Source organism: Xenopus laevis, chromosome 3S (genome assembly GCF_017654675.1).
Source record: "Xenopus laevis strain J_2021 chromosome 3S, Xenopus_laevis_v10.1, whole genome shotgun sequence".
NCBI classification, from domain to species: domain Eukaryota; kingdom Metazoa; phylum Chordata; class Amphibia; order Anura; family Pipidae; genus Xenopus; species Xenopus laevis.
Genome location: NC_054376.1, coordinates 127,264,000 through 127,385,895, shown reverse-complemented (window position 1 = coordinate 127,385,895; position 121,896 = coordinate 127,264,000). Strand labels below are relative to the sequence as shown.

Below are 121,896 nucleotides of genomic sequence, written 5' to 3'. Positions count from 1 at the left end.
GGGTTAATTCAGCATTGCACTATCCTGGCAGAAAGGTTTAATTTAGTTTTGCCCTAGTCTGGCAGAAAGGGTTAATTTAGGTTTGCCCTAGACTGGCATAAAGGGTTAATTAAATTTTACCCTAGCCTGAGTGGAAGGGTTAATTCAGCATTGCACTATCCTGGCAGAAAGGGTTAATCCAGTTTTGTCCTAGCTTGACAAGAAGGGCTAATTCAGTTTTGCCTTAGCCTGGCAGGAAGGGTTAATTCAGTTTTGCCCTAGTCTGGCAGAAAGGGTTAATTCAGTTATACCTTAGTCTGTCGGAAAGGGTTAATTCAGTTTTGCCCTAGCTTGGAATGAAAAGTCCATTGAGTGTTGTCCTAGGCAGGGGTTAAGAAAGTGTGGCTGCCCCATTTCTCTGTCTCCCCTGTGACCCCCTGGTTGTGTATTGCTCTCTACTGCCAGTCCCTAAGTGTCAGCTGTGCCTCAGGTTACATTAGGAAGTTTCCTATAAGTGTAGGGATGAGCCCCCTCCATAGCCAGGAGCTCTCCTCCCCCGCCCTCTCCCCTGCTGAAAAGAGCAGGATCACTAAATAGCACTTTTGTTAGGAAAGAATTCTGAGGACAGATGGGGAAGTAAGAAGAGAGGAGAAAGGGAGAGAACAGGAGGGAGGCACCAAATGTGCGGGGGGGGGGGGGGGGAGACAGACAGGGGGACGTTACTCACAAAGGTGTAGGGGGGAGGCAAGGAGAGAGGCAAGGAAAGGCAAGGAGCGCAATGAGACAGTGAGAGATGCACTGAAGGATGCCACACTGATGTACAGAGGTAAGGACAGAGACAGACACACAGCAAACAGAAAGGAGAGAATGTGAGAGAGGAGGGATAGAAGAAGAGGAGGAGAGAGGGATGAGGCGGAGGGAAGAGGGTCACACAGGGAGGGTGCCGGAGAAATCAGGTTTGGAGAGCCGTGTAATAGAAAGTTCTGCTGCTGAGAGAGGGAAGACTTGGACTTTATACACAACATCAGCAGGAGGAAAACTCAATGGAAGAGTCAAAAAAGGAACAGTGTTTGTGGCACCAGATCAGTAGGGGGTAAGGGGGGCAAGAGACAAAATAACAGGGACAGACAGGCCGACAGAGACATACAAAGTAGTGGACAGAGACCAGCCACAGTCGCTGAGCAGCAGAGATAGGACCAGAATACACTTTCTCAATAACTTCTGACAAACTTTTCAGAACTGTTTTCCCTCACTAAGATGAACTGGCGCTGCCGGCAGGTAAATAGTCAGTTATTTGGTGCCATCGAGTTTATTTGGCCAGACAGGGAGGGTCACAGACAGGGTAACGATGTTACAGGCAAACAAAATGATACAGTTGGACAGACGGCATGACATTGTTGGACTGACAAACAGACAAAGCGATAGAGTTGGACCGACAAGGTGTTAGAGTTGCTAGTGACAACAGGTAATAGAGCTGGACAGAGCGAGTTACAGCGTGACAGTCAGTCAAGGTGGCAGTTGGATAGACAGTTTGGTTGAGAGACACTTGATTGGATAGACAGAGTGACTTTCTGACTGACAAGGGGCTTCACTGGTTACTTGGGAGCTCAAACTTTGATTCTTGCTTATGATTCCTCAGACAAGTCACATATACCCCCCTGACTTAGATAGTAAGCTCTATGGGACAGGGACTGATTCTGCCTAAACAACTGTGTGATGTAAGAAAAACTTGGACAATACAGATTGCAAGGGAATTAGGGGTGCCAGCAGTGGGGCCCACGGATTAGACACACAAGAGATTAGGATTGGAGGACATGGACTGACATGACAGTGCCAGACAGACAGCAGACACTAAGAGAGGGACAGATTAAGGCTTCTTAAGAGAGGATGGTGGAGAGCAGTGTCAGCAGGAGGAGTAGGAGGAGGTGAGGAGTCAGGAGAACAAGCGGCACATAACATCCAGGGCTGCACATCGACACAGGTGAGTGAGCAACATGCGTGTACTTGTGTGTGTCTGTATAGAAGCATTGCACACACACACACACACACACACACACACACACACACACACACACACACACACATACACACACATACACACACACACACACATACATACACATACATACACACACATACATACACATACATACACACACATACACATACATATACATACATACATACACATACACACACATACATACACATACATACACACACATACATACACATACATACACATACATACACCCAGGACCGCCATCAGAAATCGCAGGGCCCCATACGACAAAATTTCTTGGGCCCCCTGGGCTGCACCCATCGCAAGCCCCACCTACAGGTCCGCCCTCCCCACCCCACAGTAAAAAAAAACAAAAAAAAATTGGTGGGTAGGGTTCCCACATGTTAATAAAAATAAAAAGATATTGGTGGTCAGGGCCCCCCATAAAAAAACATTTGTGGCCAGAGCCTCCCCATTAAAAAATATTGGTGGCTAGGACCCCACATGAGAAAAAAAATTGGTGGCCAGCCCCCCCCCCCACATTATGATAAAAGTGGTAGCCAGGACCCCTTAAACATCCATGCCTTCCCGAAGTCAGCAGCTCTCAGAAAGATGGGGGGCCCGGCTAATCAAGTAAGTGTGGCGTGGTAGGGCCCCCCTTACCCTCGGGGCCCCCTACAACTCTCCCCCCTGTCCCCCCCTGATGGCTGCCCTGCATACACATACATACATACACATACATACACATACATACACATACATACACATACATACACATACACACACATACACACACATACATACACATACATATATACATACACACAACCAACACCCCCCCCCCCCCATTAGGGAGAGACCAAGAGTTCCCAAGAGTTAACAATGCAACATACAATGAGGGGGAATCATATACTGAATGCACTACAGCTTGTCCAACCCAGGCCCAATGTTAAAGGGGAAGTTCACCTTCAAGTAAACTTTTAGAATGTTATCAAATGGCCAATTCTAAGCAACTTTTCACTTGGTCTTCATTATTTCTTTTTTTTTTTTTTTTATAGTTTATTTGCCTTCTTCTACCGACTTTTTCCACCTTTCAAAAGGGGGTTACTGACCCCATCTAAAAAAAACAACAAATGCTCTGTAAGGCTACAAATGTATTGTTATTGCTACTTTGTATTCCTCATCTTTCTATTCCGGCCTCTTCCATTCATATTCCAATCACTTATTTAAATCAGTGCATGGTTTCTAGGATAATGTTTTAACATAAAAACCAATGACAAATTGTCTCCGAATATCACTCTCTACATCATACTAAAAGTTAACTCAAAGATGAACAACCCCCTTTAATGTAGTTCCAAGCTCACTGCAATACCACAGATCACCTGTTCCTTCCTATAGACTCCAATAGAACAGCGCCTCCCTGAAATGGCAGCACTCCTTTTGAAATTGTAACTGATTGTTTACTTGGTTAATGGTCCTGGTCAACAACTTTCCCTACTGTTACCATTCTGATCCTCTGCCAGTATCTAGCCCTACTATCACCATCTTGTTCTACTGCCAACACTTTGACCTACTGCTGCCATCTTCATCTACTTCCAACTTGATCTTGATGTACTGTGACTATGTTCATCCTGATCTATTGGCAATATCTTGCTCTACTGTTTCCATCTTATCCTACTGCCAACATCTTTCTTAACTGCCACTATCTTATTTTACCACCACCTTCTTTGCCTCTGTCAATATCTTGTTCTACTGCCAACACTTTGACCTACTGCTGCCATCTTCATCTACTTCCAACATCTGCTTATATGTAGACTTTAGCTCCCCTATAAAAGAGGGGAGCTAAAGAATTCAGTAGATCATATGCCTCCTCAATCAGTCCTCTCTCATCTCTCTGGATACCCTGAAAGAATAGAGTCACAAGGTTTAGAGTATGTAGGGCTTTAAAGGGGTACAACACTGCTCTGACTTTTCTGCTGATGAGATTCCCACGATGTTCTAGGAGCAGAAAATGCTCTATTTTTGGGTCCACGGACTTCTAAGGTTCTAATTCAGGTTTCTGTCTACTTTTCATTGTGGGAGTAGCCAGCAGCTCTTTATAAGTCTACCAGTAGCTTGTGCTGATGTGGCACAAAATAGGATCATCTGGGGAAAACAAGGTGCCTTTATACCTTTAAATTCACAGGGCAGTAACGAGTGCCTCTGTCCGTCTGTGAAACAATAATAAGATCACATATTCGGGGACACTGTGTAAGTACAGTAAGTGGCGCTTGTTATACTATAATGTATCTGTTTTGTTTGTACTTTACTTCCAATATCACAGCCATTGGGTAGGGTGAAAAGCAACACATCATTATTTCATGATAGTGTATCCCATTAATCCTTAAAAATCTTCACCAGTGGTGGAACATGGTGGTTGAACTGCAATGGTGGGACCTGTTAAGGTAGAAGCTTACTGGAGTTACACTGCACCGGGGCAATAAGTTTAGTATGGGCCCATAGTTACACCACAAGCTCTTTTTTTCTCTCTCTATATTTCTCTCTATCCCTTTCAGTGTATTTGTGGCCCCTCCCTGCCTATGTCAGGTTCCAAGCTCCCCAGGGGCCGTGTCTGACCTGGGTCAGTCAACACAGTGGGAGCAGATGTAGAACATCTGGAAATGATCTAAGTGCTGGTTTGTAGTAGGAAACAAAAGAGATGGGGAGAGGAGGGGGGTACAGGGAGAGATATTTGGAGGGAACTTGGCTGAACAGGCAGTACCACAGGAATGCTGCAGGCTGCAGGAAACATCATCATTTATTTTAGAAGGTACTGAATCATCCGCTATAACAGGGTTGTATTTACTATGTAGGCACCTGAGGGCCCATGCCTAGGGCTGTAGCCTTTGGACTGTAGGCCCATGGCTGGACACCTTTAGTGTTACGTCAAGACAGTGAAAACACTGATGGAGTCAGTAGGGCAATATGACAAAAGAAAGAAATAATTGAGACTGTAGGGCAAGATGCCTAGTGTAGGCGAAAAATGGTGACAGTGGGGCAAGATGGCAATTTTCAGGGGAAAAGTAGCAGGACAGTAGCACAAGATGGTTACTGAAGGAATTATGGTGACAGTAAGGACAGATGGAAAATGTTTGTGAAAATGGAAACAGGAGAACAAGAATAGGGTGAGATGGACAAGATGGAGACAGTAGGGTAAGATGGAGACAGTAGGGTGAATGGAGATAGTTGGACAAGCTGGAGACAGTAGGACAAGGTGGAGACAGTAGGGCAAGATAGAGACAGTAGGACAAGATGGAGACTGTAGGACAAGATGGAGACAGTAGTGTGAATTGAGATAGTAGGACAAGATGGAGACAGTAGGGGAAATGGAGACGGTAGGGCAAGATGGAGACGGTATGGTGAATGGAGACAGAAGAACAAGATGGAGATACTGGGCATAAGGGATACAGTAGAGCAACATGTAGACAGTAGGGCAAATGGAGAAAGTATGGCAAGATGGGTACAGTACGATAAATGGAGATAGTAAGACAAAATAGAAACCTTGAAGATGTTCAGTACAGTAGGACAAGATGCATACAGTAGGGTAAAAGGAGACAGTAAGGCAAGATGGAAACACTGTAATTAATGTATACAGCAGGGCAAGATAGATGCAGTAGAGCAGGGCTGTCATCAGGGGAGTACAGGGGTACTGAAGTCCAGGGCTTTATGACAGAGAAGGACCCCAAAATAGAAAAGTGTGATTTGTGGGTTGTTCCAAGAACAGAACTTTTGGAGGAGTTGGCAGGGTTTGGGTAAATAATGAATGGAGTTTGCCATAACTGAGGAGTGGCTGGGGTTGAGGGGCATGGCCATGCATGCAAGAGGATTTTTTTTCATCAGCCCCTGATTTTACTTTGGCAGAGCCCAGAAGACCAGTTGGCTAATTATTAGAGCCCCCTTGGGGAAGGACCCTGCTAATTTAGTAGTATAGGGCCCATGATTACTGATGATGGCCCTGGGTAAGATGGTAACAGTATAGCAAGTGACAGTTGGAATAGTTGTATGAAAGAATTCTGAATGTATGAATTTAAGCAGTAGATTTGCATCATGTTTATATATTATTTATGTTGTGCTGCTTCTATACACTGTGCAGTACATTCTGCTGTAGATTTGGTGCAGCATGGTCAGACATAGGAAGTCCCTGGCCTGTAGAACTCACACTCAAACTGATATTGGACTAACTTCTCAAGTCATTGGCAGTTCCAGCTTATTCCAAACAGATGGAGGGAGAAAAAGCATAAAGGGGGACTTTGTAAATAACAATGAATGATGAACTGGGCAGAAATGAGACATTTCTCTTTGTCGATTCTCCTAACAGAAGAGTTTTTGTTGTTTATACTGATTTCATAGTACAACCCATTTAATAAGACACGAGGGGCCTGTGCATTGCAGTGAGTCAGAAAGTCAGTGAGGCAATGGAAGATCTAGTGGAGCCTGTCTAAGTAATAACTTATAAATACATTCCTTAGTACCTAGTATTATCCGTTACATACGTAGGCTTTCCATGGGGCTGCTGCCAGTTTTATTTCAGTAACTTCTTCAGCTTCTGATTTGCCCAACTGTTCAATAGAAATGCCACTGATCTGCATTTAAAACTTTCCTTTAAAATGCATTTATGTGTTTATTCGTGTCAGTGGGGGCAGCCATTATTGTTCTGATGATGTCATCATCTTACCCATAGACACCAATGAATTCCTGCTGCGTTACAGAAAGAAATAACTTTTATTTTGTTGGCCGAAATATGGGAATATCACTGTTTTACTCAATTAAGCATATATTGTTTTCTAAACCCAACAATATTCAGTATAACTGTAAACCAGCTTTTATTTGCCTTGTATGTTTCCCATGAGCCTCAGACACATTCCATTCCAGAGCAGCACAAGGTGGGTTTTTGTGACTGGGGTTTAAGAGTCGGCGGAAGAGGAACAGCAGAAAGACATAGCAAGGAGTAGAGGTGAGAGGGCAGACAAGATATGGAAGGAAAGATGAGAGGTGCCGAGAGGGACGAGAGATTTAGGAAAGCAGGAAAAGTACAGAGGCAGAGCAGAGGGAATGTAGGATCTAAACTGAGGAGAAAAGGCCCCAGGTGACGTCTATTAAACCCCTGTGAGGCTTGTCCCAGCAGATCCCCATCTGAATTATTTCATTTATTCTACACATTCTCCCTGAGGCCATTTGTAGCCTGAGAATAGAGCAGGACAGGGGTCGCCCATACTCTGGGCAGTTACTGATTAACTCGGCCAAACACCGATATAACTAGGGTTGCCATCTGGCCGGTATTTTACTGGCCTGGCCGGTATAAATGATGGTTGATCCCAATGTTATTAATAGGGAACAAATATAAATATATAGGCCAGTATTTTTTTCTAGAAAACGTGGCAACCCTAGATATAACCCACCACCTACACATGGGAAACAGGTGGGTTTCCTTGACCCGCACCCGACCCTAACCCGCCCTGCTACAACCCACGCCCGCCCGCACCCGCTTCCGGGGGTCCTTTTATAGACCCACGCTGACCTGCCCTGCCGATAACGTAACGAAAGGGGCGGGGCGAGCAGACGCGAGACTATAAAACCGGAATCCGGAAGTCGGATGCCGGCATTTGAAGGTGGTGGGCAGGGAGAGCAGGAGAAGAGCTCATCCCGCACCCGCCCGCCACCTGCGAGGAGCACCGTGGGTATCGGGTCGGCCCACACATCACTAATGGGAAACACCTTATATAAACTACTCCCATTTACCCTCCCACTTACCCATCATTCTGTGTGTGTGTCACTGTAAGGAAATCTTACCTGGCGTCCCAAGATGGAGTGTCCCAAGATGGCGGCGTCCTTCATGTGGTTCCTCCTGGTCGCAGCTCAGTGACATCACGCCGGCGTCAAACGAGGCACCGGCGTCGGATTGGTTGCCAGAGCCGAAGCATCAGAATGGACGCCAGCATCGAAAACCCATGCGTGAGGACGCCAGCGTCATGACGTCACTGCGTCTAATTTTGGCGCCAAAGGAGGCCTATAAAAGACGCTGAGACACTGCTCACCTTGCCCTACAATAGGTTCTTCCTTGTGAGTTCCTGGGTGCACTTCTAGTGTTATTATCTTGAACTTGTGTATTGATACTTGCCTGTTCCTGTTTACTGATCCCTTGCTGCCTGAACCGACCATATTGCCTGAACTTGACCACTCTCTTTCTAAATCCTTGCCTGTACCTCGATCTGTTGGACTGGTGCTTCCTCCTAGGTCCACTACTCCTGTCTGAGCCTTCGGGCCCCTTACAGTCACATGGTATAAGTGTATCTGTGAGGTGAAACCCACCTAGATATGAGGAACGTCTCATATAAACTACTTGTTACAGGCCCCTCCCACTTACCCATCATTCTGTGTGTGTGTGTCACATGGTATAAGTGTATCTGTGAGGTGAAACCCACCTAGATATGAGGAACGTCTCATATAAACTACTTGTTACAGGCCCCTCCCACTTACCCATCATTCTGTGTGTGTGTCACATGGTATAAGTGTATCTGTGAGGTGAGACCCACCTAGATATGAGGAACATCTCATATAAACTGCTTGTTACAGGCCCCTCCCACTTACCATCATTCTGTGGTGTGTGTGTCACATGGTATAAGTGTATCTGTGAGGTGAGACCCACCTAGATATGAGGAACATCTCATATAAACTACTTGTTACAGGTCCCTCCCACTTACCCATCATTCTGTGTGTGTGTCACATGGTATAAGAGTAACTGTGAGGTGAGACCCACCTAGATATGAGGAACATCTCATATAAACTACTTGTTACAGACCCCACCCACTTACCCATCATTCTGTGTGTGTGTCACATGGTATAAGTGTATCTGTGAGGTGAGACCCACCTAGATATGAGGAACATCTCATATAAACTACTTGTTACAGGCCCCTCCCACTTACCCATCATTCTGTGTGTGTGTCACATAGTATAAGTGTATCTGTGAGGTGAGACCCACCTAGATATGAGGAACATCTCATATAAACTACTTGTTACAGGCCCCACCCACTTACCCATCATTCTGTGTGTGTGTGTCACATGGTATAAGTGTATCTGTGAGGTGAGACCCACCTAGATATGAGGAACATCTCATATAAACTACTTGTTACAGGCCCCTCCCACTTACCCATCATTCTGTGTGTGTGTCACATGGTATAAGTGTATCTGTGAGGTGAGACCCACCTAGATATGAGGAACGTCTCATATAAACTACTTGTTACAGGCCCCTCCCACTTACCCATCATTCTGTGTGTGTGTCACATGGTATAAGTGTATCTGTGAGGTGAGACCCACCTAGATATGAGGAACATCTCATATAAACTGCTTGTTACAGGCCCCTCCCACTTACCCATCATTCTGTGTGTGTGTGTCACATGGTATAAGTGTATCTGTGAGGTGAGACCCACCTAGATATGAGGAACATCTCATATAAACTACTTGTTACAGGTCCCTCCCACTTACCCATCATTCTGTGTGTGTGTCACATGGTATAAGAGTAACTGTGAGGTGAGACCCACCTAGATATGAGGAACATCTCATATAAACTACTTGTTACAGACCCCACCCACTTACCCATCATTCTGTGTGTGTGTCACATGGTATAAGTGTATCTGTGAGGTGAGACCCACCTAGATATGAGGAACATCTCATATAAACTACTTGTTACAGGCCCCTCCCACTTACCCATCATTCTGTGTGTGTGTCACATAGTATAAGTGTATCTGTGAGGTGAGACCCACCTAGATATGAGGAACATCTCATATAAACTACTTGTTACAGGCCCCACCCACTTACCCATCATTCTGTGTGTGTGTGTCACATGGTATAAGTGTATCTGTGAGGTGAGACCCACCTAGATATGAGGAACATCTCATATAAACTACTTGTTACAGGCCCCTCCCACTTACCATCATTCTGTGTGTGTGTGTCACATGGTATAAGTGTATCTGTGAGGTGAGACCCACCTAGATATGAGGAACATCTCATATAAACTACTTGTTACAGGCCCCTCCCACTTACCCATCATTCTGTGTGTGTGTCACATGGTATAAGTGTTTCTGTGAGGTGAGACCCACCTAGATATGAGGAACATCTCATATAAACTACTTGTTACAGGCCCCTCCCACTTACCCATCATTCTGTGTGTGTGTCACATGGTATAAGTGTATCTGTGAGGTGAGACCCACCTAGATATGAGGAACGTCTCATATAAACTACTTGTTACAGGCCCCACCCACTTACCCATCATTCTGTGTGTGTGTCACATGGTATAAGTGTATCTGTGAGGTGAGACCCACCTAGATATGAGGAACATCTCATATAAACTACTTGTTACAGGCCCCTCCCACTTACCCATCATTCTGTGTGTGTTTGTCACATGGTATAAGTGTATCTGTGAGGTGAGACCCACCTAGATATGAGGAACATCTCATATAAACGACTTGTTACAGGCCCCTCCCACTTACCCATCATTCTGTGTGTGTGTCACATGGTATAAGTGTATCTGTGAGGTGAGACCCACCTAGATATGAGGAACATCTCATATAAACTACTTGTTACAGGCCCCTCCCACTTACCCATCATTCTGTGTGTGTGTGTCACATGGTATAAGTGTATCTGTGAGGTGAGACCCACCTACTGTAGATATGAAGAGCATCTTATATAAACTACTTGTTACAGGCCCCTCCCATTGACCCATGATTTTATGTGCATGTCACATGGAATAACAAAATAAGTGAAGGCAAAGTGTGTTTCTAGTGACAGATAATCTTAGTAACAAGAAGGCAACTCTACTAACAGGCTGTACTGGCAAGAGATGTTCTCTGTGGGAAGCCGCCTAATTTCCCTGGGCACATGCCAGACCAGTGTTTACAGTAGGCAGATGAATAGCAAATACTTCTAAATAAAGATTCTGCCAAATACCACAGCAAATAGCGGAATCTGGAGAGGTTGCGACTTGTGGGAGCCAGAGGCACGGAGTCTCAAGGCCTCAAACCCTGTGCTGCTATGTCATGTGATTGCTCCTGCTCAGGGGTATTAACATAAGGCAGGGGAATGTGTACTTCTAATCTGACTGACACCTTCTATCAGGCCCTCCCTGATCATTTTTACAGTTAGAGTTGTAGTATTTCTGGTCATGTGATCTCTTCCTGTTACAGTTAGAGCTGCAGTATTTCTGGTCAGGTGATCTCTTCCTGTTACAGTTAGAGCTGCAGTATTTCTGGTCAGGTGATCTCTTCCTGTTACAGTTAGAGCTGCAGTATTTCTGGTCAGGTGATCTCTTCCTGTTAAAGTTATTGCTGCAGTATTTCTGGTCAGGTGATCTCTTCCGTTACAGTTAGAGTTGCAGTATTTCTGGTCAGGTGATTTCTTCCTGTTAAAAAAAATATACTCCAGTTTGATATAAACTATTTGTTGTTCAAGTATTCATTTTGGGGGTATAGTTTTCCTTTGAGATAAAACTCAGTTTGTTCTAATTAAAAGATCTTAGTCAATAAGGATACAGAGAGCTTTTTGTATGGCCTCATGACCAGGAACACTAAATTGGCTCTGGCCCTATCAGAACTGGGATGTTTTCTTTGAAGCTCTTTATAAATAGGGCAAAAATGATTTAGTGCCAAAACCGCAGAGTTTGCAGCTCATGCAATGGAGAGTCAAAATTGTCTTGTTCTTTTTCGCTCCGATTCTGGAGGATTCCAGGGAATCAGACGTTCTTCAGCATGTACAGACAAGTCCCTCAGGTAAAGCCTTAATAACAACGACAGTTGCTATCGGAAGGAATGACATTTGCTTTTGAATAAAAGGATGGACATGGGCGATCGTACCTTTACCAGTAACACTACCTTGTTCAATAGTTACCGCACTATAATGCCAATGCCATGGAAATATACCTCTCCATGCAGGTTAATGAAGATGCTATGCTTAGCAGAAAATCTATATTCATTTCAAAATGATGTCATGATTCTCAACAACAACAGGGTCACTGTATTTGAGATGTATCTGCCGGCATTGAATTCCAGAAACCAGCTATGCTTCCATTATAGCATCTACTGACATTCCTGACCCTCCAAGATGAGGCCCTTAAGGCTCTGCATTTTTTCTTTAAAATTTGGAATGTTTATTGATTTTAATGTTTTATATCACAAAAGCAGGAGTGCAGTGTCCCAGCATACTGTCATGAATGAGCATTCTCATTTTACAACCCTGTTTAATGGGCAATCATATGACTTTTACGAACATTATTGTAGATCGAGAGCATAAAGAAAAATAAGGAAAAGGGAAAGACTAAGGCGAGTGGGGAAAGGTTTTGGCATTGACTAGCACCTCCAAAGGAGAATGAGGATTGGATATTTGGCATGTAGATCACTGGGTTGGGTTTACCTGTCCCCCTGTTGAGTTTTTCATCGAATGGGCCCAAGGGAACCATTCCAGCATCTCTTCATAGCTTCCCTCTAGGAGGCCGTCTCTGATGCCATTGCTGCAGTTGACTTTCATTATTAATGCCCGTAATCCCGCAAAGTCATTTTCTTTAAGAGTGACCTGGCAGCAGTGGGAATGTGAGTGGCTATTTTTTGTGTGTGATTGTTTCTACTTTAGGGCCCACATTTCATGCCAAGCAGTAACGTGTGAGGGTCATTTGAACTATGCAGTAAAGTACTAGTGAAATTAGGTCTGTTACCACCTTTCAGAACTTCTCAACACCTCTGCAGAACCACCACATGTTCATAAGTGTGTCTCATTCTCAGCATCTTCTGAAACAGGCTGCCATATTTGGTTTTACGCCGAGTTTACTTAAATTGCACGTGTACACGTGTGCTCTCTTGGTAGAAACTGCTAATATGGACGTCCTGACATCTTGTTCTCTTTCCCTCCTTCAGTCTCCTCTGTTGTCATGCCTCCAAGCTACTATATTAGCGTTCGTTGGTTCCACCTTGAGAACTTATAGACACATTTGTTATTTAAACATTTGATTTGAAGATCCAAGATTCTTGGAGGTAGGGATGTACCACGGACAACCGAGAAAAATTACACCTCCCCCACACCGACAAGACTTAACCTGCATTTGGGATTTCTAAAGGATCATTTAGTGAGACTAAAGAGCAAGTGGTGCAAGTCACAATACCAGTCAGCAGCAGGAAAGTTGCTGTCCTGCAATAGAAATGATATAGATTCATGGGAGGAGGGAGCACTTTATCCCCTTTATTAAAGGAGAAGGAAAGCTATTGGAGCAGTTTATTGCCAGTAGATTAGCCACAATAGTGCAAGCTATAACACTATATTTTTTCTGCAGAATGCTTTACCATACCTGAGTAAACAGCTCTTGAAGTGTTCTGTGTTTGTTTAGGATAGCAGCTGCCATATTGGCTTGTGGAACATCACTTCCTGTCTGAGTCTCTCCCTGGTCGCTCATAGCTCTGGGCTCAGATTACAGCAGGGAAGGGAGGGAAGAGGAGCAAACTGAGCATGCTCAAGCCCTAGCCCTGGAGGTTTAAGCTGAAAACAGGAAGTCTGATACAGAAGCCCATGAGTACACAATAGAAGGAAAGAAATGTGCTGTTTCTTTTGACAGAGGACTCAGAGCAGCATTACTTTTAGGGTTTACTGGTGTATTTATATAGACCTTTCTGATAAAACTTACTTAGTTTTATAGTGCATAATATGGAAGAAGAGGAACTAAAGACTATGGATGTCTAGATAACCTGAGCCTTAAGGTGGCCATAGACGCACAGATAATATTGTACGAAACGAATTTTCGTACGATATTCTGTGCGTGTATGGTGGGAAAAGAGCCGATCAAAATCGGCAGAAGACTTACGGTAGATATTGGTCGGCTCGTCGATCAGGCTGGACGGAAAATTTTGATCGGGTGCCTTTGAAGGGATCCAAACATCGCCCATTGTTAGTGCTGAATCGTCAGATACAGGTAGAATTCTATTGTTTCTATCTGTAAATCTGATGATTCAGCTCTATACGTTTGAATTGAAACAAATGATCTTTCTTGGAAAGATCTTTTCCAAGAAAGATTCTAATTGTTACGTCTATGGCCACCTTTAGTGCTGCAGGAACTGTACAAACACTACAGCATTGTACTCTACCTACAAATCCAACCAAAACTGTCAGGTTTGCCATGAGGCTAATAACCTTGAACACCTCCAATAGCTGAATAACCCCTAGAAATGAGTTGCACTAATCCTTCTGTGTTGGAATGTCCCTAAATGACAGGATAGATAAGGAACAAACAGAAGAAGTCAAACACAGTTTCATACAACAGGGAGCATAATGGATATGGTACTGAGGAGTGGTTGAGGAGACCGGGAATCAGCAACAACCTCATAAACGCTGAGGGTAAAACAAAGCAAGAGGGAAGTTATAATAGATTCCCTGCCTTGTGTATAAATCTAGATGCCATCTAGAAAATCCAGGCAAGTTGAAAGCTCTGCAAATATGTACAAATCTTCTCCCAAGTGGCTTTTAGATTTGCCATTGCTTTATAAGTGCCCTAGTGCAGGCCATGGGTTTGGTAGAATGCCAATGTATATGTGGAACATTTTGTTTATGGTGCTTTACAACCTAACATTGGTGCACTCTCTTCTCCGTTCCAGAACCATGAGGTTACTTCAGCTCTGCCGACTACCGATCCTTGGGATAGGACTTTTAATCCTTATGGCTATTGGTTTTACCATTCAGCTTCTGGGAACCCACTTCCAGAAACGGTGAGTGATCTGTAATAAATGAATGTATAAAATAATAGATTCTGACATCCATTTATGCCCTTGGGACGCACCAACAGCACATTGGCACCAACTGAGCCAACCTCTTCTTCTTATTAATGTCTGGAATATTAGAGAAGCGTGTGACCATCCAAGGCTTTTTAATGACCTTGTCCTCCTCAAGATGTCAATAAACCTTTAAGCAGGTCATCATTACTCTATAAATCTAAACAGGTTTCTAAATCAACAGCAGTCTCTATAACAGATATTTAAACATTTATTTAAATATTTAAAGTGGTTAAATCCCCAATTTTTGCATAGGGAGTTTTCTAAGCACCATAGGACTACTGGCCTTAGATAATGTGTCTTATAATCAAAAGACCCATGCTTATGTTGTTAAATATTTTCATATATCCAGTTGTTTTCTTGCTTGTTATAAGTTCTATATTTATCTATCCAGTGGATGGTACATAACATTTCTTTCTTTGCTTAGGCCCCCTCAGACCTTCACGGTACTGCACCCGCTCTCCTCTCTCTCAACACGAACCTGTCAGCCAAAATCTCACATAGTGTTCCTGAAGACCCACAAGACTGCCGGAAGCACCATACTGAATATGCTACATCGCTATGGGGACAGGAACTCACTAACGTTTGCTCTACCACAAAAGTATCAGTTCAACTACCCCAACCTGTTCCATGTTCGGAGGGTGAAAGGATATAATGAAGTTAACAAATCAACGTATGATATCCTGTGCCACCACATGCGCTTCAATCTCCCAGAGGTAAGAAAACACATATGTACTTGACCAAGTTTCCTAAGGTTGAAGCTCTGTGGGAATAGTTTCTATAGTCAATGTGTATATATAGCTGGTTGTGAGGTTCCATTACTCTTAAGATGTAGAATATCTACTTAAAATGTATTTTTCTCTCCAGGTCAGGAAGCTCATGCCTACAGACTCCTTCTACTTCACAATTCTACGTGATCCAGCCACCTTGGCAGAGTCTTCTTTCTCTTATTACCGCTTGGTTTCATCTGCCTTTAAGAAATCCCCCAACTTTAAAGCATTTATAGTTCACCCTTCTCACTACTACAAACCAGGAGAGAGATCAAACCACTATGCACACAACCTTCTGTGGTTCGACTTGGGATTTAACCCTGACACTCCATTTAAAGAATCTTTGGCCAAGGCAGGAGCCAGGGCAGTAGAGGGAGCTTTTCACCTGGTCCTACTCTCAGAGTACTTTGATGAATCAATGGTCCTTCTGAAGGAAGAACTGTGCTGGGATCTTGATGATGTGGTGACCTTTAAACTTAACACTCGTGAGGCTTCCACACCACTGGAAAAAAGAGAGATAGACAGATTACGGGCCTGGAATGCCCTAGACTGGTATCTTTATGTCTACTTCAACCATACCTTCTGGGAGAAAGTAGAGAGATTTGGGAGAGAGAGAATGGACACTGAAGTTAGGAGGTTGAGAGAAAGAAGACACCAGCTAGCTGAGATTTGTCTGGAAGGGTTGAATCCTGTAAGAGCAGATCAAATCAAAGAAGAGGGCATCAAACCATTTCAGTTTGGGCAGGACAAAATTTTGGGGTGGGCAGTAAAAAAAGATCTCGAGCCCAAAACCCGGGCACGGTGTGTCCAAATGGTAACTCCTGAGCTGCAATACAAGGACATTTTGGATTTAAGGCAGTTTCCACAAGGTGTACGTGGGTCTGAGCCGGGCCCAGCAGAGACATCAGGAAAGCTTCTAAAGTCTTAGAAGATTCCTAAATTAAAAATGAAATTGCAATGGCGGTGGGTTTTAGACCCATCAGACTAATACAAGGATGCTATCATTCCAGACTACTTTCCTTCAAGCTGCATTCCTTCCACATGAATGTGATCAATCTTTAGTAAAGTGGGGACTGTGGGCAAGAAAGGCTTGATCACCTTACCCAAAGGAATGGAACTGTCCTCAGATGAGATTATCAATTACCTGTGGAACATACCAGTGCTGGTTTGAGGGGGGAATCAGCCATTACCCTAACAAGCTTACAACCATCATAGGGTATTTAGTTAGAGCCAGCTCTTAGAGACCGAGGCTTTCCTGAATGGCTTATTTCAAAGATTACTTTTTTTTCTATTTTTAGGAAATGTATTTTGTAATGAACTTGTATATTTATAGAGATTTGTTTTATACTAGTGTGAAGTAAACCACACTCCTTTCAATTACCTCCATCTCCTCTTTCAAGTCCATATTTCATGTTGCCCGGTAGGAGTTTTTCTCTCATTCGTTTTTCAAGAATGGAGAAAATAATGGGTTGGATATTGTCCATTTTTCTTTGCTTATTTCAATAACGCAGATACTGGTCCCTCAGCAGCCCTAACTGTATCATATCCACACTGACTTGTGTATTGTGTGCAACAATAGGTCCCAGGACGCTGTAACGTGATCTCCCTTGGAAATGGGTGTAGTTACTGATTCTGTGCAGCCTTATAATTATGGTTTTCATTTCAGCCTCTGCTTGTGGTTACGAGGGAAATGGGAATGCGCTACGTCAGCATAAAATCACACGTGGCAGCATTTTGTCTCTGTGGCTTCAGTTTATGGTTAATGAGAAAAAGCCGCATGTGCACAATTGTGCCTCCAAATTGCCTCTCATATGGATTCCAACTGCACACAGGCTGAGCTCAGTGAATTTGTTCATTTTCTAGGGGAAAAGATATAAAGTATCATTTACGGCGACATTAAGGAGGAGGGACACCTTAGTGTCTCCATCAGACTGACCCTCATGAATACATGCGCTGCTATATGTAGGCAGTACTGTATTCATGATGGTAGTGAAGATCTTTGTGCTCCATTTTGGACTCCATTCTGGAGAAAAACAGGATACAAACATGAAAAATACATGGCAGTTTGTACCCTTTGTTTTGCACTATGTACCCTTCCCTGCACGAGGCCCATGGTGTTTTGCACCTGCAATAAATAAGACTCACCATCAGGCAGTGAAATACACCAGCAGTAATGGCCCTTGTAAGGGTGCACTTTGGGTGTGGATCTATAAAATATTTAAAAAGTCTGAGCCATGTTGGGAGGGGAAGGGTTATGGCCAATAAAAAGACAGTTGAGGGTTAGGAAAGTTTGGACCCATATATCACTAATGGAGATCTTAATGGAGTGAGATTTGGGAAGGCAGCAGAAGGTTACACAGAGGTTACACAGATTGGAAAAGGAGCCAGTAGATGGAGTATGGACATCTGGACAGAAGAGACAGGCCAAGGAGTGTGCCATGGAGTTTTGGGAAGAACTAGGAAGGGGCAAAATGACAAGGAGAATGTGAAAAGAAAGGTAAGTCCATGGAGAGTACATGGAGTTTTGGGAAGGGCTGGCAAAGGGTGGAATGCACATTTGGGAAGGACTGTGGAGTAGATGAAAAGGATGCAGATACTGGGAAAGTAGTGGGGAGATGGTGCAGACCAGTTCTGGACTGAAAATCAAAATAGACCCTGGCATTTCAGGTACAAAGAGGCCCAATCAGCCCACACAGAGGCCCAAACAGCCCCACCAGCCCACTAAATAGTGACTTTCTATGGGACCTTATAGCAGCCCCTCTGGCATTTGCCAGAACCCACAGATTGCCAGTCCTGGTGCAGAATACAGATGTGGTACAGAGAGAGCAGGAAGCTATTTGCTCTGGCCAGACACCAACAGAATTGTATTCTGATTTTAATAAAATCAACAAAACAGAGACATTACACTACACAAAATAGAGAGATGTTTTTTTTTACAGTGCCCGTAACGTGTTACTCAGACCCTTTCTTATAACACCAAGTTACAATTTCCCACACGGATGCAGTTTGTCTCATGCACCAGCAGGGGGCAGAGTCACCATGTAGTTCTGGGAAAAATAAAAGAATCTTCTTTCATAAATTCCTCTTCTTTGCTGGCCATGAAATCCAGCCAATCTGCAGGGACATGTAATGAAATACACAGCTCCATTAGGATCATGCATGTATATTCCTTTAAACATACGCTTGCCTGGTGTTGCCACTTCTGGTGAGAACTTGTTTGCTGATATTCCTGCAATGACGGTAGTGGAACTGACACCTCCGTGGTCTCCTATAGCCGTAACCTTAAAGGATAAGTAAACCTTTAAAATAAGTGAATATAAAATTGATGATTGTGCTATTCTAAGCACTTTTGTAATTTACATTCATTATTTATTTTGTTTATATTCCAAGATATTAAGGGATTTGTGTACTGTTAATATGAATGAATATTGTTACAACAGCGCCACCTGCTGGTCAGTTTCCCACCAGTCTGACCAGCAAGTAGTCAAGGAAGTTGTCAGGAGAAAGAAAGAGGCTGCTCTGATGTTCTTCTGCTTAGGAAAGATGTGAGAAAGGTTTCTAAATCATTTCCTCAACGCACAATGTATGAATACATATATTCTGGAAATGTATTAGGTTTAAGATGATGGACATGATGTATTTCAGTGCTGCCCCCTAACGGAGTACAGGTGTACAACAGCACATAATCCCAATAAAAATGAACTAAAAACCGCCAGTAAAGGGTACACAAATACACTTGGGGCATTAGCTCTCTAACAGAGGTTCTGCAGTGCTTAAAGGGATCCTGTCATCGGAAAACACATCAGTTAATAGTGCTACTCCAGCAGAATTCTGCCCTGAAATCCATTTCTCAAGAGAGCAAACAGATTTTTTTATATTCAATTTTGAAATCTGACATGGGGCTAGACATTTTGTCAATTTCCCAGCTGCCCCTAGTCATGTGACTTGTTCCTGCACTTTAGGAGAGAAATGCTTTCTGGCAGGCTGCTGTTTTTCCTTCTCAATGTAACTGAATGTGTCTCAGTGGGACCTGGATTTTACTATTGAGTGTTGTTCTTAGATCTACCAGGCAGCTGTTATCTTGTGTTAGGGAGCTGTTATCTGGTTACCTTCCCATTGTTCTTTTGTTTGGCTGCTGGGGGGGAAAGGGAGGGGGTGATATCACTCCAACTTGCAGTACAGAAGTAAAGCGTGATTGAAGTTTATCAGAGCACAAGTCACATGACCAGGGGCAGCTGGGAAATTGACAATATATCTAGCCCCATGTCAGATTTCAAAATTGAATATAACAAAATCTGTTTGCTCTTTTGAGAAATGGATTATTTTTTTTTCCCATGACAGTATCCCTTTAAGATATCGGCTCAGTGTTAGCAAAGAGCCACATTGCACAAAGTATATGCAGAGCACTGGGTTTCATTTCTAGGCGCCACTATTTCCCAGCATTGTACCAGGGCAGCAGGAGCAAACTCAACCATTCTCTAAACTATTTGTTATTTTTTAGTCTGAGATTTCTGCTTTCATATAAATGAGCTAAACCCCTGCTGGATTTATTCGTTAAAGGGAAAATCTCCAGGTATATTTCTCTTGATAGGCCGAAGCCGCCATTCACTAAAATATCCAGGAGTTTAGTGAGGTTGCCCAGTGTGCCCATTTGTGTCCAGATATAAGAAATATATATATAAAATATGCAAATATAAACAAATACAAACCAACATTACCATAAAACCTGTCTTCCATAAACAAATCTCCCACTTGGATCATCAATCTTTTTTATCATTGCAGTGTTGCCTTCAAAAATCTTCAGATACTGGGCATGGATGCCATCACTTTGGCCTGGCACAAGGGCCACTGACTTGGTTGCCTCATGGCAGCAGTGTCCCTCACATAGGAGCACATCTCAACCTCATAGAAGATTCCGATTGGGTCTGAGACACTACAACAATATCCCCAGAACATAGAGCAGAATAAATACAGTGCCAATTGCATATAATAAAAATCACAAAAGAGTAATGCACACTCAAGTGAAGAAAAAAATGTATTATACAAAAAAAAAACCATAGTACAAAAAAGTCCCTATAAATGTTTTGACCACTAAATGGTCTTCATCAGGTTAAAAACAATAATCAAAAAAAGGCTGCCTTTTTCAAATTTGTTTTTCAAATTTTTGTTATTACTTTTATTGTTTTTTTCCCCTGATGAAGGGAATTTTTTGTACTGTTTTCTTTCTTATATAATAAACTTTTTTCTTCATTTAAATGTGCAATCCTATTTTGTGATTTTGTGATTTTTTGGCAGACTTATTGGGTGGTCTTTGCTGGATTTGCACCTCATGATTATATGAATTATATTGGTGTGCTCTTTAACCAATGCTTACCAATTGCATTTATTGTCCAGTATAAAAACAGTGGTCATTTATTATTGAATGTCCTCAGAACACAAAGCGGTATAAAGGCGTTGGCAATTTTATTTAATGTCCCAGAACACAGGGTAGGATAAATGAAGTACCAGTTTTACGTAAAGCCCCAAGAACAGAGAGCAGTATAAATGCAGTGCCAATTTATTAATTAATATCCCCAGAAAACAGAGTAGCATAAATGCAATGCCAATTTTATTATTTAATGATAAGAGGCTGCTGATGTTCTTCTACTTAGGAAAAGAATTAGAAACCTTTCTCACATCTTTCCTAAGCAGAAGAACATCAGAGCCGCCTCTTTCTTTCTCCTGACAACTTCCTTGACTACTTGGTGGTCAGACTGGTGGGAAACTGACCAGCAGGTGGCGCTGTTGCAACAAAATTCATTCATATTAACAGCACATGTATCCCTTAATATCTTGGAATCAAAAGAAAATACATAATCAATGACAAAAGTGCTTAGATTTTACATTCACTTATTTTAAAGGTTTACTTATCCTTTAATGCAGACCAAGTGGTGGGAGGGGGTGAAGGAGGGGTGAAGAAGCAGGAGGGCGGGGAATTCCTTTTTTTTCTCTAGTTATGAAACTGAATCCTCAATGGTTCGCTATAGCTTTGACCTTGTAGTGAGCCAACAGGACCCAGATGAATATTGCACTGCAAATATATATGGCAGCTCCTACGTAAGGAAAGTCTGAGAACCCTGGGGGAGCAGTATGGCAGTCCAGCAGTCAGTGCCGACCTGAGGTGCCCTAGCCGATGATAAGTTCTACCCAAAGCCAGAAAATAGTTTAGTAAGGTTGTACAATGTGTGGAATTGTGTCCAGTTTAACCACTGAAAATCGTACGATCGGCAATACACGCAGAGATATTATCGACAGAAATCTTTTAACCTGTCCGATCGACCACACGACCGATCTCCGATGGACGAAAAATGTCGTTACTCTCCACACACGGTGCGAAAATCATACGAATCCTCGATCTTTGTGTCTATGGCCAGCTTTACTGTCCCATGTAACTTGGACTATTGACCTACACTCTCCATTCAACTCCATTAGAACTGCAAAGCAAGATGGCAGCACCTCCCCTGGTCCCACTATACCTCATGTAGGAGTCAGATTTTGTAATGTAATTACTGTATGTTTTCTATTGTACAGAATAGGTTTTTATAAATAATAATAATTACACTGCCATCTAGTGACTGCAAACGTAAATTACAATTTTACATTTAATGGGCTAAAATAATTGTAACCATAATGAATCTTATCTCATAGTCTCAGGGATGCTTTCAAAAATGGTCAGATATTGGGTATGGAAACCTTCACTGCAGCCCCAAACAAGGGCCAGTAAACTGACAGGAAGCAGCTCCCCAGTCCATTGACTAAAATTCTCGTTTTAGATTGTAAGCTCCAATGAACAGGACTCTCTATACCTCATGTATCAGTAAATTTTGTTTAATGTGCTGCTGCTGTACAGAATATGTTGGTGTCCATGCTTATCACACATAACACAGTAGGCTGCCATAGTAATAATAATCATAATAACAATAATAATAACAATAATAATAACAATAATAATAACAATAATCAGAGTAATAAAACAAGGAGACAACACTGCCATCTAGGGATTTTAAATATAAATTACAATTCAGTTAATTTAACCATAAAAGATGTAACATAAACCCATACCTCCCAAATGTCCCGTTTTTCGCAGGACAGTCCCGATTATGACAGCTGAGCCCGCAGTCCCGGATTTTAACTGAAATGTCCCACTGCTCCTGCACTGAACAGCTAGAAACAGATACAACGTTTCTAAAACTTAATTGGCTTTTGGCAGAGAGCCCAGAATATTTGGCATCTGCATTTAGATACATTTGTAACAGTTTAAGATAAGCAAATAAATAATTGTAACAATTTAAGATCAGCAAATAAATAATTGTAACAGTTTAAGATAAGCAAATAAATAATTGTATCAGTTTAAGATAAGCAAATAAATAATTGTAACAGTTTAAGATCAGCAAATAAATAATTGTAACAGTTTAAGATAAGCAAATAAATAATTGTAACAGTTTAAGATAAGCAAATAATTAATTGTAACAATTAAAGATAGGCAAAGAAACAATTGTAACAATTTAAGATAAGCATGTCCAAAATCCGGCCCACGGGCCAATTGTGCCCCGTTTTAAAGTTTACACTGGCCGCAGCCTCCATCATGAAATTAATAATAATAATACGGCCCGCCAGCACAGTGCGATCAGCCATATATTTGGGCACATTAGTGAAATGAGCTGCCGTTTGGTCTATACTGCTGCCTGTGTGCTGAAGGTGTTAGTAATAGACACGTACTGGCAAAAAATATTTTGGAAGATGGTCTCTTACCAGGGGAACCCCCAGTCCAAAGGTTTTCCAAATTTTTGGGAAAATACAAAACATTCAGATGTGGTTAGAGGTCATCTAGCAGTAAAGCAGTAGCCAAGGTATTTTTATAAAAGTAAAAAAATCTTTATTGGACATATGTAAGCCTGACGCATTTCGTGCCTGAGGTGGGCACTTACTCATAGGCTAGTGATCTCCCCTGTTTGTAACATCCTTATAAAGTGGTATTGACCAAATAAAATGCATTATATCATACTGGTCCCAAGCCAATCGAGAGAGGCATCGTTACAAAGGGCCAATAGAAGTATAAAGCCGATGCTGAGCCTTATACAATAGGGACAAACATCTTATTACATGGTATCCAATGAGGATCTACATTCAATTAAACAAAATATAGTAATTCAAATGACTGAATGGTCGGCCCCCACACATTTTCACCTCACCAAATCAAAAAGTTTGGACACCCCTGATTTAAGATAAGCTGGTCTCTTGGGGAAAATGTGACTTGCAGCTTAAAAGGCAAATGTGATTTAATGTTTTGCCAAATTTTGTAAAATGAAAATGGAAATTAGGAGGTGTGGCCACAAAAAAATGGGCGCGGTAAAAATTGCCGCACGGAACGCTGCAAATCTTTTTGTCCCTCTTTCTGCTTCCACAATGTTGGGAGGTATAAACCTGTAGAAACCCTTCTGCTACCTGGGCCATCAGTCTTATTTAATAATTGAGGTTCTGCCTTCAGAAACCTTCAGATATTGGGCCTGGAGCCATCACTACAGCCCTGAACAAGGGCCATTAAGCAACTGACTTGGTTAGGGGTGGTTGAACCAATGTTGGAATCACTTTAAAACTTCGGAGGAGCCTGGTGCACTGCAGCTTCGCCCCTGGACTCCCTACCTCCACCCACCCAGCCGCTTGTATTGGAAAAGGTAAAAGAGAGAAGCGAGGGAGGTTATTTTCTTAATTGTAGAGGAAACAGACCCACAATCTGTTCCCTGGGGCCCCCTGCAGCCGTGGGAGCTGCTTCCTCCAGCATTTGGGATATATATGGCTGCCCAGCTACACTCTAACACAGGTGCACATCTCAACCTCATAGGTGATTCAAATTGAGTCTGGCACACTACAGCCATCATACTTCTCAGGCTCTGCAGTGCACACTCACACTCACTGTATAGAGAGCCAGCTTCATGTTCCATGCCCTGGGCACCTGGCTGAATGTTTCATTTGAATTTGTGCAGTTACAGTCACAAGGTATACAAGCGCTTCAGTGACCTTAGGAACAAGTTGGACTAAAGTTCAGAAGGCAAGTGGAGAGTCTCTCTTACCTTCTGGGCACCATGGGGAAACAGGTGAGCCGGGGTTTTAAAGGTCATATGTGGACTCAGATTTGAGACGTTAAAGGATAAGTAAACCTTTAAAATAAGTGAATGTAAAATTGATGAGGGGCTATTCTAAGCACTTTTGTCATTTACATTCATTATTTATTTTCTTTTGATTCCAGGATATTAAGGGATACATGTGCTGTTAATATGAATGAATTTTGTTACAACAGCGCCACCTGCTGGTCAGTTTCCCACCAGTCTGACCACCAAGTAGTCAAGGAAGTTGTCAGGAGAAAGAAAGAGGCTGCTCTGATGTTCTTCTGCTTAGGAAAGATGTGAGAAAGGTTTCTAATTATTTTCCTAAACAGAAGAACATCAGAGCAGCCTCTTTCTTTCTCCTGACAACTTCCTTGACTACTTGCTGGTCAGACTGGTGGGAAACTGACCAGCAGGTGGCGCTGTTGTAACAAAATTCATTCATATTAAAGGGATACTGTCATGGGAAAACATGTTTTTTTCAAATCGCATCAGTTAATAGGGCTGCTCCAGTAGAATTCTGCACTGAAATCCATTTTTCAAAAGAGCAAACAGATTTCTTTAAATTTAATTATGAAATCTGACATGGGGCTAGACATATTGTCAGTTTCCCAGCTGCCGCCATTCATGTGACTTGTGCTCTGATAAACTTCAGTCACTCTTTAGTTGGACTGATATCACCCCCTCCCTTCCCCTCAGCAGAACAATGGGAAGGTAACCAGATAACAGCTCCCTAACACAAGATAACAGCTGCCTGGTAGATCTAAGAACAGCACTAGTAAAAAGCCAAGTCCCACTGAGACTGATTTAGTTACATTAAAGAGATAACAGCCTGCCAGAAAGTAGTTCCATTCTAAAGTGCAAGCACAAGTCACATGACTGGTGGCAGCTGGGAAACTGAAAATATGTCTAGCCCCATGTCAGATTTCTTAATGAAATATAAAAAAATCAGTTTCCTCTTTTGAGAAATGGATTTCAGTGCAGAATTCCGCTGGAGTAGAACTATTAACTGATGTGTTTTAAAAAAAACATGTTTTTCTATGACAGTATCCTTTAACAGTACATGTATCCCTTAATATCTCTGAATAAAAACAAAATAAATAATGAATGTAAATTACAAAAGTACTAAAAATAGCCCCCTCATCAATTTTACATTCACTTATTTTAAAAGTTTACATATCCTTTAAGTATTTTTCTTACAACTATAATGTTTCCTTCCTACATTTCTGCTTGTCTGCTGTGCTGAAATGTTGTCTGGGCGTGTCCTATTAATCAGGCCCGGCAGTCAAAAATATCATCGGCTTTTTTGGCCTGAAAAAAAAAAGGATTTTCTTGCATCAACTCTTAAGAATGGATCAGCGATGAAAGACATTTTTTCCTTACAGGAACCTGAGTAGCTTCAGCTTGTATTTTACTTAAATCGATTCTATCACCGTTTATTCACCATTTAATTGTCAGCATTTAAATCACTTCAGCTTCCAGTATATTTTTTATGTAGCGTTTGCAGTTCAAAAAAAAAAAAATTTGGCCAACCTGAAGAATCTTAGTTGGGATCAAGTACAAGCGACTGTTTTATTATTACACAGAAAAAGGGAATCATTTTTTAAAATTGGAATTATTTGATTATAATGGAGACTTAAGGAGACGTCCTTTCCTTCTACAGCCGTAGTCAACCAGTTTGATATTTTACTATGACCCAAAAAGGCCCAAGTCAACATCCCACCACCGACCTTGTCATTTTCAATTATGCTATTATAATGTGCATGACATGTTCACAAACGTTTTGTTAAAATTGCTTAATTAATGGACATTATTTGTTATTCTTTTGCACAGAATGTTTATCTATGTCAATAAATTGTTTTGCTAGAGCTTTGCCTTGTGTTGACCTCACCTGGCTGTAGGAACACGTCAGGAACCTCATGGAAAAGAGCTTTATAATCATTTATAAGGATCTGTCCTTTTAAGGCCAAATGTTACATATCCAGCACCTATAAATACACACTGACCCCTCCATACACTCACATAAACTATATATACACATACACTAACTATACACTTTAGTATCACAATAGCCTTGGATATTCTGCTTGTCCAAAACTACCCCCAATAATATCAAAAAATACAGTAATATCAAAAAAAATTTTTTTAAAAAATTCGTTAGTATAGAATATCTAGTTTAGGTCAATCTAAAAAAAATAAATAAATAAATAAATCTTCATAGTCATGTTAGTATAGAATGAAATAAAAACACCAAGACAAATTAAACTTTAAAATAGCAAAGCCTTTATTAAGAAATAACTTACAGAAACTCTGCTTCCTGTCCTCTACAGGGCACCAGCATAGGACTGGGGTTCAGGGGCCCACTGGGGCTGCCACCTTAGAAGCCCCATAACGCCTCAGGGCCCCCCGCTCCATTGGCAGATTTAGCAACCCGACCCCACGCATATCGTATACATAACTGCTGTGGATGCTGTCGGGGAAGGTCCAGGGGGGGGCAACATCAGTTTTCGGTGGGGAGCGTGTCTGGGTCCAGTCCGACACTGCAGGGCACCAATAAGGAGGGCTGTTGTATCCGAGCACTTGTTCAGCAGTGCCGACATCGCCTTCCACACGCTGCCAGTAGAAGATGGGAGAAGAAATTAGAGCGCGCGCACAATGGATTGTCGTCGCCATGTCGCCTTTTCTGTAGAGGACAGGAAGCAGAGTTTCTGTAAGTTATTTCTTAATAAAGGCTTTGCTATTTTAAAGTTTAATTTGTCTTGGTGTTTTTATTTCGTTCTATACTAACGAATTTTTTTTAAATTTTTTTTGATGTTACTGTTTCTTTAACAGGGACCTATAAAGAGTTTAAAATTATGTTTTTAGCCATTTTTAGGATTCCTTGTGCTAAATATTTCTATATCATGTTGAAATGTTCCGTTGTAGTATCAGGAGCAAACAGCAGTCTCAGCTCAGTTCTTTTCCACTGGGGGCAAGGCAGAAGCGGGGTGCAACTTCATATGAATAAGAAAGCCACCATCTAACATAAATACACCATCAACATATTTGGAGGTTATTTATCAAAATCTGAAAATTTTTCACTATTTTCTGAACAATACTCAGACTAAATCCCCTATTTATAAATAAATGTTCACCAATCTTTCTTGTGCAAAAAAAAGTCATGATAAAACTGTAAAAAAAAAAAAAATCCAAATCGTACGATATTTGACATTTCACAAATTTTTTCACAGTTTCACAAATTCTTTGGCGAAGAAAAATAGGACAGGTTCGCTCATCACTAGTTCTTAAAGGATAAGTAAACCTTTAAAATAAGTGAATTTAAACTTGATGAGGGTGCTATTCTAAGCACTTTTGTCATTTACATTCATTATTTATTTTTTTTAAATTCCAAGATATTAAAGGACCAGTAACATCAAAAAACTTTTTAAAAAAAATTCGTTAGTATACATCAAAAAATAAACACCAAGACAAATAAAACGTTAAAATTGCAAAGCCTTTATCAAGAAATAAAAACTCCACTTCCTGTCCTGTTCAGAAAAGGCGATATGGCGACCATCCATTGTGAAGCGCTGGATTTCTCCTCCCTGGCTCTCTCTCTCATGGTGTACTGACAGCAAGTGAAGCGGCTGCACCTCAATGTGGACGTGCTGCATCGGAAGGGTGATCACATCAAACTCTATGGAGCACTTGGACAGCACATCAGCCACATCACTTTCCCCCTGGCTGATCCCTGCGCTCTGAAATAGCGCCGGTGTGAGCGCCCAGGCGCAGGGACTGAGAACACGCATTGAGTTGTGCACAACTGCCGGCAATGCGTGTTCTCAGTCCCTGCGCCTGGGCGCTCACACCAGGGCTATTTCCTTCTCCAGCTCTCGGCAATTTCTTTATTTGTGGGAACCGAAATTCGAGGTGCAGCCGCTTCACTTGCTCTCAGTACACCATGAGAGAGAGCCAGGGAGGAGAAATCCAGCGCCGCACAATGGATGGTTGCCATATCACCTTTTCTGAACAGGACAGGAAGTGGAGTTTCGGTAAGTTATTTCTTAATAAAGGCTTTGCAATTTTAAAGTTTTATTTGTCTTGGTGTTTATTTTTGATGTATACTAACGAATTTTTAAAAAAAATTTTTTTAATGTTACTGGTCCTTTAAGGAATGCATGTGCTGTTAATATAAATGAATTTTGGTCCAACAGCGCCACCTGCTGGTCAGTTTCCCACCAGTCTGATCACCAAGTAGTCAAGGAAGTTGTCAGGAGAAAGAAAGAGGCTGCTGTAGCTTGGACCTTAGGTGCATAAACTGTCCAACTGGGAAATTCTCCAAAAGTTTCATAGATTCAACAGCTTTAAGAAGCATATATATGTCATTGTGAGGAAATATTGGACACGTTGACGTGTCATTTAATTCTAAATCTACTGTCTAAAGCAGTGATCCCAAACCTGCTTATATATGATATAACACCCCGATAAGGGCTGTTAGAGTCCTGCAGTGGGTGAGGTACCCACGGGTTACCCACAAAAAAAGGGGGTACCCTGCGGAATGAGGGCAGGATTTTCTGATGCAGATATAGATGCGGGTCTGCTGGTGGTGGGTCTGCGGGTTGTGGGTCAGGTTGAGGGTCTCATCTAAATTTCTTTTATTTATATTTTGCTCCTTTTAATGTTTTACAAAACTTGTTTCTGTCCCAGCCCACTTATGATGATGTCACTTCCAGTTTTCAGCAACATCACGTCCTGTTTGATGGTGGTCGGCAGGTTACAGGTCGGGTTGAGGATAAGGCAGTTGCGGGTCCAGATTGGGTAGTGGATCAAATTGGGTAAATATGCGGGTTGCAGTTCGGGTCGCGGGTTGTGGGTTCGGTTCCGGTCTGGGTCTTAGAAATTGGTTCCGTGCAGGACTCTAAGGGCGGTATCACTGGTGGGAAGATTTTACTACAATGCAGGCAGTAGCACGCTTTACTGTAAACATATATACTATAAAGCCTAGAGGCAAATTTCAGCCTCTTTAGCAATCGGTCATCCGGGTAATTGTATAACTGTAATAAAGGCCATGATTGGATCCTCTAGAATATACATTGTGGCGCCCCTAGGCCTGCTCTCATTCGTTGCTCCCCCTCCTCTTCCCTTTATTCGCAAACAGTTTTGGAGCAATGGGGATTGCACATGGGAAGTTTTAAAAACTCCTGCCCATCCCCAGTGTTTCTGAACCAATGTGAGTGTGGTTGGGCAGAATGCTGCCCCCTAAAATCCTGCCGCCCTAGGCCCGGGCCTTGGTGGCCTTTCCACAAATCTGTCTGGAATGTGACTGTATATAACAAGGGACTGGTCCCATTACATCTTAAAGTCAGGAAGGAATTTATTCCCCCTCTGAGGCAAATTGTAGAAGCTACAAAAGGGGTTTTTCGCCTTCCTCTGGATCAACTGACAGTTAGGCAGGTTATATATAGACTTAAAAGGTTGGATGTGTGTCTTTTTTCAACCTAACTTGCCATGTAAAGAAAATCCATCAGGACTGGGCAGGGGTGGGCTGGTTTACCCAAGCTTTGCACAAACACCATCCCTCACACATCTCTTTCTACCCATAGGTACAGGTGTTCCTGTGTATATAGAAGGATTATGTGCCACATACAGTGCAAAAGAACTTAAACCATCAGAGCTATACCTACATGTATACAGGTGAGAGCCCTTTCTCTAATTCATAGTATTGAGCACAAAGTGCCTTATTGTTCTCTAGTCCATTGGTATGGGTGCAGGTTATCTGTCTGTTTGTTTGTGATATGTGCCCCCCCATTGCATTTCTACTTAATATATAATAACAAAATGCATTTAGTATTGAGCATTTCTCTCTTACTATGTTGTATATGTATTGTGTGTATGTACAGTGTATGTATTTAGGCGCATCTTATATCAAAATCAGCTGTTGATTGGTCTGGTGGGTCTGTCCCTTCCCAATATATGACAGAAATAAAAGTACGTAAGAGGTGTGGGTGAGCTGTGATTTCTTCTCCATTATAATCTGGTATTAGAAGCAACGTGTCTATGGCTGCTGAGAGCCAACATTATGTAGGACAATTGAATCCTTACAGGGGGGACCTTGTCCATCTGGGTGTCCAAATGGCTGATATTTGTATAGATAAATTTGTTTTTTTGGGATCTACGTTCTACTTTTAATCTGAATGAGACTAAGGCACATTATTAATGGATAAAGCTTTGGGAGTTATGGTCGAATAAAAAGCTTATCAGGAGGAATCAATGCCAGTCAGCAGCAGTAAAGGATACGACGTTACATGGGCTTCTCCTACTGGAATCTGGGTTTTGCTTTAAAACATAGTGGAATACATTGATCTAATGACTTTTCCACCCTGACTCTGTTGTCTTGTCAAACTTATCAGATTTCCAGTACATTTATTACTCACTACCGCTCTATGACAGGCACAGTTGTTTTTATAGCACAGCTGTGCTGTTCTCCTCATAGTTAATTGCATATGTTATTATCAATCCTTCTTTATCTATGTTATTTTCTGTGCATTGTTGTACTGCTGCCATCTGCTGGCCAAAATTTGCATGCTGCGCGCCTCTGTTCTTGTTAGTAAAGTTTTTCCTCTCGGGGGCGTGGTTTTCTGCAGCTCAGTCCTTGTCACTTCCGGCAGCCATTTTCAGTGCCTCATTACTGTGTGACTGGACATTCAGACATTTTGGGCTTGTGAAGGCATCAGTTTTTGACCAGCAGTTAGCCTCAGGAAAGTCATCTACAGGACAGTATTGATACCACTACTACAGAACAGTATTGTATCACCGTTTATTGCTGTATTCTGGATCAAATAAACCCAGGCTGATTTCATCCCTGTGTCTACGTTTGAATCCATCCAACCTGAGCGTCTGCCGGTCCGGTCTGCCCCACTGCTTGGATACTTTCCTGGTAGAAAGTCACACAGCTACTATTAGTTATACCTTCATTCGCCTTCATGTGGGGACAGAACAGTCAAAAACTGCCTTAATGCCCATACCCCGGCCACAGATTACCTCACAGTTCAGTACCACACTCAGGAATCTCCCTGGCAACAGGCCCACCTGAAGCAAATCTGCCCAGATACAGTGCACGTCACAGAAGCCAAAGGGCAAGCACCACGTGTCTGCAGTATCTATACTCTCACCTGAAAGTCCTCCACAACCCATCAAGCCATTTTCTACATCCTGTATTAACCTTCGCTCGCATAGTACAAGAACTGTTAATGCACGTGGGGTCCCCCTCCATCCAAACCCCACAATTCACTGAAAACACTTTAGGAACCTTGTCAGGGTGCCTCGGCGGAGCTGCACTGCTATTTTCAGCCCCCAATTCAAAAGTTTATTTTCTTAAAGAGACAGCGCACCTTAAATCAAAATGGCCGAAAAGGACCTCGCACAGTTCCCCAGTGATGAAACAATGCTCATGCAACCTGATACTGATCATTATGAAGAACAGGAAGCAGATTCCACACTTCCAGCAGACCAAGTCGTGCGACCAAGACGCTCTCTCAAACCGACAATAAAGGTCAGAGAAAACTATCAAACCAGGAAAGATGAGCTATGCGATAGCCTGGAAGAGCTATGGGAACGAGTCTCCTCCATCATGTCAGGACTTAAATCCTTAGGTGATGCCACAAGCTTACAAGTTGCTATAGGGCGGCTGAATACAGCTCATGAAAGATATAAGAGACTGTCCACAAGGTATATAACCTTTCTAAAAGATGTTAATAATGATGAAGCCCCGTCAGAACTAAGCAAGGCAGAATTAATAGACGGACAAAGAGACGCCATGGTGCTGCGTGCTAAAGATAAAGCGGAACTCCGTATCTCCCATCTGCAAGAAACTAGATCCCACAGATCAAATTCATCTAAACATTCCTCTCGGTCATACAGATCATTGTGCTCAAGAAGCTCAGCCCTAAGCGACCGACTACTAGAGGCCCGCATAAATGCAGAGCAATCCAAGGTGAGACGCTCCTTCACTGAAAAAGAAGCTCTTGCAAGGGCAGAAGCAGAGGCGGAGGCTGAGAGGGCCGAAGCAGACGCAGAGGCTAAGAGGGCAGAAGCAGAGGCCCGAATAAAGATTCTTGAATCAGAGATGGAAGAGGAAATTGCATTAGCTAAAGTAAGACTACTTGAGCAAGCATTGAGCCAAGGCCTTGACCCAGTCTGCTTGCCACCTCAGGAGATAGATGATCCAGCTGATCGCACCAGTGACTATGTACTGAAACAGTTACCTGCACCACCCCCAGTTTGCAGTACTGTCCAAGCCGACAACACTGAAACCCTTAAGTCAACTCTACCTACAGTGCCAGTGCCACCCACAGCACCTGATCAACCTGATGATGTTCACCCAGATGTGCCCTCTCAAGGACAGGTGTTACAGCAAAAAGGCTACCCGGCATTTCCCGGCCTACCGCCACAGCTCAAGCAGCAGTCATCACAATCTACAGAGGCTAGACCACAGCTCAACCCTGCAGCAGCATCATTCTACCCGGAAGCATCTCACCCTTTCACGCCACGCAGCCCACACGCCCTGGGGGCATCACAAGTTGTCATGGCAACAAGCAGTGAGAAATTGGATATGTCCGAGTTTGCCAGGTTTATGGTGAGCAGAGAGCTAATTAACACAAGCCTCTCAAAATTTGATGACCGTGCAGAGAGCTACAGAGCCTGGAAAGCAACCTTCAAAGCCGCCAATGCCAACCTCAACCTGACCGCAGAGCAGGAGCTCGACCTCTTGATCAAATGGCTGGGCCCAGGCTCCACAAGTCGTATTAAGAGCCTCAGAACTGTCTATGTGGGACAAGCAGAAGCAGGTCTCGCTGCCGCCTGGCAGAGACTCGAACGTACATTCGGCAGTGCAGAAGCAATAGAGAAAGCCCTATTCAAGAGACTGCAGAACGTCCCAAAGATCAATCTCAAGGATGTCCATAAGCTTCAGGATTTGAGTGATCTGCTCATGGAATTAGAGCTTGCCAAAAGAGACCCTCGCTTGACCGGCCTGTGCTACCTGGATACAGCCCATGGAGTGAACCCAATTGTCGTGAAGTTACCCTACAGTCTGCAAGAAAAGTGGGCGGCATCAGTCTCAAGGTATAAAAGAGTGCATAACGTCACCTTTCCCCCATTTATTCATTTCTGCAGATTCATCGATGAACAGTCCCAGATGAGGAATGACCCCAGCCTTGATTTCCTGGAGTTCAACACTACAGCTTCAGCGACACCATCTTCAAGGTATGAAAGTGTCTTGCATAAAAACAGAGACTTTAAGAGCAGCGTGAGTGTCAGAAAGACTAACCTACCATCACCTGCAACACCCACGGGTAAACAGTACAATGCCTCATCAGGAGACAAGTCCTTCAATCCTGAATGTCCCATTCATAAAAAACCACACTCACTGAACAAATGCAGAGGGTTTAGATCTAAAACCATACAGGAGCGGAAGAAAGTCCTCAGCGAGCTTGGGGTATGTTTCAGATGCTGCGCTTCATTGGAGCACATGGCTAAGGACTGTAAATCCATCATCAAGTGTGAGGAGTGTCTTAGTGAAAGACATGCCTCAGCTATGCACCCAATTCCGCTCACCAGAGACTCACCAGCTGTCTTCACCACCAGTCCTGCTCCAAGTCATGGCGGGGAGCCTCAGAATCACGCTAACACAGCCACCGCCGTTTCCTGCTCATGTTTGGAAGTATGTGGCGACAGCCAGAGTGAGAAATGTTGTGCCCGAATATGCCTAATCAAGGTCTATCCAGAGGGACTACCAGAAAAGGCAGTAAAAATGTATGCTATCATTGACGATCAAAGCAACCGGTCCCTAGCAGGACCTAAATTCTTCAATGCCTTTGGAATAGAGGGACCATCAGAACCCTACATCTTAAACACCTGCTCGGGCCGCATAGAGACTAGCACAAGGATTCATTGCTTCTCCCATCAATGGGAATATAGAAATACCCCTACCAACACTGATCGAATGCGATCAAATACCTAACCATAGGGATGAGATCCCTACCCCAGAAGCTACATTTCACCAGCCACACCTAAGGCACCTTGCCAACGTTATCCCACCTATGGACAACAACGCAGAGATTCTACTCCTGCTCGGCAGAGACAATCTAAGGGTGCACAAGGTGCGCCAACAATGTAATGGTCCCGACTACGCGCCATATGCCCAGAGACTGGACTTGGGATGGGTAGTCATAGGAAATGTATGCTCGGATCAACCAAGAATTAACTCCTTCAAAACGTACGTGCGTGGAGATGGACGCACAACTTGCATTAAGCCATGTCCTCATCACTATGAAGTGAAAGAGAGGTCCTCCAAACCTGAACAATGGCACTATGTACCATCCGAACTCAATCCAGCAGATCATGCCACTAGGCCTATGTCTGTAGGTTCTTTTACTAACTCTTCTTGGCTTACAGGTCCAGAGTTTCTGCTAGGAGAGGCGGATAAATGTGTACAGGAAGATTTCAGCATCCAGGACCTGGATAATGATCCAGAAATTCGCGCTGAAGTTAGTGCATTAGTCACTGAAGCAAGGCAAACCTCCAGCCTCCATTGTCATCGCTTTGAACGTTTCTCCAGTTGGATGAGACTCGTCAGAACTATTGCAAGGTTAGTGCACATCGCTAGATGTTATCACAATACTCAGGAAGATAAAGATTGTCATAGTTGGCATGTCTGCCATAAACCCTTCTCTGCTGAGGACATTTCTCATAGCGAGTCTCTCATAATACGTCACGTCCAGCAGGGAGAATTTAACGTAGAATGGAAGTGCTTGTACAACAGACAGCAGATTCCTATAAAAAGTCCTCTTGCCAACCTAAATCCATTTATAGACAGTTTTGGCCTGCTCAGAGTTGGTGGACGTTTGAATCAAGCCCACCTAGGAGTTGCAGAACAAAATCCTCTAATTATTCCCAGCAAACATCATATCACTGTGTTGCTGATCCGACACTACCACAAAAAGGCTGAACACCAGGGCAGACAAATCACCGAAGGCAAGTTAAGGTCTGCAGGTCTTTGGATTATAGGTATGAAAAAACTTGTAGCCCGAATACTGCATGACTGTGTGCACTGTCGCAAAGCAAGAGGGAAACTGCTACACCAACAAATGGCCGATTTGCCTGCGGATAGACTATGTTCAGAACCGCCCTTCACCTATACTGGCCTGGACGTCTTTGGGCCATGGATGGTGTCCGCACGCAGAACCCGAGGCGGTCACGCAAACAGTAAACGTTGGGCTGTGCTATTTACTTGCATGAGTGTGCGAGCCGTTCACATAGAGGTGATAGAATCCATGGACACATCCAGTCTCATTAATGCCTTAAGACGGTTCTTCGCAATCAGAGGACCAGTGAAACAGTTGAGGTCAGAACAAGGAAGTAACTTCATTGGAGCCTGTAGAGAACTGAACATCGACACTAAGCCCATTCAAGATCAGTTGGCGGAGAAAGGTTGCAACTGGATCTTCAATCCTCCTCATAGTTCCCATATGGGGGGTTCCTGGGAGAGAATGATCGGGATCTCACGCAACATCTTAAATTCTATGTTGATGGATGTAAACTCTTCAAGACTCACACATGAGACTCTTGTCACCCTTCTTGCTGAAGTTTCGGCTATTATCAATTCAAGACCCCTTGTGCCAGTGTCTATGGATCCTGAAACACCAGCCATACTGACTCCAGCTACTCTACTCACCCAAAAAACTGAGAATATACTAATGCCTAGTGGAGAATTTACTCACGCGAATATCTACCAAAAACACTGGAAACGTGTACAATACCTGGCGGATTACTTCTGGAACAGATGGCGAAAGGAGTATCTCAATATTCTTCAAGGAAGAAGAAAATGGCAACACCAAAAACCAAACTTGAAAGAAGGAGACCTTGTATTGATGAAGGAGCAACAAACCGAAAGGATTGCCTGGCCTATGGGACTTATTACAAAGGTTTTCCCTAGCAAGGATGGCAAAGTCCGAAAAGTGGAGTTGAAGATCTTCAGGAAGGGCGAGCTTAAAACGTTCGCAAGGCCAATTAACGAGCTCATTTTGATATTACCAATCGAGAACGTTCCTGCAGGATGAACAGGACTGAAGTTGAACTATAGACATCTTCTCCATTACAAGCCAAGAAAGCCAACTATATTGTTATGTTCATTGCATTCTAACATGTTTTTGTTGCAGGTTTGTGTTATATTTCATGGACATTCGTCATAGTGAAATCTCCAAAGTAAATTTCAGACGGGGAGTGTGCTGTTCTCCTCATAGTTAATTGCATATGTTATTATCAATCCTTCTTTATCTATGTTATTTTCTGTGCATTGTTGTACTGCTGCCATCTGCTGGCCAAAATTTGCATGCTGCGCGCCTCTGTTCTTGTTAGTAAAGTTTTTCCTCTCGGGGCGTGGTTTTCTGCCAGCTCAGTCCTTCTCACTTCCGGCAGCCATTTTCAGTGACTCATTACTGTGTGACTGGACATTCAGACATTTTGGGCTTGTGAAGGCATCAGTTTTTGACCAGCAGTTAGCCTCAGGAAAGTCATTTACAGGACAGTATTGATACCACTACTACAGAACAGTATTGTATCACCGTCTATTGCTGTATTCTGGATCAAATAAACCCAGGCTGATTTCATCCCTGTGTCTACGTTTGAATCCATCCAACCTGAGCGTCTGCCGGTCCGGTCTGCCCCACTGCTTGGATAGGAAGGTAGGAAGTCACACAGCTATTGTTAGTTATACCTTCATTCGCCTTCATGTGGGGACAGAACAACAGCCATGATCAATGAACCTCTCCTAATTGCAGGTAAAGTTGCTGTACCGTGTTAGCCAGTAAAATGTTACAGGCCAACCCTTTTGAAATAAAAAAAATCACAAAAGTGATATAAAGGTGATACCATTATTGGGTAACTAATATAATCATAAGTTTTCAGAACATTTTAGTTCCTTTTTCAAGCGGATTACACTGAAGCTGTGGTGTTCTCTGGTATATATACAACATTCAGCTCACAGGTCAAATGAGCAACAAAAAGGAATATCAATCTATGTGTGAGGTGTAAAGTCATTTACGAGGGGATCTGCAAGAGACAAGCAGATAAGGTACAAGATAATGTGGGTCAAATAGGCTGAGTATAAATTAGGGCTGAATTACTGGAGTGTAGAATCAAAGGAATTCCATATGATCTCTTTTTTGGCCAGGAAGTATTTCTGCAACGGATGGGAACCAGTATAGGTACACGCTTTGCACCCCAGTATGCCAACCTCTTATGGCAAACTAGAAGAGGACTTCCTCTCCACCTGCAACACCAAGCCTCTGACTTACCTCCGCTATATAGATGACATCTTCATAATCTGGACAGATACGGAACAAGAACTTATTCAGTTTCACAAACAGTTTCAAGACTTTCATCCAACAATCAATTTGAAAATGAACTTCTCTCCCACTCACATCCACTTTCTGGACACAACCATTCACATCAGGGAAAATACTATTCAAACCACCATATATCTAAAGCCAATGGACAAACCACCATATCTAATGTACGACAGCTTTCACCCTGACCACACTAAACACTCGATAATCTACAGCCAAGCTTTACGGTACAATCGTATATGTTCAGACACCGATGGAAAGAATCACCACCTCAAAACACTCAAAGCAGACGTCATCAACAGGGGCTACAACCCCATCATTGTACATCAATACATTCATGCAGCCACCAGGATTCCTAGAACTCACCTTCTACAATATAAACAAAAACCTGAAATGAATCGGGTTCCCCTAGTGGTCACATACAATCCACAACTAAGGGCCCTCAGTAAAATAGCCAGAGATCTACAAGGTGCACTTCATAAGGACGAGAAGCTCAAAAGCACATTCCCAGACCCACCACTCCCAGCATTCAGCCTCCCAACCTAAAGACACTAATAACAACAAGGGCCTTATTGCAACCCACCAAAAATGGAACATACCCCTGTGGCAAAATACAATGCAAAACCTGCCCCCACATCCGGACTTCAGACAAAATACCAATTCCAGACACATTAGAGGAATACAACATCCATGGTCACTACAACTGTTCTACCTCAATGTGGTGTATTTAATACAATGCACTAAATGCATAACAGGGGGACTGTATATATAGGAGAGACTGGGCAAAGCCTGAGAAAGAGAAATAATCACCACCCATTCACTATAACCAATAAAAAACTGGACACACCAATAGGAAATCATTTCAATGGCCTCATCACTCCATAAAGGATCTAAGAATTTTGGTTCTTCAGGGCAATTTTAAAACAGATAATGAAAGAAAAGTGTGTGAATACAAATTAATGGAAACGTTCAATTCTCAGAAGAATGGACTAAACCTGGGCCTTGGATTTCTGGCTAATTATATGGACTAAGAAAGGACTGAACCAGATCACAAATACCAACATGTCTGGATATGGACTAAGATCATATGGAATTCCTTTGACTCTACACTCCAATAATTCAGCCCTAAATTATACTCAGCCTCTTTGACCCACATTATCTTGTACCTTATCTGCTTGTCTCTTGCAGATCCCCTCGTAAATGACTTTACACCTCACACACACATTGATATTCCTTTTTGTTGGTCATGTGACCTATGAGCTGAATGTTGTATATATACCAGAGAAAACCACAGCTTCAGTGTAATCAGCTTGAAAAAGGAACTAAAATGTTCTGAAAGCTTGTTATGATTATATTAGTTATCCAATAAAGGGATCACCTTTATACCACTTTTGTGATTTTTTTTTTTCAAAAGGGTTGGCCTGAACCTTTCCTAGAGACTCATAGCTTTGGCTTGGAACTCATCCCAAGTTGATCGGTGCATAAACTGCCCAAATGGGATATCCTCCAATAGCCTTACAGAACAGGTCCCAGTGTTAAACACAGTATAATGGGAAAACATTGGAAAATCCTTGAAGCTGATCCAATCTTGGCCAAACCACAGGTTGTATGTAGGACAGGAGTTACTTTAGGTAAAGCTTTGTCACCAGTTATGTTGCCAGAGACGTCAACTCTTGGGAACTGGATGGAATTTGTAGGCAGTTATAAATGTGGGGCATGAATTTGTGAAAAGAATGTCATTTTTTAAAAAAGTTTCAAAAGGAATTAATGAGAACAGCCACGAAGAAAATAAATAAGTGCGGGGCATACGTAACCTGTTGTACAACTACATCATTTGCTCCTATTGGTGCCTTACTATGGGTCATGGCTTTGTTAGAAGGCCAGTGTATATGTGGAACATGATATTTTGGGTGCTTAACAACCTCACATTCGTGCACTCTCATCTTCTTTCCAGAACCATGAGGTTTCTTCATATCTCTCCAATCTACTGGAAAAGACTATTAGTCATTTTTGCCTTTGGTTTAATGACTCAGTTGCTGGGCAGACATAGGCAGAAAAGGTGAGTGATCTTAAAAACCTGAACTCTATAACCTGATGGATGCCTTGATGTATGTCATTGGGACTTATCAACGGTGATGCCTTCAGCCGAGCACCTTTACATAAGTAATTGTGGACAGATACTGTACAACTCACCTACCTCTTAAGGTGGCCAATATTATAGTATAACAGATCTTTCGTATGATAATCAATGTTTCTGTGTGTGTGGTGGGAGACAAGGCAACCGATCTCAGTAAAAAGTCTTGGGTATCAGTCGTGTTGTCTATTGAGCAGAACTGAAAATGTTGTGCATGAACGTTATAACTGTTAATGCTGAATTGTCAGGTAGAGTTAAAGAATTCTTTTGGTTTTTACCTGCATATCTGACGATTCAGCTCTTAACATAGAGTGGATGAAAGATCTTTCTTACAAGCAATGTTCATGGGAAAGATTGTAATTGTAGCATCTATGGCCACCTTCATTCTTATTATTTACTGTTCAGCTGGAGGCTTGGAAGCCTATTTATTTAAAGGAACACTAACACCAAACACAAACACTGTGTATCCTGTGCTTGAATGGCTGCCCCCATGGCTACACAGCAGCTTGTTTATATAAACTATAGTAGTACTTATCTGTTATCTACTGTGTATCCTGTGCTTGAATGGCTGCCCCCATGGCTACACAGCAGCTTGTTTATATAAACTATAGTAGTACTTATCTGTTATCTACTGTGTATCCTGTGCTTGAATGGCCGCCCCCATGGCTACACAGCAGCTTGTTTATATAAACTATAGTAGTACTTATCTGTTATCTACTGTGTATCCTGTGCTTGAATGTCTGCCCCCATGGCTACACAGCAGCTTGTTTATATAAACTATAGTAGTACTTATCTGTTATCTACTGTGTATCCTGTGCTTGAATTGCTGCCCCCATGGCTACACAGCAGCTTGTTTCTATAAACTATAGTAGTACGTATCTGTTATCTACTGTGTATCCTGTGCTTGAATGGCTGCCCCCATGGCTACACAGCAGCTTGTTTATATAAACTATAGTAGTACTTATCTGTTATCTACTGTGTATCCTGTGCTTCAATGGCTGCCCCCATGGCTACACAGCAGCTTGTTTCTATAAACTATAGTAGTACTATCTGTTATCTACTGTGTATCCTGTGCTTGAATGGCTGCCCCCATGGCTACACAGCAGCTTGTATATATAAACTATAGTAGTACTTATCTGTTATCTACTGTGTATCCTGTGCTTCAATGGCTGCCCCCATGGCTACACAGCAGCTTGTGTATATAAACTATAGTAGTACTTATCTGTTATCTACTGTGTATCCTGTGCTTGAATGGCTGCCCCCATGGCTACACAGTAGCTTGTTTATATAAACTATAGTAGTACTTATCTGTTATCTACTGTGTATCCTGTGCTTGAATGGCTGCCCCCATGGCTACACAACAGCTTGTTTATATAAACTATAGTAGTACTTATCTGTTATCTACTGTGTATCCTGTGCTTGAATGATTTATGCTTTGCCATTTCTTGATGTTGTACAAGGATTGGCAGCAGCTATAGAAAAGCTAAATAGCCCCCTTTTGTGGAGTACAGATAAGGGGTTCTAGAATTAACCAGAGGACTCATTCTAATGTTGTTAAACAATTTCATATATCCAGTTTTGGTTTTACTCATTATATGTCTTTATATATCTAGGGGATGATACATGACATTTATTTCTTTACTAGCCCCTCCCAGGCCTTCACTGCAGAGCACCCCCTCTTTTCACCCTCAACACAAACGTGTCAGCCAAAATCTCACATAGTGTTCCTGAAGACCCACAAGACTGCCGGAAGCACCGTACTGAATATGCTAAACCGTTATGGGGACAGGAATTCACTAACATTTGCTCTACCCCAGAAGCATCAGTTCAACTACCCCAGTCTGTTCAACGCCAACATGGTGAGAGGATACGATGAACTCAACAAGCCAACGTATGATATCTTGTGCCATCACATGCGCTTCAATCTCCCAGAGGTAAGGAAACAAAAAGGAATTTCTACAAGTTCTTTGAAGGTGAGAAGCTGTTGGTATCGATCCAGTGGTTATTGTGTATGAATAAATATGGGGTACTGATCGTGGCTATGTAACTAAAATTTGACTTTATTAAAGGGATTTAAGCAAAGGGGGCTAATCAGAACCAGTCGGTCTTCCTGTAGCTTTCCTCTAAGATACATACCTCCCTAGTTTGCAGGAGACCCTGCCTTCCCGTGGCTGAAATCCAACACTGCAACTCTTCGATGCTCATCCCGATTTAAGACTTACTATAACACTGCCCCAGGCCAATCTCTGAGGCATCTGACCAAAGAGCAAATAATTTTGTAATATCCAGATTTGTTAAAGTTGGAGATCTTGACAAACAGTTTTCAACCTGATCAAAAGTCCTTTGATGCTTTTGTGACCAGACTGCCTTGTTGGGGAACTTTTCTTTGTCAGGTCTTTGAGTGGTGTAGTGATTGTAGAGTCATGGGGAATAAAGTGCCTCTAGTAGTCAGTGAACCCCAAAAAGAACCACACCTGAGTTTTTGCCTTTGGAACTGAGGTCTGCATGATCTGCATGAGGGCTTAGCACTTGATCAATGAGCCTCTGAAGGGTACAGGGGATCCTTGTAGGCCAAAAGGGATCATAGTAAATTGGTAAAGCCATAGAAGATTGCATTTTGGAAAAATACAATGGGGTGAATTGGTGTACAGAACAATAGATTTTTTTGAAATATTTTACATAATATTCTCCCCCACTCACTTCATAAACTAAAGGGAAACTAGAAGCCACTGAGGAGCTCCATGGGTTCAGTGCTTTTATATAGGTTATGAAGTTAAAGGTGACTTCTTATATCCTCAAATTTTAAAAAAAAGGTGGTACATTAAGTTTTATAATACACACATTTTCATGTGACATCAGTGAGTTGCTATCATAACTGCTAATCAATCATCTGATATACCCGAAGGCCACAATAAACTCATATTATAAGGTTATGTTTTACAGGCTATGGATTTTAGATAGATAGATAGATGATAGACAGATAGATAGATAGATGATAGACAGATAGATAGATGATAGATAAATGATAGATGATTGATAGATAGATAGATGATTGATAGATAAATGACAGATAGATATGTAGATGACAGATAGATAGATGTAAAGATAGTTGCACTTGTCTGTGGGACATAAGTAATTGAGCCCAACTATTGTCAGTATGTCATGATATATGTTACTTAAAATGTATTAAAATGTATTATTGTCTCCAGATCAGAAAGCTCATGCCTTCAGACTCCTTCTACTTCACAATTCTAAGGGAACCAGCGACCTTGGCAGAGTCTTCTTTCTCTTATTATCACTCAGTGTCACGTGTCTTTAAGAGAGCCCCCAACTTAACAGAGTTTATAGCTCACCCTTTATACTTCTACAAACCAGGGGAGAAAGGAAACCAACATGCACGCAACTTTCAGTGGTTTGACCTGGGACTGGACCCTGACACTCCATTCAATGAATCTCTGGCCAGAGCAGAAGTCAGGGAGATAGATAGGGTTTTCCACCTGGTCCTACTCTCCGAGTACTTTGATGAATCGATGGTCCTTCTGAAGGAGGAACTTTGCTGGGATCTTGATGACGTGGTGAACTTTAAGCTGAATAGCCGTGAGTCTTCTACACCACTGAAAGAAAAAGAGAAAGAGATGTTATGGGCTTGGAATGCACTAGACTTGTATCTTTATGTCTACTTCAACCGTACCTTCTGGGAGAAAGTAGAGAGATTTGGGAGAGAAAGGATGTACATTGAAGTTAGGAGGTTGAGAGAAAGAAGACAACAGCTAGCTGAGATATGCCTAGAAGACTTGGATCCTGTAAGAGGGAATGAAATAAAAGAAAACGGCATTAAGCCATTTCAGTTTGGGCAGGAGAAGATCATGGGGTGGGTGGTGAAAATGGATCTTGAGCCCAACACTCGGGCATGGTGTGTTCAAATGATAACTCCTGAACTGCGCTACAAGAACATTTTGGATGCAAAGCAGTTTCCTGGAAGTGTAAGAAATGGGTCTAAGCCAACAGGGACTTCAGCGAAACTCCTTCGGCCCTAGAACTTTTTTGGAACTTTGCAATTGAGGTGGATTTTAGGAATGTTGATGTGATTATTGTTGGGCTTATGGAACATCAGACCCATAAGACTTATACAAGGATGGTTTATTTCAAGGCTACTTTCCTCCAAGCTGCACTCCTTTCACATAAATGTGACCCACCTTTAGTAAAGTGGAGATTGCGGGAGAGACTGAGGCTTGATCCCATTACTGCCCTCAGATGTCATTATCAGTGCCCAGGTGGCAACTCTATGTGCAAGTGGAAAACAAAAGAGACGTTAAGCCTATTGATGTAACTCATCATTCACTAGAGGGTGTGTATGAGGTACCTGATGGCCACTAAGCTCCATGAATCCATATTGGGGGCAAGACAATGCTATTGAGTTAATTTAACTTTTTAAAGAATTTTTAACAAACTTAAAGGGATTGTTCACTTTTAAATTAACTGTTAGTATGATGTACAGAGTGATATTCTGACACAATTTGCAATTGGTTTTAATTTTTTTATTATTTGTGGTTTTTGAGTTATTTAGCTTTTTATTCAGTGGCTCTCCAGTTTGCCATTACAGCCATTTGGTTGCTAGGGACCTAATTCCCCTAGCAACCATACCTTGATTTGAATAAGAGACTGGGATATGAATAGGAGACACCTGAACAGAAAGATGAGCAATAAAAAGTAACAATAACAATAAATGTGTAGCCTTACAGAGCATTCGTTTTTTAGATGGGGTCAGCGACCCCATCTCTGGAAAGAGTCAGAAAAAGAAAGGAAATAATTTTAAAACGACAGAAAATAAAAAATGTTGATCAATTGAAACTCTGCTTAGAATTATCCATTCTATAACATATTAAAGTTAACTTAAAGGTGAACCACCTGATCCAAATGACAGATCCAGAAAGCCCTGGGTCCCAAGCATTTTGGATAATGGATTCTATACCTGTACTAGGGCAGCAGAACCATGTCCATTAACTCACAATCTCCATTTAGATTGTAAGCTCTAATGAGCAGGGCCCTCTATAGCACATATATAGGGTTGCTTTCTTTACTGGTGGATAAAACCCCGGCAAAGGGACGGGTCTATGACTGGGCATTGGGTGAATTTCAGAATGTTGAAAACCAGGCGGAAAGTTGTGAACTGGAGACAGGGGTTTTCAGGTCTAATTTTCAAAACCAGTCAAAGTCATCTACAAAACCAGCCCAAAGGCACTTCAAAAGTAGCCGAAAAATAGCACAATATGTGCAGTGAAAAAAAAGTCTAGAAAGTAAATGAATAAATGTAAAAAAACTCCTTTTTAAAAAATTTTCATGAAGCAAAATGGGACAGATTCGCCTGGCACCAGGGGGGTAACTACCGGGGGGGGGGCAGGAGGTATAGGGGACCCATAAGGCCCTAATACAGATACAATTTCAATAAATATTGGTAAAACAGGTCGACCTCTAGACATTTTGGTGGCCAGCAGATTTTTGCCCCCAAATTATCTGAAATTGAGGAACTCCCGACTTCTACGCAATTCAGTCCTATTGCATGCTGGGTATTGTAGTCTTACATTAAACTTGGCAGTCAGCAAATTGTTAAACAAAAACTACATTGCCCAACATGCATTGGGAGACGCAGGCTTGGCACAAAAACTTTGGCTGCTTTCCAAAGTACAAACCAGCCAAAGGCCTAAAAAGTAGCCCCAATCCGCACCTTGGCTAGTTTGTACTTTCAAAACCCACCTGGGCTTTAAATTAGTAGCCCAATTTGTCTGGAGAGTCCCTTGAAAAACTGGGTTGTGCCATTCAAAACTGGACGGGGGCAACTCTACTCATGTTTCAGCTGTTGTATTACAATGTGTAGAGTGTCTGGATTAATTTAGATGTGTATCCCCTTCAGTTGTACAGCAAAATGTATTAGTGATGTAGGAATACTTGTTAAAAATAATAAGAAGAAGGAAAATAAAGAGAAATATAGAAATAAAGGAAAGAGACAAAACTGGTGTCGTAATCTCATCTGTTCTCGTCATGACAAAAACATCAAATATAATTCAGAGAATGGAACAAAAACCTGTGTCCCCTAAACCCGTGAGAGTTGCCATCAATCTTATAGGAGTAGGGCCTCCGTCACAAATCTTTACAAATATAGGGTGCACTTGCAGTTGCAATCACCATGCCCTGCCCCCCCCCAAGCAAAATGGACTCAATTGCATGTGTGCGTCGCTGGACGCAGTTTGCCGTATATTTTTGCACCAGTTCTGGTGTTTGCTCAAGTTAGTTCCATTGTTCGGTGTGTGACTGACGTGTTCACTTGATATTTTAGGAGCAAGTCTGCATTGTCCAAGGTGCTGAGGGAACCCTGGAGCTGCCGCCAGGTCAGGAGGAGATGGTAGTTTTTTGGTAGCTCCAGGATTTGCACTGTGTTGTGCGTCAAACACACAGTTAGGAATGGAAGGACTAATTGCCAATGTGCTCAGCTATAAGTAAGCGTATAAAGTGCGATGCAAGTACCAGTAACAAAAATGTGCAACTCACTGCAGGAAAAAGCACAAATTGCCCATTGTATCTGCACACCTAAATGAGACTTTCTGGGAATAGATGCCATTACTTCAGCCCTGCATAAAGGCACTAAGATGCGGATTTGGTTAGGTCAATGTCAGGTTATGTAGGGCAGCCAGGGGCAAGGCAAGCCAACCGGGAGCTCTAGGCAACCCAGCCAGCCACCTTGCCCTTTACAAGAGGAAAGAGAGTGACAGAGGGAGCAAGTGAATCCGGACTAGGTGTAAACATAAGACACTTCAAATGGTACCTGCCCAGTGCCACCCCATCATTGCAGGTTCCTCTTATGTCTACTCTTAGTCCAGGCCCTGATGGCAGCCCTGCTACACCCTAACAGAGGCGCACATGTCATAGTTAAAGTTACATTGTTAAATCGGGTTGAAAAAAAAAGTCCATCAAGTTCAACCCCTCCAAATGAAAACCCAGCCCCATACACACACCCCTCCCTACTTTTAATTAAATTATATATACCCATATCTATACTAACTATAGAGTTTAGTATCACAATAGCCTTTGATATTATGTCTGTCCAAAAAATCATCCAAGTCCCTCTTATAGTCATTAACTGAATCAGCATCACAACATCACCCGGCAGTGCATTCCCCAACCTCACTGTCCTCACTGTGATGAACCCCCTACTCTGTTCCTTTAAATGAAACTTCTTTTCCTCTAGTCTGAAGGGGAGGCCTCTGGTACGTGATTCTCTTTATGGGTAAAAAGGTCCCCTGCTATTTGTCTATAATGTCCTCTAATGTACTTGTAAAGTCTAATCATGTCCCCTCACAAGCGCCTTTTTTCCAGAGAAAACAACCCCAACCTTGTCAGTCTCCCCTCATAATTTAACTCTTCCCTCCCTCTAACCAGTTTAGTTGCACTTAGTCTCTGCACTCTCTCCAGCTCATTTATATCCCTCTTAAGGACTGGAGTCCAAAACTGCCCCCATACTCCAGATGAGGCCTCACCAGGGACCTATAAAGAGACACAATTATGTTTCATCCCTTGAGTTAATGCCCTTTTTATACAAGAACTTTATTTGCTTTAGTAGCCACAGAATGACACTGCCCAGAATTAGACAACTTGTTATCTACAAAGACCCCTAGATCCTTTTCATTTAAGGAAACTCCCAACACATTGCCATTTAGTGTATAACTTGCATTTATATTATTTTTGCCAAAGTGCATAACCTGCATTTATCAACATTGAACCTCATTTTCCAGTTTGCTGCCTTAGAAAAGATTCAGGTTGGGTCTGACACACTACAACTGCAACTAACAGGCCTCCCAGGCTCTATAGTGCACACTCACACTCACAGATTCATGTTTAATGCCTGAGAGCACCTCTTGACCAGATCGCAGTCCCAGGTTCCCTTTGTGCCCAGCATCAATAAGCCCAGGGCACTAAGGGCTAATGAATTGGGCCCAGACGTCACTAACGTGAGACCAGATGAAGTTCTTCACAATTGCGTCTGATTTGAAACCAAAGCACAAGTTGCGTTAGTTTTGTCCAAATCGGACACAATTGTGGTTGGCACAGTGCCCCCCATGCAACAGCAATCATGCTGAAATTCTGGGAAAACAACTGCATTGTGGGAAAAAAACATGGCGATTGCTCACTGCTCAGTAAAAATAGAAACAGTACTTTCAATGGCCACCTCCAGGTCATTAATAAACAAGTTGAAAAGCAAGGGACCTAGTACAGAGCCCTGCGGTACTCCACTAACAACACTGGTCCAATTAGAAAATGTTCCATTTACCACCACTCTTTGTAGTCTATCTTTTAGCCAGTTCTCTATCCAGGTACAAATACTATAAGATAATATCATTACCTATATACAATCCCTCCAACAAGGGCAGGAAATGGATGAAGGGAAGGAGAAGGGACAGGGGCGGGATGTGGGTGGGCAGAGGCGGGACAGGAAGTGGGAGGGAGGATAGGGATTGGAGTGCACCTAAAAAAAATCTTCACAGGGGCCCAGTTCCACCACTGTTTATACAGTACCATCATATCTCCCAGAGCTGTAAGACAGAAGCATGCAATTATCAAACATACAAATGTCAAAGCAGAGGAGGAAGGTGGATATTTTGTTTAGGAGACGACCAATAGAAGGTTTTCCATTAGTGAACTTGTAATAACAAATATATACAGCAGTTCATTTTTTTTTTATCCCTAAATCTTCCATTTTAAGTTGTTCCTTGTTATAGAAAACTGGTGATACAAATGTGTAAGTTTCGGACTAGCTAGGGGTTGGTAGTTTACACTGACACACTTACAGGCTTATTTATGACCTCAGTTGTGGTCACGCATCTATAGATGCTCACACATTAATCAGTGCATAAACATGTTCCTTGCAATTGCCCATTATGGCAACAAGCACCAAGCAAATGTGCCATTGGCAGAGGGGAACCTTCTAGTTGGTGGTACCCAGGGTTCCCACTGCCGGCTGGGTCTATATGGGCAGCACCAGTGCCTATAAAAGTACACGCTGTTTCTACATTCTGGGTAAAAAACAGCAAACTGTCCAAAAATGAACTTACACTTGGATTCGTAAACTGAACCCTTTAGTGTCTAGACTTGTTATTTGATTGTGCAAACAGAGGGGCCCAATAAAGAACCAATAATCCAACCCACTCCCTCGCACCTGCCTAGGGCTGGATTTCCAACTCAGGAGCCTGTAGGCACAGAGGTAAATGCTCTTCTTCTGAGAACAAATCATTGTCTATTATGATTTTCTTGCTCTCCTCATCTTCCAACTGTCCTTGAGAATCTACTGTTGGAGTGTCTGTTGATGACCTAGTTTGATCTTCATCAAGTGGTCTGAGTGGTATCCAGTCATCAGGTTCTCCAGTCTTCAGTATCTGTCTATGATTTCTTCCCAACTCCTCTCCTTCCTCTGTTATAACTAGTGTTAAACTAGTGGAACTGTTTTCAGCCAGTGGTTGAACCAAAAATCTATAGTTTTTCTGTAGAGGTGATGTGTATGCTGATGTGATGGGAGTACTGTGCTTGACAATTATGATTCAATTTTAGTTTGGACTTGATGTTATCAGAAAGCTTGGGGTTCAAAAGTTTCTTAGTTATTAATAAGCACATCTGCTCTTTTGTTTCTGGATGACTAGATGACTGCCCAAGCATTGGGTCAAAGTATTTCTTAAATACATTGACACAAGTCCAATACACACATGCCTATGCCAATGTAGAGCCCTTCTATGCCTACATGAGAGGTGTGTACCATCTCCATGATGTCTCTTCTAAGACTCTCTCTGGTATGACCACTCTTTAGATCTAGAATATTATGCCCTAGTGTATTGACACTTCATCCGTGATGTGAAAAAATTGAGATATTTCTACAGGAGTTTGTATTGTTGAGTATTGTTTGTATTTTGACCAACCCTGTAAAATGGTAGTTTTTAGAATCTGCATTGTGGAATCATGTTCTGTGCATGTTTGTATCTCTTTAAACCTATCTTTACTTGTCGGCTGATGGTTTCTATGTCCTCGTCATCTTCATGTGAGTTAGGAAGGTCGGCCCTGCTTAGAGGATCTGCAAAGAGGAAATCTTTGCCAGGACAGAATCAATGTCACAGTCAATTTGGAGCATTTACTAGAGCAGTGATCATCAACCAGTTGCTTGTGAACAATATGTTGATCACCAACTCCTTGGATGTTGCTCCTAGTGGCCTCAAAGCAAGTGCTCATTTTTGAATTCCTGTCTTGGAGGCTAAAAAGAGCCTCCTGTAGGCTGACAGTCCACATAGAGGCTACCAAATAGCCAACCACAGTCCTTATTTGGTACCCAGAGGGACATTTTTCATGCTTGTGTTGCTCCTCAACTGCTTTCACATTTGAATGTGGCTCACCCCTGTACTAGAGGCTTCTTTGTAATGGTCTCTAGAGGCTTCTGATTGGAATAATGTCGATTTTGGGTTTTCCTGCTGGGTCCACAACTCGTTAGATGTGTGTTAATTTGGCTCTTAAACAGTAGAAAGAGTAGCCACCTCCAAAATTGTAACATATATGAACAGGACAACTGGAGAGCCTTTTGAATCTTTTGGTGTCGTTTTATTGAATCACTACATGTTTCGGACCACACGGGTCCTTCCTCGGGTGCAGTTTACTGATTGGAATACACTGGAATATGGAATACACTGGTATATGGAATACACTGTCTTCCATATGTGTACTGATGGAAAATCTCCATAACCAATTCTCCAGCCAAAAGTTCTTCCTCAGTCTGACCATAACCATACTCTGGCGTTGTTCATAGTTCTGCTTGCAAATGTTTACAAGTTGTTTATTCCTGCATCAGTGCAGCTTCAAGGCACATTGTATTTCCACTGCTGGAGAAAGGTTATAGTATTTGGGAGTGGATGCATGGACCAGGCATTTTCTGTATAGTCCTTAGTTTTTCTAACTCCACTTTTAAGCCACGTCATGTCACAGATGCCCTATGTACATGGCATTTCAGTCATTTTAAGCTTACATTTTTCCAGGCTGCATTTAATGCCTTTTTCTGTCTTCATTTTTCCAGGAACTGAATCAATTTAAGATTGTGATCCCGGGTGGTAAAATCCAGGCTGTCACCATCAACATCAATATGGAAGTTTCTTTAACGTTTGATTTGCCCTTTGCTGGAATAATTCTGGGGCTGGACTTTTTCCCCATGGCCATTCAGAACCATCTCTATCTCTAAATTGGGTGATCTTCTATTGCACACATTGGGCAATGACTCCTTTTCAGGACTTTAATAATTGGTGTAGGATCTATACATTTTCAGGGAGGATCATTTATTAAAAGTTGAATTTTAGTGGTGTTAGAGCTTTTTGAAACCACGATTAGACTTCTATTCTCTAAAACCATGGATGTCATGAAAGGAATTAAAAGATTTTACTCTAAAAAGCAAGAAGGGAAAAAGCCTCTGAGTGTTCAGAAAAAGAAAATCCAAAAATCTCCAATTTTTTGTGAACAAATGAACGATGGATCAACGGAAACTTCTAACACCACGAATGAAAGTCCAAATGAAAAGAAGGGCAGCTACTGTTGACTTCTACATGACCTTGACAGTTTTTATTTGGTGTACATTTCTATTCATGGGTTTTATGGTTTGGGCAATTGATAATTACAAATAAATCTATGAGAAAAATATCATTGTTGAAAAAGTCAAAATCAGAGAAACCAATGTTCTCCGCATGTTCTTAAGTTGGCTCCTTAGTTTCTTTACTATTACTGAGCATCTTATCCAGCCAGGGCTCCTGAATTCTAAAAGAAAATGCATGTAAGTTATCAAAACATTGTAACTAATAAAACCCTGTTTTTTAAAATACACACACTTGTATAGATGCGAAATTACAGGCGAAAAAAGGAGACCAGGAATGTGCATTGATTGTCGTGGAAGTTCACAGTCATAAAAGGGCGTTACAATTGATAATCGATAGCACAGAGATATCTCTTCACAGCACAGAAAAACAAAGAACTGCTCAGATAACAAACGGGATGGTTCTTCCTCAAGGTCAAGGTGATATGACCAAGCTAGCTTGAGAACTGAATTGATCTGTTTCAAAGTGAAATGACCCAATGATTGATTCTGCATAGCCAAACTTCATTAGTCCTCTTACGCTTGGGTCAATTTGAATAGGGCGGGTACATTAAAGTCGTATGGACGTCTTTATTAGAGATGTTGGTGCAAATGCTTGAAGTGTCCAAGGAACCTGAATAAAGACAAAAGAGATCCTCTAATGTCCTGCACATGAGCCCATCCGAAAATGAATGTTCCATGCCCCTCAAATGTCTGGGGAAAAATATTTAAAGTTTAATAGCTAGGACTTTTGCAGGCAATCCCGCTTAAAAAAAAGGTCAAGTCGCCAGCATTTTTACAACTTTAAAGGAGAACTAGAGTGGTAGGCTAGAAATGTTTTACACTATGTTTTGTGCTTCTGTACCAGCCCAAGGCAACCACAGCCCTTTAGCAGTAAAGATCTGTGTCTCCAAAGATGCCCCAGTAGCTCCCCATCTTCTTTTCTGCTGATTCACTGCACATGCTCTGTGCTGCTGTCACTTACTGAGCTTAGGGAGCCACTCACAATATACAGTACACATAGAATAGAAATGTCACAATATAAGGCTGATTAGTAATTAATACACATAATTACTACATGGCAGCACAGAAACCAGTGCAATTAGCATCAGAATTTAATAATCAGCAAACCTGTAGCACCAGCTTATATTACAGCCAGGGATGCTAATTTTCTGCTGGATAATTAGTGACGAGCCCTAAGCTTAGCTTCTCAACAGCCAATCAGAGCCCACTGAGCATGTGAGTGTCACAGACACTTTCCAAGATGGTGACCCCCTGTGACAAGTTTGAAGTCCTGGATCATTGCTGCTATTGACAAGCTCAAACTTTAGCCTCGTGCAATAAGTTCACTATATAAAATAGGACATTTTTAGTCATATTCATTTTTAGGGTTTAGTTCTCCTTTAATGCGTTTCCGGCATGCAGGATATGATATAAGTGACATAACATTGAGGAAGATGTTAGTTCATTTTAGCAGTTCGCCTGGTCTGAGGTGGCGAAGGAAACTCTGACGAAAGAGGAAACGTTCTGTAAAATTAGCATCTTAGTGAATTTGCAGAGTAAGTCGTCTGGCGATAGAGTGACGGTCTCTCTAGCATATTGTCCTCTATGCCTATTAGTAAATTGGCGATGTCCCTAAAGATGGGATTTCTGTCAAAATATCGCTAGTGTTTCGCCCTGAAGTGAATCTGCCCCAAGGTCGGGGGAGGGGGGGTGCATTGGATCCTGCAGGTGGTGGTTTGGAGCAGCTTAACAAAGAAATATCAAAAACATTACCCTTTTTGACAAAAGGTTTCAAGAATTTATTATGGACCAATAAACTTTGGTTGTAACTGGGCAGAGGGAACCTGGAATTGGACATTTTTAGATAGTGAAACCCTGTCTCCCACCTGGTACCTAGGAGCAGTCCTATGATTCTATCAGTGGCTCTAATCTGGTGGGCACCAACAGGTATATTAGGGAACTGCACCTTTTTCCAACCATTAGCCATAAGTAGGTCTCAAATCTGTGTCCCTACCCTCAAGTTCAAACCCCTAGTGGCCAATAACTCTTCACCCACTTGATCCACTCCTTCAGAACTTACACATGCTGCTACATGATACAATGGGTCAACAAGACACACTATTTTAATAACCACATGATCACTCCAGCTTTCTTCTCACATTAACATCCAGTGGTGCTCTTTCAAATAACACCTGGAAGAGCAAGTGTGGTTTTCTACTATAGCACTTTATCTACTGTTGACCCTAAAAGGCCCACCACTGAGTATACTGTATAGACAGCTGAAAATTGTCTCCTTCTTTGTCTGTGGGTGGCAAAAATGGGCATCTGGGTACCACCCACAACCTTAAAGGCAACACGTGTGCTTTCTGACTATGGCACTTTAACTACTGTTGGCCCAAAAAGGTCTAAGACAGCACACAACTATTGATCTCATCTATCTGTGGCTGGTATTTAAAATGGCGGTTCATGATAAAAAAATGGAACACATTGCTAAGATGGCTTATTTAATGTGTTGTGCATGTGTACATAATATTTCTGTATGACTTTATTTCTCTTGTTACCATTAGGCCAGATGGGTGAATCAGGAATCTCATGCAAGAAGTCCTTGTTGGCAACCAAGAAACCCTTTCTAACACTCTGTCCTTAGGGGTCAAAGGGGGCTGTTATGGACTGAAGAGCATGTTGGGACAGAATTCCTAGTCCTAGGGTAAATATTTTGTGGAAATGTTCAAATGATGTTAAAGTAACAAAGATTATCAAAACTATTGTCAATATCTCTTTTTATCGATTAAATTAATTAAGTCAAATTTCAAAAGATTAAAAATCTGAAATATAGTTTACTTTGGGGAATACAAGAAGGTGTATAAGGATAAGTTATTGCCTTCATCAGTATGTGGCCATTGATTGGTACGGACTCAGGTAATGTTATGTCACACATGCTGTGCAGTCTCAAAAGTGTACATGTCCTCTTCCACTGTGGGCCAAGCAGAAGCTGGGTAGACTGGGCAAGCCGGACATTGGGAAAAAACACGATGGGCCTTGCCAGACCAGACCCGGTCCACACCATCGCTCCTCCAGACTGCTGATCTTCCTCCCCCAATGAGCTTAATTTATGTGCGCTCTGGGGAAGGGGTAGGGCTGGAGGTGGTGGGGCCCCTTGGGGTGTGGGAGCCTCTGGGGCCAGAAACAGAACTACCTGGTACAGGACCCAGGTGCAGACTATGCAGCCGGGCCCCCCATCCGGAAGCAGAGATTGAGGCACATTCGTAAGAGCTTGAACCGCCGGTGGGCCCCGGTAGTTTGCCCACTGCCTGGGGCAGCATTCCCTGGGCCCTGCACCCACCAGTCCAATCCAGAGCAGAAGAGGCCACCATCTGGGACATTCCTATCCAGTCTGTGGTGGGCTTCAAAATTATTTATCTCATTTATCTCATTAAGGCAGTAATGTGTGGGTCACATAAAAACCACACAACAAAGGTTGTGGTGTCTTTCAATCCAAGACTGATTAGAGCCCCAGGAACATTCCAAACCAGTATAGAATGTCCATGCTCGACACACATAACACAGTAGGGTGTCAGGAACCTGAATCAGAAACAGTGATAATGTAACACTTGTATCTGCTTACACCTCAAGATGTTCCAGGCAGGTATTCAATGCTAGGAGAACGCCAACACATCACCATCAGCAGCCTCCTGAAACCTAAGCAAATAATACTATTGCTAGACTTTATCATATATCCTGGATAACTGGACAAGATGTTAAAGATATATTTCAGCCAGTTCATTTTAAGCATGGTAATGGAGAAGAAGTGTAAACGAGGATCTTGTTATAAAACCATCTGTTCGAGACATCTAAGCCTACTGAACTGTCTACATTCCCAGGTCTAGCAGTAAACAGATCTATTAGCCAGTGTTTGTTTTATACAGTTCCAGGATACAAAACACACAGTAGGAACAATTTCTTGACAATTTTACATTTTTTTTCATTAAATCTGGGTAAGAAGCTTTAAAGGGCAAGTAAAATATCAAATATTACTTCAAACCCTTTCATCCCTTCCGTGTTACTGCTGCTTAGCTGTAATATTCACAACACACCAGAGGTAATACTCATGGAAGTGGTGAAGCAATTCCCAGTGCAAGGCAAAACTCAAAATGGGACCTCACTTCAGAAATCTCCTGATTGCTTAAGTCGCTGGCAGGTGACACCACATGGTACTTAGCCAACTGGCCTCCTCATTGGAGCTTCTGGCTGCTCTACTAACTATCCTTATCTTGCCTGTCTCCTAGAATGAGCTATTGCTACAACTTTCTAACATTAACTTCATCTAATTAGGCCTAACTCCACTCTATGCTCTTCAGCACACCACCTCCTCCAGCAAGTATGGTCCAAAAAGAGAGAATATATGGTGGCTTCCCCTTTTAAAGAATAGAGAACCCTGACACTCTCTGGACAGATACTGAACTAGCTGGGAAATACTGTAACCCAGGAATGGGAAACAACTGCCCTTCACAACTAAAGACAAGGACCAGCTCTTAGCTGTCCAAAACCCTGCTGGAGAATCACTTGGAATAAAGTTTGGCAAAACCTGTACCCTCCAACACATAGCTTTAAAACTCAGTGCAAAAATGTTCTCACAAAACTTTCTCACATGCTCAGGACTGCTTTGCTGGAAGGAAAGATGTAATTGCATAATCAAAAATAAATACCCCCCCCCCCCAAATTTGCAAAATGTTCTCGAACTGTCTGCCCCTCAACAAATTTGCTCCCTCAAAATTTCTAAATGGCAAATTAATTTAGAAGTATGATTGAGGATCTCTGGATATTAAACTTGGAAACGCTGGATTCTGGATATTAAACTTGGAAAGGAAAGGGTATGTTGTGTGTTGATGTCACATCTTACCCACCCACCCAGCTACCCCCCATTAAGGGCAGTTTTACAACACGGGTGGGTAGAATTTACTATTAGTTTAAGCCAATGCAGGTAGTGCCACGATTTCTTGTAAGCATATATAAAGACAATCAATCAGGACTGGGCAGGGGTGGGCTGGGTTACCAAAGCTTTGTACAAACATCATCTCTCAAGCATCTCTATCTACCCATAGGTACAGGTGCTACTGTGTATATAAAGGGATTATGTGCCATATACATTGCATTACCCAAAGTCAGACCTGCAGGTATCCAGGTAAGAGCATTTTTTCTAATACATAATATGGATCCTTACTGAGCACCCCTTGGAACCTTTTTCATGCTTGTCTTGTTCCCCAACTTTTGTGGTGCACGGCTAAGAGATGTTGGGAACACCTGGTCTAGAGTGTCTGCCCCTCTCCAAAAAATGATGCGGACAAATGAAGTGTCATCATTTAAGGGAGATCTTGTCAATCTGGGTGTCCAAATGGCTGATATTTGTACAGATACATTTGTGCATTTGGGATCTACAGTATGTTCTACGTTTAATCTGAATGGAACTAAGGTACATCATTAATGGATAAAGCCTTGTGGGGGACTTGTAAAATAAAACGTTTATCATGAGTAATCAATGCCAGTCAGCAGCAGGAAAGGATAACACAAATTTTCCTGATGGAATTAGGGTTATGCATAGCAGCAAAGTAGACTTTTCCTGTTACTGCACTTCCAATGCGTAACCACAAATCTTAAATCTCCCATCTCTATTCCTCTTCACTATTGCTCCATCAGGTCTCAATAAATTATCTTTATTGCTCAATACTACTTAATCCTTAACTGCTTTTATATCATATCTACAATAGATGAATGCATCGCAGAGACCCTTACTGATAGCCAGGAATCCCAAGTTGATGCACATTAGGCACAAAAACTGCTTTAATGGGATATTCCTCAATAACTTTATGGAATTGTTCCCAGCTTTAATCAGGTGGAGGTTTAAATGTATGTTATACATGTTATAGTGAGGAAGCATGGAAGCAACTTGAAGTTGATCCAATCCTGTCCAGTATAGCTTTCAGGGGTACCATAGGATGTTATTTTTTAGAAGTATGAAAGGACTTTATGAGAACAGCCACACAATAGATATTTGAGTGCAGAAGATATGTGATCAATGTGTACTGCCACGTCATATACTAAATTTTTCATCTGCTCTGATTGGTGCCTTACTATAGGTCATGGTATTGTTAGAATGCCAACATATCTATGGCATATTTTATTTCTGGACTTTACATCCTCACATTGTTGCACTTTCATCTCCTTTTCAGAACCATGAGGTTACTGCTGTGCCAACCACCAATCCTTTTGAAAGGACTAATAATCCTTCTGGCTACTGTTTTTATTATTCAGTTCCTGGGAAGCCACCTTCAAGAAAGGTGAGTGATCGGGAAACCACAAATAGCTAATAGCTTTTTTTTCGGGAAAGTAAAGAAGAGGGGAATTTGGGTTTTTTCTAAGTGACCACTTGGCCACAGAACTTGTATTTAACTATCAGATCACCCATTCTAAGGTTTTTAAACTTTTTCATAAATCCAGTTGTGTTGTTACTCATTATATGTCTTTATATATTAACAGGATGATACACAACATTTATTCCTTCATTAGCTCACCTCAGACCTTTACTGTACTGCACCCACTCACCTCAACATCAACACAAACGTGTCAGCCAAAATCTCACATAGTGTTCCTGAAGACCCACAAGACTGCTGGAAGCTCCGTACTGAATATGCTAAACCGTTATGGGGACAGGAATTCATTAACATTTGCTCTACCCCAGAAGTATCAGTTCAGCTACCCCAGTCTATTTAACGCTAACATGGTGAAAGGATACGATGAACTCAACAAGCCAACATATGATATCTTGTGCCACCACATGCGCTTCAATCTCCCAGAGGTAAGGAAACAAAAATAAATTTTTGAAAGTTCCTTGAGATTGAGGCCCTCTTGGTATCGATCCAATGGACATTGTGTATAAAAAACTGGTTATGGCGTACATAATAGATGCCATTAATCTACTACTAAAATCCCCCATTACCAATTAAAGTTAAATGAAACTGCAATGTTGGGTTCCAGTAATGACAACAACCCTAAAACCATTCGGATACAAAGCTGTTCTTGGGAAACCAGAGATTCCTCATGCAGGAGTCAGGGTCAGACCTTGACTGAATGGTAGTTTAATAGCAGATGTATTAGATCGAACTCACATAATCGACTTCAGCACAAACAAAATCTAACAAAACAACTGACTCCGGCACAAATCCTGCATGTAGAGAAACAGGAATACAATCAGTACCAGTTTGTAAGCATGATCTCTATAACATATCTTCTAGGCATGAAGTCCAAGATGATTTCTAATAGCCTCAGATTTTAGAGTAGACTATGCATTATTTTTTTTAATACACAAGTTTTCATGTGACATGAGAAACATCAGTAAGCACATATTATAACTGATGACTGGAGCTAAGCGATTGTTATAAGGTTTTGCTTTACAGGCTATGGATATATATACAGTACATACATATAATTAGGTACATAAATGGTCAGTGTATCATAATACATGTTACTTAAAATGTATTTTTCTCTCCAGATCAGAAAGCTCATGCCTTCAGACTCCTTCTACTTCACAATTCTAAGAGATCCAGCAACCTTGATAGAGTCTTCTTTCTCTTATTATCACTCAGTGTCGTCTGCCTTTAAGAAAGCCCCCAACTTAACAGAGTTTATAGCTCACCCTTCTTACTACTATAAACCAGGGGACAATGGAAACCATTATGCACGCAACTTTCAGTGGTTTGATCTGGGATTGAACTCTGACACTCCATTCAATGTATCTCTGGCCAGAGCTGAAGTCAGGGAGATAGATAGGGTTTTCCACCTGGTCCTACTCTCCGAGTACTTTGATGAATCAATGGTCCTTCTGAAGGAAGAACTGTGCTGGGATCTTGATGATGTAGTGAACTTTAAGCTGAATAGCCGTGAGTCTTCCACACCATTGGAAGAAAGAGAGAAAGAGATGTTAAGGGCTTGGAATGGACTAGACTGGTATCTTTATGTCTACTTCAACCGTACCTTCTGGGAGAAAGTAGAGAGATTTGGGAGAGAGAGGATGGACTTTGAAGTTAGAAGGTTGAAGGAAAGAAGGCAACAGCTAGCTGAGATATGCCTAGAAGATTTGGATCCTGTGAGAGCAAATGAAATCAAAGAAAATAGCATTAAGCCATTTCAGTTTGGGCAGGAGAAGATCATGGGGTGGGTGGTGAAAATGGATCTTGAGCCCAACACTCGGGCATGGTGTATTCAAATGGTAACTCCTGAACTGCGCTACAAGAACATTTTGGACGCAAAGCAGTTTCCAGTAGGTGTGTAAAATGGGTCTAAGCCAGCAGGGACCTCACTAAAGCTTCCAGTCTACTTAAAATGTATTAGGCTAAGAACTAAACTACAGCTGAGGTGGGTATTAAGGCCTATTAATATGATTATTTGTGGGTTTATTTGACATTAGACCCATTAGACTTATACAAGGATAATAATTTGCAAGGCTACTTTCCTCCAATTTTTACTCCTTTCACATGAATATAAATCGTTTACCATTCTTAGTAAAGTCAAGACTGTATATGAGAAAGGTTTTCATCCCTTGCCCAAAGGAATATAATTGCCCACAGATTTGATCCTAAGTGTGGGGGTGGGAAACCTATGTGTAAGTTGAAGCCTTCTAATGTGCCTTGCATCTGCAGCCACTCTGACTGCCACATCATTCATGAGTGGGTGTGCATAGTGATGACCATGGACTACCCACATGATTGACTCATGTCAGCAGGTGTTAGTAGGTGCAGTGTGGTCAACTACATGCAGAGGAGGAAAAGTATGCAGTGGTGGATGTTGACGAATATATAAATGCATAGGTTCAGGGAATTTTCTGGGTACACAATAAGCCATATACTAATAGCATAATTGTAACCCAACATACATATATATATATATATAGACAGACGCATATTTTGTCCAGTTTGACTGGAGATGGGGTAGAAATTCTGTGGCCACCCTGGAATAAGCTGGCAGGAACACAGTCCTGCTGGGAACTCTTTCACTAGTTAACCTCTTGTATCTAAAGGGAACACTTGGATCTTCTGGTTTTACAGTCCCATGTATCTTAGACTCTTGGCCTACACTCTCCATTCAAGACCACTGTCCAAACTGAGATGGCAGCATTTCTTCCTTTTCTGGTTCCATTATTTCCTTTTTGAAAGGAAGCTTCTTCCCTGGTTCACTGACTAACAATCTTTAGATAGTAACTAGTACTATTGTTTAGATAGTAACCTACAACAAGCAGGACCCGCCATCAAGTATTAGTCATCCTACAGTTATCTGTAGGATGTCTATATCGTTATATGTTTAATGGGCATTTCCTTTTATTGTACAGTTCAGCAGAATATGCTGGTACTTTATAAATAATTGTTAAAGAAAAAATACGAAGAGAAAGAAGAATTCACTAAAAAATAAAACAACCCTGCAAATATAAACAGTTAACCATGAGCAATGTAATCATAAAAACTGTGCTTCACAAACCCTTCTCCCATCTGGTCCATCATTCTTATTTAATAATTGTGGTGCCGCCTTCAGCAATCTTCAGTTATTTATCATGGATACCATGACTTCAGCCCTGAAGAAGGGTAGTAAACTGCTGGTCATGGGTAGCTAAGTCAATGTTGGGACAAGTATGGCAGCCCTGTTACACCCTAACAGAGTGGGTCTAACCCACTACAATCATAATGTTTCTCATACTCTGCACACTCACACTAGCTGTATAAACAGAGTGACATATACATGTTTAATTCTCTCCCAAAACACAGAGCAGAATATATTCAGTACCAATTGAATATACAAAGAAGAGGCTGTAAAATCCATTGTCAGTTTGATGTTTAATGACCCCAGAATAGACAGCAGCATAAATGCCAGCTTTGTATCCAATGACCTCAGAACACAAAGCAGATTGGCCCAGAAACAAAGTGGTGTAAATGCAGTGCCAACTTCATGTTTGATGTCCAAAGATTGCATAGAATATAAAACTTCATGTTTCATGCCCCAAGGGGAAATACCAGTATCAATGCAGTGCCAACTTCTTGTTTAAGTCAAGATAGCATTATTAACAAGAGTAACTGGATTGCCAACTTCACCTTCCATGCCCCTAGAACACATAGCAGTATAAATGTACTTTCAGTCAGCTTCATGTTATGCCCTTCCAAGCACAGAGCAGCATAAATACAAAACAAACTTCATGTTGGCTCATAGTATTAATCTATCAAAGCAGCTGATGTCAACAATGTCAACTTTTTGTCTAGAGCTCCAGATCACAAGCAGTACAAACACAGTGTCAGCTTTACCATCCCAGAAACAGAGCAGCATAAATGCAATGACAACTAATAACATATAACTGTAAAGAAAAGATAATTATAAGTCACTCTCCACATTAAATTTTTCTTCATTTATTTGCAATTCAATTGTTATACGTAAAATATCTTTATTTCTGTCTCTTTCTCCCCTTTTTTCTTTTCTCTATTTTTTTCAGTCATGCTTTCTTTTTCTCATTTACTCTCTCTTTTTTCGTTCTGTTCCTCTCCTTTCTGCTTTCTTTCCTTTTTCTCAATTCTCTCTTCCTTTTTTTAATTTGTTTCTATTTCTTTCTTCAAATTTCTCTCTTTATTTTTTCCTTTCCTTCATTTCTTTCTTTTCTTTTATTTCATGCTTTCTTTTGTCTTTTTTAATTTTAACTTTCTTTTTTTGTTGCTCTTTTTCAGTTTCTTATTATTTATCCTTTCTCTTTTAGTTTCTTATTTCTTCCTTTTATAAAGGAAAAAACTATATATATTAAGGCCAGTGGCGTAACTAGAGTGCACCGGGCACCCCTGTAAAAAAAAATCTTCAGAGGGGCCCGGTGCACTCCGATCCCCATCCTCCCGCCCACTTCCCACCCCTGCCCCACCCACATCCCATCCCCCGCCCAGATCCTTCCTCCACCCATTCCCAACCCCGCCCGACTTGCGCATCCCTTCCTGCTGCAAGTAAGACAGCGGCATGGAAGGAGGGGGATTTTTATTAGCTATAGAGGAAACAGACACCACCATCTGGGGCCCCCTGTTCCCTGGGGCCCCCCTGCGACTGTGGGGTCTGCTACCTCTATAGTTATGCCACTGATTAAGGAACACTGTTCCAGATTACATAGAGACCATTTATCTAGACAAGTCCAGACCTCAATGACTCCAGATAACTCCAGATAAATGATTCCAAAGCTACAATATACACTGTGGACCACAATGGCTGATATTTGTATAGATAAATTTAAAGTTCTGCATTTGGGATCTACAAACATGCAGGCTACTTATAATCTTAATAGCACTAAGGCACATCATTACTGCATAAAGCCTTGGGGAGTTATTGTGAAATACAAAGCTTAGCAGGAGGAATCAATAGAAATTTTTTGTTTACGAATCCGCACTCACACGATTTTCTGCAGTGGGGAAAGTGCCCCTTCTTTTTATTTGTTTATATTACCACCAACATCAATGTTTCGGGGGGTACAACCTCCCCTCATCAGTTTGTACCCCCCGAAACGTTGATGTTGGTGGTGATATAAACAAATAAAAAGAAGGGGCACTTTCCCCACTGCAGAAAATCGTGTGTGTGCGGATCCGTAAACAAAAAGTTACTGTTGCTGTGGGACCGTGCCAGGTCAATGGAAAACCAGCACCACTACTGCAGAGTGAGTAGATTTCAGGTGTGCAGTGTAACAATTACATTACACAGGAGGAATCAATGCCAGTCAGCAGCAGGAAAGGTTAACATGTTACTTGGGCTTCTTCTTGGGCTGGAATCTGAGTTTTGCTTGACAACACAGTCAAATTCATGGATCTAATGACTTTTCCACCCTGCCTCAGTTTTCCTGTCACATGTAGCAAACTTTCCACAACTGCACTTCCAACAGGTAATCACAAATCTTACACCTCCCTTCTCTACAGGGCCGGAACTAGGGTTAGGCAGAAAAAACACATCCCCAATGAAGTGGGGGCACCAAGCACGTACCTCTTCTTTTGACTACCCCTTGACCGGAACGCTTCTTCCCCCACTGCACTTTTCTCTGGTGCACCTCTCCCCTCACGAATTGTCACATCACGTGCGATGGGTTAGCTTGGGTGCCCAGCCGGCTTGCCCCAGGCCTCCTTCTCTATTCCTCTTCACTCTTTCCCTATCAGGGTTCAATATATTATCTCTATCACCCATCGCTGCTCTATCATAGGCACATGTTTTTCTATATCACATCCACGATCAATGAACCTATCCAGTGTCGGACTGGCCCATCGGAATACCAGGAAAACTCCCGGTGGGTCCAGGTGTCAGTGGGCCTCTTGCTTCTAACCATTTAGCCTATTTCATGGTCATTCCCTATTTCTTTGAGAACAAAGAGGCTAAATAATGGAAGAATAGAATATAGTATGTAGAGAAAAAAGTCCAGGAAAATAAAGAGGTTGAGTGAGGAGAGGAGGTATAATAGTTTAGAAAGTGGGTCCTTAGCCTAAGATTTTCTGGCCCCTGGCATCCCAGTCTGACACTGAACCTATCCCATTTCTATATCTTCAAATAAATCCCACAGTGAGGACATTAGGGCGCAATGTTTGGATTGTACTTTGCATCACAACATCACAAAACCTGTTTCAAACTCTGAGAACAAATTTGCAAGAAAAAAAAGCCAAAACAATTACCGTATATACTCGAGTATAAGCCGTCCCGAGTATAAGCCAAGGTACCTAATTTTACCTCCAAAAACTGGGAAAGCTTATTGACTCGAGTATAAGCCTAGGGTGAGAAATGCAGCAGCTTCTGGTAAGTTTCAATCAAAAAATTTAGGGTTTCTGCTCCCATTAGAGGTGCCGGCGACCATTCTTGGACCCTGGCGAATATTCTTGGAGACTATTCTTGGACGCTGGCGACTATTCTTGGATGCCGGCGACTATTCTTAGGCGCATGCGACTATTCTTAGACGCCGGCGACCGTTTTTGTGCTTGACCCGAGTATAAGCCGAGGTAGAGTTTTTCAGCATATTTTGGGGGCTGAAAAACACGGCTTATACTCGAGTATATACGGTATAAAATGTTCTAGAATTGGCAATAAATTCAGTCAAAGTGGCTAAATGTCAAATGGGTTGAAAAGAGTGAGTTTTGAATATTTAACTTGGAAAGTAAAGAGGATGTTTGTCTGTTGATGCCGCACTTTCACTCACCCACCCACCTTCCTTTCACAACTTTGGTAGGAAGAATAGATTTTGTGTAGTTGAAACCAGGTAGCGCCACGCTTTATTGGAAGCAAATATATACACATGAGTCAATCCATCAGGGCAGGGGTGGGCTGGTTTACCAAAGCTTTGTACACACGCCATCTTTCAAGCATCTCTTGTTACCCATAGGTACAGGTGTTCCTGTGTATATACAGGGCTTATGAGCCACATACATTGCAAAGCACACTAAGCCTTTAGCGCTATACCTGCACATATACAGGTGAGACTTTTCTCTAATACATAGCATTAAGCACAAAATGCACTTCTATAGTGTATGTTATCTGTCTTTGTCTGTAGTATGTGCCCCCCATTGCATTTCTACGTAATATATTATAGCAAAATGTTTTTAGTATTGAGTATTTCCTTCCTACTATTATATTTAGGTGTATATCTATTGTGTGTATGTACAGTGTATGTATTTAGCCCCATCTTATATCAAAATCAGCTGTTGATTGGTCTGGTGGGTCTGTCCCTTCCCAATATATGACAGAAATAAAAGTATAAAAGAGGTGTGGGTGAGCTGGTGATTTCTTCTCCATTGTAGTCTGGTATTGGAAGCAACGTGTCTATGGCTGCTGAGAGCCAACATTATGTAGGACAATTGAATCCACCCAGGAGGCGCCGTCTTTACAGGGGGGGGGTATTGTCAATCTGGGTGTCCAAATGGCTGCTATTTGTATAGATGTAAATAAGTTTGTGATCTATAAACAAGAAGACTACTTATAATCTTAAAAGGACATCATTAATGGATAAAGCCTTGGGGAAACTTGTGTAATAAAAAGCTTAGCAGAAGTAATCAATGCCAGTCAGCAGCTGGAAAGGTTAACACTTTTAGGCACTTCGAAACAGAACAGAATACGTGGATTTAATGACTTTTCCACCCTGCCTCAGTATTCCTGTCACACGTAGCAAACTTTCCACAACTGCACTCCAATGGGTAACCACAAATCTTACACCTCCCTTCTCTATTCCTCTTTAGTCTTTCCCTATCAGGTCTCCATAAATGATCTCTAATACTCATTACGGTTCTATCACAGAGACAATTGTTTCTATATCATATCCACAACCAATGAACCAGACACCCACAGCTTTAGCTTGGAATGTCTCCAAGATCAGATGCACCTTGTGGGATGTCCTCCAATAACTTGATTGGATTTTTACCAGCTTTAATCAGGGATCATATGTTATATATGGGATAGTGAGGAAACACTGGAAAGTACTTCCAGCTGACCCAGTCCTGCCAATAACAGCTTTGGGAAAACAAATGAATAGTTGTCACCAATTGTGTTGCCAGAGAGATCATCGCTGGGTAACTGGGTGCAGCATGTGGGCATTTATACATGTGGGGCATGAATTTGTAAAGGAAAAGTATCCAAGGAATGTAAGAGAACATCCACAACAAAGATATATGTGCAGAACGTATGTGAACCATGTGTATTACCACTTCATATACTACATTTTCCATTTACTCCATACTATAGGTCATGGTATTGTTAGAATGCATTCATTATATTTCTGGTGCATCTCTTTTCTAGAACCATGAGGTTAGTGACTGTACAACTCCTTGGGTTAATACTATTACTATTCACGGCCCTTGGTTTTATGATTCAGCTCCTGGGAACCCACTTCCAGAAAATGTGAGTATCCGCAAACCACAAATATAAGTGCCTTGTCACTCAAACCATTAGTAGAATAGTCCTTTATACAGTGTATATGTGCCTCTCAACGAGCTGCAATGGTTTCCAAATGAAAAAGATAATAGCCGGAAGGCACGTAATTCTTGAATTAAAATGTCATCTCTTTATTAGCAGAAATTCCCTTGGGACTCACCAACAGTGAATGCCACCAGCCTATCAACTTTAGGGTTTAAGCACACGGACAGACTAAATCTCCCCGAATCTGCCCGTGTGCTTGAACCCTTAGATGGGTAATTATGGACAGAGGCAACTGACTCAAGTCTTATTCATGGCTATTCAGCTGGAGGCTTACATTAGCATGGGACCATACAAGAACTTTGTCCATATGTCAATAGATCTTTAAGCAAGTCATGGCTGCTCTATATGTCTGAACAGATCTCCATAATAATATATCACATAAACAAACCATACTAAGGGATTCGGCCTTTTTCAGAAGGATTCTGATTCAGCTGAAACCTTGTGCCTGGCCGAACTGAATTCTAATTTGCATATGCAAATTAGTGTCAGTAAAGATAAATCACGTGACTTTTCGTCACAAAACAACGAGGTGAATTTTTTCCACTTTTTCCATTCCTGCCCCTAATTTTCATATGCAAATTAGGACTTGGTTAGGTATTCCACCGAATCTTACACAAAGGATTTAGGGATTTGGCCGAATTTAAAATAGTGGATTCAGTGCATCCCTACATAAAAGACCTAGGGGCAGATTTACTAAAGGGCACAGTGACTAACGCTGGCAACGATTCATCAGGATTACCACTTTTAGGCACTTCGCCGATTTACTAATGGGTGCGAATTTTCGCTCTGGCAAATGGACGTTACTCCACAAATTCACTAAGATACGGATTTTACTGAACGTTACTTCTTTTGCCAGACTTGCCTTCGCCAGCTCAGACCAGAAGTGCATTGGAGTGAATAGATCTTCCTAAATATTTTGTTACTTACATCATATTTTTTAGTGGAAAAAGTCCAAAAAACGCTGGCGTCTATTCCTTTTTTCAGAGTGAGCCTGCAAAAGTCCATAAAATGTTTTTGGGTAACCGGGTTCCCCCATATATTTTCTAACATATGGAACATAAACTATACAGTGGGCTCATGTGTAGGGCATTATAACAACTGTATTTTCTTTATTAAGGTTCCCTGGACTTGTGGAATGTAATGTATTTGCTGCAACTTATATGTCCATTCAACTTTAAATTTGAATGTATGCAAATTAGCCTGAGCGAAGACCTCTAACAAAGTTGCGTTAGGCAGAATTGAACGCTAGTGCATCTTTGATTTGATTGCCGAAGTAATGCTAGTGAAATTCACCAGGGATCGGCGCCCTGGACGCAACTGCGCATTTTAGTAAATCAGCGTTGTCTGAGCGAATTTTCGTCTGGCGAAGTGTAGCGATGGATGCGAAGCGGTTGCTATTGAATGTTCGGCGCTAAGTAAATTTACCCCCTAGGCTCCAAGGGTGGGGAGATATAGGTGGGTATTTCTTGTCAGTATAAAATCAGCAGCAGCTACAGTAGAACCCCCATTTTACATCCCCTGATTTTAAGTTTCCCCTCATTTTACATTGGTGTTTTGTGGTCTCATCTATATATTATGCAAAATACATTTCCCTGATTTGACATTTTCCTGGATTTTACACCATATTTTCTGGTCCCCTGAAAAAACATAAAATGGGGGTTCTACTGTATTTCAAAAGCTACATTGCCCCTTTTTGCGGTAACTAAAGAAGAGGGGGGACTAAAGGGCCTGTTAACTATCGATCAAATTTCTTTTTTTTCCACGAATCTCGAAAAAAACCCACAAAGACCTCTAATAAAAAAAAAATTGCCAAGTAACAGTTGGTGAGGTCCTATAGAAGTTAATGGGAGCTGCTAATTGGACCATTTTAAATCAATTCAGACTTTTAGAGGTTTTTGGATTTTTTTGTGCTGGGAATGGTTCAAAATTTATACATATACGGCATCTCTTTTTTCATTCATACTTTTTAAATCTGTATCTTTTAATACATGTCATGACATTGGGGGTTAAAGTGAGTTTAGCCGTGGTTTGAAAGTCAAAGGAACCATTCTAATATTAATCATGTTCATATACCCTGTTGTTTGTCTTTATCTAGAGGATAAAAACATGACATTTCTTTCTTTCTTTAGTAGCCCACCTCAGACTTTCACTGTACTACGCCAGCATTCCTCACCCTCAATAAAAACTTGTCGTCCAAAAACTCACATAGTGTTCCTGAAGACCCACAAGACTGGTGGAAGCTCCATACAAAATATGCTACATCGCTATGGGGACAGGAACTCATTGACATTCGCTCTACCCCAAAAATATCAGTTCAACTATCCCAGCCTGTTCCATGCTAGCAGGGTGAAAGGATATAATGAATTTAAGAAGCCAAAGTATGATATCTTGTGCCACCATATGCGCTTAAATCTCCCAGAGGTAAGGAAACAAAGATGGATTTGAATAAGTACATTGACTCTATGGACATTATTCCTGTGGTCATTCTGTATATATAACTGGATATGGGGTGCCTGATAGTGGGCACTGAACCATGGGCATATAACCTAAAGAGGCAGAAAATAATAAAACAGATGCCAATGAAAGGTTGGTTTCCACTAATGACAACCCTCTTGACACACAGGTGTTCATGGGGAACCAGCCATTCTTTTACAACCCACCCTTAATATTGCCAAAGGGAATGTAGCCCTGATCCTAAAGAGCTGAATTCACCACAGCACAATCGTCTTAGACCATACCTTTATCCTCTGTCTAAGCCATATCCCTGATCTTTCAGAGTAGGTAACCCTACATGGATGTGGATTTGAGATTGAATTTTGTAAAAACAGCATATGTGTATAGAGAGATACAGTAAATAATTGCACTTGCACCTAGAGTATCGGTAAATGAGCCCTAATATGCTCACTGTGCTAGAATATATGTTTCCTAAAATGTATTTTTCTCTCCAGGTCAGGATGCTCATGCCTGCAGACTCCTTCTACGTCACAATTTTACGGGATCCAGCGACCTTAGCAGAGTCTTCTTTCTCTTATTATCGCTCAGAGTCATCTGCATTTCAGAAAGCCCCCGACTTTAAGACCTTCTTGGCTCAACCTGCCCTCTACTACAAACCACGAGAGAAAGGAAACCAATATGCACGCAACTTTCAGTGGTTTGACCTGGGATTTAATCCTGACACCCCTTTCAAAGAATCTGTGGCCAAAGCGGGAGTCAGGGAGATACAGAGAGCTTTCCATATAGTTCTACTCTCTGAGTACTTTGATGAATCAATGATCCTTCTGAAGGAAGAGCTTTGCTGGGACCTTGATGATGTGGTGACCTTTAAACAGAATAGCCATGATTCCACACCTCTGGATAAAAGAGAGAAAGAGATGTTACGAGCATGGAATTCCCTAGACTTGTATCTTTATGTCTACTTCAACAGTACCTTCTGGGAGAAAGTAGAGAGATTTGGGAAAGAGAAGATGGACATTGAAGTTAGGAGGTTAAGAGAAAGAAGACAACAGCTAGCTGACATATGTCTGGAGGGGGTGAATCCTGTAAGAGTGGATCAGGACAAGAAGGAGAAAATCAAGCCTTTTCAGTTTAGGCAGGAGAAGAACATAGGGTGGGTGGTGAAAATGGATCTTGAGCCTAATACTCGGGCACAGTGTATTCAAATGATAACTCCAGAGCTGCAATACAAGGATATTTTGGATGCAAGGCAGTTTCCAGGAGCTGTATGAAACTGGTCTACACCAGCAGGGACTTCAGTAACCTTCTAGGATCCTAGACGTTTCTTAGGTTAAAAACTTTGCAATTGAGGTGGGTTTTAGGAATAAAGATAATTATTATTGGATTTATTTAACATTATTAAAAGGATGGCATATTTCAAGGCTTCTTTCCGCCAAGCTGCACTTCTTCCATACAAATGTCATCCATCTTTAGTAAAGCAAGACTGTGGAATTGAAAGGTTTGCTCCCCTTACCCCAAGAAATTGAACTGAATCTAATTGAACAAACATTTATTTGCTGACTGTTATCCGTTCCTAGTCTTTTATTATATTTTATTTTAAATTCTTCATGGTCACTTTTGTTGTTTCTCTTGATAGGCTGAAGAGGTAGCGAGTTTGCCCAGTGAGCAGATTTTTGTTCACTTTGGCCCCTCTGGTGGTGGGTCAAATCAAATTGATTTGATCCTAAGGTCCCCATGTAAGGAATTGACAAGAACTCTTGCACAAAGGTGCAGAATATACTGGTACTTTATAAATAATAGCTAATAATAATACAAGCGTTACCAAAAAATAAAACGCTGTGTAACCATGCAAGTAATTTTGTCTCCCCATAAACAGTACGGCATGCTGCCCCGTGTCAAGTTCTCACGGCCTCAGCCTTAAAGGATAAGTAAACTTTTAAAATAAGTGAATGTAAAATTGATGATTGTGCTATTCTAAACACTTTTGTCATTAACATTCATTATTTATTTTCTTTTAATTCCAAGATATTAAGGGATACATGTACTGTTAATATGAATGAATTATGTTACAACAGCGCCACCTGCTGGTCAGTTTCCCACCAGTCTGACCAGCAAGTAGTCAAGGAAGTTGTCAGGAGAAAGAAAGAGGCTGCTCTGATGTTCTTCTGCTTAGGAAACATGTGAGAAAGGTTTCTAATTGTAGTTCTATGTCACTTAGTGTGGTGGGCTTTGGGCCCCCCAGTCAGGTGGAGGGATTATGTGCCCCAACACATTGAAGTTCCTGCTTCTATAAATATAATATTAATGTACATTGCACTGACGTCAGAAAGAGACTCATGTAGGTGTAGGAGAATCAATTATCACCATTAATTATCAACTCTATTTATGACCTAGTTACTATCATACAAGTTATAATCTACAAACTTCCTATCATGTTCAGCCTCAATAAAAGATGTTCTATTTCCATTATAGGGAAGAAAAAACTACAATTAAAATGGGTTTCCCCCCAATAGAATTAAACTACTAAAAGACATAGCAAAGCCCCAGTATGACACTTCCTAGTGCAGAAAAGGCCAATCAATCAATAATAGGAGCAGCAAATGGTGCACAGAGGGAGTTAAATGGCCACTTGGTGTCAGCGGAGGCTACAAGCCAGACGTTAAAGAAATCCAAGCCAAAATACACACATAACAATGTTCCTTTCATGAAATGTCAAAGATTTTCCTTTCCTTGGGAATAAACATTTAATAAACATTTCTCATGCAAACAGACACCAGGTGGAGCTTTAGACCCTTTAGTGTTCAGGTCAGTTCCATCTGAGCAAAAAAGTTGGCAGTTACAGCATGGAGTGACAGTTTGTTTTTCATAGAAAAGTAAAGTGATACAAATGTGTTGGTTTTGGTCTGGGGGCTGCCAATTCATGCACAGCAATCCCCGGCACACTGCCAAACCTAGTGACAATGAAATGTGCAAGTTCCATGTGTATAGTGACATTAATATAATGGAGAAAATCCTAGAACTCCAACCTCTCTCCTTCCTACACCTGTGCCTCCTGATATACACCGGGGAGCTCATGGATCACCAATTGTGGAGTGACTCTTGAATTTGTTTTTAACTGGGGGCCAAGACTAGGGTTTTTACCTTTTTGATTTTGTATCTCTGGTGGGGGTGATGTTATGTGGTGGGTGGTTAGATAATGCCGGGCGCAGTTTGGGTGATGACTAGGGTTGCCACCTGGCCGGTAAAAATTATGGTTGATCCCAATGTTATTAATAGGGAAAAAAGAAAAATATATAGGAAGGCTGGTATTTTTTTTACAGAAAAGTTGGCAACCCTAGTGATGACAGGGGGCAGTTTGTGTGATGTCAGAAGTGAGTTTGTTTGGTGTCAAGGGTAGGGCTATGACAAGGTGATCACAATTTGCTGATCACTGCATCATTCAAGTAGTCCTGCCCTGATTTCCTATTTTAGAAATGGAAGAGTAAGTACAGAGGTGGGGAATTAAAAGGGTAAGTTTGGAGAAGGGGAAATGAAAGTGAAGAAGGGAAAGGGAATGAAGAAGAGGAAGGTAAATGGAAGGGTAAGTACAGAGGAGACGAAATGGAAGGGAAAGTACAGAGAAGGGTAAATGGAAGGGTAAGTACAGAGAAGAGGAAATTGGAGGATAAGTATGGGGAAGGTAAAGGTGTAATATCCTGCCTGGAGTTGAACTGGAGACCTGTTGTTTCTGGTCCATCTGCATTGCTGCTGCTTTATGTGGGCAGAAGGCGAAGGCACTAGTTCACTCCTATTGATACCCTTGTAGTTGCTAGTAGGCACGTAGGCACGTAGGCATGGCTTATCTCACCTGTTACTAATCTGGCCACAGACAGTCAGATGAGAATCACACCCAGGAGCTATCAGGAAATAGATCAATGTGTTGAGCAATGCGTCAGTGCAGACAAGGGGGTTTCTGTGTAAGCCATTCGTTTGCCTATAAAACCTCCTACACTGCACGGACTCATTGCCCGGGTAGGTCTATTTCCTGATAGTTCCTGGGTGTGATTGCCATCTCATTTTCTGTTCCTGACCTTTGCCTGTTTTGACCTTGCTGTATTGCTGCCTGGACTGACCCTTGCCTGTTATAGACCACTCTTCTGGATTTTGACTTTATACTGTTACCAGCTGGTTTGAACCCCGGCCTGTTTATCCTGACTACACTCTTGGTTCCTGATTTTGTACTGGTACTGACCCAGCTTGTTCCACGACTTCACTCTCTGTTCCCCATCCTTTCTGCATACGTTACTATTCCCTTTGCTTCCCAGAACTTCCCCCTTGGTCCTCTCACTTTAAGACCTGGCGGCATCTGAGTAGTGGAGGGCTCCTCCTGTTTTATTAGAATTGATGGCCTCTTACCCAGACCAGCTGCTGAAATCTACTGGATATCTGTTTCCTACAGTTAGCGATACTGTACAAAGCTTAAAAGTAAGGGCAATTGTTTAAATGGTAGCCCCAAAGCCATTTCTGGGCTGGGAGTCAAATAGGCCCTGGCATTCAAAGTACACAGAGGCCCAAACAGGCCCCATCAGCCCATGAAATAGTGACTTTCTATGGCACCTGATAGCAGCCTGCCCAAATCTGAAAAAAGGTGAAACCAGGCTTGTGATTGTAATTAGAACCAGCCAAATCAGCTACAAAACCAGCCCAAAACTAGCCAAGAGGAACTTCAAAAGTTCGAAATAGCCCAATCTGTCCAGTGAAAAAATAGTGCTAAAAAATAAATGAACAGATATGAAAATACGCCTTTTTCAATTTTCACTGATATTTTAAATAATCACTGATGTTTTTAAGAAACTGGGAAAATGAGAGCCCCTTTTTTTCTCATGAAAAGATAGGAGTCCTGTAACAATGCAGGGCATGTGTGTAGCAGTATAGTAAGTGAAACACGCGTGTGAATTGCTCTTCCCGTTGAGTCCAATGCAATTCAGCACATTCAGACACAAAGCAAAAGATGCCATATTCATTTATCATCACAGTCTACAAAGCTTAAAAGTAATGGAAAATGTTTTATTGGTAGCCCCAAAGGTGGAAAAAGGTGACACAAACAAAATACCCATAGAAGATGGGTTTCATCAAATTGCATTGCGCGTCAAAAAATAACGTTGTGCAGCAAAACACAGATATGCGTTCGCGACAAATTTTTCTCCATTTCGTGAATTTTGCTGGAACAGTGGAGTTAAACTGCCAGTTGATGTTGCTGAAGGTTACGTGCCAGATGCTGAAGAAATCCAAGCCAAGATACGCACATAAAACTGTTCCATTTATGAAATGGCAAAAATTTTCATTTTGCTAGGAATAAACATTTCTCGCACAAACAGATACCAGGTGGCACAGGGCAAAACTGTTGGCAGTTATAGCACAGACTGACAGTTTGTTTGCCATAGAAAATAAAGTGATACAAATGTGTTGGTTTTGGGCTGGGGGCTGTTAATTCATGCACAGCAATCCCGGGAACACTGCCAAACCTAGTGACATGGAAATGTGCAAGTTACATTTCCCACCATTCCAGCCTCCCTCCTACCTGCACTTGTGCCTCCTGAGATAGGCAGACAAGCTCATGGATGAACCATTGTGGAGGGGCTACTGAAATATTTTTTCTTTTGCTGGGGTGCCAAGACTAGAGTCACCACATTTCTGTTTTAAAAACTCCTGGCAGGGGAGTGGGGTGGCCGATGTCATGGGGCGGGTTCAGTTGACAACGAAGGCCAGATCCTGCCCAGATTTCTTATTTGGAAAACTGATTTATGAAAAATGGGCTGCTCAATTTGAAAGTGGACAGGAGATAACCTAAGCCACTAAACTCCCCTGAAGAGAAGTATGGAGCAGGGCAAATGGAAGAGTAATCATGGAGTGGGGAGATGGAAGGGAAGTATGGGCCAGGGAAAATGGAAGAGTAATCATGGAGTGGGGAGATGGAAGGGAAGTATGGGCCAGGGAAAATGGAAGAGTAATCATGGAGTGGGGAGATGGAAGGGAAGTATGGGCCAGGGAAAATGGAAGAGTAATCATGGAGTGGGGAGATGGAAGGGAAGTATGGGCCAGGGAAAATGGAAGAGTAATATGGAGAAGGTTGAAATGGAAGAGTAATACGGAGCACGGGAGATGGAAGGGAAGTATGGAGAAGAAAAAATGGAAGAGAAGTATGGAGCAGGGGAAATAGAAGAGTTATACTAAGAAGGGGAAATGGGAGGTAAATATGGAGAAGGGGAAATGGAAGGTAAATATGGAGAAGGGGAAATGGAAGGTAAATATGGAGAAGGGGAAATGAAAGAGTAAGCATGAAGCAGGGAGATAGAAGCATAACAGGAGCAGGGGAGATGGAAGGTAAATATGGAGAAGGGGAAATGTGTTATGTTTTGGGTAGCCGAGGATGAGTAGAGTATAACAGTGCTTTATTAGCAGGCTCTCGTGCAGCCATTACACAAAAGTAACTTTCACTTTCAGTTTTTAAGCTGTCAGGAAGTATGCACAATATAAGTCTGGGCACAGTGACACCTACAGGCCATTTGTATAAACACCACAAAATGGAATAGTAATCATGGAGCTTGGAGATGGAAGCGAAGTATGGAGCAGGGCAAATGGAAGAGTAATCATGGAGAAGGGGAGATGGAAGGGAAGTATGGGGCAGTGGAAATGGAAGAGTAATTCGGAGAAGGTTGAAATGGAAGAGTAATACGGAGAAGGTTGAAATGGAAGAGTAATACGGAGCAGGGGAGATGGAAGGGAAGTATGGAGAAGGGGAAATGGAAGGTAAATATGGAGAAGGGGAAATGGAAGGTAAATATGGAGAAGGGGAAATGGAAGGTAAATATGGAGAAGGGGAAATGAAAGAGTAAGCATGAAGCAGGGAGATAGAAGCGTAACAGGAGCAGGGGAGATGGAAGGTAAATATGGAGAAGGGGAAATGTGTTATGTTTTGGGTAGCCGAGGATGAGTAGAGTATAACAGTGCTTTATTAGCAGGCTCTCGTGCAGCCATTACACAAAAGTAACTTTCACTTTCAGTTTTTAAGCTGTCAGGAAGTATGCACAATATAAGTCTGGGCACAGTGACACCTACAGGCCATTTGTATAAACACCACAAAATGGAATAGTAATCATGGAGCTTGGAGATGGAAGCGAAGTATGGAGCAGGGCAAATGGAAGAGTAATCATGGAGAAGGGGAGATGGAAGGGAAGTATGGGGCAGTGGAAATGGAAGAGTAATTCGGAGAAGGTTGAAATGGAAGAGTAATACGGAGAAGGTTGAAATGGAAGAGTAATACGGAGAAGGTTGAAATGGAAGAGTAATACGGAGCAGGGGAGATGGAAGGGAAGTATGGAGAAAAAAAATGGAAGAGTAATACAGAGAAGGGGAAATGGAAGAGTAAGCATGAAGCAGGGGAGACGGAACAGAAGTATGGAAATAAAAAGTAAGAAGGCGCACACCCTTGAGACTAATTATGAGGTGCTAATCAAAGGGAGGCTCCCCATAAGGGTCTCCAGAACTAACATACAAAAATCAAAGAAAAGGATCGCACTCTCAATCTACAAAAATAAAAAATTTCTTACATCAGAAAAAAAGGACAGTAAGATTTGTTCTGCCTTTTTCTTTTGATTTTTTAATATTTTTCTCCCTGAGTAAGACCACTATGGTTGAAACGCGTTGGGCTTCCTACCTATTTTGGCAAATTTTGTGACCCTTTTTTTCTGATTTATTCTTGTAGATTAAGAGTGCAATCCTTTTATTTGATTTTTGGAAGAGAAATATGTAGCAGGGGAAATGGAAGAGCAAGCATGGGGAGATGGAAGGGAAGTATAGGGCAGGGGAAATAGAAGAGTAATACGTAGAAGGGGAATTGGAAGGTAAATATGGAGAAGGGGAAATGAAGGTAAAGAAGCGTAAGGGAGTGAAAAAGAGGAAAGAAAATAGGAATGAAAATGGGTAAGCACAAACAAAACTGGACTGAGAGGGAAGGAGATTATTAAAGAAGTGAGGAAGACAGGAGGAATCACAGAAGGAATAAGAATAAAATGAAGAGGAAGCAAACAGCAGCAAGACTAAAATAAAGTGTGTCATTCCATGGTGATGGAGTTGTGAGTTGTGTCTGTTAACATTGTCTCCTAGATGGTTATTAAGGGAAATTACACCACCTGTGCTTATTAGCAAGGGATGGGGAAACCTATTGATTTAAGCACATCATATACATTAAATCAAATGTGAGACTGAGCTTCCAAGCTGTTCCCTGTGTGACTGATGCACTTAATGCAACTGTAACCGACCCATAGATCTGACATCTCTGATTGGCCACATGTTATGGGTAGAATACGTTATATTTGTATTTCAATGGTCTTGCACATCCCCTACTCAGCACATACTGTAGCAAACAGCAGCTCATAATTCAGTGTTGTTAATTGTGTTACCCGCATCGTTGGGTTCCTGTTGATGTCTGTTCATCTATGGATTGGTTACTGTTGCTATTGGTTAAAAGTGCATCAATCACACAGGGAAATGTCTTGAAGTTTGGCAGTTTTTATTACAATTAATGGCCTCTTACCCAGGCCAGCTGCTGAAATCCACTGGATATCTGTTTCCTGCAGTTAGGGATACAGGGTAGCAAGTTATACAAATGTTTGACTATTTTAACACCATAGTTTGACAGTGAAATCAGCTTCATGCAAATAAATCTAAAGGTGCAAAAAGGAAAAATTGTGAGAGCACTCCATGGCTAAATAAAAATGTACTAAAATACATTGGAAGTGCTACTGATCTGGCCAAATTAACTACAGACATAGAAAAAAAGAAGAAAAATTGATCAATGCACATTCCCTGGTCCCCTGTCATATCAGTAATCTATGCAGATGCATGTATTTACAAAGACAGGGGGTTGAAAATAAAAGCCGCAAGTGGGGGAGGGTTAATCTCATGGAACCAATGCTGGGGTCTAGGTTATCTCTCTCCTTTGAAAGCTAATGGCGGGGGAGGACTAAGCCCTATGACGAAAACCAATGCCCAGGTCGGGAGACCTTATTTTTCAGGTAATGCTCTTATGCCGGGAGGCTTTAGCATTTGAAATTATGACCAGAGGTAAATAGTTAGGGACCACCATATGGGGTTTACCTTGACGTGGTATGGTGGCTTATCAATCTTATGATCATAATTTTGTAACTAAAAAAACCCCTGTCTTTGTAAATACATGCATCTGCATAGATTACTGATATGACAGGGGACCAGGGAATGTGCATTGATCAATTTTTCTTCTTTTTTTCTAAATCTAAAGGTGCCGTTATTTATCTTAACACTGGCAGCAGAAGCAGCCACAAAAGCGTACACAACGTCAACTAACTGGCCCTCTATGAGGCCAGAAGTTTTGCTTCTCTGACTGATATTTGTTCAGGGTTGGACACATATTCATTGGCTGTGAAGTTCCTTTACATAAGGAATATGTATGACTTGTGGTTCTGCAGGGCTGTTATGTGATTAGATAGTTCACCCAGGGGTTGAGTGTCCAAACAGAGAAATATCTGAACTTTTGGCAAATGATCGCTTCTTGCTTTGTGCATCCAGTACTTCCATCAAAATGAACATGTTGGAAAGAAAGAATAAAACCTGTAGGAGTTTAGCTAATTTCAAAGGAAGAAAATAAAGAAATGAAGTAACAGAAAATTATATTTTTTTTGTATGTCAGTATCTTGGGTCTGCGGCACCAGCCCTTGAGCCTGAGGTTCATGCCACCCTCGTCTATGGGGGTTCAAGTCTTTTATCTCTATAACCTTTAGGCTTGATGTCCTGCTTCCCTGGCTTTCTAGGGCTGATAGAGGCCCAGGTGTCCAACTTCCCACCACCCCTAATTCCTCCTTTCCTTGACCTTGTCTTCATGCTGTCTCTGTCACCTGTGGTTACCTTTTCCGCATGACCCTGTAGTTGTCTTACTGTTTCTGTTTTTACTTGTCTCCATGTCTTTTTCTCCCTACCTTTACTTTTACCTTTACTTAACCTGTGCCTGATCTTTATAAGTGACGTAGGAATCAATATAAATAAGCATGAGCAAAGATCATAAAGAAGTTTCAGTCCATTTTTTTCCTTTTTACCCATTCCATTAACCTTCTTTGATTTTCTATAGCCACAAGTATGTTTTCATACTCTAATATAGTCTGTTTGGCCTTCTTAGCTTCTCTATTATCATAATCAAGGATTTTGGTTTTCTTACAGCAGTGAAGTAGTTGAGACCACATTTCCTGCATTTCTCTAGTTAGTACATAGCTTACATAGCATACATACTTTGCATCATTTCATATGATGCCTGAAATGATGTGTCCATGCTTGCAGTGGCATAAATATCATTCAATTTTAAACCCAGGTGATTCCTTTTGGCCTTTTTAGCCTCTCCATGACCCCTTGGGCAGATATATTATTCTCACAATTAAAATACATGAACAAATCTACACCATTGTTAACATTTAAAGCCCAAACAGAGGCCAGACAAAAATTTTTAATATGCTATTCAAAAAGATCGACAGACTGTGTTTCTTGTCATTGGAAGGAACTTCAATATTCCCCTGCACTATGACATTCATACGAGTAGCTCAAAAACAATTACGAGCCCGAGAGATATTGTAGGACAAGCAAAAGCCTTGAGGAAAAAGTTAATACACAGAACTCTGTTTGATGTATGGAGAACACATCACAATACAGAAAGAGATTACACCTTCTTTTCACACTCTCATGCTAAATATTCTTGCATAGACTATTTTTTGATGGATAAAAATGTATTACAAATTGTTACAAACGCGACTATTGGGATTAACACACGGACAGACCATTCCCCAATCGCAATTTATATTGATAACAATCGGAATCTATGCCAGCAACCACAGTGGTGCCTTAATGAATCCCTACTTACAAATCAACTAAATTTAGAACAATGTAAAAAAATCTCAGAAAGTACTTCCAGTTAAATGAAACACCATCTACAACGCAAACGACATTATGGTGCGCACATTATCGAGGGCACCTAATTAAAATAGCCTCCCATATAAAACGACGCAATGAAGAGATTAGGAATCAGCTAACACAACAATTGCAGGCTTTAGAGACTTTAAACAAGACACACCCTAATCGTAGGCGAACAAAACAAATACAGGAATTGAGAAATCAGATACAGAGAATAGACCAGTGATCCCCAACCAGTAGCTCGCGAGCAACATGTTGCTCTCCAGCCCCTTGGATGTTGCTCCCAGTGGCCTCAAAGCAGGTGCTTATTTTTGAATTCCAGGCTTGGAGGCAAGTTTTGGTTGCATAAAAACCAGGTGTACTCTCAAACAGAGCCTTAATGTAGGTTGACAATCCACAAAGGGGCTACTAAATGGTCATTAACAGCACTTATTTGGCACCCAGGAACATTTTTCATGCTAGTGTTGCTCCCCAACTCCTTTTACTTCTGAATGTTGCTCACGGCTTGTAAAGGTTGGGGATCCCTGGAATAGACAATAAAAAAGTCAAATGGCAGCTACAACGATTAAACCTCAATAGATATACTAAGGGCAATAAAGCATCTAAAACACTAGCTAATACACTCAAACAACGACAAACTACCCAAGCCATAACGCAGGTGACATCCACAAAGGGTCTCCCAGTTACGAACCCAAAATAGATAGCAAGCCAGTTTGCAGACTATTACTCCACCTTATATAATTTGAATCAAGACAAAACAATACCACAACCCACTGAGGAAACTATTAGAACTTTCCTAGCAGCGGCCGATATACCACAACTTCAACTGCACCAACTTAAACAACTGAATTCCAACATTACTATGGAAGAAATAAGAGCAGCTATAAAAGCTTTACCACGGGGGAAAGCCCCGGCCCATATGGACTTACCAACGGGTATTACAAAAACTTCCAAGACATATTACACCCATTTCTAACTAAACTCTTTAACCACATACTTCAAGGAGGAGCTTTCCCTAAATAAATGCTAGCGGCTACTATATCTATGATCCCAAAACCAGGGAAGATCCCAGCAGAGTGTGCTAATTATAGACCCATCTCACTCCTGAATACTGATCTGAAATTATATGCAAAGATTCTATCCAATAGGCTGATGTTCTTCTTACCCTCTTTGCTTCATCTGGACCAAATGGCTTTATAAAAGGCAGACAGGGATCGGATAATACTAGAAAATTATTAGCGTTAGTGGAAATTACCAAAAGAAGGAAACATCCCACCATATTATTTGCCCTCGACGCCGAGAAAGCCTTTGATAGGGTGGAATGGAAATATATAGATCTTACATTGCAATCCTTCGGTATAAATGGCCCTATCAAACACGCCATATTGTCTCTGTATTCCAATCCTACTGCCCAAGTTAACAACATGGGCTTCCTTTCCAAAACTTTCCAGATCTCCAACGGTACCAGGCAAGGGTGTCCCCTTTCACCTCTCATTTTTAATCTCACATTGGAACCATACGAAAGACAGAAGAGATTTCGGGGATTCACTACCGGCAGTCATGAAAATCCTACAAAACTTTAGTAGAGTATCCTATTATAAGCTCAATGAAGTAAAATCACAGATTCTCCCTTTAGTGATGTCTCAAGAATCCATAAGATATCTGCAAGCAAACTATGCTTTCCAATGGCAAACACAATCTATTACCTACCTAGGAATAGAATTGGGCAGCTCCCTTACAAAAACTTATGCTGCTAATTATCACAAATTGCTTGCCGGAACTCAAAAATTATTAACTAAATGGGCTCCTCTCTATACAATTATTAACTAAATGGGCTCCTCTCTATACATCCTGGCTGGGCAGAATTGCCACTGTCAAAATTATGATACTTCCCAAATTTCTTTATGTGTTTCGCACGTTACCGATAACGATACCACATTCCTTTTTCTCCAGAGCACAGCAAATGATTGAAGACTACATCTGGGCTAATCGGAGACCACGGATAAAACGGAAATACATGCAGAGGGTGCAGAAAAATGGAGGATTTGGAGTTCCTAGTCTAGAAACGTACTATCAAGCTACGATCATAGATCAAATGAGAGCCTGGAACCTTCCTCCTGAGAAACTACACTGGCTTCAAATAGAGCAACATTCCATCCACCCAATCTCGCTTAGAGGTCTGATGTGGGCAAGACCTTCACTTCGGTTAGAATGCCACTTGACAGCCAATCATGCCACAGTGACAGCACTCGAAATATGGGCTAAGCTTAATAAAAAAAAGACCCTTATTAGAGTTTCCATCACAGAGTGCCAACCTAGAAGTGTTGGAACTATCCATTCCCCATCTCAAGCTGGCCAAATGGAGAACTCACTCCTGAAACCCTTTAACCAGTTAATGTGGGAGTACAATTTACCTAAACAAGATTTCTATAAATATCTACAAATCAAACATCTTTTGGGAAGTACACGGGACAACCCAGTGCCACATAGCCCCATTTTTGAGAAATTGGTCTTACGGAACCCACGTAGCACGAAAGGGATAACGACAATATACAGACTTCTAATGGATGAAGGCTCAGCGGAGAAACCTTCCCATATACAAAAATGGGAACAAGAGTTAAGCATAGATTTGAGCCTTCAACAATGGACAACTATGTCCAATGTGGCTTTCAAACACTCAAAATGCACTAATCATGTTGAAAATGCCAAGAAACTTTTTTATAGATGATACAAAACTCCTAATATCCTACACAAATTCTATCCTGATGTTTCGGAAAGGTGATGGAGAGCATGTAACGCTATTGGAGACTTAAACCATATATGGTGGCACTGCCCGAAAATTAAGACTCCCTGGAGACTTACAGAAACCATTTTGAATCAAGCCACTCAGTTACAGATACTGTACATTTGACCCAGCCACTAGCCCTATTCAACTATAACATGGAGAGCTTTCTGAAAATAATGCAACATCTCATATTTCATATTCAATTAGGCTCTTGATTCCGAGATACTGGAAGTCCCCCCTAGTGCCTCATATACAGGAGCTAATTTCGCTGATCGACTTAAATCTTGAGTACAAATTAATGTCATTCGGATTAAGAAAATCCAACAGAAACTGTGACCACTCTAAATCCCTATGGGAAAAATAGAAGAGAACTTATCACTTAACTGCAACACAGTCCAGTGATGGTGCGGATGCAGGGCAACCATCCACAAAGGCATCCATGGTATATACTAATGACAAGAGAGAAAGATGAAGGTATCTGTCCTGTCCTCTTTCCCTTCCTTTAACTTTTTCCTTTCCCAGGTATTTTATTCACAATCCCTGCTCTTCCCTCTTTTTTACTCCGGGTTTTTTTAAAAATAAATTCTTGTTGCTTTTTTTTTTAGGATAATCTTAGTACCTGCCTCCTCATAATATTATAGGCACCTGTCTTACACAATAACACTGGCACTTGTTCCATACAAAAACACTGGCACCTTTTTTAAAATAATAATAACACCAGCACTTGTTCCTTATTACAACACTGGCACTAACACTGGCACCTGCCTTTTATAATAATATTGACACTCTTCCCTCAAAACAACACACTCATTTGTTCCTTATAATATCACCGGCACTTGCTCCCCAAAAATAATACTGTCATTGGTTTCTCAGGATATTACCGTCACCTGTTCACGATAATAGCAGGGGCACCCGTCCTTTTGTCCTTTATAATAATATTGGCACCTGCCCCTTACAATAGCACTGGCACCTGTTTTCTATAAATACACTGGCACTTGTCCCTTATAAGAACATTGGCACTTGCCCCCTAAAATTTGTATTTGTATTTGTAACCTGAAAAAGAAATAATAATAAAAATTCAAATAAAAAAGCAAAAACAAAAAGCGATTTACATGGCGGAAGAAGAACACTGCATTGCAAGAAAAACACCTGCTACCGACTGTCACATTTGGTGGAGGTTCCATCATGCTGTGGGGCTGTGGGGCTATTTCCAGGACTACTGGGGCCCTTGTTAAAGTCGAGGGTCGGATGAATTCAACCCAATATCAACAAATTCTTCAGGATAACGTTCAAGCATCAGTCACAAAGTTGACTGTCCAACAAGACAATGACCCTAAACACATTTGGAAATCTACAAAGACATTTATGCAGAGGGACAAGTACAATATTCTGGAATGGCCATCACAGCCCCCACTTGAACTTAATGGAAAATCTATGGGATGATTTGAAGCAGACTGTCCATGCTCGGCAGCCATGTTATATATTAAAATGAAATTGCTACTTTGAATGATAAACAAAACTCCAAAGAATTAAGAGGGGTTCACAAACTTTTCCATATGACTGCAATACCCTGTTAACTTAACTCATGTCTGAGTTGGAAGTTTGGCTTTGCAGTGTTCCAAATGAGGACTCAAGTGTTTCCATTACAACCCAACAAGCTGGATTTGGATGGTGCCTGTGAAAGTAAGTCTGACATTTTCATCTATTGCTTGGCACGGCTATGGGTAACATACTTTTTTTAAATTATGTTCCAGTACAAGGAGAGAGTCAAAGCAACCAATATGTGCAACAAATGTGCTCAGCTGGTAATTGGGAAATGTTAGCACATTTTGTGGCAAAAAGTTTAGCTAATTCTCTTGCCCTTTTCGTCTGTATCGGCTTGTTAAATTTAATTGCACTTTTATTTTTAAAAATAAAGTGCAATATTATTTTCTTAATTCCTTTGGTCCTTAACATTGGGGCACCGCCCCAAGACCAATCTTGTCATTTTCTGGTTCTACACCATCACCATATAATTGCATTCATCCTACACACTGTCCAACCACTACCTCTTAACCTGATCTCACAACTTGCTCTTCATTAATTAATTGCCTTCAAGGAATAGGCCATCACATCTAAGCACTTCCTTGACTTTTCTTCACATATTTCACCTACAACTCCCTGTCATCTTTTGTGTATTGCCCAGCTCCTGCCACACTTCAGTACTGATGTTCTACCCATTGACAAACATGCCAAAAAAGCCACATCAGCCACCACTCTCCATAATAACTCGACCAACAGCCCTGAATGCCAGTGGATAAATAATAACTTCCCAGCTTTGCCATTTTCTTCAGTACAGCTGAGCAAGCCCATTCTACTCTAGTCATAGTCAACTGTTTACTAGTCAGATATTTGTCAGATGCTTCCAATACTCCTTCACCTCAAGACTACCTAAATCAGCACAGTAGCACAATGGTTAGCACTGGTGCCTTGCAGCACTGACACTAGGTTCGATTCCAGCCAGAGCCCTATGTGCAAGGAGTCTGAATGGTTCTCCTTGTGTCTGTGTGGGTTTCCTCCCACACTTCAAAAACATATATATATATATAACTGAACACTGTTTCTGAATGTGATAGGGATCTAGGCATGTAAGTTCTATTGCTGCAGGGAATGATGTATAATGTGACATTTAGCATTATCATTACAAGCCATGGTGCAAGTATCTTCCATGCAACTCCCCCCAATAAACCCCACAGACACAGGTAATTGTGCTACAGATTGGAGGGCAATGACCTGCAACTCCACCATTCAAGAGCTCTGCATTCATAAGGGGTTGGGGTACCGGCCCTCCTGCCAAAGGTAAGTTTCCACTGAAACACCAATTTTTCTTTTTAAAATCCCTAGCCACCTATACCCACCCTCGGGTATAGATAAGTATTCTATCCCACAATGGTTAAGATTCAGGTTGCAACAGATCTTACACCTTGTACAGTCACAGTGGCACCTAGTCCATGGGGCAGATAAACCAGTAACACTTTTTGAGAAATGGTCCTGTCTTCATATCCCCATGATTATGAAAATCTGTATCCTACCTTTATAAAAGATTTTTTGAAGCCCCTCCACTGCAGGCTTTACCTTATATGTAAGCATGGCACAGAGATTTCAATCGAGAGCTGGACCAGGAGATCTGGGAACGTATATGGGGTACAGTTAAAAGGTCCTCAAACAATGTCTCCGACTACAAGAGACCAATTATAAGGTACTTCTGAGATGGTACATAGTTCCAACTCGCATTGCAAAATTCTCACCCTCAGCCGCTGCTTCAGAGGCTGTGGTGAAAATAGTAAAATGTACCACATATGGTGGGTGTGCCCTAGTGCCCAGGTTAAGAAACCTTAAAGGGATACTGTCATGGGAAAAAAGTTTTTTTTCAAAATGAATCAGTTAATAGTGCTGCTCCAGCAGAATTCTGCACTGAAATCCATTTCTCAAAAGAGCAAATAGATTTTTTTATATTCAATTTTGAAATCTGACATGGGGCTAGACATATTGTCAATTTCCCAGCTGCCCCTGGTCATGTGACTTGTGCCTGCACTTTAGGAGAGAAATGCTTTTTGGCAGGCTGCTGTTTTTCCTTCTCAATGTAACTGAATGTGTCTCAGTGGGACCTGGATTTTACTATTGAGTGCTGTTCTTAGATTTACCAGGCAGCTGTTATCTTGTGTTAGGGAGCTGCTATCTGGTTACCTTCCCATTGTTCTTTTGTTTGGCTGCTGGGAGGGAAAGGGAGGGGGGTGATATCACTCCAACTTGCAGTACAGTAGTAAAGAGTGATTGAAGTTTGTCAGAGCACAAGTCACATGACTGGGGGCAGCTGGGAAATTGACACTATGTCTAGCCCCATGTCAGATTTCAAAATTGAATATAAAAAAATCTGTTTGCTCTTTTGAGAAATGGATTTCAGTGCAGAATTCTGCTGGAGCAGCACTATTAACTGATTCATTTTGGAAAAAAATGTTTTTCCTGACAGTTTCCCTTTAATATGATATATTCGGTCCTTGGGGTCTTGGTCCCAAGGGACCTGGATGTGGTGCTGTTAGGAGCAAAGCCTGGGGAGCTCAATAACACCCAATTTCATTTATTTACCGCTATTATGACAGCAGCTAAACAGACACTAGCAAAGGCATGGAAACAGAAACAAATTCCACAGTTAAGGCTAGGGTAGACTGGATTATGATCCAGGGAAAAGAATATTGATGACACCAATAAAAATGTATTGAAATAAAAACATTATTTTTTTTAACTTTTACACGGGGAAAGCCCAGACCACTAGTTTTCTTTTTTTTACTTTCATGGGGGACCCTGGCCACCAATGTTCTTTTAACTTTGGGGACTGGTCACTAATGTTTGTTTTAATTTGGGGGGCCTGGCCACCAAAATTTTTTTGTTTTATTGGGGAGCCCTGACCATCCAATGTTTTCTTTTTAACTTGGCAGGACGTCAATGTCACCAGGGCTGCTTTTTACTCCCAGTTCGGCCCTGCCGGCACTGCTTAGTCCACCATCCTGCCCCCCAATTTAACTTAGACAGGGGGCACAGGCTGTGACTCTACTTACCACCAACACTTTGGCAGGCAACAATGTTATGGCTGCTGTGTTCCTGGCTAAAACTCAACTAGACTTTCTAGGTACTTCAGGATGTATTCCGTCAGGCCCTGCGGTTGTGTTCACATTTACCTTGCTTAAATATTTAAGTCCCATGCCATGTCTCACTGACGTTTTGTTTGTGCTAAATAACCTGTTGATTGATTTTCTCTTTCCCTGTTGTAGTAACACAATACCCAGTACAAACAGGAACAAACTCATTGGCATTCCAAAACAAACCTATTCTTTGTGATTGTTCCAAGTGTCCCACTTTACCCCCCCCTCCCTTATCTGATAAATCCCCAGGTCCCAAGGACTCCAGGTAATGGATTCCATAGCTCTGCTATAATGGAAGTCTTTCAGCACTGGTTGCTCTGTTGTGTATAGAGAGGAAAATACACCATCGAGCACATTTGCCTTTGCAGTGCCTATTAACAAGATATTTCCATTTTTGTTTTCTTGACTGCTCTTACAAAAGAACATGAACGGGAGAAACCCCATGATGCTCATTCGGGGAAAAAATTTGACAATGACATTATTTTATAAATTTGCCTTAAAAAAAAAAAAAAAAGTATAAAATAGCTTTATTTCTCAAAATATGCCTCCTATTAGTGATATGTGGGCCGATACCCGTGGGACTCGCGGGTTTACCCGACTTCTGGCTTTATAGACGCTGGTCTATAAAAGGATCCCAGAAGTGTGGGTGCAGGCGGGCGCGGGCTGAAGGAGGGCGGGTTAGGGTTGGCTGCTGGTTGAGAAACCCCCGACCTGCACATCACTACCTCCTATTGACCTCAGTAGAAGATTGGCAGGTTTTTCTTTTCCAATTGGCAAAGCTTGAAAATTCCAGTTTGGATATAGTCATGGGAAAAACACGAAATGAAATTTATAATAGATTTTCCCTTAAAAAAACACCCAATTGTCCTGGCTCAGTTGAACAGAGATGAACAGTCAGTCTACCCAGAGTTTCTCCTGTTGTTTCTGTGGACACTTTTTATGGGATACCCAGGGGGGGTCTATCTCAGTCCCTATTGCCCAGTCCCTATCTAATCCCTTCTATCACTCCTCGGTGGAGCCCAATGCTGCTGAATATAGGTAGCCCTAATGTGTCTGCTCTCCTACTGAGTCTAGTAATTCCTTACTAGTCCTGACTAATAATGATTCCATGCAGGACCGCCATCAGAAATCGCAGGGCCCAATACGACAAAATTTCCTGGGCCCCCTGGGCTGCACCCGCCGCAAGCCTCACCTACAGGTCTGCCCTCCCCAACCCACAGGTCCGCCCCCCACCACACAGTAAAAAAAAAAAAAAATATTGGTGGCTAGTGTTCCCACATATTAATAAAAAGATATTGGTGGCCAGGGCCCCCCATTAAAAAATATTGGTGGCTAGGACCCCACATGAGAACAAAAATTGGTGGCCAGTCCCCCCCCACACATATTATAAGGAAAATTGGTGGCCAGGGCCCCTTAAACATCCATGCCTTCCCGAAGTCAACAGCTCTCACGAAGATGGGGGGCCCGGCTAATCAAGTAAGTGTGGCGTGGCCAGGCCCCCCTTACCCTCGGTGCCCCCTACAACTCTTCCCCCTGATGACTGCCGTGATTCCATGGGAGGCTCAGATACACTTAGGAGAGAGGCAGGCTGTAGTCACTGCAGAATATCCTTGAGCCATGTGGCTCAGCCATTTTATATCATAGCACAACGCCACCAAGTTATGCCCAAACTTGGGATAGCTAGGAGTCACAGGAAATGGGGAATTACTCCCTAAGGGTCCCCTTTGGGCACAATCTTTAGGGGAATGCAAAGTAAATGGGGATGCACTTACCAGTCCCCAACACATATAACATTGCAAAACCCATTTTGAAAGCTCAGAGCAGAAATTTGTAAGAAAATGAACTGTTGGACTTCTATTTCTGGTTGCTATGGTCACGCCAGTTCCAAGATCCTTGAATTCTGCCACCAACACGACAGGAAGGTCCATAGGACAATGAGGCCAGGGCTGTGATGTCTGCTGTGTGGTTGTCCTCGTCTCCAGCCCCTTCTTGCATTTATATCTCACTCATTTTGGAGGAACCGCATTGGGCTGGTCCCTCCAAAAGATTGTCTTGCTGAGGGTCCTGGTCCTCCTAAGTCACAACATTGGTGTCCTGTTTTGAAGTTCAACTTCTTTGAAAAGAACAGGTGACGTATATTATTTGTATCCTGCATGAAGAACATCTAATGTGTCCTATGATGAGCCTAATCTTTTGCTGAGTACCTGCCAAGGATGTTTGTCTTTTACTGTCACTCCTTACCCCCCTTTAAGGGCAGTTTCACAAGCCCGGTACAAAGGATATGCGATGTGCAGTTCAAACCAATGACAAAAACAGGTAGGGTCAAATTTTTGTGGAATAACGTATAGAAACTAAAGATAATCCATCAGGACTGTGGAACTTTCATCACTGGGCAGGGGTGGGCTGGCCTACTGAAGCTTTGCACAAACACCATCCCTCTTACATCTCTTTCTACTCATAGGTACAGGTGCTCCTGTGTATATAGAGGGATTACCTACTACATACATTGCAAAGTATCATCAGAGCTATACCTGCACGTATACAGGTGAGAGCCTTTTCTCTAATACATAATATTGAGCACAAAGTTGCCTTATTATTTTATTGTCTATTGGTATGGGTAGGGGTGCAGGTTATCTGTCTGTTTGTTTGTAATATGTGACCCCATTGCATTTCTCTTACTCTTAGGGGCATATTGATCAAAATCCGAATTTTTCTGAATATTTTAGTAAAAAAAAGTCCAACCAAACTAGAATCCACAGTTTATTTATTATTAAAAAAGCACAATTTAAACGAATCGGGACAAACAAAAAAAATCGAGTGAAAATCTGGATTGTGCAAATTTTTCTGATCTTTGCCTGAAAAGTCTGAAAAAGTTGGATTCTCTGGCTAAATCCATCACAGACACAGAAACTTTCAAATAGGATGGGACCTCTCACATTGACTTATTATACAAACTGGATTTTCAGATTAGATTTTATAGTAAAAAAAAACTAGAATTTTTCGAGTAATTGTCGTTCGGACTTTAATAATTAACCCCCTAAATGTATATAGGTGTATATCTATAGTAGGGGGCTATGGAATGTATCACCAAGTAGAAATACTTGTTTATGAGGCTAAAAATACTGTACAGGTATGGGATCATTATCTGGAAACCTGAACCATAGACACCATTTAATAGGGATGCACCGAATCCAGGAATCGGCCTTTGTCAGCAGGATTCGGATTCGGCCGAACCCTTCTGCCCGGCCGAACTGAATCCTAATTTGCATATGTAAATTAGGGGCGGGGAGGAAAAGTGAGTGACATCCCTACCATTTAATAATACAGATTTTAAAAATGATTTCCTTTTTCTGTGTAATAATAAAACAGTAGCTTGTACCATTAATCCTTATTGGGAGCAACACCAGTCTATTGTGTTTACATGATTTTCTAGTAGACTTATGGTATGGAGATTCAATTTACAGAAGGATCTGTTACCAGGAAAACCCCAGAATCCGAGCATGCTGGATAACACGTCCCATACCTGTACCTGGTACAATGGCCGGAGCCACAATGTACATTCCCCTTTTAGAGGCACAGCTAGACTGTAAAATTAATTACACTGGTAAGGGTGAGTGAAAAGGATCAGATGTTCTCATGAGGAATTCAGTCACGCCCCCATTGTACCCTTTACAATACATAAATATGTTCGGTGGGGTAAGCATACATTGCTAATAATAGCTGGAAATCCAATTCCAGTAGTACTTGCAACTGGTCGGACATGCATTGTATCTGCTTTCTTCTAGCCATGGGAATGCAGCTTAGTCCTAACCAAGAGCAAGGGTTATCTCTAATCCCTCAATTGTATTATACACAACTGCTGCCTGAGTATATTTAGACATGGACAGTGGAGGAGATAAGAGAAGTGCATAAAAGCATTTTTACTGAGGCTGAGATTAGGCCCATCATTCATGTGGCATATTCTCTCCTGATGTTTTTCAGCCAGTGGAGAAACGCCTGAACTTTCCCCGTACAGCCTGTCATCCTAATTTACTTCTGACACTATCTAAATCTGAAGTGTAACAGCCGCTGAAAGACTACAACACGGGCTTGATGGTAATATGAACTAGTTCATAGTGAACATAAAGACTGAAAGGCTAGATAGAAATATGAATTAGGAGAGACTGGTGGGACTAAGGACAAAGGAACTAGGGTAGGCAAATACATAAATAAGAAATAAAACAACATTTGGGGTTGTCTTATGCATGTAAACCAGTGATCCCCAACATGTTGCTCGCTGACCCCTTGGATGTTGCTCCTAATGGCCTCAAAGCAGGTGCTTATTTTTGAAATCCAGGCTTGGAAGCAAATTTTGGTTGAATTGTTGGTTTTTGGTTGAACTGGTTCAATTTTTGGCAGTCTACTGCCAAACAGATACTCTTGAAGACCCTTATTTGGCACCCCCACTGACTTTTTCCATGCTTGAGTTGCTCCCTAGTTCTATTTACATTTGAATGTTGCTCACGGGTAAAAAAGGTTGGGGACCTCCGATGTAATCAATACATATCATTCTTCTGTTCTCATTTTATATAATTGACTGTTCGACAAAGCCTTTACAAGCCATTGATCGTTGAAGGCTCTCCTCCAATCAATAGGCACATAGCAAGAATGACAGATTTTCTGAATGACATGAATAAAAATGGTGAAGTAGAGGAATGCAAGAACTACTTTGTGGGGGGTTGGCAAATTAGATTACCATCAGGGTGGATATGGAGAATGCCATGAATAGAATGGAAGATCTAAAGATTTGCCATGATATAAGTGGTTGACATGAAGGCCCCTGTGGTGTAAGAGGTGAAAAGAGTGGCATGTGAAGAACATGGTGAAGAAGGCAGTAGGTGGCAGATATGACTCACTATGGTGAGTCTGATGTGTATTTTTATCACAATGGTAACAGAAGTAGGAAGATTTAGATATTATGACTACAATGGTGCTAGAGACAACAGTGGGTAAAAGTTGAACAAAAATATCCAGTGAGGTCAACATGTGAATAGCTATCGATATTTCATCAACTCCATTGCTCTAAGTGCAAAGTCATGTGCAAATATTCCCTTTGTGTTTACCTTGGATTGCATACATTTACAATGTTCTAGTACAGGTTGTGAGAATGTGTCACCTTCAGGCTAGGGTAAACAGGTTGGGCTTGTAAAACCACTTTGTGGGCCTCAATGGAAAATGATGACAAAAGACCCAGATGATTTAGTGAAGCCTGGAGGTTGTCACTTTTTCTGCCCCTCCCCCAGGATCTTCTCCAAATGAGCTGTATCTTTGTACAATGCAGAGAGAAGTGGCAAGCCGAGACTTGTGAGCACTGGAAAGTCCAACTCATAAAAGCCCAGCTCTCTTGCCAAGATATAAGCAGAAACTAAGAGCTGTACTGAATAGTGAGGCAGTGGTAAGACATTAGTTGTTCTAGTTGTTAGTATAGCAGTCCTAGCATTACTGCAGTGTTGTCCATCAGTACCAGGGCTTTATATTGTAAAATATTGGTTTGTATGTGGTTAAATGGGTCTATTGTATATCAGTCCTGGCATTGTACTCAGTATGTACTCAAATATTAGCTAAATGGAGATTATCAAAGGTACAGTAGTTATACATTGTTATCACTCTAGGAATCAGCCTTACAGAGATAATCAGTCTACTGGTAATGTATACACTGTTGTAGCTTCAGCCGTGTAGTCATAATAAACTGCTAGGGCAACCCCAGACTTTTTTTTGCCCGAGATAAATCTTGGCTACCATGGGTAACAAAACGTCCCATGTTTCCCCACTGGTGATTTACATTTTGGGCAGCGGGCAGGACACAAGGGAGCTTTGTCACTTATGGTTCTTTGGCATGACTGTCCCATTGCCCTTATAACTTTAGCAATTAGCCCTATGGAAACCCAGTTATGCACTGTTATATCTGGAGGTGGCCATAGACTCACAGATAAAATTGTAAGAAACATATCGTGGGAAAAGAGCCAACGGATTTCAGCAGAAGACTTGGATATCAGCCGGCTCATCGATTGGGCTGGACCAAAATTTTGATCGGGTGCCTTTGAAGACACCCAAACATCGGCCATTGTTAGTGCTGAATCGTCAGATACAGGTAGAATTCTATTGTTTCTATATGTATATCTGACGATTCAGCTCCACACGTGTGTATTGAAATGAACGATCTTTCTTGGAAGAGGATTTTTCCAAGGAAGATCGTAATTGTTACATCTTTGGCCACCAAAGAAGTTGAAGAGTTCTTGCTCTACATGGACGCTGGCAGCATTGGACTGATGGGTCATCATGTCTAAATTGGGCAGTAGATCCCAGTAGGCACCTATTCTAGCTTGACATTGGCACCCTGCATACAAAGTAGGGTAATATGCAATAGACGTAGGGACACATTTGAGGAGTGTAAGTAGGGCTGACGGGGGGGGCTGTAACTGAACAGGTCTGTAGGGCCAATGTCACAAATTTAAATAAGGCATGTTTTATCAGGGCTTTACTTGTTCTTTGGGGCAAATTCACTAAGCGCCGAAGCACCGAACGCTAGCGTCAATTCGCTAGCGTTGGGCATTTTCATTACTTCGCAAATTCACTAACAAACGCTGGCGTAGATTCGCTAGTGTTACTTTGCACCCTTACGCCTGGCGAATTTTTGCTACGGACGTAACTACGCAAATTCACTAACGCGCGCAGTGTACTGAACGCTACCTTTTACGCTAGACTTCCTTCGCCACCTCAGACCAGGCGAAGCGCAATAGAGTAGATATGGATTGCTTCAGTGGCACATGTGTAGGGCAAAATAACATTTTTATTTGATGTTTTGAAGGTCTGATACGTATTCCTCCATTGAAATTTGAATTTGGCGCCATATGCAAATTAACCTTCGCTAGCGTAACTTCGCTTCACTTAGCGAAGCAACGCTAGCGCAACTTCGTAACCTTGCGCTGCCCCTGTGCGCAACTTCGGATTTTAGTGAATTTGCGAAGCGCTGGCGAAACTACGCCTGGCGAAGTGCGGCGAAGTTGCGCCTGGCGCAACTACGAATCTTACTGAATTTGCCCCAAAGTTTGTGTGCGTGTGCAAACAACAAGAACATGCCTGGTCACTTTCATTGTCAATAGGTTTCTCTTACGCAGGACTTCTGGAATTTACAATGCTATTTGGTTAATAATAAAACAATCTTTAACTAAGGACTCAGCTACGGGATATTTAAACAGCACAGGACATATTGTGGGATATACAGTAATGGACTGATCCCTCACTCTTAAATAAACTACACCTGAAAAAGGATTTCTACCGATACAGTGAAAAGAATACACCTTAAATAAATAGGTCATATTAACATAAAAGGTCTTTCCCATCCCAAAAAAAATTAATTTCTGGTTGTGAGGGTCTTTTGAAGGTGCAACAGAAACCTATATTGTTTATAATTGCTCTTTCTTCTGATTAAATTGCCTATGGGACAGCAGCTTTCATTGTGTATATTGGTCTGAGAGCAAACTTTATAGATATACTCTCCCTGAGGAACCCTAAATGTCCTGTGTGCCCCATATTAAGAGCAGAGAGGGTAGGCTATAGACTTTTATATGGGGACCTGAGAAGTGATATGTCACGGCCGCAATGCATGGGAATTCCCAAAACCTGTAGAAATCTCAGAAATTGAGCCATACCAGTTGTATTTCAAGAAACTCTTCATTTTTGGAAGCATTTCTGCTTTCTCTGTCATAGTAAGAAGTATTTGTATATAATATAGGGCAACTGTATTTTACCTTTAAAGTTTCAGTGTTCTTCAGGCATGGTTCTTTACGCAATGGAAAAGAACATCCCAATAATTGATCTCATACCTCCATTTTTATTATATTTCGAGTCCTGTCTACCATCCCTCAGTCCCAAGTTACTGTATTCTTACTACATATTGTGTGAGTCAGGTCTTTGTATTGATATTTCACATTGGGCTGAGTTTGTTGCGTGACGGCTTCTCTATGTATATTCATGAGAAGAAGAGACAATTGTGTTCTAAAGATCAGCAACACTTATTGGGAAAACATTACAAACAATTTGTGTTCCTGCATGAAATTTACGAGGCTACTGGGTTTCCTACATAGAGTATATAATTAACCAATAGCATTGATGTCAGTAATAGCCTATGAAACTACTAATAAAAATTCTGACATATATATGTCTCAGTGGTGCCTGGGTGCTCCCTGATACCTTGTTGGAGGAACACAGGAGGACGTCTATTATCTATATTTGTTAGATGCAAAAGTAAGTGATATGTTTGTATCCTAGCATGTGCCTATTGTATTATTGTGTTTACTTTGGTTCCTCTGTCCCAGGTTATTATTGTATAGGCAATACATAGTGTGTTTAGTTGGGTTGCTCTGCCCCAGGTTATTATTGTATAGGCAATACATAGTGTGTTTAGTTGGGTTGCTCTGCCCCAGGTTATTATTGTTCCTCTGTCCCAGGGTATTATTGTACAGGCAGTTTATAGTGTGTTTAGTTGGGTTCCTCTGTCCCAGGTAATTATTGTATAGGCAGTACATAGTGGGGCAGATTTATCAATGGTCGAATTTCGAAGGTTAAAATACTTCGCAATTCGACCATCGAATTGGAATACTTCGACTTCGAATATCGAAGTCGAAGTTTTTTTTACCGAATTTGACAGTTTTGCGGTCGAAGTAAAATCGGCGATCAAACGATTCAAAGGATTTCAGGGATCGATCGAACAAATTATTTTTTTTCGACTTCAAAAAACTTAGAAAACTACTCTAGAAGGTCCCCATAGGCTAACATGCACTTCAGCAGGTTTAATTTGGCGAAGTATTGAAGGCGAAGTTTTTTTTAAAGAGAGAGTACTTTGATTATCGAATATTCGAACTATTTTACTTCTAATCGAATTTGAAGTCGAAGTCGTAGTATCCTATTCGATGGTCGAAGTATCCAAAAAATTACTTTGACTTTTGAATTTTTTTACTTCGAAAATTCCCTCGAATTCACTTTGATCCTTGATAAATCTGCCCCAGTGTGTTTAGTTGGGTTCCTCTGTCCCAAGTTATTATTGCATAGGTAGTACATAGTGTGTTAAGTTGGGGTCCTCTGTCCCAGGTTATTATTGTATAGGCAGTACATAGTATGTTTATTTGGATTCGTCTGTCCCAGGTTATTATTGTATAGGCAGTACATATTGTGTTTAGTTGGGTTCCTCTGTCCCAGGTTATTATTGTATAGGCAGTACATATTGTGTTTAGTTGGGTTCATTTTTACTAGGTTGTTATTGTATTGGCAGTAAATATTGAGTTTAGTTGGGTCTGCTGTCTCTCTGCTCCAGGTTATTGCCTTGTTATCAGAAATGACTTGTATGAGTGAGTATTGTTGAATTAACTGCTTAGAACCCCATGGCTACTGTCACATACAGACAAATGCAGCAAAGCCTATTGGATGGAGCACAGTTCACAGGGCTCATTTACGCAGCCATTGAGTGAAATGATAACCTTTAACATAAGTGAATTCAAAATTGATGAGGGGACTATTCTAAGCACTTAATTTACATTCATTATTTATTTTCTTTTGATTCCAAGATATTAAGGGATACATGTACTGTAAATATGAATGAATTTTGTTACAACAGCGCCACCTGCTGGTCAGTTTCCCACCAGTCTGACCAGCAAGTAGTCAAGGAAGTTGTCAGGAGAAAGAAAGAGGCTGATGTTCTTCTGCTTAGGAAAGGAATTATAAACCTTTCTCCTATCTTTCCTAAGCAGAAGAATTATGGGTAAAAAACATGGCAACATGCACTTTGACCCCCTTTTTGGGTATGGGGATCAGATCCCTCGTACCTGAGCCAATCAGAGAGCCAGTATTCATGTACGTTTTGCTTACTGTTGGCCACTTTAGATATGTTTCATTACCCTTGCACCCCATAGGTGGGCAATTCTGTCTATGATTTATGGTTTAAGGACTTCCAAAAAGGCTCTGGCTGAACTTTATTGTCAACCTTTCAAGGTCAAGTCCACTGAACTCACTTCAGGGCTAACTTACGACCTCTTTGCACTGTAGCTCCTCTTTGCCTCTGGAGCACAGACACCTGTGGTTGCCCCAAAAAATACAACGTTGCCTGTGTTTGGCGGTTAAAAGGCAGCAAGGACAGGGAGTTGTATGGAGGTGGTATAAAAATAATAAAAAACATTTGTACTGGCACAAGGTTGGAAAAAATCGCTCCCATAATACAGGGGCATAAAATTACTCCATAGGGTTTGAGGAAACCCAACGTTTCTCCCTTGCCCCCACTCATTCCAGGGCACAGGTTCTGCACCTACCAATCAATTGGTAATCCACTTTGCCCCTGCTTCCCACACAGTCAGCCAGGGAAGGAGGGCGACACTTGTGATTTGGGAAGGTGCCAATGGATGAATTTCCATGGGATTTCCTATAACTATATACTGATATATGGCTGTGGGTCTTTTTTTGGGAAGGCTTTACCTTCAGAACTGTCCCTCTATGTTTAGTTAGTGGCACGTCTCTGCTGCTGGGGAAACCTGTAGCCGGCAACACAAAATACAGGTTTTTTCAGTTTTACTAGAGACCGTTGCATCTCCAAAGTCTGTGTCACAACCAAGTTCATTTGCTTTGTGTTCAGGGAAATGTTTCTGGCCGGAGCTCTCTCAGTAGGGCAACTTCACTGAGGGTGAGAGGAGGAGAGACCTCTGAGACATCTACAAGGGATCCCTGCATCTCAGAGGTAAGAATGACTCCTTGTATGTTACCTTCCTGCTACTCTCTATGGGGTATATTTATCAAAGAATGAAGTTAAAGATCTCCACAGTCCGCTAGAGTGAAATTTCGCCTCTCTCCATTCATTTCTATGGGATTTTTAAAAGAGTACAGGCATGGGATCTGTTATCTGGAAACCCAGTTATCCAGAAAGCTCAGAATTATGGAAAGGTTATCTCCCATAGACTCCATTTTATCCAAATTTTAAAAAGTTATTTCCTTTTTCTCTGTAATAATGAAACAGTACCTCGTACTTCATCCAAACTAAGGTATAATCAACCTTTATTGGAAGCAACATCAGCCTATTGGGTTTATTTATTTTTTTACATGATTTTCTAGTAGACTTAAGGTATGAAGATCCATATTACGGAAAGATCCGTTATCAGGAAAACCCCGGGTCCTGAGCATTCTGGATAACAGGTCCCATACCTGTATTTATCAATGGGTGAAAGTATCACCTTTTGATTAATACGCCTTTCAAAATCCCATCGAAATGAATGGAGAGTGGCGGAATTTCACTGTAGCGGACGGTGGGGGTCTCTAACCTCACTTTTTGATAAATATACCCCATGACTTTCCTCCATTACTGTCTGGCTTTCTATTAAGAAAGCGGTGCAATTACCATTGCGAATAGCATTTATGAATACATTGTTGCATGTGATTTTGCCCCTGTGTTGGTAAATGAGTCTTATATGTTCAGAAACGTCTATTCGCTAAAGTGCGTGTGAAATAACGCCATAAGCTGCTTTCCTAAGCTGCCATTGCTTCTCTGATTGGTAATTTTTTGGGTCAAGTGATACTAATACATTTATTATGAGTAATTCCACTAAGACTTAGATACGCTGCTGGATCAACACGGCCCTGTGCATCCGGCCCTTTCTTATTTTGTCTTTGAGTCTAGTTCTTATTTTGTCTCTGAGTTGAGTTCTTATTTTGTCTCCACAAGTTCATTCTGTACAAAAGGGGGAAAAATTTCCTTATTAAAGGATAAGTAAATCTTTAAAATAAATGAATGTAAAATTGATAATTGTGCTGTTCTAATAAATATTGTAATGTACACTCATTTATTTTGTTTTTTATTCCAAGATATTAAGGGATACATGTACTGTTAATATGAATGAATTTTGTTACAACAGCGCCACCTGCTGGTCAGTTTCCCACCAGTCTGACCACCAAGTAGTCAAGGAAGTTCTGTAGAAATATGTAGAGGTGTGGGACAAATCCAAGGCAGCAACTGGACTGCAAAACTTCTTTATTGGGGATAGAATTACACAACATGTCCCCAATGAAGAAGTTTTGCAGTCCAGTTGTTGCCTTGGATTTGTCCCACACCTCTACATATTTCTACAGATTGCTCTAATTGGGATATCACACACAGGATACTCCGTGGGAAAATCCGACTAAGAGATTTGGTGAGCTCCACTTGCATGTGTAGTCAAGGAAGTTGTCAGGAGAAAGAAAGAGGCTGATTTTCTTCTGCTTAGGAAAGATGTGAGAAAGGTTTCTAATTCTTTTCCTAAGCAGAAGAACATCAGAGCAGCCTCTTTCTTTCTCCTGACAACTTCCTTGACTACTTGGTGGTCAGACTGGTGGGAAAATGACCAGCAGGTGGTGCTGTTGTAACAAAATCCATTCATTTTAACAGTACATGTATCCCTTAATATCTTGGAATTAAAAGAAAATAGAGAATTTTACTTACCTACTTGACGTAAATTCCTTTTCTTCTAGTCCCGACATGTCAGTACACATGGGGCATTGCCCCTCCCAGACCTGGAGGTAGGACCTATAACATAGCCAATCAAAATGAATCATGACCTATAAGACCACATGACTTCCTCCTCACCACAGTTATACTTTTGCCATAGCAGTACAGTAACCAAAATAAATAATTGGGATGGGAAACCCTGTACTGACATGTCGGGACTAGAAGAAAAGGAATTTACGTCAAGTAGGTAAGTAAAATTCTCTATTTCTTCTACGTCCCTCCATGTCAGTACACATGGGATCTACCAAGCCATGCACCGAAAACAAGGGGTGGGAATAACCAACATAATGCAAAAACCAAACTGATGCTAAGGAGGCCCTGAGAAAAGGCCAGCATCACATCCATCCAACAGGGGAGCTGATAAAATGTATATCTCCTGAAAAGGGTAGATAAAAGGCACAAGAACATGTCCTAGGACATGGTAAACGATTAACAAGAGCTACAAAATCAACCACAAAATTACAGAGACCGGTACTTGAGGATCAAACATTGCAGATTAAGAATAAACATATTCTGTTTAAAAAGGTTCCCTCAGTGACTAGAGGGATACCTGCAATGTGGTTATCTGACAAAACCCCACCTGGGGAAGAACAAAAATCCTGCAACTGTTAAAACAAAAAAGGCAAGAATACACTGGCACACGAGGTACAATGCAATGCAGGGTGAAACGTTGCACGTCCGCACAAATAAATAAGCAAGGGGTCACCCTGCATTGCATTGTACCTCGTGTGCCAGTGTATTCTTACCTGAAGTATTCGTCTGGGGATTGCCGCACCCTCTACGCTGTGCACCGGGGCTTCTTTTACAGAATTGAAGAGTGTGCTCTGCTTCATCCTTGTTCCAAAACAAAAAAGGTGCCTTAGGACAAAACCAGAATGATGGCAATAGCCATCTCAGAACTAAAACACCCTAGAAACCACCAGGAAATCAATCAGATCAGAAACTAAACACAACTTGAATGCATCTATCACCAGTGCTGGAGAAATACACGATCCTCAGCAATAGCAAGTGGCCCTAAAAAGACTTGGCCCACATTAGCCTGGTCCTGCATCTTAATGGAAGCAGCTCATACCAGTGCTGACCGGAGTCACCTCTACACCAGAGATCAGTCCAAGATCCACTAACTCCATGCTAATAATACCTAATGAAGACTTAACTAAATGAACACCCAACTCTGGGTTATCATAAATCATGCTGGTACAGCCCAGTAGCTCCACCAACCACCAAATCTAAACTGGGTATACAACAGCACAAGGATAAGCTGCTGAACCAACCAATGTGACAAAGCCATCTACCAGTAAGCTATGCTGTTGCCCCAGCCAACTGCTACACAAGCAAGCAATGGGACCCAAGCCAATTACAGTTCTAGAAAACACCCACAAAAGCCGAGGCCACTACAGCTCAAGCTGCACAATGCTACTGAACCAAACCTGTGACCATACATAGAAGCTACTGAACCAGCCAACAGCTGGGATCACAATCCAAAATCAGGCATGCCAGAACCTTATAGCCTACAAAAACTGGTACCAACCAGCAATGATGCACAATCCACTGGCAGAGAGCCAGCCACCATACATGCAACCAGTGGTGGACCAGCCAGCTATTATGTATTCCAACATAGATGTGCAAGGCCATTGTCACACTAGCAGGCCAAGATGCCCGTCAGCTGAAGTGTTTGCAAAAAACCAGAGTGGAATTGAATACACAAGCAATAGTAAATAAGTCAGCTATTGTGAATGCCACCCTTAGGGACAAGGTAACCAACTGCACTGGCACAAAAGTCAATTTCCATACATGCAACAACGGAGCACGTCAGTTGTTGAACTTGCAAAACCCTGGTCCACAAGCCAGCCTTATTGATAATAAGCAGTGGCATACAAGACCAAAAACAATGCATGTAAGGCAGAAGAAAAGGTTAGCTGTAAGCCAACATATGACCAACATCAGCTGCTGAATACTAATCAGCAACAAAATTAGCTATGGGCTGTGAAACCCAGAGCAAACACCAGCTGATGGTACAACCCATGCTAGATCCAACCAAATAGTCAATTATGCCTACTGCTGGTGTAACCAGAACCATACCTGCCAGGATTGCAGACAAGACAAAACCAATGGCTGTTGTCCTGCCAAAGATTTCCGCAAGGCAAACAGACATGCCCACCAAGAGCCACAGCAAGAATAGTAACCATGCCTATCAGCTGCCACAGCCTGGCTGGTGACCTATGCACCATAGGTCACAGATAAGACTGGCAGCCACAAGCCCACAAGGACTATAATAAAAACTAGTGGCCACCTTAGCCAGGGGCCACAGAAAAGGCCAACAGCCCAAGAACTCTGGTAAAAGGCAAGCAAGCACCTAAATTAAGGGCCATGAAAACAGGCCCGCAGCCATAATAACCCAGGTAAAAGGACAACCAAACAAATGTGCCAAGGGTAAAAGACCACATGAACCAAAGGCTCATGCAACAGGCTAGCAGAACAAGGGCCCTTGTAAAAGGCCAGCAGACCCATGAGCCGAGGACCATGGTAAAAAGCCATGGACCAAAACAAGGGCTCTAACCCAAGCCAAGGGCCATATTGAAAGCCAGAGGCCACACAAACCCAGCTCCCTGGCGAGATGCCCGAGGCCACACAAAGTGCCATAGACTACAAGCTGGCTTCAAGCATGTTAAGGTGCCAATAGACATAACAGTAAGTGCCCTTTAATCTACCAACAATTAAAGAAGGGAAACCTACAGTCACAAAAACTCAGTAGATGTAGTATAACTACAACTGAGCTCCCAACAAAAGCCACCAGATGGGAATAGAATATCTAAGAAGGCCTACATCACACAAAAAGACACCATATAACTCGGAACACTGCCTGTTAAGTGTGGAAACATCATAGGAAAAAATGGGGCACAATGCTGCTACAGCAGAACATACCCCTAGCCGGTCCTGGAAATACCAGGTGTAATAAGAGCACACTTGCCTACTGTGTCTGCACAGAGAACTCGGGCTCACAAACCTAAGACCTCAGATGACAACTAGAAGTCAGAGGAATACAGGCACCTAACCAGATAATATGCGCTAGACAGTAGGAATAATCCAGACAGATCCTTGGTGGCAGACTGCTTCTAAGGAGCAGACTCAGGGGCGTAATTAAAGAGGAAGCAGACCCTGCGGCTGCAGGTGGGCCCAAAAGGTATAGGGACCCATGAGGCCCAAATAAAGAGCAATTTCAATACGTATTGGTAAAAAAAAGCACAACCTCTGGATATGTTAGGGGCCCTAAAATGAATTTGCTGTGGGGCCCAATGACATCAGGTTACAGCACTGAGCAGACTCAATGTAAGGAAGGAAGGGGCTACCATACTGCTTCAGCAGTGCAAGCCTCCAGCCAACCCTGCAAGCACCCAGTGTAATAAAAGGCAAATATAACCTGTGTCTGCACAGAGGACAATAGAAACAACAGTAGCAAACTGAGGAGTATCTGCACATTACCTGATAGCAATGAAAAGTCCGCAGGTTGGAAACTTCAGCTAGAATTTGGATAGGTTTCAGCGGAGGGACATAATTAGCTTATTAACATGCAGACTTAGTACCTTGTGTAACTGCATTTTGCACAGAGGACTCCAGCTCACAACATACGACTTCATATAATATAAGAAGGAACACAGGCAGCTTACCAGATAGCTCAGACTTGTCAGCAGGAATATCCAGTCCAGTGGAACACTGATTGTTAAGAGCAGACTCATAAGAAAGGAAGGAGGTGTCATACTGCTTGAGCACATGAGCCAATATAACCACTGTGTCAGCCAAGAGGATGCAGGTTCACCCATACAAAACTTAAAATATTAAACAGCAATAGCAAAGGGGCCAAAGGAACACCTGCACCTTACCAGATAGTGACTAGTTAGCTTGATGGAAACTCCAGCCAAAGCCCTGATAGCTTTCAGCTGAGGGACATATTAAGCATATTAAAATGCAGACTTCCCAGTGAAATTAATGTTTCAAATACACAATGGATACTGAGAAATCAAAATCTCTGGATTCAGGTACCACACTGCTTAGGCAGAGGGATTCACCAGCCAGTACTTAAAGTGTAGCAAGAGCCAATACTGCATATTGCACAGAGGACGCCAGCTCACAACATAAGACTTCAGATAATACAAGAAGTCAGAGGAACACAGGCACCTTACCAGATAGCTCAGGCTTGTCAGCAGGAATATCCAGGTGGAACACTGCTTGTTAAGAGCAGACTCATAAGAAGGAAGGAGGTGCCATATTGCTTGATCAGTGCAACCTCTAGCCCTTCCTGGAGGTGCCTTAGTAACATGAGCCAATATAACTTCTGTGTCTGCATAGAGGATGCAGGTTCACTCATACAAGGCTTAAAATATTAAACAGCAATAGCAACGGGGCCAAAGGCACACCTGCACCTTATCAGAGTGGCTAATTAGCTGGATGGAAACTCCAGCCAAAGCCCCAATAGCTCTCAGCTGAGGGACATAATTAGCTAATTAGCATGCAGACTTCCCAGTGCACTACACACAGTAGATAGTGAAGAATCAGACTCACCAGCTTCAGGCTGTTATAACTAGCCCATATGCATACCCACGGACCTTTTGCAGAAGTTCTGTAGAGTTCTGTAAAGTCTCACATAACTCAAAAGAAAAGGGGAGTCCAAAAGCTCACAGGTAACAATGTGGGAAGCCCACACCTGTGTCTGTTCCCAAAAAAGCACTAGATTGAATCTTGTGCCTCGCTGGGCATATAGCAGGGGGGCTATTTTAGCACAGGGCTAAGACCATGGATATGCCCACACCTGCATTTCTTCCCAATAAGCGATAATTTACAGATTATGCGTCTTGAGGCATCAGGTAAATTCTTCTCCATTACCTGGGAATCATCCCTCTGTGTCTACACAGAAGTAAAAAATAAATAAATAAATAAACAAAAAGAAAATACAAAAGAAAAACAAAAACTGTGTTTGATTTCTCTCAAAATTCAACAAAAAATAAAAAGTGAGGAGGGAGATCCTACCTCCCTGTCCAGTAGGACAAAAAATAACTGTGGTGAGGAGGAAGTCATGTGGTCTTATAGGTCATGATTCATTTTGATTGGCTGCGTTATAGGTCCTACCTACAGGTCTGGGAGGGGCAATGCCCCATGTGTACTGACATGGAGGGACGTAGAAGAAATAAATAATACATTTAAATGACAAAAGTGCTTAGAATAGCACCCTCATCAATTTTACATTCACTTATTTTAAAGGTTTACTTATCCTTTAACTAAAAGCAGTGGATATGGAACTTTTAAGAAATGGTTTTGCCCCCTGATTATTATTGATGGTTTACACTTGCTGATGCTGTAGCAACTATAAACTCAGATGACCTCTGCTCTTTCTCCTCCAGGGAACAATGAGGTTAGTTCGGTACTACAGACAAATAATTCTCAAGCTATGGCCTTTTATTCTGCTGACAGTTGGGGTTTCTGTTTGGTTTCTGGGCACGGACACCCATCAAAGGTAAGTGAACCATCGTGGAGCGTCACCTATTCACGTGTTGCTCTCGGCATAGTTGTCATGTTGGTACAAGATCTTCCACTGTTCTGGGCCACCTGCAAAGATGCCGCTAAACTCCATCATTAGGGTGATAGTCATTGTTGAAGGCATTTTTCAGACAGGTTATTGGCCAACACAAACCTTTGCACCTGCAGCATGTAAAATCCAATGTAAATCCCATTGGAAATGTGGGAAGCAATATTGATCAGCACAAACCTTTGCAAAGTGCAATATTTGCATACAATTTGCATAAATTTTAGCGCTTTTTTCTTGTGCAGATGTTGGGAAATGAGCCAGGCAGGCTGAATACCCTCCATATAAACAGCAGCTAAAGACCACCCTGTAAAAATGTATGTGTGATTTATCAATTCGGTGCTACTACGCTATATAAACAACAAACGTTTTGATGTTGACAGGAGGTTCCTCGGCTTGTGTGCTCCTTCGTATATTTCCAGAACTTGCCGCGCAAAGAATAACATAATGTTCCTGAAGACCCACAAGACAGCTGGGAGCTCCATACTAAACATCTTGCACCGCTATGGTGACAGAAACTCGCTAAACTTTGCTTTGCCCTATGAACGTGACTTTAAGTATTCCCATTATTTCAATGCGAGCCTGGTGAAAGGGTACCACAACGCCAGCCAGCCACCATACCACATCCTGTGCCATCACATGCGCTTCAACCTCTCAGAGGTAATGCCTCACTGTAACACCCTGTAGATACATTTAAGAAATATAATGCAACCCTTGCTGTCTTAATACCCATGATATACTCACACAATATCATTGTGTATCATACTTTCAGGTTCGCAAGGTCATGACTTCAGACGCCTTCTACTTTACAATTCTACGGGATCCAGCTGCCATGGCAGAGTCCGCTTTCTCTTACTACCGACTGTACTGTCCCACCTTTAAAACGGCACCAAACCTAAAAGCTTTTATCTACAATACTTCTCTTTACTATCAACCCAACAATGAATCTCATCACTACGCCCGCAACCTTCTGTGGTTCGATCTTGGTTTTGACCCTGATGACATATTCACAGAGGATGTGGCAAGTCAGGGTGTAAGGGCAGTAGAAGATGTCTTCAACCTTGTCCTACTTGCTGAGTACTTTGATGAATCCATTATTCTTCTCAAAGAAGAACTGTGCTGGGAGCTTGATGATATAGTGACATTTAAACTCAATGCTCGGGAGACCCCCACACAACTTGAACCTGATGATATTGAGAGGTTGCGGGCTTGGAACTCTCTGGACTGGTATCTTTATGTCTATTTTAACCGCACTTTCTGGGAAAAAGTGGAGAGATTTGGCAGGGTGAGGATGGACATGGAATTGAGGAGGTTACGAGAAAGGAGACAACATCTAGCCGAGATGTGTCTAGAAAGTTCAAAGCCTTTAAGAGCTGATCAAATACAAGATGAGGCGATAAAGCCATATCAGCCTAAGGAGGAGAAGATCTTAGGTTGGAAAGTAAGAGATGATCTAAGACCCAGCACCAAGGCCAGTTGCATCCAAATGATAACTCCAGAAGTACAATACAAGTACCTCTTGGATGACTGGCAATTCCCAAAAGATGCACAATATAGGGCCAAGATGCAGTTGTTATTACAGAAAAAGTCAGGAAAGAGCCCATGGAAGAAGCCAGAGGGGGCTACAGTGAATAAACTAGCAGTGCCTCCAGGGAATAAGCCAGAAGTAATTGCAGGGAATAAACCAGAATTGGTTGCAGGTAATGAGCCAGAAGTGCCTCCAGGGAATAAGCCAGAAGTAGTTGCAGGGAATAAACCAGAATTGGTTGCAGGTAATGAGCCAAAAGTGCCTTCAGGGAATAAGACAGAAGTAGTTGCAGGGAATAAACCAGAATTGGTTGCAGGTAATGAGCCAAAAGTGCCTCCAGGGAATAAGCCAGAAGTAGTTGCAGGGAATAAACCAGAATTAGTTGCAGGTAATGAGCCAGAAGTGCCTCCAGGGAATAACACAGAAGTAGTTGCAGGGAATAAACCAGAATTGGTTGCAGGTAATGAGCCAGAAGTGCCTCCAGGGAATAAGCCAGAAGTAGTTGCAGAGAATAAGCTAAATGTTCAGTAGACTCAACGGCAATAAGACAGAAGTGGAAGCAGGGAATAAACCAGAAGTGATTAAGTGATTAGAGGGAATAAGTCAAAAGAGGATGCAGGGAATAAGCTTAATAAATAGACTCCAAGGGGAAGCAAGTGGTTGGCTGTATATGATCAGACCCCACAAAATCTGCCAGTGGTCAGCTAGCTGAAAATAAGACAGGGGAACTGACAACTAAGAATAAGCAAGCAGTTGGAGGGAAATAAGTGGACTCCAAGAAATAAAGCAGTGTGTCTTTTAGATGTCAACAGATTGCAAAGAGCATGCCAACAGTTTGATAGCTGTCATCCAACTTCATGGTAAAGACCAACAGTTGGGAAGATGTTAGTAGACAAAAGCGAATAAGCTGTTGGTTGGCTTGGCGAATATGGACTTCTGGGTAAAAGCCAGTATTTGGCTAGATGTAAACTGGTTTAAGGAGTGGTTAGCTAGATGACCAGCATAGTTCAGAGAATAAATACATGTTTAGATGGACAAAAGATGCCTTGGAATGAGCCATTGGCAGTTAGATGGCCAAAAGATTCAAAGAACTGCCCATGGCTTGGTATAGCAGCGATCAGCCCCACCAACTCCATTTTAACATTCCTTCCTACAATCCCTAATTCTCTTCTATGGGACCTTTCTTCTACAGGCTTTGGACTAAAATGTACCTCTTCTTTAGGGACCAAGAAAAGAAATCCACCCAGTGCTATTTGTATCTGTGAAATTACAGTGTGTATGCTCATGATGCCTTAAAGGAACAGCAACACCCTTTGTACATTAGTTGTGCCACCAAATCTCCTCGATTAGCTGCTCCATCATCATCATCATCATCATCATCATCATTTATTTATATAGCGCTGTCAAGATACGCAGTGCTTTACTGCAGTTATAGCAAACAGGGAATAAATGGTGGATAACAGACAAGGATTACAGAGTACAATAGGGTTTACAAACTAAAAGGTTCCAGCTCATAGACCAGTAACAAGACCAGCTCACTCCCCCCCACCCACCAAATACATCTCATTCAATGTTCAAAGGAGTCATCATGGTCAAGGAGTCATCATGGTTAAGAATATTAAAACCACTGACCTCGGAGGTCCCTTTGAGGTGTACAGCCAATCAGAGGCTTTCTATAGGCTTCTAGAAGTCCACCTGGAGTAAACAAAGAGCCAATCTTAGTAATATAGCACATACCTCCACATGGAACTTGTGCTCACTTGTACAACTCCTAAATATTTCTTATATTTGGGAGTAGCCCCTTCCTATGCTTTTTCTGGTGCCTGCACCCACTGACACCGTGTTTTGCACCCCAGATTTTGTTATCCAGTACAAAGTGTGGAGCACAGCAGAGGTGCTCTCAGAATGAACACTAAGGGGTGCACTCTTAGTGCTCTTGTACTACATTCTGGGGTCTTTGCCAATGATCCCTAGTGGTTATCCCTGGTAATGCCTTTATACTACACACACAGGGCCGCCATCAGGGGGTCACAGGGGGGGGGACAGTTGTCCCGGGCCCGCAGGATTTTGTGTCTAAGTGGGGCTCGGCTATGCTTCACTTAATTGATTAGCCGGGCCCCCTGCTTTCAGCGTGCTGCTGCACAAAACATGACACAGCAGCTCAGTGCACAATCATGCACTGATTTGGATAAGAGACTATTAATAGGAGAGGCCTGAATAGTAGGGATGCACCGAATCCAGGATTCGGTTTGGGATTCGCCCTTTTTCAGCAGGATTTGGATTGGGCCGTATCCTTGTGCCTGGCCGAACTGAATCCAAATTCTAATTTGCATATGTAAATTAGGGGCGGGTAGGATAATCACACGAATTTTCATCACAAAAGAAGATTTTTTTCCACTTTCTCCTTTCCTGCTCCTTTGCGATTCGGTTTGGTATAAGGCCGCATCTTACACCAAGGATTCTGGGATTCGGCCGAATAGTGGATTTGGTGCATCCCTACTGAATATAAAGATGCGTAATAAAAAGTAGCAATAAAAATGCATTCATAGCCTTAGAGATGCTTTTTTTTTTAGATGGGGTCAGTGACCCTCATTTGAAAAATGGACTGAGTCAGAAGAATTATAAAATCTAAAAAAAAAGACCAATTCGAAAGTTGCTTAGAATGAGCTATTCTTTAACATACTAAAAGTTAACATTATTGTGCACCCAATCCTTCAACAAATCCTTTAACTGCCTGTTCACTCTGTGGGACAGAGGACGAGATAACAATTCCTTTGTATTTCATTGGTCCCATTAGATGCATATTAAAGGGGTTGTTCACCTTTAAATTCACTTTTAGAATGGCGTAGAGAGGGGTATTTGGAGACAATTTGCAGTTGTTTTTCATTTTTATTCAGCAGCTCTCCAGTTTATAATTTCAGCCATCTGGTTGCTAGGGACCAAATTACCTTAGCAACCATGCCTTGGTGTGAATAAGAGACTGGAATATGAATAGGAGAGGCCTGAATAGAAAGATGAGGAATAAAAAGTAGCAAAACCAATACATTTGTAGCCTTACAGAACATTTGCTTTTTTTAGATGGGGGTCAGTGACCCCCATTTGAAAGTTGAAAAGAGTCAGAAGATGCTAAATAAATTAAAAACTACAACAAACAAACAATGAAGACCAAGTGAAAAGTTGCTTACAATTGGCCATTCTGTAACATACTAAAAGTTAACTCAAAGGTGAACCCACCCCTTTAAATAAAGCTTTGTTTTATAAATAATGATCTGAATAATAAGACATTTCCCTGCTCACTGGTAACACACTGGATCATGTAATATTTAATTTATTTTTGTATTAAATAAACTGTATATACTTATTTATAATGCAATTCCTAGGTCTCCTTGTTTTAATTCACATTACGTTCCTGACAAGTCAAAGCAGAAACCACACTTAATACTGCGTGGTTGATGGAACTTAAATTGGAATGGCTTTACACCTTGGGCTCATTCTCAAGAACAGGAAATCATTTGTGGGGGATTGGTTAACCTATATAACCTTCTGCTGTATTGTTTGCTGTATGAGGTTAAAGGATAAGTAAACATTTACAATAAGTGAATGTAAAATTGACGAGGGGGCTATTCTAAGCACTTTTGTCATTTACATTCATTATTTATTTTCTTTTGATTCCAAGATATTAAGGGATACATGTGCTGTTAATATGAATGAATTTTGCTGCTCTGATATTATTCTGCTTAGGAAAGATGTGAGAAAGGTTTCTAATTCTTTCCCTAAGCAGAAGAACATCAGAGCAGCCTCTTTCTTTCTCCTGACAACTTCCTTGACTACTTGCTGGTCAGACTGGTGGGAAACTGACCAGCAGGTGGCGCTGTTGTAACAAAATTCATTCATATTAACAGCACATGTATCCCTTAATATCTTGGAATCAAAACAAAATAAATAATGAATGTAAATTACAAAAGTGCTTAGAATAGCCCCCTCATCAATTTTACATTCACTTATTTTAAAAGTTTTATTTTAAAGGACATAGGTGAACACCGGAACCCACAAGGTGCAATCACCGATCAAGGTTCCAGACAACATGATAAAATAACAAGGTTATAGATATATAGAAACATTGGGGTAACAGTCACCCTGCTATAGTTCCATGGGTACCCAGGGCACAAATAAGCACTCACCCCAAATCTCCCCCTAACTGACCTTCAGGCTGGACCCCCTTAGCTCATAACAAGGTTACAGATATATAGAAACATTGGGGTAACAGTCACCTTGATATAGTTCCAGGGGTTCTCAGGGCACAAAGGTTAAACCAGTTTTACAGGTATGTGCCCCTTTATCAGAGATGAGCACCAAAAAGATGAAATAGTGCCATCTGCTGGTGCACTGAAACAATGTGATCCTTTACGACTTTTATGATGGATTTAATGTCAGTTATTATTGTTATCACTCATTATCCTCAGTTCAGAGCATAAATCAGCCCAGTCCCGGAGATTCACAACCACAAGATGGACTAATCTGGCAGCTAAACTGCCAGGACTCTCTGGCAGCATGGATTGGAGATAATACTGGGATGGCTTCTGTAACTTGCATTTAAAACAGAGCCAATTAGTGTGCTACTTACATAGTAAGTTAGACACAGTCCATTAAGTTCAACCTTAAGTCTATATATAACCTGCCTATCTGCCAGTTGATCCAGAGGAAGCCAAAAAAACCCCATCCGAAGCCTCTCCAATTTGCCTCAGAGGGGGAAAAATTCCTTCCTGACTCCAAAATGGCAACGGGACTAGTCCCTGGATCAACTTGTACTATGAGCTATCTCCCATATCCCTGTATTCCCTCACTTGCTAAACACCATCCAACCCCTTCTTATACCTATCTAATGTATCAGCCTGTACCACTGATTCACTTTCCAGCTCTCCCTGTAACACCCCTTTCCCTCCTCTAATCTCATTGGCTCCCTCCTGTCTGCTGGGAGGAGCTACTGGTGAATAAAGCATCCGACCCTTCCTTGTACCTATCTAATGTATCAGCCTGTACCACTGATTCACTTCCCAGCTCTCCCTGTAACACCCCTTTCCCTCCTCTAATCTCATTGACTCCCTCCTGTCTGCTGGGAGGAGCTACTGGTGAATAAAGCATCCGACCCTTCCTTGTACCTATCTAATGTATCAGCCTGTACCTCTGATTCACTTCCCAGCTCTCCCTGTAACACCCCTTTCCCTCCTCTATTCTCATTGGCTCCCTCCTGTCTGCTGGGAGGAGCTACTGGTGAATAAAGCATCCGACCCTTCCTTATACCTATCTAATGTATCAGCCTGTACCACTGATTCAGGGAGACAATTCCACATCTTCACAGCTCTCACTGTAACAAACCCCTTCCCAATATTTAGGCAGAACCTCTTTTCTTCTAATCGGAATGGTTGACCTCATGTCAGCTGGAAAGACCTACTGGTAAATAAATCATTAGAGAGATTATTATATCATCCCCTTATATATTTATACATAGTTATCATATCACCCCTTAAGCGCCTCTTCTCCAGCGTGAACATCCCCAATTTGGCCAGTCTTTCCTCATAGCTAAGATTTTCCCTTTACCAGCTTAGTTGCCATTCTCTGTACCCTCTCTAATACAATAATGTCCTGTTTGAGTGATGGAGACCAAAACTGTACGGCATATTCTAGATGGGGCCTTACCAGTGCTCTATACAGTGGGACCCCCTCCTCCCGTGACTCTCTGCCCCATTTAATACAAGTCAAGACCTTATTTGCCCTTGATGCTGCTGACTGGCATTGCTTGCTACAGACAAGTTTATTATCTACAAGGACTCCAAGCTCCGTCTCCATTATGGATTTGCCTAGTGCAGTCCCATTAAGGGTATAAGTGGATATTGTTACATCCCAGGTGCAGGACTTTACATTTATCAACATTGAATCTCATTTGCCACTTAGCTGCCCAGATTGCCAGTTTGTCAAGATCCTGTTGCAAGTGCCACATCCTGGATGGAATTAATTGGGCTGATAGTTTTGTCTCATCTGCAAACACTGATACATTACTTACAATCCCCTCCCCTAAGTCATTAATAAACAAGTTAAATAAAAGTGGACCCAATACCGAGCCCTGAGGGACCCCACTAAGAACCTTACTCCAATCAGAGAATGTCAAATTCATCTGACATGACACGAACTATCCTTCATAAAGCCATGCTGATTGCTGCTCATAATGCCATTCACTAGGACAAGTTTTTTGATCCCTTAACAAGCCATCAAATAATTTGCCCATCACAGATGTCAAACTTACTGGTCTATAACTGCCTTTATAAATATAGAAATTACATCAGCTTTTCTCCAAACCATATCCAATCTAGCACCTTGTTTACATTAATTTTTGGTAAAGCTTTTTGAACCATATCCTGAGTCAGCCACTGACTAGATTGATCTTAAAAAACTTTCTGAGGTTAGTATTAGCCTCTGCCGCAATGCACTCCTCATTTCCTATCTTTGCTGTTTTACAACATTTATTACAGTGTTTATATTCATTAAATGCAACTTCAGACCTCAAAGACTTGTAGTTTTTAAATACCTTTCTCTTCTTTCCTATTAACTTCTTTACTTCTATATTAAGCCACATAGGGCGATTCTTAGTGTTTCTACATTTACTCCTTAAAGGAAAACTATACCCAAAATTAATACTTAAGCAACAGATTTACATCTGTGTATATCATATTAAGTGGCATATTAAAGAATCTTACCAAACTGGAATATATATATTTAAGTAAATATTGCACTTTTACATCTCTTGCCTTGAACCCCAATTTCGTGATGGTCTGTATGGTGCCTCAGAGATCACCTGACCAGAAATACTGCAACTCTAACTGTAACTGGAAGAAGTTAGGAAGCAAAAGACACAACTCTGTCTGTTAATTGGCTCGTGACCTAAGAAGTATAGTTTGTTTGGTTTGTTTGTGTGCAATGTGAATCGTACGATCCCAGGGGGCGGCCCTTATTTTTTAAAATGGCAATTTTCTATTTATGATTACCCAATGGCACAGAATCAAGGGAGCACTCACTGATCCATAGGCCTTTTCCACTGTGCTGCCACGTGTAGGACTCCCCTTCGTACGATGCTTGGTGCGTTTAGTGGGCCAAGCCATTTCCTCATTAGCATGAGGAAGTGGTTTGGCCCACGAAACGTGTCAAGCATGTATCTTTTGTGCGCTCCATGATTTTAAATGAATTACCAATAAAAGTGTGATTTTAGCCCCGCGAGTGCTCCGTGTCATAGAAAACCCAATGGCACATACTACTAGAAAACTATATTATTATGAAAATAGTTTATTTACATGAAGCAGGGTTTTACATATGAGCTGTTTTATGCAATATCTTTTTATAGAGACCTACATTGTTTGGGGGTTATTGTTTTCCTTTAAGGAAATAAATTGAGAACAGTAATGATTTAATATCATTTTAATTGACAACCATTTCTGTTCTGTGTTTTTAGCTGAAAACATAATCCCCCAATCTATGCTCTGAATGACAGCCCTCAAACCACTAAAATTCGCTGGTTTTCATGTTTTTTTTTTGCCCCAGTGTATATTTGTTTTTACCATCTGAATTTTGCCAAGTTATCGTCCTGCTTCCTGAATGTAATAATCAGTTGCAGCTTATTGCATGCCCATGTTGCTGGGTTATGGCCCATCATCCCACAGCGGTACCCATTTTACAATGCAAAAATGCATCCTTATACACTCATTCCTACATTGTTAGGTGATGCTTATCATCCTGCACTGGTGTCTATGTCTGCAGTCAAGCTCATGATACTATGTTATGTCCCAGCATCCATGTTACTAGGTTACAATCTATCATTGTGCCCTCATGCCCATGTTGCTAGGTTAATGCCTATCCCTGCATTGGTGCCCATGTTGCTAGGTTAATGCCTATCCCTGAATTAGTGCCCATGTTGCTAGGTTAATGCCTATCCCTGCATTGGTGCCCATGTTGCTAGTTTAATACCTATCCCTGCATTGGTGCCCATGTTGCTAGGTTAATGCCTATCCCTGCATTGGTGCCCATGTTGCTATAGTTTAATGCCTATCCCTGCATTGGTGCCCATGTTGCTAGTTTAATGCCTATCCCTGCATTGGTGCCCATGTTGCTAGTTTAATGCCTATCCCTGCATTGGTGCCCATGTTGCTAGTTTAATGCCTATCCCTGCATTGGTGCCCATGTTGCTAGGTTAAAGCTTTTTGTTGTGCACTTGTATCCAGTCCAGACAGGGATTAAAAATAGACCCAGGCATTTCAAGCCCAAACAGTCTCCCAATAAATAAAGACTGTCTATGGCAAATTACACAGGCACTTGTCAGAACCAGCAGATTGAGAGGCTAGTCCTGCTTGTGCCCTCGGTTGTGAACCTGCATTGGTGCTTCCGTCCCATTATGACTGGCTGCATAAAGGGGTTATGGTAGTTGGAGGTGGCATTTGCACGCAGCGGCATTTAGAGAACCAACCGGGGGGAAATTCTTCCTACAAGCTATTGGGAGGCACTCAAAAACGCTACAGGGGGGCATCCTTGTGGGGCAGTTGCTGAGGTTGCAGAGAGAGGGCTCTACAGAGAATCATTTAAACAGAAGGGTCTGTACAGGAGAGTTGGGGGGTACCATAAAGATGAAGGGCTTGGAGCAGGGCAAAGAATGTCCCAAGGGAGGATAAACTTGAAAGGTGATGTTAAAGGAAAAACTCTTGAATGCAGGGATATATGGGGGGGGCAGAGGTCCCCTTTATCAGGGAAGGAGATGAAAGAACAGTCTAGAAGGTGCCAAGAGAAACAGCGGGATCTGGCACAGGACTGGCAGTCTGTGAGTTCTGGCAAATGGCAGAAGTAAGTTGTCATAGATACTATTTTTGGGCCTGTGAGCCCCCCAGAGCCACCTGCACCCCCAGCCCAGCTGCAATCATCCTCTCATGTGGCAACCGGGCGACAGACCCTGCCTGTTGCCGTGAGTTGGGAAACTTGCCTCAGGCAGCAGCAGCCAGAAAGTCAACAGGGCCGGTAAAAGCCGCTCCTGTCAACTATGAGAGCTGAATTTCCAGTCATTAAACCTGGAACTAATAGAGCAGAGAGCTACAAGTGATGAGACCGATGGGAACCGCTTGGGGGCAGGAAAGGTGTAAGAGCTGGAGAGTCAGAGGGGGGACATGACATGAGCTCCCCGAGACAGAATCTCCATGTTTGGGCCTCTGTGTACTTTGAATGCCAGGCCTATACTGAATGCCAGGCCTATACTGAATGCCAGGGCCTAAACTTAATGTCAGGGCCTAAACTGAATGCCAGGGCCTAAACTGAATGCCAGGCCTATACTGAATGCCAGGCCTAAACTTAATGTCAGGGCCTAAACTGAATGCCAGGGCCTAAACTGAATGCCAGGCCTATACTGAATGCCAGGGCCTTTACTGAATGCCAGGCCTATACTGAATGCCAGGGCCTATACTGAATGCCAGGGCCTATACTGAATGCCAGGGCCTAAACTTAATGTCAGGGCCTAAACTGAATGCCAGGGCCTAAACTGAATGCCAGGCCTATACTGAATGCCAGGGCCTTTACTGAATGCCAGGCCTATTCTGAATACCAGGCCTATACTGAATGCCAGGGCCTATACTGAATGGCAGGCCTATACTGAATGGCAGGCCTAAACTGAATGCCAGGCCTATACTGAATGCCAGGACCTATACTGAATGCCAGGACCTATACTGAATGGCAGGCCTATACTGAATGCCAGGCCTAAACTGAATGCCAGGCCTATACTGAATGCCAGGCCTATACTGAATGCCAGGCCTATACTGAATGCCAGGCCTATTCTGAATGCCAGGCCTATACTGAATGCCAGGGCCTATACTGAATGGCAGGCCTATACTGAATACCAGGCCTATTCTGAATGCCAGGCCTATACTGAATGCCAGGCCTATACTGAATGCCAGGCCTATTCTGAATGCCAGGCCTATACTGAATGCCAGGGCCTATACTGAATGGCAGGCCTATACTGAATGGCAGGCCTAAACTGAATGCCAGGCCTATACTGAATGCCAGGCCTATACTGAATGTCAGGCCTATACTGAATGCCAGGACCTATACTGAATGCCAGGACCTATACTGAATGGCAGGCCTATACTGAATGCCAGGCCTAAACTGAATGCCAGGCCTATACTGAATGCCAGGCCTATACTGAATGTCAGGCCTATACTGAATACCAGGCCTATACTGAATGCCAGGGCCTATACTGAATGGCAGGGCCTATACTGAATGCCAGGCCTATACTGAATGTCAGGCCTATATTGAATGCCAGGACCTATACTGAATGCCAGGGCCTATACTGAATGCCAGGCCTATACTGAATGCCAGGCCTAAACTGAATGCCAGGCCTATACTGAATGTCAGGCCTATATTGAATGCCAGGACCTATACTGAATGCCAGGGCCTATACTGAATGCCAGGCCTATACTGAATGCCAGGCCTATACTGAATGCCAGGGCCTATACTGAATGCCAGGACCTATACTGAATGCCAGGGCCTATACTGAATGCCAGGCCTATACTGAATGCCAGGCCTATACTGAATGCCAGGGCCTATACTGAATGCCAGGCCTATACTGAATGCCAGGGCCTAAACTTAATGTCAGGGCCTAAACTGAATGCCAGACCTATACTGAATGCCAGACCTATACTGAATGCCAGGCCTATACTGAATGCCAGGCCTATACTGAATGTCAGTCACTTTCTACAGGCCACGCTCCCAGTGTAAAGTGGAGGCCAATGGGACTAACATGGCGGGAGGGGAACTCGGAGCATTACTGGGTCACAATGGAACATGAGATGCACCTGCGGCATTTTTTAGCCTCATAATGTTCCTTACTGTTCTTTTCCCAGCCAACCCTACATTATTATGGACCCACCTCCCTCAACTTATTGCCCAGCATTCTGCACTGATGTCACAGGCCCGAAGTGGTACAACCCTCGTTGCTAGGTTACCGTGCTTGCTGCAGCGCTGGCCTTGTTGCTAGGCTACACTCCGTCACTCGGCTTTCCTGTCCTTCCCAGGCTCCCTGGCTCGGCGCTCCTCTGCTCTCCCCTGCCGGTGCCAATATGGAGTCGCAGTGCGACTACTCGATGATCTTCCCGGCCTGCCCCCTCCTGCCCTCAGACCTGCCAGTTCGGTACCGGGCGTTGCCCAGGCGAAACCACCTCTACCTCGGAGAGACGCTGCGCTTCTTGCTCGTGCTGCGGCTCCGGAGTCCCGGGGAGAAGAACCAGGAAAGGGCGGGGACAGAGGCCTCTGCGCCGGGGGAGGCTTCTCAGGAAAGTCCGGGGCCTGAGGCCTTTTCTTGGGCCCCTCTGGCGGCTTCGCTTTCGGCCTTGGCCAGTGTTTGTCTCGGGGAGGAGGAAGCGGAGGAGGAGGAGGAAGAGGAGAGCGGGGACAGTCCGGCGGGGTATCGGGGGTGTAAAGCAATTCTGAGCCAACAACAACCCCCGCCCGGGGCAGCGCCTTCTGGGGTAATAACATCGTGTCTCACGTCCCCCTTATTCCCCCCCAGCTGTCAGTTCTCCCCCCCAGCTGTCAGTTCTCCCCCCCAGCTGTCAGTTCTCCCCCCCCAGCTGTCAGTTCTCCCCCCCAGCTGTCAGTTCTCCCCCCCAGCTGTCAGTTCTCCCCCCCCAGCTGTCAGTTCTCCCCGCCCAGCTGTCAGTTCTCCCCCCCAGCTGTCAGTTCTTCCCCCCCAGCTGTCAGTTCTCCCCCCCAGCTGTCAGCTCTCCCCCCCCAGCTGTCAGTTCTCCCCGCCCCAGCTGTCAGTTCTCCCCCCCCAGCTGTCAGTTCTCCCCCCCAGCTGTCAGTTCTCCCCCCCAGCTGTCAGTTCTCCCCCCCAGCTGTCAGTTCTCCCCCCCCAGCTGTCAGTTCTCCCCCCCAGCTGTCAGTTCTTCCCCCAGCTGTCAGTTCTCCCCCCCAGCTGTCAGTTCTCCCCCCCCAGCTGTCAGTTCTCCCCCCCCCAGCTGTCAGTTCTTCCCCCAGCTGTCAGTTCTCCCCCCCCAGCTGTCAGTTCTCCCCCCCCCAGCTGTCAGTTCTCCCCCCCCCAGCTGTCAGTTCTCCCCCCCCAGCTGTCAGTTCTCCCCCCCCCAGCTGTCAGGTTCTCCCCCCCCAGCTGTCAGTTCTCCCCCCCCCAGCTGTCAGTTCTCCCCCCCAGCTGTCAGTTCTCCCCCCCAGCTGTCAGTTCTCCCCCCCAGCTGTCAGTTCTCCCCCCCCAGCTGTCAGTTCTCCCCCCCCAGCTGTCAGTTCTCCCCCCCAGCTGTCAGTTCTCCCCCCCAGCTGTCAGTTCTCCCCCCCCAGCTGTCAGTTCTCCCCCCCCAGCTGTCAGTTCTCCCCCCCCAGCTGTCAGTTCTCCCCCCCCAGCTGTCAGTTCTCCCCCCCCAGCTGTCAGTTCTCCCCCCCTCTCTATCAGATGTCCCTCCTCGCAGCTGTCAGTGCTAGTCCAGCCTCTCCCCCTAAGCAGTCAGGGTCCTCCCCCTGCTCCTACTGTCAGGGTTCACCCAAAGTTGTCAGGGCTCCCACCCATTTCTTCCCAACATTCCTGCTGCAGTCTGTGCTCCTTCCCTGATAAGCAGTCTCATTCTCCCAAGGGCCTGAAGCACCTTTATACCAAACTTCTGTCTGACTCCTCCCTCCCTGTCTTAGCCCCGCCCCCTTTGCAGTATGTCCATAATAAATTCTTGGCATCTCTCTCCAAACAGACCCCTGTTACAGATCCAGTCGTGTCCAGTGACGAGGTTATATTCCCTCTGTCTGTCTCTTTAGATCGTCTCCCACCTGGGACAGTCAAAGCCAAGGTGAGCACTAGAGTTTTCTGCAGCTCGTAGGTTTGGATCAAATCTGTTGCTAGGGACTTATTACCATAGCAACCAGGGAGCATTTTGAAATGAAAAGAGAATAAGCAGTGTAATTGAAACCTTATAGTCAATCTGTGTTTTGGTTTCTGGGGTCAGTGACCCTTGATGATAAAACAGGGAGGAGCCAGAAGAGGGTGTATGGTTACAGTTGAAATACACGAATTACCCTGTGTACGTGTGTCTGTATGACAGATAGTGGTGACGGTGTGGAAACGGGACACAGATCACTCGCTCGTCAAAACCTTTGGATATCGGTCATTGTTACAGAATTCAACCCCGGGCCAAATCTTCAGAGAAGAACAGGGCAACTTCAAGGCTCAAGGTGACCCCCATTATTGGGTTAATTTCCTGTCCCACAATGTATTTTATTCTCTCTCTCTGTTCCTTTTCTTCTGTACATTCAGATTTTATGCTAAAGAGTAGAAATAATTACCCCATTGCTTCTTCCCTTCTAGTAAGGGGGTTACTGATTATTGATAATGCCTCCATTATCCATTAGCTGCCTGCCCACCGTTTTTGTGACCCCCACCCCATAGCCCTCCTGTTGTGTTTTCATCACCGTACAAGATAGTACAACAGCCAATGATCATCTTCATCACTTGTTGGAGGTGTGGTCTAGAAGGACAAGGGGGCAGGGCTTGGGGCGTGTGTCATAGTTAAGTGACCAGTAACAGGAAACATCAGCAACAGCATTTGGTGGGAATTTTCCCTAAGGCTTATACGTGTCTCACTTTATGGCAGGGGTCCTTGCCCATGGGGATCACTGTTCCCTTCATGCCCCTTAACCTTCAGCTCTCTCTCTCTCTCTCTCTCTGGCATCTGAAACCCCCTCTCTGCCCACCTGGCTGAGCCTAATCTCTTTTTTCTTCCCTCTTGGTTGAGCCTAACCTCTTCTCCAGGTCTGGACTGAGATTCAATATAGGCCCTGGCATTTCAGGTACAGAGAAGCCCAAACCCACTAAGAAATAGTCACTGTCTATGGCAATTTCAGCAGTACTTCTGGCATTTGCCAGAAGCTACAGATTGCCAGTCCAGGCCTGCTCTTCTCGCTGTCCTCCTGATTGAGCCTAAACTCTTCTCTCTGTCCTCCTGATTGAGCTTAACCTCTTCTCTCTGTCCTCCTGATTGAACTTAACCTCTTCTCTCTGCCCTCCCTTTGTGTGATGCCCTTACCTGTCTCTTAGTGATATCTCCCTTCTCTCTTTCTCAGTGAGTGATCTCTCCCTTCTCTCTTTCTCAGTGAGTGATCTCTCCCTTCTCTCTTTCTCAGTGAGTGATCTCTCCCTTCTCTCTTTCTCAGTGAGTGATCTCTCCCTTCTCTCTTTCTCAGTGAGTGATCTCTCCCTTCTCTCTTTCTCAGTGAGTGATCTCTCCCTTCTCTCTTTCTCAGTGAGTGATCTCTCCCTTCTCTCTTTCTCAGTGAGTACCCTCCTCACCGTGCTCCCACCTCCCACCCTCAGGTGCCGTCAGATCAATGTGGCCGGGAAACACTTCACTGCTCTAAAAGGTGAGAGGGGAGG

General features: G+C 42.3%; 6 protein-coding genes across 7 annotated transcripts in view; all 6 read left to right on the top strand.

The window, feature by feature from the left end:
* Positions 1 to 773: 773 nt before the first annotated feature.
* gal3st4.5.S (galactose-3-O-sulfotransferase 4, gene 5 S homeolog) lies at positions 774 to 16,967 on the top strand. Of its 2 annotated transcripts, none has more exon segments than NM_001086139.1 (4): positions 774 to 805; positions 14,644 to 14,754; positions 15,245 to 15,533; positions 15,685 to 16,967. In NM_001086139.1, coding segments are annotated over 3 exon segments (1,227 nt in total). In that variant the 5' UTR covers positions 774 to 805; positions 14,644 to 14,647; the 3' UTR covers positions 16,516 to 16,967.
* A 22,584-nt stretch (positions 16,968 to 39,551) lies between these two features.
* gal3st4.4.S (galactose-3-O-sulfotransferase 4, gene 4 S homeolog) lies at positions 39,552 to 44,741 on the top strand. Its single transcript, XM_018239588.2, has 3 exons — positions 39,552 to 40,174; positions 41,895 to 42,183; positions 43,459 to 44,741. The coding sequence occupies exons 1-3, from the start codon at positions 39,972 to 39,974 to the stop codon at positions 44,284 to 44,286; spliced, it is 1,320 nt and encodes a 439-aa protein (XP_018095077.2). The 5' UTR covers positions 39,552 to 39,971; the 3' UTR covers positions 44,287 to 44,741.
* Positions 44,742 to 58,124: 13,383 nt separating this feature from the next.
* On the top strand, positions 58,125 to 60,219 carry gal3st4.3.S (galactose-3-O-sulfotransferase 4, gene 3 S homeolog). The gene is made up of 3 exons (XM_018239587.1): positions 58,125 to 58,228; positions 58,458 to 58,746; positions 59,440 to 60,219. The coding sequence occupies exons 1-3, from the start codon at positions 58,125 to 58,127 to the stop codon at positions 60,217 to 60,219; spliced, it is 1,173 nt and encodes a 390-aa protein (XP_018095076.1).
* Positions 60,220 to 65,306: 5,087 nt separating this feature from the next.
* On the top strand, positions 65,307 to 71,110 carry gal3st4.2.S (galactose-3-O-sulfotransferase 4, gene 2 S homeolog). Its single transcript, XM_041587811.1, has 4 exons — positions 65,307 to 65,398; positions 66,714 to 66,815; positions 69,023 to 69,314; positions 69,842 to 71,110. The coding sequence occupies exons 2-4, from the start codon at positions 66,718 to 66,720 to the stop codon at positions 70,616 to 70,618; spliced, it is 1,167 nt and encodes a 388-aa protein (XP_041443745.1). The 5' UTR covers positions 65,307 to 65,398; positions 66,714 to 66,717; the 3' UTR covers positions 70,619 to 71,110.
* Positions 71,111 to 90,243: 19,133 nt separating this feature from the next.
* Positions 90,244 to 109,738, top strand: gal3st4.1.S (galactose-3-O-sulfotransferase 4, gene1 S homeolog). Its single transcript, XM_018239686.2, has 6 exons — positions 90,244 to 90,327; positions 91,764 to 91,877; positions 98,443 to 98,544; positions 105,738 to 105,850; positions 106,303 to 106,579; positions 106,692 to 109,738. The coding sequence occupies exons 2-6, from the start codon at positions 91,875 to 91,877 to the stop codon at positions 107,976 to 107,978; spliced, it is 1,782 nt and encodes a 593-aa protein (XP_018095175.2). The 5' UTR covers positions 90,244 to 90,327; positions 91,764 to 91,874; the 3' UTR covers positions 107,979 to 109,738.
* Positions 109,739 to 118,507: 8,769 nt separating this feature from the next.
* Positions 118,508 to 121,896, top strand: part of LOC108703516 (trafficking protein particle complex subunit 14) — an 8,818-nt gene continuing 5,429 nt past the window's right edge. The window contains exons 1-4 of the mRNA XM_041588943.1: positions 118,508 to 118,993; positions 120,221 to 120,316; positions 120,569 to 120,698; positions 121,797 to 121,883. Coding sequence (XP_041444877.1) covers positions 118,586 to 118,993; positions 120,221 to 120,316; positions 120,569 to 120,698; positions 121,797 to 121,883 — 721 coding nt within the window. The 5' untranslated portion in view covers positions 118,508 to 118,585. The remainder of the gene's footprint in view (positions 118,994 to 120,220; positions 120,317 to 120,568; positions 120,699 to 121,796; positions 121,884 to 121,896) is intronic.

Bases quoted from the DNA above. Each gene is read 5' to 3' on its own strand.
- gal3st4.2.S (XM_041587811.1), top strand. From the start codon at position 66,718: ATGAGGTTAGTGACTGTACAACTCCTTGGGTTAATACTATTACTATTC. The intron at 66,816-69,022 runs GTGAGTATCCGC...TTCTTTCTTTAG, and splicing joins GGAACCCACTTCCAGAAAAT to TAGCCCACCTCAGACTTTCA. The intron at 69,315-69,841 runs GTAAGGAAACAA...TTTTCTCTCCAG, and splicing joins TGCGCTTAAATCTCCCAGAG to GTCAGGATGCTCATGCCTGC.
- gal3st4.4.S (XM_018239588.2), top strand. From the start codon at position 39,972: ATGGGTCATGGCTTTGTTAGAAGGCCAGTGTATATGTGGAACATGATA. The intron at 40,175-41,894 runs GTGAGTGATCTT...TTTCTTTACTAG, and splicing joins GGCAGACATAGGCAGAAAAG to CCCCTCCCAGGCCTTCACTG. The intron at 42,184-43,458 runs GTAAGGAAACAA...TATTGTCTCCAG, and splicing joins TGCGCTTCAATCTCCCAGAG to ATCAGAAAGCTCATGCCTTC.
- gal3st4.1.S (XM_018239686.2), top strand. The intron at 98,545-105,737 runs GTAAGAATGACT...TTTCTCCTCCAG, and splicing joins GGGATCCCTGCATCTCAGAG to GGAACAATGAGGTTAGTTCG. The intron at 105,851-106,302 runs GTAAGTGAACCA...TGATGTTGACAG, and splicing joins GGCACGGACACCCATCAAAG to GAGGTTCCTCGGCTTGTGTG.
- gal3st4.3.S (XM_018239587.1), top strand. From the start codon at position 58,125: ATGAGGTTACTGCTGTGCCAACCACCAATCCTTTTGAAAGGACTAATA. The intron at 58,229-58,457 runs GTGAGTGATCGG...TTCCTTCATTAG, and splicing joins GGAAGCCACCTTCAAGAAAG to CTCACCTCAGACCTTTACTG. The intron at 58,747-59,439 runs GTAAGGAAACAA...TTTTCTCTCCAG, and splicing joins TGCGCTTCAATCTCCCAGAG to ATCAGAAAGCTCATGCCTTC.
- gal3st4.5.S (XM_018239491.2), top strand. From the start codon at position 14,648: ATGAGGTTACTTCAGCTCTGCCGACTACCGATCCTTGGGATAGGACTT. The intron at 14,755-15,244 runs GTGAGTGATCTG...TTCTTTGCTTAG, and splicing joins GGAACCCACTTCCAGAAACG to GCCCCCTCAGACCTTCACGG. The intron at 15,534-15,684 runs GTAAGAAAACAC...TTTTCTCTCCAG, and splicing joins TGCGCTTCAATCTCCCAGAG to GTCAGGAAGCTCATGCCTAC.